The sequence below is a fragment of the Canis lupus genome, chromosome 34, assembly GCF_048164855.1.
Source record: "Canis lupus baileyi chromosome 34, mCanLup2.hap1, whole genome shotgun sequence".
Taxonomy (NCBI): domain Eukaryota; kingdom Metazoa; phylum Chordata; class Mammalia; order Carnivora; family Canidae; genus Canis; species Canis lupus.
The window spans coordinates 1133069-1257320 of record NC_132871.1 but is presented as its reverse complement, the minus strand read 5'-3'; the positions used below and the strand labels follow the sequence as shown (position 1 = coordinate 1257320).

At 38.3% G+C, this 124252-nt stretch overlaps 3 long non-coding RNA genes across 13 annotated transcripts; 2 read left to right on the top strand and 1 right to left on the bottom strand.

Annotated features, from left to right (window-relative positions):
* The first annotated feature begins 9310 nt into the window (after positions 1–9310).
* On the top strand, positions 9311–77020 carry LOC140624521 (uncharacterized). 6 transcript variants are annotated; one of them, XR_012023995.1, is made up of 7 exons: positions 26431–27572; positions 33731–33901; positions 34973–35412; positions 36415–36606; positions 36702–36820; positions 75743–75924; positions 76918–77020. It is a non-coding gene; the product is annotated as an uncharacterized lncRNA (long non-coding RNA). The 6 variants fall into 6 exon arrangements; XR_012023997.1 differs by having other exon boundaries at positions 26444–27572; positions 34973–35075; XR_012023994.1 differs by lacking the exon at positions 26431–27572 and adding an exon at positions 9311–9529 and having other exon boundaries at positions 34973–36606.
* Positions 48196–86346, bottom strand: LOC140624520 (uncharacterized). Of its 6 annotated transcripts, XR_012023987.1 has the most exons (8): positions 86244–86331; positions 76965–77094; positions 74525–74761; positions 73666–73783; positions 63306–63583; positions 61428–61562; positions 54535–54655; positions 48578–48833 (listed from the first exon to the last, which is right to left on the bottom strand). It is a non-coding gene; the product is annotated as an uncharacterized lncRNA (long non-coding RNA). The 6 variants fall into 6 exon arrangements; XR_012023988.1 differs by lacking the exons at positions 48578–48833; positions 73666–73783 and adding an exon at positions 48196–48508; XR_012023990.1 differs by lacking the exon at positions 73666–73783 and having other exon boundaries at positions 48581–48833; positions 86266–86346.
* A 17051-nt stretch (positions 86347–103397) lies between these two features.
* On the top strand, positions 103398–123877 carry LOC140624370 (uncharacterized). The gene is made up of 3 exons (XR_012023852.1): positions 103398–104470; positions 110030–110094; positions 123688–123877. It is a non-coding gene; the product is annotated as an uncharacterized lncRNA (long non-coding RNA).
* Positions 123878–124252: the final 375 nt, after the last annotated feature.

Genomic DNA, 124252 nt, shown 5'->3' with positions numbered 1-124252 from the left:
TGGGTGGGTCATATGGGGGGGATGATTGCCAACATATATCTTGGGGGGCAGAGATAAAAAGGAAGTTTCTAAAGGAATTTTTACATGTTAAAGTAGGCTTACAGGATCCTGGGGGTCAGGCCAAGGTTGCTTTTTGACTTTAGCAAAGTATGAACTTCGAGACAGTTGAGTCCCTGGAGGAAGATCCCTCTGCCTGTTTCAAGGACTTGTGAATGGGCTGTAGGTAGTAAGGAAATTTAATTAATTTTTCTTCTGCCTTTGTTTCCCACATGACTGTGACCTTGACACATTTGAAGATTACAAGGTACTTCCTTCTTAGAAGATCCCTCTGTTGGTGTTTTTCCTGATGTATCCTCATATTAGATTACATTATTTATCTTGGCAGGATTGTTACAGGAATAATCCTATGTTCCCATTACAGTCTATCAGTTTGCACATGATCTTAATTTTTCCTATTATTAATGAGTCTGTTTTAATGAGAACAGGCATTCTTGCTTATTTCCAAGTTTACAGGAAAAGTTTTCAACATATCATCATTATTTATGGTATGTGCTCTAGTCTATGAGGATATAAGCTGAAACATTTGTAAAATTATAGAATTTTTATTCAATTTATAGTATGCTGGGCATGAAAGGATATTGGATTTTTCAAATACTTATCTTGCATGTATTGAATTCATTGTATGATTTTTCTCCGCTCCATTAACATGGTGAGTAATATTGATGGTTTTCAAATTGTTAACTACGTTTATATTACAAAGAGTATGATCCATTGTCCTTATCTATGTCTTACTGGATTTAGGGATAATATTTTGTTTCGAATTTTTCATTATCTATATTTGTGAGACAGATTTGCCCAATTTTTCTCCTAATCTTCTTGTCAGGTTTTGATGTCAAGGTTATGCTCACTTTATATAATGAGTTTGGAAGTTTTCCCTCTTTTCCTATTCTCTGGGAGAATTTGTATATGATTAGTAGCTTCACGTATGGAACCATATGGCCTGGAGTTTGTTGTGAGAGGTTTTTAATTATAGATCCAAATTACTTGAAACTAGATGGGACTATCTTTCCCTGTATTGGGGAAAAAAATAAGAAAAAAAAATTTAAAAAGCAGATCCTGAGACACAGACTTAGATGATGGTAATTTAATTTGTATCCCATAAAACAGGAGTGAGGGAATTAAGAGAGAGGAAGAGGAAAATCAATACAGAGTTGCATAATCAAGCTGTTAGTTACTCTGAGTACCTGAGGTACGGTTCCCTGGAAACTATTAAGTAGGTATGAAGAGTGCACCTCAGAATTGTCTGCCTTAGTTCTGGAAATGAAAAATGTTCCTTCGTTAGCTCTTACGCAGCATTGGTTGAGGCTCGTCCCATGGAATGTTAACTTCCTCAAACTTGTACTTCTGAGTTGTATATACTTGGGAGCCTACAAGAAGGTCAACTAAGTGGAGGTGAAGCAGGACAGTAGTTAAAGCAAGCATTTTTCAAATTTTCTATTTTATCTTGTGTCAATTCTACTATAGTATAACCAAGCCCCCGCACCCCCCCCAAAAAAAAACCCTTTTGGTATTATGAATTTTCTCTTTTAGATGTTTATTTGGGATTTTGTAAATTTTGGCTTTTGTTCTTATTATTGCATCCCTTCTATTTCATAGTGTTTAATTTTTTTCTCAGTATTTGACATAGATAATTAGAAACTATATAATAGGCCTCTCCCATGACCCCAGTGCAGCTCTTTCCACCCCCAGGTCCTATCCCTGAGCTTTAATAAAATCACCTTTTTTTTCACCAAAGACATCTTAAGAATTCTTTCTTGGCTGTTGGCTTTGAGCCCTGATGTCTTTCCTACATCACCAAATATATCATCTTCTTTTTTGTTGAATTTGCATGCATTTTAAAAGCTTGCTTTCAATATTCTGGTATTTTTGTATTTAAAGTGTGTCTATTATCAGCAGCATGATTTTTTTTAATAATTTATTTATTTATTTGAGAGAGATAGTGAGGGAGAGAGAGAGAGCAGCAACCGGGAGAGAGGCAGAGGAAGAAGGAGGAGCAGACTCTCCACGAGCAGGGAGCCTGACGCCGGGCTCAATCCCAAGACCTGAGATCATGATCTGAGCCGAAGGCAGATGCTTAACTGACTGAGCCCCCAGGAGCCCCATGATCTTAATCTGATGTTTCTTTCATTTGAAATACAGTTGATCTTTGAACAACATGGGGACTAGAGGCATTGACCCTTGCAAAGTTGAAAATCTGCATGTAACAGTTGACTCCCCCAAATTTAACTACAAATAGACTATTGACCAGAAGCCTTAAAACAAATAGTTCCTTAGTACGTATTTTGTCTTATGTAGTATATACTGTATTCATACAATAAACTACAGAAAATAAAAAAATTAAGAAAATCATAAGGAAGAGGAAATATATTTACATTACTATAGAAAAAAATCCATGTACAAGTAGACCCATGCACTTCAAATCCATGGTGTTCAAGGGTCAACATATTTGGTTCCATTGCATTTATTGTAGTTACTGGTATATTTTGTTTAAACCTAGCATCTTGCTAGATTTTTGCTCTTTGACTCACCTGATTTGTGTTCCATTTTACCTCCTTTGTTACTTCTTCACATTAAGTGACTATAGACTTGAGGTTTTTTTCCTACTGTCTTGATTTTTGAATAACCTTTAACAATTTTTAATAATGATACTAGAGATTTCATGTCATATCCCTGATGCATTCCTATTAGATATATGCATCGGTACTTTTATCACTTGTCAGAGAGAGAAAAGACACTGGAACATTTTACTTCCACTTATCCTTTACCTATTAAAACTTATTTTGTATATTTTAACTTTTTAGTATTCATGAAGGAGCAGAAATCATCTAGACCCAGTTTCCTTTGCTTGAATTTCTGAATCTCAAAATATTTTTGAGTTTTTCTTTGTTTTATTAAATTCAACAATAGCTAACTGGAGGGGATTTTGATCCTAAATGTAGAATGGCTCCATAACAGAAGTCTGAAACATAATATACTGAGTTTGAGACTCAGCAATAAGGAGAAGCTGGAAGGGCTGCCAGGAGACTTAGTAGATGCTGGAACATCCTCAATGTATTTCTTGGTGAATTTGAGTGTGTTGTAGAAATAGTTATCACTGACATGATATAGAGGATTGTGACTAAAAGCCCCATACAGTTCGTTCTCATGGTGTCTACAAGGATTATTTGATAAACTGAACCATATAACATTTAGTACTTTCAGTACTAAATCAGAATGTGCATTAGGCCTTGATCAGCATGAAGAAAACATAACCCTAAATTGTTCATTATCCCTATGGCATAACTTCAAGTTCATCAGTAATCTGTTTGAAATCATAATTATTGACATTATATCTTATTCCCATTTCTACCTTTTCCCTTTCCCTTTAAATAATTGAGGCCAAATAATGTCATACAATTAATAAAACAATGAAAGAGGTTACTCAAGTAAATGGCCCTTTAAAATCACTTCTATATATATCTCATATGTTAGACATGTGAATTCTTGAAAGTAGAAACTCAAGCTCCTCTTAAACTAGATAAATATTTGAAAATTATTCTTTTGCAAGCACAGTGTGAACACTTTCCAATCTCTTTCTGACATTGGTTTCTTTTGAAGAACTGAACAGATTCAGGTATACACATTAATAAGACAAAAATAGACAGCCGCTCTACTGACTCATTTATAGCGAAAAAGTAGGATCTTGATAATCATAAAATAAAACCAAGCAAAATCATAAAAGCAATAGCATTATTCGAAGAGTTAAGAAGTAGAAAGTTTTGCTTCAAAAGCTAAAGAATATCACAAAACTTTACATGGAGTCTATTAAAATTTTAGAGGAAAGATGTATTGTTCAGGAAAGAAATCATGTTTTAAAAAATCACTTATCTTCCACTATCGGAACAGATTGTGTATTGTTCTGCGTTGAATAACTGAGTAGTAAAGCAAGTCTTTGACCTCTTTCCATTCCTTAAGTTTCTCTTATTTGGTGACAGTGAAGCAGAAATTCTAATTAAGCTAATCAAAAAGCAGTCTGGGATGATGAATTTTGTTTACAGAAAAACTAGTGAAGCTGCACTGGTCAGAGAATGAGTCATTATCTGGTAAAAAAAAAAAAATTAGTCAATCGGACGAATTTCTCTGTCAATAATACTCAGAACATCTTTCAGTGATTAAAGGTTCTTCCTTCCCTTTCAGCAGATCTTACGGTTGTGCCGTCTGTTTGAAGGAGACACGGCGTTGATGTCTACGCAGCTCATGCTTAGCTCATGCGTTTTTCACGGATAGATTTTCCTGAGTCATAACATCTCTCAAGTGGATTAAATTTTGGTGAACCCTTCCTTCCAATTCTGCAGAGTACTCAGGAGGCAAAGCATGTTTCTGAGAAAAGGTGCCCCTTTTAGGTCCATGAAACAAAAATAGGTTTATGATGAAAATTGGAAAGGAAGGGAGTTCAGAAAGAGCAGCAAAGATGGGGGTTTCGTCACGTGGAGTTTTTCTTGTAGGAACTCTTGATTTCCAGAGTGTTTGATGCGTCTTGTTTTATTTCCAGTGCATTTTATAACTGTAAAGTAGTCATTACATTTTGATCAAAAAATAAATTAAATAAACAAATAAGTAAATAAGTAAATAAGTAAGTAAGTAAGTAAGTGTCTCGCATCGAGCTGACCGGTCCACGGCTGCTCAGGCAGCAGGCCGCAGGAGCAGTTGTGAGAGCAGCACACGAGGGTGACCTGTTGGGCACTGCGGCCGCCCCCCTCCCTCCCCTCCTCCCATTCAGACTCACAGCAGGCACGTTTGGAAGTAGCTGGTTCCTCATTTTGGCCAATGAGTCCTACGTATTTGATTGCTGAAGCCAGGACTTGGTGTTCCCTGGCAGCAGCAGGAACTCCTGGAACCTTCCCCTTGGTCTGACACCGAGGCCAGCTCCCCGGGCAGCACAGCTCCCCGCTCGTCCAGGGTCCCCGAGTGATCGCAGTAAGCAAAGGCCTGTGACGGATGCGGAGCATAAATAAGAAGCAAATCTTTGTTACTTTACGCCTCTCAGGTACCGGAGTTGATTGCTGTTGCCCCAGTTCTCCGCTCTAGCCCGCAGCCCCCGTGATTCTCAAGCCGGGTTTCTGTTCTTTAGAGCACGGTACTCTGTTTTGCAGACACAATGGCATACTGTTTTGATGGAGAGATATTGTGTGTCAAGGGCTCCAATTTCAGGTGAATTTACTGTCCCCAAAGCACCTATATATCTTTTTTTTCGCATTAGTTCAGCTTCTTGTTTCTTTGTACCGAGTAAAGTTAAATTTTTGAATAGTAGGCTTGGTGCAGTCTTGCTCTGAGTGTGATCATCAACAGCGCCACGACTAGTGAGTCTGCTTATTAAAATGTAAATTCCCCCAAACCTCATGCCAGAACTATTGAATTTGAATCACAAAAGAGTTGAGATTGTACAGGAAAATCAGCATTTTAAACAAGTTCTCCAGCTGTTTCTAGTATATAGTCGATGTTTGAGAATCGCTGCATTATGGAATATTTTTATACAAAAAATGATTGCATTTATTTAGAGCACTAACGTATCAGCCAACTGGTGTAATTTCTAGTATTAGGAGGACTGATGATTGATAAACTTATAAAACTGGATTGATAAACAGTATTTTATATGCTAAATGGGCTATCATTCTTTTCATAGTCCTGAAAATTGGAACAGTTTTGTCTTATTTTTTGCCTGCAGACTAATCGTTAAATTGTTTCTGTGTCTTTCTGTATCCAAAGAATTCAAAATGGTGATCATGTCAAATTTACATGAAAATATCATCAGTCCTGATTCAGGTTTTTTTCACCTGTGAGTTGTCAGATTAAGATAGTCCTGTCATTTTCATTGTAAGAGATGGAAGTAAGTTGCTCCTCATTCTTCCATTTTCAGAATAGTTTGGGGACCTCAGTATGATGGCATCGTGTAAATTGATGTCGGTCTATCACGGCACAGTCTGAAAAATTATTTTGTTTATTACACAAATCAAATTATGGCTTCATCATAATTGTACTACACGTTTGCAAGGAGAATCTACATTATTGACACCTAGGATCTCCATTGGCCTCAAAGTCATCATTTTCAACTACCATGAGATTGACTAGTGATATTTTATTGGTCGGGAAAACAAATATATTTTTGCAGTTTAAGATGTTGTGATAGACACAGATATAGTCTATTTACGTGCTATATATTGACATTCTAAGATATTTTAAAGGGAAGTAATCAATAGCTAAGTGAATGTATTTAAGTGAATCTGAGAAAAAATCCTCATCAAGTACAGTGCCTCTCTACCCCTCAAATTAGCATCCAGATGAAGTTGTCGTCCTTTCTTGTGGAACCGCATAATACTTAACACTATTTAAAAAAATCCTTTATATAAGTTATCTCACGTAATTTTCATATGTACTATTTCTTTTTTTTTTTTTTAAAGATTTTATTTATTTATTCGTGAGAGACACAGAGAAAGAGAGGCAGAGACACAGGCAGAGGGAGAAGCAGGCCCCATGCGGGGAGCCCGACATGGGATTCGATCCCAGGACCCCAGGACCATACCCGGGGCTGAAGGCAGCGCTAAACCGCTGGGCCACCTGGGCTGCCCCATATGTACCATTTCTACCTCCATTTTATACATGAGGAAACTGAGGCTCAGAGACATTAAGTAAATGTGTCAGTTGGTTTATTTTTTCACTGTTCAGCTTAGTCATTCACTAAGCTTCTCTATTCAGATTGGAAACTGATAGAAGAATTATTCTACAGATTATCACTGATGCTTTGAATTGGCAGTTTTAATGTTACATTAAATACATAGAAGTTGTGTACTTTTTATACACAAGAAAACTGTATAAATATATCCCAGATAAAAATAAGTTAAAAAATGTATTTCTGGTCATGTTTTACAGGAACACTGATCATACAGTATGAATTTATTTTTTCATGATCTACTCATTGATTTTTCTGAGCATTTAACAAATACATAAAAAGAATTCCTGGCATGTACCAGACAATGTTTTATGCGTTAGATATACATCGGTGAACAAAACAGCAGTCTTTCCCTCAAGGATTTTGTATTCTAAGGAGGCAGTGATCGTTGAAGGCAGACATTAATGATACACACAATTAATTATATCTATTGCATGTTACAAAATTATAAAAAGGAAGAAAAGCACAGCAGGGCATACTGAATTAGGAATATTGTGGGTGGGCGGTGAGACTGAAATTTCAAATTAGAGCGCTCCAGAATATTCACTGGATGATCCACTGACGGTGAATATTGAGCAAACACTTGAAACAGGCTTGGAGAAACAGGTTCTATGAAAATATTACATGTCTTGTCCTATCAAAGCTAATAAGCATATTTAAAGATATCTAAATACTACTGCCTCTCGATTTCTAAATTCGCATATACATTGCTTCTCAAAATGTAACCTCTATAAAATAAGAATACACATGACCAAAGTTTGTGGCTTATAAGATTACAATTCCTAATTGGGTAAGGGGCGGACATAACATGGTTGTGCGAAAAATTCTGTTGATTGTGGGAAGGATAAGAAGGAGCCAGCATGGGAGTATCTTAGATCCCCTAAAATACGGGTAAATCAATCCAGTGTAAGTGCCACAGCTCAGCAGTTGGGTAAGGGAGCTTTGGAGCTGGATCCAAGGGTTTGCACTCCGGTTTAGCCGGGTCGTGTCATTACTGCCAAGTTATTTAACCTCTCTGTACTTATCTCCTTATTAGCAGAAAGAGGTAATGATGGTATTTATGTCACAAGGTTGTTGTGAAGACTGCAGCACCTATAAATTCAAGGCCTTTAAATTCTCTGGCACATTGAAGTGCTTTATGCGTGCTGCCTGTACATGGCCTTGCCCACAACCCTGAAAAATATAATCTTGCATCCAGCAGATTAGAATTATGATCTTCCTCGGAATATTTCCACTTCTACAGAAGCATCATTTCATATAATTATCTTTTTCTATTTGGGGAGACTTACAGAGAGACTTTTAATTTTCTCTCGATTGTTCTGTGATTTTGTGTATTGTAACGTGTCTTTGGTACTGTAAAGTTTTAGGTTCATGAACGTACTCTTACACTGATTGTCTCTTGAGAAGAAGATTGGGTCTATTTCATCCTTGGCTTGAAGGATGCAAAATGTCTAACGAAGTTAGTATTTATGGGAATATAATATTTTATGATTGGAAAATAAACAGCTAGCTGAAAATAAACTCATATTAAAATGAGTACAAAATAAGGTACTGAGACAAGATACTGAAATAAGTTAACTATTGAACTTTCTTCCATGATCTAAATGCTAATAAATTTCTTTTAAATAATTCAAATTCTATAAAGCACTCAAAAATAAATCAGAGGCTTCTGAATTTCTTGTTCACTTAAGTATCTTCCCTATTTGTGATTCTAAAAACGCATGAATCACTTGATCAATGTTGACAGATATTCCATTAAGAAGTCTCAGCATTTATGAAAGGTGTTTATATCTAGATTTAAAAAAACCTATAGCAAGAAAAATATTATTTCCATTAGAACATGTCTGTTTAATAAACCATTTTTTTAAATTTTCTCGTATAACTTATTTATTTTGGTGGAGGGAGAGGCTCAGAGAAATTGGGAAATGACTTAGTCACATTAAAGGAAATCAAGTATTCCTATCAGGAAATCTATAAACTTGTAAAATAAGACCATGTTACAAAATTATGCCATTGTCTGATAAGGATTAAAATATTCTGTACATTTCGAATGAATGTGACATCGTAAGTCAAGTGAACAGTGTCTAGAACAAAGAAGGGTTACTACCACTAATCTTAAGTATTAATACGTATCTTTGGTGGTGAAAATATAAACCACTCTACCATTGAGGGTAGGAATTTCTAGTCAGAAAATAAAAATTGGAGGCATCCAGCAGCAAGAATCAGCAGTGAGTGCAAGATGGTTGTAATGTTTTGCTGCCTAAATATTTCCAGGAAATACGACTTAATAACGGACACATGTAGTCGTCAGGATGCTTGGAGGGACTCTTGGTCAGGGAGGGGCTGTGAGGACCTCGGGGACACGGGCTGCGGGGACTGAGGAGCGGGAGGAGGGGGAGGAGGGGGGGAGGGGGGGGGGCTGTGAGATCCACCGGGGACGTGGATGACTACCTGGGCGGGCTGACCCAGGGCACCGGAAGTGGCTGGAACACCCAGGGGGTCGGGGTGGGTCTGACCCAGGGCGCTGGAGGGGGCCCAGAACACCCAGGTGTAGAGGGGGGGGTCTGACCCAGGGTGCCGGAAGTGGCTGGAACACCCAGGTGTAGAGGGGGGTCTGACCCAGGGCACCGGAAATGGCTGGAACACCCAGGGGGTCGAGGTGGGCCTGACCCAGGGCACTGGACGCGGCCTGTAACACCCAGCTATAGGGGTGGGGGCCTGACCCAGGGCCCCAGAAGCGGCTGGAACAACCAGGGGGTCGAGGTGGGTCTGACCCAGGGCGCGGGAAGTCGGCCGGGACACCCAGGTGTAGAGGGGGGGTCTGGCCCAGGGCACCAGAGGCGGGGCCGGAACACTCAGCTCTAGGGGGGGTCTGACCCAGGGCACCGGAAGTGGCTGGAACAACCCAGGGGGGTCGAGATGGGTCTGACCCAGGGCCCCGGAAGCAGGCCCAGAACACCCAGCTCTAGGGGTGGGGGTCTGACCCAGGGCCCCGGAAGCGGCTGGAACAACCAGGGGGTCGAGGTGGGTCTGACCCAGGGCGCCGGAAGTCCGCGGGACACCCAGGTGTAGAGGGGGGTCTGACCCAGGGCACCGGAAGCGGCCAACTCCCAGGGGGTCGAGGCGGGTCTGACCTCCGCGGTGTCTGACCGAGGCGCCCTCCGTGTGTGATGATTTTATGGCAGAGACACAAGGTTCAGGGATGGAATAAGACGACAGAAGATACAAAGTGAGGAGCGCCCAGGAAAGAGGCGGGGGTCAGGGTGCCTGCGTGACTCGCGTGGGCTCACCTGTCACTGACGGTCCGTCTGAGGGCTCCGTCTGAGGTCACGGCATCCGCGCTGCAAGTGGAACCTACTTAAAAAAAAAAAAAGAAAGAAAAAGAAAAAGAGAAAAAGGAAAGGAGCTCGTGGTAACTAGGAGGGGAGGAGACCCGGATGCACACACGTAACAGGGGGGGGGTGTGAAAGGTTGAAGGAACAGCAGTAATTTAAGAATAAAAGAAGAGTCATGGGGACGGCAGCAAGACACGGGGTGTTACGGGCCGTCCCGAGGTGACCAGTGCGGGGGACAATGCCAAGGTCTGTTCTAATTTCCTGGGATTTCGGATGGAAACCGCCCCCCGAGTCCCAGGTGGTAGTAACGACCGCAGAAATTAAGGGGAAAGGGGACCCTCAGACTTTGCCGAGCAAGAGAGAGCATCTGTGTGACGGGAGGGGAGGGCGCATCGGGGAGGCCGAGGCGGGCGGAGTCCGGGCCCCCGAGATGTTAGGGTGTAGTTTGGGACTCAGGCTTCAGGTCGGGCCCGAGGGCTTGGGGTGCCGCCGGGGGTGTAGGCGGAAGGGGGTGACCCGGGAGGCTGCGGGCGGAAGTGCAGGCCTCAGGGCCTGGGGAGGCAGAGGCCGTAGGACCTGGGTCCTGCGAGGACGGCCGAGGGCGCCGGGTGGAGGCCGCGGGGCTCAGCAGGTCCTGGCTGGAGTGGAGTGTGGGGCGCAGGGGTGAAGGCGGAAGGGGGTGACCCGGGAGGCTGCGGGCGGAAGTGCAGGCCTCAGGGCCTGGGGGAGGGGTGGAGGCCGTGGGTCCTGGGCCCTGCGAGGGCAGCCGGGTGAGGGCCGCGGGGCTCAGCGGGTCCTGGCCTAGTGGAGTGTGGGGCGCAGGGGTGAAGGCGGAAGGGGGTGACCCGGGAGGCTGCGGGCGGAAGTGCAGGCCTCAGGGCCTGGGGGAGGCGGAGGCCGTAGGTCCTGGGTCCTGCGAGGGCGGCCGAGGGCGCCGGGTGGAGGCCGCGGGGCCCCGAGGGGCGGCCTGGGCCGGGTGCAGGGGAGGATGCTGCGAGCTCTCATGGCAAGGACAACGGCCGCGTTCTTTCTCTGGGCTGCCTGTATGTCTATGCGGACGCGGAGGAGAAGGTGGACGTCCCTGCCTTACTGGGACAAGCGGTTCGCGGTGTGTGTCAGGTCGTTAGGCTGCGCGCTTCCAGTTTACACACTTAGATCTCAAAAATCCAGTGATAAATATGTGAATAGTGATTAACATTCTATGTAGAACAGGTTTGCATTTGGAATGGTCACTGACATTTAGTTAAAATATGTTGTTTAATCCCGACCCTGGTTTTGGGCCTAGTTACTTCTCACTGTGCTAATAATTGGAAAATGCTTTGAGTAGTTTTGACAAAGCAGTATTTTCTTCGTCGGTGCCAAGAAAAATATTAACTTATTTTATAGTTTAGAGTAAGAAAAATTTTAACTTCTTGTACAGTTTAGAGTAAATGTGTTTATTGAAGTTGTAAGGAGACGTTAGTGACGTGTCCAGTTTACACTGAAGCTGTGACGTTACTTCAGACTCTCCGGCTGCGGCCCGGCAGACTAGATGTGTGCAAGGTCTTCGTGCAGTATGAATGCTCACGTTTTTTTTGTTTGTTTGTTTGTTTGTTTTTGTTTTTAAGGTTTTATTTATTCATGAGAGAGACACAGAGGAGCAGAGACACAGGCAGAGGGAGAAGCAGGCCCCATGCAGGGAGCCGGAGGCGGGACTCGATCCCAGGTCCCCAGGGTCACGGGGTCACGCCCTGGGCTGGAGGCAGGCACCAAACCACTGAGCCACCCGGGCGTCCCGATGGTCACATTTGTATTATGTCTCCTATGGCCCATGGGTTTTAAGGCTATTTAAGTAACGTCATCTAGTGTCAGCCTCAGCTGAGTAAATGAAATGTCAAATTTCAATTTTAAATTGAGATCCATCTTCCATGAGAAAAAAAGACTATTATAAATAATTCCAAGAGTAAATTCCAGGAGTAAAAGTATCAAAATATTCATCGTACGGAATCATTGTAGACATGGTTTAAAATAAAATGCTAATGAATCATAGCTTCCTTTCTCTACTATCGTCTGGAAATGAAAACTGAAAGCAAATTTTTTTTTAATTAAAATTTATAGCTATTTCTTTATTGTAACTTAGTTGGGAGCAAGTTAAAATCTTGAGGTAAATATCAAAATGTAATCAATGTCTTGGCTTTATATCTACCAGATATGTCACATTTGCATTGTTCTCTTCATTTCAAAGTCATCACTAAATTTTTAGACAAGTAGTCATTTTAATAAAAAGTAATTACACCGTTATGAATAATCACAAGAAATGTAATTATAATTGGAATTACTTAATTTATCATATTGATTTTAAAGCTGTAGCAACAGGGATCCCTGGGTGGTTCAGTGGTTTGGCACCTGCCTTTGGCCCAGGGCGCGATCCTGGAGACCCGGGATCGAGTCCCACGTCGGGCTCCCTGCATGGAGCCTGCTTCTCCCTCTGCCTGTGTCTCTGCCTCTCTCTCTCTGTCTCTCATAAATACATAAATAAATAATCTTAAAAAAAAAAATAAAGCTGTAGCACCGTCGTCCTGTGCGGTCCAGTGGAGTCCCCCAGGGCAGGGATGGTCACAGCCAGTGGTGCTTGAACCTGGTAGGGAGCAAGGTGATCCCTCTCTCCCGCAAGCCACTTTTATTATGCGCCTTTTGTTTATTCGGTGCACATCCAGTGGCATCAGTTTGGTGCCCGCACAGTGGAGATAGCCTCTGTGACAGGACAGGGACGGAGGGTGGCGAGTGGACAGGCTGGTCTCCCCGGGTGCCTGCTGGGCGCCTATCCGGCCCACTTGGCCCGATGGGGGGTGTGGGGGGTGGGTGGGGGGGTGGGGCCTCAGGTGCAGGTGCGCAGGTAGGCCTCTAAGGTCTCAGCATGGGAAGGGGGCCCTTCAGGAGGACAGACAGCAGCAGGGAAGGCCCCGCAGGAAGGGCAGGGCCTCCTCCGTGGGTCCCCGGCCCCCCTGGCCCCTTGGCTGCCGGCCCCCCCCCTCCCCGTGGAGCACCTGCCGTGCCCCCTGCCCCGGGTGTCCCGCCAGTACAAGCAATACAGCGCTTACTTGTATTTTCGTTTATCCCACGCAGGTTGGGGGGACACGAAGGCCGGCGCCCGGGTCATCCGATCGCCTGCGGCCTAGAGCTGCTGGAGGCTTCCTCCAAAAGCTTGCCAGAGGCAGAAGGATGACGCACATTTCAAATTTTTACCCGCAAAAGAGGTGAAACTATTAGAATCTCTGTGAAAAGGCTAGGTTGGGAGAGGGACTCGAGCTGTTTGCTAGTGAAAGGTTAAGAATTTATTTTTAGATTCAAACGGATGATGCTGTTTTTGACCCCAATTAATGGGGCCGGAATATGGCCAGCCAAGAGTGGCCTGCGTTTCTTGGTCGTGGCGCATGTCACCGACAGCTGTGCCGGTGGCCGGGGCGTCAGTTACTGGCGGCAGCGTGGGCCGCGCCGTGAGTGGGAAGTGGGCTCCAGACACGACCGATCTGCAGTGGCAGCGCGTTGCTGATGAGCGGCCAAGAGCGACCCGGTTATTGGCCTCCGAGAAATCTGTTTCTTAAATGTTTTGGTCAATTTATAGAGAGATGCTAAAGGCTTCGCATAAGCTACGTATTACATAGGTTGGATTTATTAGCTAAATCCAGTGATTTCAGGCATGATGAGGAAAATACAATTTGTGGTGTGAAAATATTTGTCTCCTCTATTTAGGACTGTTTTTTATGGTGTCAGGTCCCCTGTTAGACTAAGGAACAGGACTCAGAAGCTGAGAGTATTGGAATTGAGCGCTGTCACATTCAGATGAAAAATAAAACAGATATGCATTTTCTTTTATAATGTCTGTCTTTCTATTAACAAGGACACATCAGGGCAGCCCCGGGGGTCAGCGGTTTAGTGCCGCCTGCAGCCCAGAGCGTGACCCTGGCGTCCCGGGATCCAGTCCTGTGTCGGGCTCCCTGCGTGGGGCCTGCTTCTCCCTCTGCCTCTGTCTCTGCCTCTCTCTCTCTCTCCGTGTTTCTCATGATCAAATAAATAAAATATTAAAAAAAAAAGAACAAGGACTCATCATACTTAGGCTATTCTAGACTAAGCCTGAAAAAAGTATAGGCAGGCAGATGTGCAAAAAAAGAGTCAAATTACATTTTCCATCATCTACAGTTCTTTTCCTTAATACAGTAAAATTGTATATTTAATGTATGGAAAGTCACTGTGTCATTTCATCTTTACTCATTCCCGTATATAGTAAAATTATTAAATATTTGTTATCAAGGATTAAAGTACATAAACTACTTAAATTCTGTATACTTACTTTTTATCATGTAATTAAACATATACACATATTACTAGGAATAAATCTTACATATTGAAAATATAAAGATATTCATAATATCAGCCCCTGCATCTAATTCTAATGATAGAAAAATTAATGGAGAGATACCAGAGAACATCAATGTCATAATTTAAAATCTTCTGTAATGTATTAATGAGGGTGTATGTATACACAAACACACGTAACATGGAATTATGAATCCAAGAAACAATATATAGTGTCCATATTATTTTCAAATATATTTGAAATATTTATAGCATTTAACATAGAAGTTAGCAGGGAATCTGAATACATTAAAAATATGTTACATTTTCTGGAAAATGCATTTTCTGGAAAAAGGCAATAAAAAGATGAACTAAATACACATAGTTTATTTTCCATTGGAAGTGAAAACATATATTTTTGAATACATATCTTTAGTTAAAGAGAAAACAATAGAAATAATAAGCTATTTAAATTGAATGAATTAAAACGTAGTAAATAGCAAAATGCATATAACAAGCCAATACAGTTCTCTGAGAATAACATATATTCTGAAATTAGGAAGCTCAAAAAGAACCAGAATTTAAAAACAAACTCAAAAGACTAGAAGGAAAATAATAAAAAAAGATAAAGGGTAATTGATAAAAATTAGAAAGCTTTGGTTCATAAAACCAAATGATTGGTGACATTGTATACACTGCCATAGGCCATACACAACTTTGTGCGATACATTACCTTGTAGAAGGTCAGTAGTATTCCCTTTCCCTGATACCAAAACCAGACAAGCACACAAGAGAAAGGCAGACTGATTTTATTTTTGAAAATAGGGACAAAAATCATACGTGATTTAGTAACTCTTCCTGTATCTCTCCTTCTCCGTCTCCTTGGGCTGTAGGGTTAGTGAGGGCATGTTCCTCTCACAGCAGAAGTAGAGTACATGACGGCAAGTGAAAACAATAAATCTTAGTGTTTAGGCTCCAACACGGTAGAGACTAATTTCCCCCTATGTACTATTGGTCAAAACCATCAAAACAAAAGCAAACACAAACAAACCCTAGTGGCATGCCTAGCCCAAAGTCGGGAGGTAGGGACATACATTTCTCCGTAATGAGGCCATGGAAGCTGGATGGATGGAGAATGGAAAGATCATGCCGACTAATCCCTTTGGTTACTGAGCCGCATCATTAGAAAATAACCTACATTAACAGATGGGAATAGAAAAGCATATATCCAACTAAATAAATGTTCAAAAAGCATTCGCTAACATTTAACCTGCATTTATAACAAATTCTTAACACATCAGGAATTGAAACACACATTGAAAATGGTGCCTACCAGGAATCCACCCTTGGATAGCCGACTTGATGTTGACGGATTAGAAACATTCCCATTAAACTTAAGAAGAAAGGCAGGGATATTGGCTATAACAGCATTAACATTTTACCAGAGTTCGGCCAATACCATAAAAATAGAAAAAAAACAAACAAGAGCTTGAGGACTATGTAATAATGACAGAGCGAGACAGAGGTGCAGTGACTGACGCTGACGCCAAACAGCTGAGACCATTGCAAGCCTCAGATCTCCCCAGTGGGGTAAAGGAAACTGTGGGACCTGCCCTCCATCTCCGCCACTTTCTCTGGACGATTCTGCTTCCTTCCTTCGTGCTTTACGTGCGTTAGGCCCGGATAAACATTCTGCGCACATTCTGCCTCGGAGTATGTTTCACAGAGAACAGTACCTGCCACACACCATGGACCAAATTCATACCATATCTGGGATTATTCTCTTAGCTTGAGGATGAGAGAAATAAGATACACAAGGTCTTGGGAAAGGCCAGGCCATTTAACCCTGTCTTTCATGAGCTAAATGATAGGATGTGAAGCCTGATGAAGAGTCCTAGTGGTTAATTCTTTGTTCCCCTTAAAAGTCTTCACCATTTTTAATCGCTTCAAAAAAATGTCATTGATGGACAGAACTAACAGAAAACTGTATTTGTTATTATGTATTTTACTTGCATCAAAAGTCTTAGAATAATTTCCTTAATCGGATTTTTTTTTGTTTTTTTGCCAAAGTTAACTTAGAAAATGGAGAACCTAATTAAAACTTTAAGTATGGAATAGCTATACTTGAGGTGTTATTTCTGTTTCCTTTGGAAGAAAGAGTTCTAATTTTTTGGTCTAGTCTAGAATTAAAATACGCTTCCCATGGTCTGATTTATAGTTTTCTTCTGTATGTTCCTCCCCCATTTTAATAACAAGGGATAAACATAAAAAACTCATTCAGTAGAGGGCTTTTTCATTAGCCTGAGGAATGTGTGACTGGGTATACTGACTGGGTTCAGATATATTAACAGACGTCTTCCAAGTTTCATTAAGCTGAGAAATAGAACACTGGTATAACCTTCCATCTCCTAGAGTAGTTTTCACCAGTCACTAAACTATTTAATAATCTGGCACACATTCCTTTTATCAGTAATATGTCCAGAGTTACAACCCAGCACCAAGCTAATTCAATCTTGAAGAATTTTTAAGAATTACTGTTAATTTCAAGACACTACTGCTTTATATCAAGCTTCTCTATGAAATAGCTCTGGATTTGGAATTAGGCCATTTGAGTCTATATCCTATTTCTTATCTTTACTAGGCAATGTGATTTTTGATAACTCATGGAATCTATCCTTATTTAAATCTGCCTCGTTATAAAGAGTATTTTCGGTTTATACAAAACAAAATAAATATAAGGTATATAAATCTAGCTATTATATATTAATAGCTATATATATTTTATATATAAAATAAGCTAAACAGTAGATTTATTTTTTAAATGATTGCAATAATTATGTGCATTACCGTGGAAAAATAACCAGATCTATAAAATGTCAGTTATAGCAGTACCCGTATCATTGAGCTGTGGCAAGGATTAAATGGAAAAGACAAATAACAACATTACGTTACACTGGTGCTCAGTAAAAGTTACCTATCATTAGTGTGATCTTGTAAGGGGTAGGGGAGTGTCTATCTTACAGAATGAGTAAATGACTCCATTTCAGTTGTCAGTAACCATCAGCTTCTCCCCCCACCCCCACCAAATGAGGGATAAGACAAACGTAGAAGAGTAAACGTGATGAAAGGAAATTTAATGCACAAAAATATATTTTTATTCAGCTGTAAATGAACAGGTACAGTTTCACCATACAATCTTTCTGTGACTTTGTCTTAGTTCATTCAGGCCACTGTAACAAGGTACCACAGACTGGGTGGCTTATGAGCAGGTCACTGCTCACAGCTCTGGAGGCTGACAGCCCGAAATCAGGCTGGCAGTAAGGTCATAAGGGCCTTGCAGGTCACAGGCTTCTCGTATCCGCGTGTTGTGGAGGGGACTAGGGAGCTTTGTGGGATCTCTTAAAAGAGCACTGACCATATTCATGGTAGTTCTACTCTCAAGAACCTCCCAAGGAGGCCCCACCTACTGATAACATTACCTCTAAGAGTTAGGATTTCAACGTATAAATTTTTTTTGGCGGGGGTTAACTCAAAAATTCAGGCCAGGGCAGACTTCTGTAAATTTAAAAAGCTGGAAAGGATGATTTCTGTTTCTTCTAGCATTCCTTGATAGGTGCACACACACGTGCGCACCTCTTTCTCTAGGAGGATATGAAAGAGATAAACAGATGCATAATTCTTAAAATTAAATGTAAAGGAGCCAGAACAGGGAAGTTACTGATTTATTTCACCAAAATAGATCTAATTTTCATTTGTATTATATTTGTATGTTTTATTTTTTCTTTAAAGATTTATTTGTTTATTTTAGAGAGAGAGCACACTCGAGTGCACATGTGTATGTGTGTGTGTGCACGTGTACAAGTGGGGGAAGGACAGAGGAGGAAGAGAGAATCTCCAACAGACTCTCCCTGCTGAGCACAGAGCTGGACACAGGGACTTGATACCACAAGCCTAAGATCGGGATAGGAGCCAAAATCAAGAGTTGAATGCCTAACGGACTGAGCCACCCAGGCACACCCCTATTTGTTTATTTTCAATAACAATAAGCTATTGGAATAAAAGTAAATGATGCTTTTTGTGTGCATCCTAGCAGAAACTGAGCTCCATTTAGCTCAACAAAAATGGAATATATTACCCTCTAAACTAGGAAAGTCATAGATGACAATAGCAATTGAGATAAGCTTTTTATTCACACTATTAAGACTTACCTGGTGTCTCGTCTTTCCTCGCCTCTACCTGTTGGCTTCTTCATTGGAGATGTGTACACAGACAACTTTAAATTGATATCCTGAGGGCACCTGGGTAGCTCAGATGGTTAAGCATCTTTGGCTTAGGTCGTGATCCTGGGGTTCTGAGATTGAGGCCCATGTTGGGCTCCCTGCTCAGTGGGGAGCTTGTTCTCCCTTTCCATGCCCTCCCACTTGTGTTCTCTTTTGTTATCTCTCTTTCTCTCTATCCTAAATAAATTGACATCCTGAATCCCTTGTCAGAGAAGAAAGGGACTTTTATTACCAAATTTTATTATGAAAAATTTGTGAGTTGGATTCCAGTGTGTCCACAAGGGTCTTTGTGATGAAGGATCTTTTACTAGAGGATGGAAGTAATGGCATTAATGGCCATTTAGGGAGTTACTGAACAATCTCTTCTGTTATGTTTTCATGGTAGCAGAATAGAATATTATTAGGAACTAGGAAGGTAAATGAGTTGCACATTCATGCACATTTCGTTAAACTGGAACACTACTAAGAATGAAGATATTTGAGAATGAAATGTTGTGACTAGAAGTTCACAACAGGACTATACAGGTCCATAAGGAAGTACAGTGACCTTTTTGACTGAAAGAGGCTGATAATTGTAGAGAACTAGAAGAAACATTTTCCACTCACTCCGAAGCAGCAATGTGGGTGCCTATTGTTAGATCTAATTTATTAAGAAAAGCTGGGAAATGTACATCTTTTGTAAATTTTAGAATTTTCTATCATTGTCAGTTGATTCCATGTTTTTCATTAACACTGCTGTGTTGACAAATCTGCATTCGGTTTGTGAGAAAGAATTTTGTTGCTCTTGGTCTAATAATGCAGACAATTAGTTGGACTCTTACTGCCTTATCTGCAAAAATATTTAATATCTCAAGTATTCCTGTATATCTCTATACTACATACATTTTAACCTGAATCATCATGTGCATATAAACTTAATTCACAGGTTGTACTGTATTATCATCTAAACTGAAGGTTGCTGACATGTCTTTCGTGAAGCAAGTTATCTCCTCAGGCAAGCATCGCTAGATACAGATGGTCAAAAATGGAGCTAAGTCTATGTGTGAATGGTGTGGGGTGTAGAATGGGCGAGGTCTAAAGGGAAATGAGGTGGTCTTTGATAACAAAGTGAGTCCAAGGTTTCTGATCTTGTGCTCTGATCTCATCCAGCTCTGCTGATATCATAACCAGAAAAGTGTGGGTGGACTATTGTAATAAAACAAAAGGGACCTCGAAATATTTAAAGCCTTCTAAAAATCATTTAGATTTTGGCACCTTTTAGATAACAAAGCCCTGGGACAGAGCTCTTTTTGTTCTGTCCACCATGACTCCTAGAGTAGAGCATTTTACACTTCAGTTAACTCTCACAATTTATTATTCCCAAATAATATGTCTAACTGACATATCATCAAACATTTTTGAAAGGAAAAGCTAGAGGTTTATGGATGGATGATGGGGGGCATTAGAAGTCAGGTAAGCCACATACATGGATCATTTTCTGAGTATTAGAAAAAATAGCCAGGGCTCTGAGGGCAGGGGCCCATGATAGAAAGATGAGAGTAGTGGGAGTGAAGTGCTAAGGCTGAAAATGTGACTGTTGATCTACAATTTGTTCAGCATACTGGGTGAAATCCACCCATGTATTGCTTTTGAATTACCCTTTTATATTTTTTGATGTCTTCTATATCTTTCAGGGAAATAATTGTCAATTACAAAGGCTATTGGTAGTCATTTGTTTTTTTTTTTTTTTTTTTTTTTTTTTTGAGAGAGAGAGAGTGCATGTACATATGCACAAGCAGGGGAAGGGGCAAAGAGAGAGGGGGAGAGACTCTTAAGTAGGCTCCACAGTGTGGGGGCTGGATCTCATAACCCTGAGATCGTGACCTGAGGCAAGATCAAGAGTCAGATGCTTAACTGACTGAGCCAGTCAATATTTCTCATGAATATATATGCAAAAATCCTCAACAAAATATTAGCAAATTGAATCCAACAATACATTTAACATGTCATACACCACAATCAAGTGGGATTTATTTCTGAGATGCAAAGGTGGTTCAATATTTGCAAAACTGTAAACATGATATTTCACATCAATAAGAAAAAGGATAAAAACCATATGATCATTTCAGTGGGTGCAGAAGCATTCAGCAAAATATAGCATCCATTCATTATAAAAACGCTCTGAAAAGTAGGTCTAAAGGGAACATACTTCAACATAATAAAAGCCTTATATGAAAACATCATATTCACTGGTGAAGAACTGAGAGCTTTGTCCTAAGGTCAGGAATGTGACAAGGATGTTCACTCTCACGCCTTTTGTTTAACATAGTACTGGAAGTACTAACCACAGCAGTTAAACAACATAAGTAAAAGGCACCCAGATTGGTAAGAAAGAAGCAAAACTATTTGCAGTTGACATGATACTATATATATAGAAAACCATACAAATTCTACCAAAAAAGTACTAGGACTGACAAATGAATTCAGTAAAGTCCCAGGATACAAAATCAATGTATAGAAATCTGTTGCATTTCTATATGCTAATAATGAAGCATCAGACAGTGAAATTAAGAAAATCCCATTTACAGTTGCACCAAAACCAATCAAATATCTAGGAATAAACTTAACCAAAGATGTGAAAGATCTGCACTCTGAAAACAATAAAATGCTGATGAAAGAAATTCAAGACTACACAAAGAAATGGAAAAATATTTCATCTCATGGTTTGGAAGAACAAATATTGTTAAAATGTCTATACTACCCAAAACAATCTACACATTTAATGCAATCTCTATCAAAATACTAATAACATTTTTCAGAGATCTAGAACAAACTCCTAAAATTTGTATGGAACCTCAAAAGACCTTGAATGGCTAAAGCAATCTTGCAAAAGAAAAAACAAAACTGGAGGTAATCACAATTCCATATTTCAAGTTTTATTACCAAGCAATAGTAATTAAAATGGTATGGTAGTGGCATAAAAATAGACACATAGATCAATGGAATAGAATAGAAAAACCCAGAAATAAATGCACCATTATATGGCAATTAATCTTCAACAAAGAAAGAGTGGATATAATGAGAAGAAGATAATCTCTTCAACAAATGATACTGGGAAAACTGGACAGCTACATGCAAAAGAATGAAACCGTACCTCTTTCACTCTACACAAAAACAAACTCAAATTGGATTAAAGACCTAAAACCATAAAAATACTCAGTAAGAGCATAGGCAGTAATTTCTCTGATGTGTGATGTTTGTCTTCTGAAGCAAAGGAAACAAAAGCAAAAATAAACTTTTGGGACTACTTCAAAATAAAAAAGCTTCTGCACAATGAAGAAAACAATCGACAAAAACCAACATATTGAATGGGAGAAGATATTTAGAAATGACATATCCAATAAAGGGTTAATATCTATATAAAGAACTAATACAACTTAAGACCCAAAAGACAAATAATGCAGTTCAAACGTAGAAGATTTTTCCAAAAAATACATACAGATGGCCAACAAACAACATTAAAAAATGCTCATCACTCATCATCAGGGAAATGCAAATCAAAACTAGAATGAGATACCACCTCACACCTGTCAGAATGGGTAAAATAAAAAACACAAGAAACAAGTGTCAATAAGGATGTGGAGTAAAAGAAACCCTTGTGTATTCTTGGTGGGAATGCAAGTGGGTGCAGCCACTCTGGAAAACTGTGGAGGTTCCTCAAGTTTTTAAAAATATTATTCATTTTTATGGGTGTCTGTTTTCAGTAACAAGTAACTTTTGTAATTTATTACATTTTATCTTTATATTTCTATTAGTGCTATATTCACATTAAATATAAGTACTTACAACTTAGTTTCTTTTAATTTTTCATAGATATATCCTCTCTTGTTAGCTTAATTTAGTATTTAAATATATAATTTTGCTTCCATTAAAAAAGTATTCAGTTACCGGTAGAGTTTTATGAATTGCATCTTGCTCATGAAAGAAGTTTGGATAAAAGTAAATTGTGTACATAATCGAGAGTCTGTAAGCATCACACAATTTTGCTCTAATATTAATTAGAAAAGGACAAATGATGACTGACGGACTCAGAGATGCTCAACACTTGCCCCCAGAGTTCTTGAGCAAAGATCCCTGTGACTAAATTGGATGTGGAAACTGCTAGACACTGGGCCTAGGGATGAAGTGATGAAGACTGAGCGACAAGCATTTCAGAGGCAAGAAGTAAATGAAGAGATGAGCCAATACTGGTTGGATGTCTTTGGCTTTTGCTGTGATGCAAGCTCCAAGAACTTCTTCATAGTCATGGCCATAACTGATTAAGGAATCCTAATAGAGACAGAGGTGGAATGGAATTTTAGGGTTAGAATTCATTTGCTTAGAGGATGTAAAGCAATGCAACATTTTGGGTTTTTTTTGCCTAAGTTAAGGGCATAAACATAATGTCTATTAGGATTTCATGTACATCTCTCTGTCCTTTAAAGTAGCTAACTTTTTCTGTTGTTTCTTACTTAGCTTACAAAAAGTATAGGGAATTTTTCTTTCATATTCCCAAACCGTATCAGGTCTTTGAAATGCTCTTGAGTTTAAAAAAAGCATACAACAGAATTCATGAATCAAGCAAGGTGCCCAAAAGAACATTTTTTTTCAACAGTTTTTTTTTATCATGCATATCCTAATTTTACTTACTGTTTTTTGTTGGGAGCCAAGATCATCTCTGCAAAGTCTCTGAAAAGAAGAACTAGAACAGGTCTCTGAGGCAGAACTCTGCAAAGAGTATCTAGAGCAGGGATGATAACCTTGGAGTCATCATTAGCATTCTCAGATTTTATTACTAACCCTCCAATGTATAGGTGTGTTCCTTACTCAAACTCAATTTTATGCATCATTGTAGTACCATTGTTACACAACTTTTGAGTTGCATTTAAAAATGTCAATAAGCTGAAGTAAGCTGTATTTCCAGATAGATGAGTAAATAGATGAATTCATTACTATTAATTTGAAGAGTCAGGCTGGTTAGGCATGAGGTAATGAGATGCACTGTAGTTTCAAACAATTTAAAAGAAATTAGAGAAAGGCTGGCTGTGGACCTTAGGAGCTAGCTGGGAAGTAAAAAACAAAACAAGGAGTAAACAATAAGCAAAGGGAGAAGGGCTCTTGCAAATACTTATTCCTTTTCTAGGATCATTATCTGAAGCAGTTAAAGGTTGTACATTTCTACAACATCTATTTATACTTCACAGATATTTTACTACATAAAGCAAAAAAAAGAAAAAGGCATAAAGTATAGAAGGGAGAAAGTAGACAGTTTTATTATCCTTATTCTCAGATAACATGATTATTGAATATCTCTAGAATCTATACATACAAAACAAGTAAAATAACTGAAATAAAAATAAGTGATCAAAAATGTTAATTAAAATTATCAAAAATAATAAAAAGTCTCAGTATATAAAGTCAGTATCAATTGTATTTCCATACATACACAATAAGTAATTGAAAATTTAAAATGATATTTATAATAGAATAAAAGGACAAATGTGACATAAGGTGTGTAAAAAAATTCCCACACTGAAAGTAGAAAACAATGCTGAAATTGTAGAAGACCTAAATAAATGGGGAAACATATTATGTTCCTAAAGTGTAATGCTTAATATTGTTAACTTGGCTGTTCTCCGTAAATTCATCAATTGATTCGATACAGCTGCCAGAAAAAGCATATCAAGATCTACTTCAGAGATGGGCAGGGTGATTGCAAATCTATGTGAAAATTCAAAGGTCCTAAACAGCTAAAGCCATCTTGAAAAAGAAGAACAAAGCTAGAGGATTGATGCCACTTGATTTTAAGATTTACTATAAAAATACAGTAATTCAAGCAGTGTATTGTAAATGTGGAGATAGACACATATAATAATGGAGCAAAATGGAGAGTCCAGAAATAAAGCAATCCAGGTATGTCTAACTCATATTCAACAAAGGCACCAGAAAAATTCGATGGGAAAAAAATTCAGTGAGAAATAGTGAATAGTAAATATCATGTGAGGAAAAAAGAAAAACCTCCAAAGCTACCTCACATGATAAACAAAAATCTATTTTGAGATGCATCATAGACCTAAATGTTGAATCTGAACCTATAAAAAAATTTGGAAAAGAAAATATAGGAGACTATCTTTATGGCCTAGAATAGGCAACATTATCTTAGAAAGGAAAGGTTGGACTTCATCAAATTAAAACTATTCTTCAGAAGACAACCTTAAGAAAACAAAGACAAATTGGAACAAAATGTTATTTATATCAAACAACTTGCATCTAAAACATATAATGAGGGATCCCTGGGTGGCGCAGCGGTTTGGCGCCTGCCTTTGGTCCAGGGCGCGATCCTGGAGACCCCGGATCGAATCCCACGTCGGGCTCCCGGTGCATGGAGCCTGCTTCTCTCTCTGCCTGTGTCTCTGCCTCTCTCTCTCTCTCTCTGAGTGTGACTATCGTAAATAAATAAATTAAAAAAAATAAATGAAAAAAAAATAAAACATATAATGAATTGTTACGACTCCAATAAAATGACACCCAATAAAAATATACAAAAAAATTGAACACGCATGTCAGAAAGATATACAGGCATCCAATAAGTATATGAAATAATACTCAGTATTATTAGTAATAAGTGAAATGAAAATATAAACCACTTTGAGATACCTCTCCATGTCTACCAGAATGGCTACATTTAAAAGGCAGTCATTTAAAAATGTAAAACAAACAAACAAAAAAAACGCAACAAGAGCAAGTCTCAAACATTGCTGGTGGGAATGTAAATGTTGCAACCAGTTTTTTAAAAGTTTGTTGGTTTCTTATGAATTTTGACTTATATTTATCCTGTTACCCAGCAATTCGCCTCCTAACCAAGAAAAATAAAATATATATACATAAAAGGATTTGTGAACAATTTTCATAAGAGTTTAAGTTATAATAGGCCAAAACTAGAAACATCCCAAATGGCTATCAAGAGAATAATAAACAAATTGTGATGTATTCATACAATTGAATATGACTCAGCAATAAAAATTTTAAATATTCTGATATGCATAACATGATGATTGGCCGAATAAAAAACAGACATAAAAGAATACATGCTGTATGATTGCGTTTATAAGAATTTCTAAAAGAGGTCAAGTTGTTTATGGTGACTATAATTAGATCAGTGTTTGGCTCTGGTGAGGGATGACGTGAGGACAGAGATTGGAAAGCGGCATGAGGGAAGTTTCTGCAGATGGGAAGGAGCCAGTTCTGAAAGAGGTGTGGGTTAGAGGAAGTCATGCATTTGCCTGAAGTCATCCTACTGAGCACAAAAATATGTATATTTTATTATATGTACACCGTATCAATAAAAATATTAAATAATATAATGGAAGCAAGATTCAGGATTTAGGGATACCTGGGTGTCTCAGCGGTTGAGTGAGCGTCTGCCTTCAGCCCAGGGCATGACCCCGGGGTCCCGGGATCGAGTCCCACGTCGGGCTCCCTGCAAGGAGCCTGCTTCTCCCTCTACCTATGTCTCTGCCTCTCTCTCTGGGTCTCTCATGAATAAATAAATAAATAAATAAATCTTTAAAAAAAAAAGATTCAGTATATTTATAGGTAATAGCCAATCAAAAGTGCAAGTCACAAACCAAAAAACAACAAAGAAAACAACAACAAACACGCACAATTTTGTTAGAATTTCCTATCATATTTCAAAATAATTTCTATGTTAATATGTTAATTTACATTTTATCTCATTAAAATCAAAGGCAACGTATATGAGGAATCTGTAGACCGTGTACCTTCACTGTATTTCCTCTCCACTGCAGCTATAACATCTGCTCATTTTGATAATGTGTTCTCTTCTTTTTTAAAGATCTCTTTGTTTATGTAATTATGTGAGAGAGCTCTGGCAGGCTGGGGGAGCGGCGGAGGGAAAGAATCTTGAGGCCGACTCCCCACCGCGTGCAGCACTCGGGCGGGACCCATGAGATCATACCTTGAGCCCAAACCAAGAGTTTGACACTTAACTGAGTCACCAAGGCGCCCAGAGGATGGATTCTTTAAAGACAGAAATAGAAAAGTTTAAAACATAACCTTACATTAGTTTTTTTTAAGATTTATTTTAGAGAGAGAGAGAGAGAGAGCAAGAGAGAGAGAACACATGCACAGGGGAGGAGCGGAGGGAGAGGGCGAGAGAATCCAAGCAGACTCCATCAGGCAAGTGGTAACTTTCATGCCTTGTTGTTGGGGACAGAAATCAACCACTTTGGAAGGCCGTCTGGCGTGTAATTTCTCTTGTGCACACAGCCTGACCCAGCATTTAAATTTTTAGTTAAATTCCAGTGTAAGTGGCAAAGTTGTATAAAGAAAGATATATAAGGATATTTTTTTGCAAGCGGGATGGTGGCTCGCTTGAGGCCTGCAGCAGGTGCCCTTGTCTTTGGCTGGACATTGATGGACACGCGGTTGAGAGAAAGCCACTCCTCTTTCATTTTTTGATTTTAGCGATTTGTATCGTCTGTCTTCTTCATCTTCTGTTAGCCTGGCTAAAAGTTTATTGGGTTTTATTGATCTTTCCAAAGACCCAGTTTTTGCTTTCATTTATTTTCTCTAATGATTTCCTGTTTTCAATTTCATTGATTTCTGCTTGGACGAGAGCTGATTGGAGTTGGGTAGTTCCCTTCCCTTGGTTAGACTGGGCTCTGACAGCGCTGCAGCCGGTGAGGTGCGAGGGCAGGCTCTGTCAACAATGGAGTGTTCTAGAATATTTAAAAATGGTTCCTTTCTCCCATTTCTGCGGGAAGCACAAGGGGATTTTTCTCTGGTATTTAGTGTGAGAACCTGGACGGTCTGGAGGTAAATCCTCCCAAATTGTGGAGGCTCTCCTTTGCCTGGGTACCCTTGAATTTTCACCTCTCAGAGTCCTTCCCATTGAGCCTTCAGCAAGTGCTCCGTTGCGGTTGAGGCTTTTCGACTCCTGTTGCAGTTTCCACCTGGGAATCTCTGTTGTGGGGAGCCACGAGTTGCTATTTTCACTTGCCTGTTTCTCCAGTCTTGGGAATTGTAGCTCCTAACCCCCCTACCTATTTTTGTCCGTCCCCTCCCCCTCCCCCACCAGCAGCCATCAGTTTGCTTCCCGTAACTATGAGTCTGTTTCTGTTTTGTCTGTTTGCTTCGTGTTTTAGATTCCACGTGTATTTGCCTTTGTCTGTCTGACTCACATTTCACTTAGCAAAATACTCTTTAGGTAAATCCATGTTGTCGCAGACGGCAAGATCTTAACCTCTTTCATGCCCGAGTAATATTCCATTATGTGTGCGTGTGTTACCACATCTTCTTTACCCACTCGTCCATCAGTGGACATTTAGTATTCCTCCTTATAGTTGGGAGTTTCTGGGGAAAAAATGCTATTCTGTAGCATATCTCCTTTATTCATAATAGGGATAACTGTTCTGTGTTGATCTGATGAAACGTTTCTTTAAGCATTTATACTTACAAATTACATTTCGACTTGATTCAAGTAATTCAACTGAGTTGAATTAATTGAACCTAATTGATGGTGCAACGAAGGAAATTAATTAGTGACATCTCAGATTGACTTATGAGACTAATAGAAAATTAAACAACCAATCGGTTTTGCTCAGTGTTATTTCCAGGAGGAAATATTTAGAGTGTGGAGGCCGAGAAAACTAAGGCCACTCCACCTCAAGTCTAGCGTTAGCACAAGTACAGCCATCTCAGGCCCCCGTGAATAAGAGCTGAACTTTATAGGAAAAACCGCAGAACACCCTTGACAGAGAGTCCCATAACAGAATGAGAACAGAGCTTAATGCCCTTGACAGAAAATCCCATATCAGAATGAAAACAGAGCTCAGAACGCCCTTGACAGAGACAGAAAGTCCCGTATTGGAATGAAAACGGAGCTTAAGAAATTCCTCCCCCTCTTCTAAAAATCCCCTAGGCCAGCCCATAAAAACCCACCTGTAACCCCCCTTGGGGTCCAAGTCCCTGCTCCGCTGTGTCGGGTGCACTTGGTTGGACCCAAGCTCGAGCTTGTTAATAAACCCTCGTGTGTTTGCATCGGTGTCAGCTCCTCGGTGGTTTCTAGGATTCGCAATCTCGGGCACAACAGAGAAATCAATTACAGAGAGAATTTTGATTTTGACAGAGGTATATTCATTCACGGTATGCAAGGTCTTATAATCTGGAATAATATATGTGTATATATGCACACACGTTTTGATGTGTAGACACCTCCCACCATTTTATTTAGAACGATATGCTGTGTGTGTATATGTGTACGTGTACATGTTTGTGTTTATCCACACACACAGACATACGCACACACTACTTATTATTTCTGCAGGATCGTTCATAGTTACTCAAATGTTGGTGAAGTGTTTATTAGTATTTTTTTCTAGAAAAGGAAGAGAAGGGATCCCGGGTGGCTCAGCGGTTTAGCGCTGCCTTCAGCCCAGGGCCTGATGCTGGAAACCCGGGATCGAGTCCCATGTCGGGCTCCCTGCATGGAGCCTGCTTCTCCCTCTGCCTGTGTCTCTGCCTCTCTCTCTCTCTCAATGTCTATAATAAATAAATAAATAAATAAATAAATAAATAAATAAATAAATAAATAAAAAATTGAAAAGGAAGAGAAGGAAGAAGCTCTCTAGACATTCTGTTAGTTCCTTCTCCGGAGAGTTCCCACGTGGACCCTTCCTCTGTTAGTTTGCGTGTCTCTCGTCAGTAGTAGTGGTCTATACCTCGTGCTCCAGGGAGCGCACCCGTACTTATTACCCAGTGGACACCCGTACCCTTTTAGTCAGCTTTAGAAAAATTGTACATTGGTCCGTCTTCCAAGAAGTGCTTTCTATGAAAGAGTATTCTTGGGTTAGTGGTTCTGTTGATATTTTTCTTCCACTGGTGTTAATACCTGTCCGCGCCCCAAGTCACTACGTACTCCCACATACTCATCTATAATTCTTTCTTTATCTACATATGATTAACTGGTTAACATATTTCGTTCCAGTCCTTAGTATAGTAAGTATCTTGGATCCACGAGCTCTTTTTTTTTTTTTGTAACTTTTGGCAAATCGCTCAGAAACGTGCCTCGGTATCTTCCTTTGTAGCACGATCGGACAGTGTGCTTCACAGGATTGTGATACGGGTGGTTTTGGCCGACACGAACACTGGCATCAGTTCACGGTGCGTCGTGGTCATTCAGTGGTCAGCCAGTATCGAGTAGGTCACAGAAGCTGACGTCCAAGACTTTGTCATGAATTGCTAGGTTTTCGGCGTTGGCATCCCTGGCGTTGACCGCATGAGGACCTGTCGGGCCTGCCAACTCAGGGACTTGCCTGTCTGCCCCGACGGCTGCCTCCAGCACCACTGGTGTAATCAGGCCTCTGACCTTTCCCATGGGCGACTCTGGTATCTCTGAGGTGCTCACGTGCCTCTGGGCCCTGCTCGCCGGCCGCTGCCTCCTTGCCAATACGCTTTATTGGAAAGCACACGTGCGTGTGGACCAAGACCCTCCAGGTTTTCGATGGCTTTTCCTAATAGTAGACTTCGGTGTTCTAGGCACAGCTCACAGAGGCTTCGGTGGTCTTATTTTGGACGTGATTAAAAATAAGGCCCTCTGCTGTCTCCGAGATCTCCACAAGTGCAAAAAGGAAAGAAAATAGTTTCATTGCTGGGGAAGCATCCAGGCAGGCCGCACCGCACGCCCGACGCCGGCCGCTAGAGCCCGTGAGGACGGAGCTCCCGCCTTCCTAAAGCCAGGCCCGGACCGTCCCCGCCTACGGGCAGCCCGTTGTTTCAGTCACAGCAAGACGGAGCTGGTGTCTCTAAGACGAGCAGGAAGCTCCCCTTGTGTCCAGATGTCTAGAAACAGGGACACGGGCCTCAACCTTCCCTGAGGTTCACGTTTCAAAAAGATGGTGCCAAGGACGCCAAGGAAGGTCCCCGAGATGCAAAACCAGCAAGAGGCCTACTAGGCTTCTAAAAGATTTCCGTACATCTCAAAGAGACAGAGGAAGCATTTGCAATTACAAGGAAGGGCTTTAAGAAAAGGGAGAGGGAAGCTGCTCTTCTTCACATTTGGTGCTGGGGAAAATTTGAATTTTTTAACGATTCATTACTACTCTTGACTCTTGTCACAGTTTGTGGCATTGGCTTATGTTTCTGGAAATTCCTTAGGCCTCCCTGGAGCACACGCATTTGTGCCAGGCTCCCCCATCCCCTGACACTTCCACAACTTTACCAATGTAATGTTTCCCCTAAGATGTCCAGCCTTTCTTTGTCTTTCTGGAAAACATCTAGGCATTCTTCAAGGATCAGAACAAATGCCACTTTCTTTTATACCTTTGTAAAGATCAAAATCGCTGTATCTTGTGGCAAATATATATAAAAAACTAAAAATATACTGTTTACCAAGTAAAGATATATCACAACATCCCTAATAGCATATTTCTTATGAGAGAGGATTCGGATAGATTTATATGGAATAATTCTGGACGCATGATGATCAAATAGGACAGATGTGAATAAGTGCATGAGAAATACGTACATTTTACTGCCTTTTTTTTTTTTTTTTAATTTGGACCTAGCCAAGCAGGAAGTGAAGCTGCAGAATGGGAAAATAATACACACATAGGTTACTTGTCAACACAGTACAAAATCCCCATGATTTGGAGGAGGAGAGAGAATCATGACTGTGTACACCAGCTGCGAGCACAGGACCACACGCAGCTGCTCCTGGTCCCCATGTTGTCCTTCAGCTGTCCCACTTCTGGGGCTTCATAAACACAGTAAGATAAATGAGGTAGGGATTTGAGGTTTCCCAATTTTTAGTGAGTCATTATAAAACTTGCCTCTACAACATATTTATAAATTATGATAAATGTGCTGGCAATTCACTTTGCAATATAATCAGCCACATTTCAGGCAAGAGGTGTACGTAGGCCTGTATATCTGACTTTGAGATTCTCGGTGGTTGTTTTTTTTTTTTTTTTTTTTTTTTTTTTTTTTTTTAAGATTCTCAGTTTTTGTTTGAAAGTGATTAGTCATCCTATTCTTCAACTCTAACTAGCATCATGTCTAAAGCAGGAAGATAAGAAACCTTTCATTAAGTTTCCTAAGGGTAAGATTTCATTGTTTTGCTTATATATTGAAGTTTGCAACAATCTACAAGGGCCCTAAATAGTTTGTTTTTATCTCTATGGATATTTTTAGGCATTAGTAGCCAAATATCAGATAACGTATGAATGCTAAGTATTTTTTTTCTGCCAAACAAAACAAATACTTCATTTTATTTTATTATTTTATTTTGTTTTTTTAAGATTTTATTTATGTAAAAAAATATTTTATTTATTTATTCATGAGAGACACAGAGAGAGAGAGAGAGAGAGAGAGGCAGAGACACAGGCAGAGGGAGAAGCAGGCTCCATGCAGGGAGCCCGACGTGGGACTCGATCCCAAGACTCACCCGGGCTGCCCAAATACTTCATTTTAAAATTATTATTCTTTTTTTAGAACATTGAAACAACTCAAAGTATGATAGTGAAAATCGATAATATTTCAATGATAGGACTCAGAATAACCACATTGGAATTAATTACAGAAAATCACAAACCATTTTTTTAGTGATTTGAGATTGTGACCCAGTAGCACAGAGAAGAGAGAAATAGTGTGGAACTAGACACAAAGGCCTGGATATCTGAAGAGATGTAATGGGAGCCCAGGGAGGGTATTCCGGCCTGACCCCAAGCCGGGCGCCCGCACTGAGGAGCTGCTTGTCTGTGAGTGCGCTGAATTTCATTCTTGGGGGGTATGTGCTTTCCCGTCTGAGAAAAATTGGTCTCCAGCAGTTGTAGAGAACTGAAGTGAGATCATATGTACTAAATGGTATCTCAACGCCTGGAATGCCTCAGGATCTTAACCAACCTTATTTCTGTTTTCTCCCCTTTCTGAACCTTCTGCTAGGAATAGACCTAATGTTGTGTGCCCTAGCAACTATGCAAGGTGGGTTTATTGATGAAAAGAACAAGTAACTTGGGGTGCCTGGCTGGCTCAGTTGGTGGAATATCTGACTCTTGATCTTGGGGTCGTGAGTTCAAGCCCCACGTTGGGTGTACAGATTACTTTAAAAAAAGATAAAAGAGCAAATAACTAATATGAACGACTCCTATCTTGTTAATTGGCAAAGCTCCACTTACTTCCTTTATGTATAAGATGTATTTTTTTTTTCAAATCTAAGCTCTGACATTGGTGAAGTCATATTACATCTATACAGTTAGAGTAAAATATAAAGAAGTTAATTGTGCCTAACTTAGAGAATTACTGTGAAGATCAAATGAACTAATATATGTTAAAAAAAAAAAAAAAGAACCAACCCTAAAACATAGTAGGCACTCATACGTGATACTTTTGATTGGGCTGCGCTTGTGGCCGATTTTGACAAAATTAATGATGATGATGAAGTTATCTTTATATTTTAACACTGAATAGAGCATATTTCAAGCTTATTTTTTAATGTATTAATGCTTGTAGGGGAGAAAAAGCAATCGATGATGTACACCACACGTTTATTAGAATGTTTTAATGGTTTGTCTCTGGATCCTATCTTCCTTTTTTATCTTACTGTGAATATAAGCAACCACCCTTTCACTAGGTAGGTCAGAGCTTGTCAGGGGCACAGCTGGTCTGAATACTGCCACTTAGGAGCAGCCATCTCAGTTACAACACTACATGATGAAGAAAACCAAGTGAGTGTTGGCAAAACCGCTCCCGTTTAACGGAGCGTCAGGAGGATGCTGTTTAGGCGTCGTCCTGATGCTGGTTCCTTCCACTGGAACCAACCGAGTGTGCGTCATGTCACCCCCTCCGCTTCGCTTCTCTCCTCCTCTCTCCTGTACCTTTCATCATGTCATGAGATGTGTCTCCATAGAAACAAAAAGCATTTTTCTTAAAAGACAAGAGGTGACTGATTCCTGCCTAATCCTATCCTTATTCTTCAGAGACGACTGTATTTTATTGCAAGTGAAAAAGCCTTCAGCAGCGGTCTGTGTTCTGCAATTAAGACCAGGGCAGGCGACTCTTGCAGGAAGGCTGAGCCAGCAGCAGCGAGGAGCCGTTTCGGGAACCTCCTAGAGGGTCTGCGGCCATAGAACATGAAGGGATGCCTCCTAGTAAGCTGAATCCCGGGGGGAAAATATACTGTATTCCATCCACATGTGAAAGGCCAGAAAAGCCCCTGAGGAGCATATGAAGTATTTGGTCTTCTTCGTAGCAAATACCTAGCAAGAAAATGACACCGTGTAATATCTCTGTTGCCCGCAGGCTGATGCTCTGTATCAGATCTTACTTGATTAAGATTGACTTTTAAGATTAATAAAAATGCTGATAATCGCTAATAGTTTCTGTGCACTTAGTGCAGAAACTGTGTGGATCAGGGGCCATCTCTGAAATGCATGAAGCTTTTGCATATTTCTGTTTTCACGTATTTCTTAAATAAGCTTCTATGGTTTATAATCATAATGTAAAATATTATATCGATTCGTCTGTATCCTTTCAAAAGCATCATACAAACATCATCAGTGACCTCTCATAGCCTGTACCCCAGTATTTAGGGCTTTCTATCTTTTTTATAAGCAGTTGCTTGTTTTCTGCTTTCCTTTATTGCCCCTTAAAAATGTCTGCACAGGTGTGTGGCATTGTGGCATCTGTATTTTGCAGCAGTGGGAAGTTTAAAACACCCTATTTGAAATAAATCTACAAAAACAATAGCACTTCATGCAGTTATCAAAAACTTCACAAATTGGTACATTAGACTCTTAGGGTTTTGAGAAGATTGTGAATGCTTTTGGGAGTAGAGAAGTAATGCGTGTGTGTGTGTGTGTGTGTGTGCGCCATGCATGTTCGTATATATAGTGTGTGTGTGTGCTTGATGCAGGTGATGTTCCTCTGGGTTTCTGCAACATGATTTATTTCAGTCAAAATTAGAAGGAAAATACAAAAGGGAAGTTTTTGGTTTCTTCCAGTAGAATTGTTATTCTGTTTTCTTTGGTAAAGTGGGTTGTGTTGAAGTGAGGTGATCATATGTATACTTGCTTTTTTATTTTTTAAGGAATCTCAAAAATACGGTTAATTCATGTTTTAAAATCAAAGGTTGAAAATTAAAAATGACCCAAGAGAATAAATGGTTGTAAGGCGGGTGAAAAGACAGAAATTGCTACAATCTCCCTTTCTTGGTTCAACAGCGGATCCTTAAACTTTAGCTGGAAATGTAGACGGAAATACCAGACTTTATTACAGCAGGTTGAAGACATGGGACTGATTCTGCCCGACGTCGTGCTCATGGAGGTAGTGGCCGCAGGACCCTGAAATGAAAGCCCCAACCCTCGGTGCTGCTTCCCCTTCTCCCGGCTCAGACCCAGCTCCGGCGGTGATCCCTCGGCCCGGGGGCTCCGAGTAGTGCTGCGGCATGGCATGTGGGTGACTGCGTGGCAGGGTGGCAGCCAGCCGAGTGCCTGCCTGCACTGATGCCCCTGGCACCCCAGGTCGCTGCTCCCCCGGTTCTCAGCGGGCCCCGACCTCAGGTTCTCGCTCCTGTGCAATGCCTTGTGCCTCAGTGCGGGTACTCGCCGGCCACTCAACCAGTCCTGAGAGTGAACTACCTGCCAATACCGGATTCTCCCAGGTGGTTGCACGCTTATGTGATGGGCAGATATTAATGACACAACTTAAATAAGTATGAGAGTAAAAGCAGGTTGTAATAAAGACGAGCTTTTCGTTTAGACAGTTTTGCCATCTGGAACACTGGAAAGTTGGAGTTTGGAGAAGGTGCCAATGTTTTTAAGAGTAGAAAATGGTAACAACACACAACTTATAAACTAGATAATGTAATATTTGCAGGGAATAAAAAAGTATGGGAGATAATATTGTCAGAAAAGGATAGCAACAAATTCAAAATGACTGAAGGGCATTTAAGAGCCATAAATTGGCAATAACATCTTTCTTGACATGGGAGATATTCAGAAATTGGTATACATAGTTATAAATGTAAATGAATAAATATAAAGGTTATAATTGGAAGCAAATAATACATAATATCAAGACAATTTAAATGTTATCTTAAAACATAATATAATATTTAAGAATTATAAAGCCATCAAAAAATGCAGACTAAACTCTTTCATGAAGGGATGGAAATTCAAGCTAATTGGATAAGGGTAGACAGATATAACTTACGTTTTTATTTTATTTTTATTTTACCTTATTTTTCTAAAGCTGTTATTTATTTATGAGAAGCACAGAGAGAGAGAGGCAGAGACACAGGCAGAGGAAGAAGCAGGCTCCATGTAGGGAGCCTGACGTGGGACTCGATCCCAGGACCCTGGGTCACACCCAGGGCTGAAGGTGGAGCTAAACCGCTGAGCCACCCGGGCTGCCCATAACTTATATTTTTAGATGTGAAATTTAAACTCTAAAGAAATAGAGCTAAACAAAAAATTTGATATGCTATTCTAGGAAAACATTTTCATACACCTCTTCTAAAGCGATGCATATTTATTTAATATTCAATTTTAACTTTGGCCAATATTTATATTTTTATGAAAATAATCCTTTGGTTAATGATGATGTAGCTTAAAATTAATCTATTTTCTGTGTACATCTGCTTTAATCCTTTAAAAAATAACAGTGTTTACTGTTAGGCCAAGAAGGGATGCTGCATATTTAATGGAGCAATTCATAGCAGGCACAAAATGAAGATAGAATATTGAGCTTTCTTCCAGAAGTAAAAATACCTTGAAGAATAATTCTGACTCACAAAGAAATCAGACATTCAAAATCATATCACGATTGTCTCCAGAGTGAGTGCCTTAAAAAACCAGTAAGTTTAGTTCATGCTTTTTAAATTTAAAAACTACTTTTTGCAAATTCTTCTTTCTCTTGCTACAAATTGAATCTTTTATTTCATTGGCACAGTCTAGTCAAAAGCTTAAAGCAATTACACACAGATGTGAAATCCAACGACCTCTAATTAGCCTCACTTCAAGCCGTGCCCTTGACAAAGAGCCCCATCTACTCAGGAAAAGAATGATGGGGTAAGCAGCTGCTCAGTAAGTATTTGTTGAATGAGTCATTTTAATACCTGTGTCATTTCTCAACACTGAACACAGTTTGATTCTATTCTGCTGAATGTTACATTGTGGAGATGGATCTTTTTTTTTTTTTTAAAGATTTTATTTATTTATTCATGAGAGACACACACAGAGAGAAACAGAGAGGCAGAGACACAGGCAGAGGGAGAAGCAGGCTCCATGCAGGGAGCCTGACGCGGGACTCGATCCCGGGACTCCAGGATCACGCCCTGGGCTGAAGGCAGGCGCCAAACCACTGCGCCACCCAGGGATCCCCGTGTGGAGATGGATCTTACTGCTATCTTTATAGGAAATATGAACAAAATATCATATACAGTTATTAATTTATATTTAATTAGAAATATGTTGGAATATATAGAAACCAAATCTAAGACCTCTGGGTTCCTACTTAAATATAGGATTAGAAAATATATCTTATTAAATTGATAGTATCTAAAGCCAGTTCCTCTGCTTGGTCACTACATCCTGTCCTTTTTCCTGATAAAGAATTTTGATCCTATAATTATTGTCTCTCATGTCATAAATTTCCCCTTCTCTATTGGATTATCCCCAATAACATATAAACAAGATATTATTCATTTCCTCTTAAAAAAACAATAAACAAACACTGTTGGGTTTTGTTGCTTCTCTCTGCAGCAAGGCGCTTCAGAAGAATTCTTGGGGCGTTTGGTTGGCTCATTCAGTAGAGCGTGCGACTCGTGATCTTGATTTGGAGTTACCAGTTTGAACCCCATGTTGGGGGTAGAGATTACTTAAAAAAAAAAAAAAAAAGGGGATTTCCTACATCGTCAGTGTCTAACAAGGCTCCTCCCATTTCTCTCTCCAGACACCCAAAAGAGTCCCTCCACAGCCCTGGTGAAACTACTCTTGAACTCTATATTGCAAATGGTTGATTATCTCACCTCATTAGTTTACTGTGTAATTTACTGTGTGCATTATCTTGTTATAGTTTCTTCACTTGGTTCCTGAAAACCACATTTTATTGCTTTTATTCCCACTTCACTAGGAGGCACTTTTTTTTTTTTTCACTTGTATCTTATTGATTCTTCCTCTTTCCCTGAAACTCTTAAGGTTGGAGTGATCCACGCAGCAGTCTTTGGTCCTTTTCTGTGCTGCCTACACTCTCTCCTTTGTGATTTCATTTACTCTCCTAATACTGTATAAACATCTGTAGGTCAACTAATTTTCATTTGTATCTGTCGTCTAGACCATTTTCTCCAGCTCCGGTCTCATGTCTCAGGTGCCTTCTTGATAAAGTTGATGGGAAACACAGCTTGCGTGCAACCAAAGGCTTCTGGTACCTCTCTATGCTAAGCTTGTTCCTTCTACAGATCGCCCCTTCTCCGTGGTGACATCTTTATCCTAGATGTGTCTTAAGACAAAAATCTTAGTGTTATTCTTTTTTTTTTTAAGATTTTATTTATTTATTCATGAGAGACACACAGAGAAAGAAGCAGAGATGGGGCAGAGGGAGAAGCAGGCTCCTTACGGGGAGCCCGATGCAGGACTCAATCCCAGGACCCTGGGGTCACAACTTGAGCCAAAGGCAGATGCTCAACCACTGAGCCACCCTGACGTCCCCTTTAGTGTTATTCTTGACTCCCCCCGCCTTTTTTTTAATCATACCATTCAGTCTGTCATGAAATCCTATTTGCTTTCCCTTCAAAATACACCTACCATCGGACCTCTTTTCACTATCTCCACTTTGTTCAAGCTACTCATCATCTCTTCTTTGAATTACTTTATTACCTTCGCCACTGGTCTTCCCAGTTGGCCTCCCCTATTTTGTGTTATCAGCACAACACTTTAAAGTGTGATTTTGTCACAATATGTATCATGTGATGTTATTCCCTCTGCTTGAAAGTGTCCTGTCAAGCAGAGGAAGTAAGCGCCCCGTTCCCGCCACTGCAGATGTTGAAGGCCTGCACGCCCTTATGGAGTTGGTCTCTTGTTTCCTCTCTCGCCCGCTCCTCCAGACGTAGTGGCCTTTTTCTTCAGATACACCAAGATAACAGGCATACTACTACCTAAGTGCCCTTCGTGCAATAGTTTCTTCTGAGTGGAGCTCTCTTCTTTTTGAATCTGTATGATTTACTGTCTCGTACTGAAGTCGTTGTTCAAACATCACCCTCTCACTGATGCTCACTCTGACCACGCTATACAAAATTGTTTACCCGGCACCCCTCTGGCACGACCCAGTTTGCTTGCCTTTTTCCGATGGAACTTATTACCACCCAATGTACTTTATTTATTATGTTTACAAAGTGAAAATCAGTCACTCTTGGGGTGGGTGGGCACAGTGGGTTAACCGTGAGCTGCTCTTGGTTTGGGCTCAGATCGTGATCTCAGGGTCGTAGAATCGAACCCTGAGTCAGACTGCACTCACTGTGGTGTCTGCTGTAGATTCTCTCTTCCACCCCCCCCGTGTCCCTCCCCCTGCGTGTGTGTGCGCTTTTTCCCTAAAACAAACAAATCTTAAAAAAATAAAGTCAGTTATCCCTAGCTAACAAGTTAATTACCAAAAAAGCAGGAATCTGTGTCTGTTTTGTTTCCTCTTGAATCCTAAGTGCTTAGAGCAGTGCCTGGAGCATACTGTACACTCAATAAATACTTGTTGACTAGATAATGTCAAATCACTTCACTTTGTATTGTAAAGAAGTAAAAAAAAAATCATCACATGCATTCAATGGTTATTTAACATTATTTGGATATTGTTAAATGACTATCCAGGGTGCATCATAATAAATGTACCTTTATTTAGCCTACAGTACTCTCTCTTGTTCACACTGTTGTCATGGAATACAAAAGCTTAGACTGAAAATACTTGAAATTTTGGTTTGGTACCACTTATAAAGAGATTATAGCAAGTCTAGTAACTATAACCAGCTCCTTTAGCACTTAAGGAAACCTCTGGCTTCCACTTATAGAGATTTAGATGATCAAGAATCTAGCCCTGGGTCACCTACAGGATAACTGCATAACCCTGGGCAAAGTACCTTAGAGTGCACGTCTTCTGCTTTTGAAGCAGAGGAAATACTTGCTCTATAATATTTATAAGATGGTTAGAAATATCAAGAGATTATATAAGGGAAGAAGTATAAACATGTTCTATGATGTAATAAATTATTCTATTTTTTTAAAGATTTAATTTATTTATTCATGATAGAGAGAGAGAGAGAGGCAGAGACACAGGCAGAGGGAGAAGCAGGCTCCATGCAGGGAGCCCGATGTGGGACTCAAGCCCAGGTCTCCAGGATCAGGCCCTGGGCTGAAGACAGCGCTAAACCGCTGAGCCACCCAGGGATCCCCTAATAAATTATTCTAATTACAAAAACTACACATTTCAGTTTTTGATTGTCTTTTAAAGATTTATTTTATTCACGAGACACAGAGAGAGAGACAGAGACACAGGCAGAGGGAGAAGCAGGCTCCCTGCGGGGAGCCGGACATGGGACTCGATTCCGGGACCTGGGGTCACGACCTGAGCCGAGGGCAGATGCTCAACCGCTGAGCCATCCGGGTGCCCCATTGGTTCATACGGATATACTGACAGGCTTATGTAAATTCAGATGTGTTCTGTAGCATGAAACAGTAATGAACTGTGAAGACTTTAATGTTTTAGAAATGTTTAGAATCATTTTCAAGTATACTGTATATATTTTTAAATCCCATTGTAACTTTCTTAATAATTGTTTAATTTGGAAATTCCATTCTCAGTGGATAATTACCCAAAACTAGAAGAGAAATGAAGTAGATCTTTATATTTATTCCAAATGTGTTTATAACACAAACTGAAAGGAGTTTCTTTTACTGATACTATAGTAATGGAAAGAACAAACTTCAATGCAAATTAGTTTCTAGTAGATTATCAAATGTTTTAGATTATAAATTAAAATGTCAAGATTCATGATATATAAATAATATCTATATAGTAATAATGTATACTTATATATTTCATAGTATGTATTTATAAAGTATAGTTATAAATAATCTAGAATTCATTCAAAATTCAAGATTTAATTTTAGTATGATTTCCTGTAACAGTTTCTCAGGTCCTTGCAATTTATAAAACCTTTTCATATATGTTATCTTCTTACATTCTTACAACTGCTGATAAATGGGATCATATTAATCCCATTAAAAAATTTTCTTTAAAGATTTTATTTATATATTCATGAGAGACACACAGAGAGGCAGAGACGCAGGCCGAGGGAGTAGAGGGCTCCTCACAGGGAGCTCGATATGGGACTCAATCCACAGACCTGGGATCACACCCTGAGCCACCCAGGCATCCCATATTAATCCCATTTTATGGAAGAATATTTTAGTGACATCTCACAATATCCACATTTATTATATCTTTATATACTGTATCTATATCATGGTTCAATACTGTTTGCATTCTTCCTTATTTTATAAAATGTGTATGTGTTTTTGCCTGTGTGTATCTTGAACCTGTAATTTGGAAAACTTACATATGCATAGCATATACATAAAAATAATTGATAATTACCAGGACTAAAATTCTTAGCCTAACATGATAAAATCATCAAAACAGCTTTTTTCCTATTTTTAAAAATTGGAATGTATAAGCCAGGGTGGATTATATTAAGAAAATAGGTAAAATAATTAAATGGAAATAAATGATAAGCTATGACATTTTTAAAAAGTCAAAATACGATGATATGGTGAAAAGAATGCATAATTTTCACCAGATCAATTGGAATGTCAGTGGTTACTATGATCATGAGCAAGTTACACTATTTCTGGAAGTCTTGACTTCCTCATGCCCAAAGTGGGAAAAATAATATTTACTTTATATGCCCTTATATTTTTTGAAGGAACACATGACAGCCCTAAGTAAATAAATGGGTGTAAATCCTATATAACAGTGTAGTATCAAAAATATGATTGCAATGATATCTTAGTAACTACTAACCTAGTTATGTATGTACATTCAGATATACATGGCTAATTGTTACTGTAACAATTAGTTTCAAATAATAATGCTTTTCTCTTTTAAGTTTTTTTAAAAAAGCTCATTCACATTTAATATTTTAATCCCCGGGAAGATCCTGGGAGCAACATACTATCATTGTCACATGTAACCAAATACACGCTTTAAATAAGCATTGTGTTTTATATATCATCTTAGATTAAAAAGAAAGTTAAAAATGAAAAATGAGCACAGCTTAAGGACATAGCAGAGAATATCTTTTCTCATCATTTGGTAAATTTAAGGTATAATTAATCAGCATTTCTTATTAGTCAGGTAAGAATAAAAATCATCTCAGGGATTTTATGCCAAAGGTCTTAAGACACTCTGCATTCACCTCAGTCTGTTCTACTGCTCTCTTAAAGGGTGTGCTAAGATAATAAGACTTGAAGTAGAAACTACAAAATGTTGTGTTATAGTAGGCATGAAAACAAGTCCCTCTTGTACATCTCTATCAGAGGTGACCAGGTATATTGTCAATGAGCAGGAATATTTGAAAGGAATCTTTTTTTCTGAGTAGTAGGTTTAATAGTGGGCTTAAAATATTCAGTAAATTATGTTGTAAACAGACTCGTCCTCATCCAGGCTTTGTTGTTCCTTTTATGGAGCATCGACTGAGTAGACTTAGCCTAATTCTTAAGGGTCCTAGGATATCCGCGTTGGCCAGTGTGCACTGGCTTCAACTTAGTCACCAGCTGCATCAGCCCCTAACAAGACAGTCAGCCTGTCCCTTGAAGTTTGGAAGTCAGGCATCCACTTTTCCTATTTATGAAAGTCCTAGATGGCATCTTCTGCCAATATAAAGCGATTTCATTTCATTTATATAGAAAATCTGTTGCTTAATGTAACCTCCTTTATTAATGGTCTTAGCTGGATCTGGAGACTTGCTGCAGCATCTACAGGCAGCACTTGCTACTTCACCTTGCACTTTTACGTTATAGGGACGGTTTCTTTCCTTAAACCTCAGGCACCTACCTCTGTTAGCTTCAAACTTCTTTCGGCTGCTTCATTTCTCTCAGCCTTCATAGAATTGAAGAGGGTCAGGGCCTTGCTCTGGATTAGGCTTTGGCTCAAGGGAATGTCATGGCTGATTTGATCTTCTATCCAGGCCACTGGAGCTTTTGTCCTTATAAGCAATAATATGTTTCACTTTCTTATCAGGTGTGTGTTCACTGGGGTAGCACTTTTGATTTCCTGTGAGAACTTTTCCTTTATATTTACAACTTGCCTCACTCATGCAAGAGGCCTAACTTTTGACCTACCTTGGCTTTTGACATGCCTTCTTCACTAGGCTGGATCATTTCTGGCTTTTGATTTAAAGTGAGAGATGTACAGTTATGCACTTGAACACTTAAAGGCCATTGTAAAGCCGTTAACTGGCCTGATTTCAATATTGTTGTGTCTTGAGGAATAGAGAGGCTGGAGGAGGAAGACAGAGATGGGGGAATGGCTGGATACTGGAGCACTCTGAATACACACGGTATTTTATTTATTAAGTTCACAATCTAATATGGGTACAATTCTTGACACCCTGAACAATTGCAATAGTAACAATCAAAAATCACTGATCACAGATCATTATAACAAATGTAAGGATAATGAAAAAGTTTGAAATATTGTGAGAATTACCAAACTGTGAAAAACGTAAGCGAGCAAATGCTTTTGAAAAAATGATTCCAATAGACTTGCTCAATGTAGGGTTGCCACAAACCTTCAGTCAGTGAGAAATGCAGTGTCCGAGAAGTATAGTAGAGTGGGGTGCAATAACGTGAGGTATGCTCATTCAAAATTCAGGTACTATGACTGCAGACCTTGTTCTTGTAACAAGTGTGTCATGCTACCTAAATAATCACTGCATCCGCCATCATGTCATTATTGCTGTGATGATGGTCACTCCCTATTACTCCAAAAGCTTAGGCAACAGGTATGCGTACGTAGCAGCCTATAGGTAAGGCAATATTTACACATTTCAGTGAAATTCTTAGGTAAGAATTTGAAAGAAAATACAGTTTGTTATGTATATTGAAAGTGTTATATAATTGAAATAGGGCTGTAATAGTTCTAAGAAAGATTCTCATTTCATATTATTAAATATAATTTGAAATATAGTAGCATTTGTTAAATACATATAGCTAGTTGTGGCTAAAAAATGATTCAAATGAACTTAATTTTACTCTGAATAACTTTGGTTAAGATATATTTTTACAGGGGTGTCTGGGTGGCTCAGTCCTTAAGCATCTGCCTTGGGCTCAGGATATGATCCCGGTGTCCTGGGGTCAAGCCCTCTCTGGGGTGGGGAGATCCTGCTTCTCTCTCTCCCTCTGCTACCCCCCTGCTTGTGCTTGCCCCCCCTTCTGTCAAATAAATAAGTAAAATCTTCAAGAAAAAGGGATATATTTTTACAAATCTTATTTTGCCACTTTCACATGTTACTGAAATAGAAAAATGTATTACACATAAAACTGTACCGAAAACAAATACTTGGTGATTATTAAATCATTAAATAAATAGATGTGTTCTGCACATAAGTGAAAACTGAGCCTTTGTGCTTTGAAATGCAATTCTTTCACTTTGCTTAACTAACATGAACCATAAAGCGAAAAATGTATACACCAGTGAAGTAATTTTCACAACTATCAAAGATTTAAATGAACAATTTCCATAGTGTATTTAATTTTATTTTAATGTGTTTACAGAGGTTTTCCTTTCTCCATTGCATGTAACTTTCCTGCTTTAATAAATCCCTATTTCTTTTTCCTTTTGAACAGGAAAATTCTCTTACACTTCTATACTGCATTCCTATTGTATGTTTAAATTTTTTTTTTAAATCAACATCATTTTTTTTTTTTCAAAAACCTTAATTATACTGTGTTAATAAAGGTCCCTGACCTTTGGATTTGTATCCAATCAGGATAAGAAATATAGGAAGAAAACAGGGTTGACATAGTAGACTACAGTCCAGTGGAGGACTGACTTTAAGCTATCTATGCATAACTTAAATACACTTAATGTGTAGACGTATTTGGGAATGTCAACAAACATTTTTTCCTAGTGATTTTCCAGGTGGTTACATGACATGTTATTTAGTAACTAGGCCACTGATTACTCCAAACTGGGTAAATGACTAAATAATGATTCTTTTTCTTGGGATATTTGGACTTATTGACTAAGTGATAACAGCCACCTCTCTCTAAAGCCTAAAGGTTTTATTCTCAAGAGCTTTTTAAAACCATGTTTACTGCCATTTTATGTAAAAAGTCAGAAAAAGGCTGTTTTTCTGAATACGAAGCAAGAGGGAATCAAATCTTCACAGCTAGAGACCACTTACTCCTTGTTCCTGAGCCCCAGCAATGTGCCCTGTTGATTTCATGAAGATTTCCAGTGTCCTAATAATGATTCCTGTTCATGCCTAACTGGCTTACGTTAGGATTTTGGCAAGCGCAGCGGAAAAGAGTACAATATGTGGTGGGCCATCACACTTGTGTGGGTTGGGCAGCTTAAATTTGTAAGAAACACGTATTAGATGTCTTCAGCAAATGAGTTATAATAAGGAAAAAAAAAGAAACGCTCCCAGCAGTCCAGAGCCAGGAACAGAGAAGTGGTGACCTGTTCATCCACTTTCAGGTTGTGATTCAGAGAACAGCTTTGGTGGTCTGTTGATAATATATGTATTGAATTCAGACATACTGCTCTGCTTCTCTAGAAGTTTCTTCTATTTCTCAAGCAACTCCCAGTAACATGGAAGTAAAACCTAGCAATATATTTATAAAACTTCCATGGCATGTGGCTACAATACAAAAACTATATGGCATATAGCATTGTGTTTTATCAGAAAGAAACCATTGATAAAGAGCAATGGATATGCCAGATAGTTTGAGTCCTGCTAGAAATGGATGCGGGAGGTGAGGAAGAGGTTATGGTATAACTGGTAGATTTTTAGAAGACCTGTCCAGTAGTCTTCTTTTGGGCTCTTCCTCTGTTGACCCTTATATGCTAATGAACTCTTGGGTTCCTAACCAATTTATTCACTTTATCTGGATGATCATAAGCAATTAAGTAGCTTATATTACCATTTCTGACAATTCTGGTAGTTCTATAATCTGTACCTTCAGATTAGACTTTGCCAGAGCTGTTGGGCTATATACAAAACATCTTACTGAATTTCTGTGCCTGGATATTTCAGCATTTCAAATTTAGCATGTTTAATCTTGAACAGCTTATTTTTCAAACCAAACTCTTAGTCTTCTATACTGGCTATTTATTCCCATAATCACTACAACTTGAAAACTGAGGAATATCACCAAAGTCTCTCTTTTATTTGGGATTAATCAGTAAATCCTTATCAGTTGAATGTTTCTGACTTCCAGTTTCTTCATACCATTGCTACTATCATAAGTGAGCCCTAGATCATCTTTCATTTACATTTTTGAGAGGAAATTAATAGAGTTCTTAAGAGCATGAGTTCTGAGGCTACCCACCTAGGTTCTATTTCCAACTATACTACTTCCTTACTCTATAATCTTCGTGTCTGTGCCTTAGTGTCCTAGATTAAAATAGAAAAAAAAAAGTTGTAGTACCTATTTCACAGGTGTCCTCTGAGGAATAGATGTGAATACATGTAAAGTGTTTAGAATTTTGCCTGATAGTTGAGTAAGGGCTCCATTAATTTTGATTTTTATTTTGCATTCCTTCTCCTGATTCCATCTCCAGTCTTCAATTCTTCGTCCATATTGCTGCTGTAATTACGAATCTAAAAGTAAGACTTGACCTTCTCAAAACCTTTCATGGATCTTCATTGCCTACATAATAATATCCTGAGCCTGTTGTATGGCACAGTGTCTGTCATGGTTTGGCCCAGCCCACTCATCCAGCATTCGTCCGACCCTGTAGTATAATGATCTGACAGGGCTTTCCTGCACATGTGCTGTGTCCCGCCTGGTGCTTTTCTTTGCCTATATTCCACTTCCTTCCCTCACTTCTCTGTTAAATTTCTTCGATCTCTCTAATAAATCATATTGATCTATTTACTCTGCCTTCAACTATATTTTTTTCATTTCTTCCTTTGATCTTGTGATATGTCTTTCCTGATGCCTGTCTAAAAACACCCATATTTCAAGACTTCTGGATTAATTGTTATTTTTTTTACCTAGTCCTTGAATTGTGGTTCTGTGTTAAGGTAGAGATCTGTGAATTGGACAGGTGGTTGTTGTTGTTGTTTGCCTTTTTCATTTTACTGTAATCAGTGGGAAATTATTGAGATAAGGGAAGTTATTGGAGCAGCAGAGAGTCATATTGAAACAATATTTTAAGAAAATGTATCCTAGAGAAAAAGTAGGCTAGAATAGAGCAGAGAGCCCCAGACTGTCTCAGTTCCAGGCCTCAACATATCAGTAATTTTTAAAGGCCCTTCCAGGCCAAAAAATACCTAATGGTCCTGTTTATTAAGTAGTTATGTCCAAGTCACAGAATAGTAATAGTTCACATGGCCTCTAACAAAGGCTATCCTATATCCCTTGAAAATTTAAAATATGCTGGGGTGTCCCAGTGAATCCCGTGTGGTACCCTGATGCACCTTGGGTCATGTGTTTTAACCAGAAGATCAGGAGTATCTAAACAGGAAGACTGGAGACAGGAAGATAAATTGAAACAGGGTTGACAAACTAGGACCCATGGGTCCAATCTGACTCACTGCCTGTTTTTATAATTAAGTTTTACTGAAATACAGCCATGCTCATTTGTTATCTTTGATTTTCATGCTAGAACAACAGAGTTGAGTATTTGAGAAGAGACCATATGGCCCACGAGGCTGAAAATATATATTACCTTGCCCTTTACATATAAAGCTTGCCAGCCCCTAAATTAGGTTAGTTCAATATCAAATTATGATGTCATAAAAGTCTGAACAAAAGAGACAGACTGGAAGTTCATTTTCATTGTATTCAATTTATAGACATTTGAATATGGTATGTCAGACACTCTGGGGAAGCTGGGAGAGGTTTGCCATTAACTTTATATTCTATAGATTAAAATGAAATCATGGCAATTTTAGGTTTTATTTGTTTTTTCTTAACCTCTCTTATTAAGTGTCTCAGGAAATTATATTTCTACCAAGGGTTCACTTGTTAATCATAACCATCCTTTTTATAATTGGTAGGCAATTAAGATATTTTGAAATTAGTTTATTTTACAGCAAAGCTGATGTGCCGACATCTTGAGGAAACTCGGATTGCACCCTCTGTTCACTGATGTTATCAATATACTTTTAAGTGACAAATAGAGAAAGCTAACTCAAAACATATTCTGATAGACTTGTTCCCTGAATGGCTTGTGATGATACATTAACTTAGGAGAAATTTTCTCGTTTTCATTAGAAAGCTTACTTATTTAATACTTTGAGGCATAACTGAAAACATCCCTTACCTATTCCAAAAATAATTCAGAGACTGCAGATAACATAATGAACCCATTAAGCTGGCATTGGTCCTTACCCAGAGAGCTCGTGTCATTTATTATCAGTGGCCCATTTCATACTCACTTCTAGGTTTCAAAAAGTTCTCCGCAAAAAAATGCATCCAAATTTACAGATACAATCTTAGGTGTTTGTCTGTAGTATTTTTGTAGGATTGCGATGATACCTAAACCAGGTATAAATATAAATTATTTGACATTATAAAGTTCAACTTTGAACCTTATTCTATCATGTGGGAAAAGTCGTCTACATTTGATTGTTTTGTGTGTGTGTCTGTGATTGACAGAGAAAGATTAGATGCAGGTAGCATATAGCATTGTGCTTTGAAAGTGAATAACGAAATTTTTATTTGTTGCTGCAAATAAAATTAAATCTCAAAAGTTAAATAATACACATTAAGAAGTCAATGACATTTCTCTGACAGCATGTTCAGCAAGATATGCATTGGTAGTTTTTATAGAGTTGCTTATTGCTTGAAGGATTTTCATTACCTGTGGGGAAAAAAAACTTAAAGTCTTTTATTTTTCATAGATAAAACAGTATTTTTATTTCTAACATTTCATTAATTATTATTATTTTTTAATGATTCCATTTATTTATTTGACAGAGAAAGAGAACACAAGCAGGTATAGCAACAGACGGAGGGAGAGGGAGAAGCAGGCTCCCACCAAGCAGAGAGCCTGATATGGGGCTTGATCCCAGGATCCTGGGATCATGACCTGAGCTGAAGGCAGATACTTAACTGCCTGAGCCTCCCGGGCGCCTCTGTTTCAACAATGTATTGATGGGCACTGTAGCACCCCCAGTATGATCATAGACAAATGATGGATGGACAATAAATTCGTTGGAAATTCCAATACCACTGGAAAAATGATGAATTGAAGAATTCTAGGTTCTTCTGGTTCTTTGGAGTGCCCATTAGCTCCTACTGCATAAGTCACTCCTTCTTCTGTAACTTTCACTTCTCTGATCTCCCATCCTCCCAGTACACTTTCATTTCTTCTTGCTAAGCAATCCTGCATCCTCTCTTCCAGTTACCAACACTGACTCCAGAGTTACCTTTCTTGCCATTTTTTCATCTCCTGCATCTCTCCAGACACAGATATTCTAGGCAAATTGTGCCTTAGACACTATTTATCTATTAGATGCAACTGCCTTTTCTCCTCTGCCAGCAGCTATGTCAACTGCAGTGTATTTTCAGCATCCTTGCAGTCCTCTTAGCTCTCAACCACAGATACTGGGACTTCAATTACCACATCCTTTCCATCCTCCCCCAAGGCCTCCACATCTGATTAATACAGCCAAAAAACCAGTTGATCCTCTCTTTGCCCAGATCTCATAGGTTTCGGACATTACGCACCTGATATTTTTTTCAACCTAGAGATATTTTTAGGAAGATACTTTAGTCCCTGCAGTTCAAGAAATCAGTATTTTTTTTTAAAACTCTTTATATGATAGGCCATTTTAAAGCACAATTTGAGGACCCACCATATTTCATGCTAAATGATGAATTAAATATACTCAAAATTGTAAAGTGCCTTTACAAGTAATTTTCCATTACCGCAGACTGTTATTTAATTTTTATAAAACAAAATAGTGAAAACTGAAAACTCATTTAATCAAAGAACAGAGTATCTTTTCAGTATCATCATAAATGTTGATTATAAGACTCAAACTAGTGTGTAATCCCGGGTATACATTTCACATTTGAAAATATACCCAAATATATTTTCAGATAGATTTCATGACTATAAATCAGAGGAGTCTAGTCATATAATCATGGTTCCTATAATGTTTGCCAAGTAGAAGCATAAGTTAACTAAAAATTATTCAATTCACAAAATTATCTTTCAGATTTGATTACACTAAATCTATGTTTCTTAAAGCTTGGCTTGTAATCAGTATCTCTTTAGGTCTCTTTGTGGATCTAAATAAGACATTAATAAATTAAACATGTATTAAAAGGATGTTTCTTTAAGAGAAACAATTCCCGCTCTCTATCATTTGGAAACGTTACAATTCCAGTTTTCAATTAAATTCTAAGACAAATATACAAGAGCGGCTGACTTTATACCAGTAACTATTCTTGTGGTAGTAGATTGACTTGCAACTTTCCAGCCTCAACTTAGAAATCTATGAATCATAGCTTCTTTTTTGCAAAAAGTCTTCCGATTCTGTATTTGAATAGAAGAACACATGTGGTTTTACTCTACTTGTTTTGACAAAAATCACACTTGATGCTTGTTTTCAGGTTAAATACTTTGTTGTTCTTTTTTTTTTTTCCTGTTCCCTTGATTCTCTCTGTTGTCATCCTCCTTTTAGTTCTAATCCATTTCCTGCTGCAGTCATATGTTTAGCAGGTGTTCAGCCGTATGTTTAGCACACACGCATGCACACACACACACTACTACTTGCTATTTTCAAATGTTTCCAGCCTTTGACTCTCCTGGTTCTCAGGCCTTTGGACTTAAGACTGAAATTATACCATCAACTCTTTTTGGTCTTCAACTTGCTGACTGCAGAAGCTGGGACTTTTCAGCCTCTATAATCATGTAAACCAATTCTTGGTTCAGTTTCTCTGAATAATAGAGGATAAATTAATAGAGGATGAATAGGAAATTCTGAACCAGAATGCTAAAAGTAGATTGGATCAGCTCATAGAAGGCCTTTAATATCAGAATAATTTACTTCTGTTAGGTAATAGGAACACATCAGAAGTTTCTAACAAGGAATGTTACATTAACACACACACACACACAAACACACACACACAATGTTTTAGGAAAAATCCCTCAGGCAAGAGTGGCCTGAGGTATGGTGATGATGAGAATGCTATCACAACATAGTAAAAACAGAAATGAAGTCACCTCCCTGGAACTGGGGAGGTGAGTAGAGAAGATCATGAGTATAGAAGATCAGAAAAATAATTCTAGTCACTGATTATAATCTTAGGTGGGAGTGGAGACGGTGATGCTTGCTAGTCACTGAGCTCAAAGGACTAAAGAGAATCTCAGTGGAGGGAATGGAATGAGCAAATACTTGCATTTAAGTTGCAAACTAGAAGCCTATAAACCAAACCCAGCCCCCCCCCCTTTTTTTTTAATTTGCCTCACAGGGTTTTAAAATTTTAATTTTTTTGTCGACTCAAAAATTGTGATCATTCGTGCAAAATTTTTTTTTCTATTTTGAACATTTTAACTTAAAAAAGGTTGAGTTGCCTTTTTGCAATTTAGCAAATCAGTGGAGCTGAATAGCAGCCACCTCTGTCAGACAAGGCCTGGTCACGACTGTTTCCTAGACCCCTTTCCTAGACCCTCTCTGAGACCCAGACAGAATCAGGAGACACCTTGTAATTTTCATCCACCACATAAATATCTCGAGCACAGTTGTGGATGGACTGTCTACCTTTGATTGTAAGTAATCTGATGGAAGGGACAAGTCTGTCTATGCCCTGAGTGATTGAGGCAGAGCCAGGACCTTGCAGCCACCATAACTGAATTTATTTGGTTGAACTAAAGCTTTAAGGACTATCAAATGGACAGACTGATTCTAACCAGGCCTTGTGGATTTCTAATCTGAGGATGTTTAGCAAGGGTCTTATCTCTTTTGAGTCTCAATTTCTATGGGTGAAATGAAGCTAAAAATAGTACCACATCAGAGGGTGGTTATGAGGATTTTACCAACTACAACTATGTAAGAGGCACTCAACACCTTGTTTCAATCAGTGACAGAGAGTTTAGCCTTAAGTCAAATCTAACATGTAACCATTTGTGAAAAAAAAAAAAAAAAAATTAAAAGAGCAAAATTGTAGTCTCGTAAATTGCAAGTCTTTCAATTTTACTTCTTGGGCAAATTTTCTATTATCCATAAACACAGGCAAAAATAATTTTACTTGCCTAAGATGTAATCAAATAGTTTTCCTATGCTTAACCCGTCAAAACCTTCACCATGCAATGAAGGTTGACAATTTTGAAAAGAATACCATGGAACAGTTTGGAAAATTTTGTCACAAGAGTAGTTGGCGAGCTTTATACCCACTTATATATATTTATGGTGAATGCCAGGAGCTTGTTGCTTTGTTTGCATACTATTAATGCAGTTTAAAAATTCATATTGTGTTTTCAGAAAATTAATAACAGATGTTGAAATTCAAGATGAATGCATTATAGGCAATAAACAGTTCTCATTTATATAGAAATTATATCATTATGTGTATAATTAGAACATTTGAAAAAAGTATCCACATCAGCAAGAACAAAAGTTATTACAATCTAATGTATATGGAAATACTATTTTAATATTTAGATAAAATAATTGTCTAATAAGAACATTGCAGTGGGTATTAAAAGGATTTAGAACACCTCAGAAACTTGAAAATAATTTTTTCTAGCATACTTTAGTGTCATGAGTACTCCTCTGACATTCTAGGCCTTCTTGTCCCATTTTTTAAAGATGTATTTATTTATTTTAGAGCGAGAGCACGCACATGAGATAATGAGCGAGGAGCCTGACATGACCCATGAAATCATGACTTGAGCCACAACCAAGAGTTGGCGGCTTAACTGACTGAGCCACCCAGGAGCCCCTTCCTGCTCATTTTTAATCAGAAGTGAGAATATAGCTGATTTTGTTCTTTTCTCTAATTTGTTCCCTTCTCTTGATTACCAGATAAAATTTAGATTTTCTATAACCGGAAATGAAAATCCATTGTTTGCAAACTTTAATTTCAGACTTGACTCCAGCAAAGCACTTAAAGAGATTCTTTTTAAAAGGTGCTGACATTGAATCAGAAGGTGATCTCATCTCGGTAGAGGCAGCAGAATTAGACCCATTAACTTCAATTGAAATTGAACAGCCACCCTGGGAAAGCTTGTCTCAGTGAAAATGAGTCTAGTCAAATTTAAGGCAAGGTGTGTGAGAACATCTGAAAGTGTAATGTGATGCAAAGTATTTCCGTGTGGCTTATTAGTCACACCTAGAAGCCTGTTTTAAAGTCTAGACAGACAATAAAAATAGCTACCAGAGAAAATAAAGAAACATTCCAGATGCCCATGGGATTTTCCTTTAGTGGGGAAATGATTTAAACTAACCATAAACCACCCCTCCAATATCAAGTAACTTTAAGATGGTTAATTTTAGTAGAGAAGTCGCATTTAAATATTTTCTTAAAATGTGGCCACATTATTCCTCAAAGCCTTATGGCTCTACCCTCCTGTAGATAAGAAACATTAAAAGACAAATTTAAAAAACCTTAAGCCCCTAAATTTAAAAACTCTGGGAGAACACGTCACTTAAAGAGATTTGTTTTCCCAGTCTCGGAAGAAAATGATTGATCTCTCGTTGTACTTCTGCAAACTCAGAACTTTATGTGTATGTTTTACTATTTTTTCTACTTGTTGGAAGAGAAGTTCCATACGTGTAGATTTATATAGCCATCCACCTCTCTAGGCACACGTGGCACGTTTCTATCGAGACGTCCTTCTACCTATGTTTAAGAGCCAATTCTTAGAAAAGGTCACGTTGAAAGGTGGACTAAGGCACCAGGTGTCCAGGAGTGCATCTGAGCGTGTGTCCCTTTGAATCAGGCCAAAGGTAGTTGGGAGAATTCCACCGACAGTAGCAGGAGCTGGGTGTGTGTGTGGGGTGGGGTGGGGTGGGCGGGGGTGGTGATAGGAGGGTTTATACAGAAGATGAAGCAGCAAAGCAAGGAAATTGTTTGATTAATCATAGTTTTAAGCAGTTGCTTATTTGGGAAGGTTGGCTGTTTGTGACTGGTGGTTCTTGTTTGATTTTCTCAGTGTTGAGTGCATGGACTCTGGCCTCTGTTTTGGTTTGCTTACATAGGTTACCAAGGCGTCAGAACCGTCTCAGTCTAATGGCCTTCCTGTTTAAATACTTCAGCAGCTAGAAGAACGGAAGCAATGTTTCTGTGCCTATCAGCTCTTTCCATTTCCTGCCATGTGGAGATTAGGGCACACCTGGTTCCCCTGCAGAGTACAAGAGACTCCCTTAGCGCTGATTTATTTAACTTCCTAATTTCTACTAAACACAATCATCCCAGGATCAGTGGAAGAAATAATTCGAATCTTACAGAGGCATGAGACTGAGCTGCATGCACTGGACCGCTAGGGAGTAGAGCAAACCATGAAACTGTTCAGAGAATTTGGCCAATTTTTGCTGTGGCATCTTTACCTGGCTTGTTATGTTCCGTACTTCTCTTAGTAAAAAATTGTCATCCCGTGAAGATGAAACTCCAGAGAAAACAGAAAAGGATGAATTTGTGAGATCAGATTGGAATAGAAAGCCTGCAGACCTGAAAAAATGATTCAAGGTAAATGCAAAAGTCAAGGTTATACTTTAGAATCAGATGCTCAGTCTGAAGAATTAAGGAAATCAAAGGAAAATTTGGTTACGATAATAATTACAGTAGTATCAGTGTTTTGACCAGACATATTGCCTGTGATTTGAAGGATATTTCATGAGAAGAGTATCAGTCACTCATAGTATGGCAGCACCTGACAAAATATATTATTATAGCAATTTTTTATATTTATCTGAAAAATAAAAATATACTCTAATGAGGTTTATGTAATTCTCTGTATAGCCAGTCACCAGCCACTTATTTTTTTTTTTTTGTGGAATTTAGCAATATCTCTTAAAATCACATATTAAAAATACAAATACAGGAAGGGGATAATTGATGGATTTATCTCAAAGATATTTATATTTAGAGGAGGGAGTAAAAGCAAAAGAGCTACTTTAGGAAATTATTTATGACCCATCTATTTTTACTTTACCATGTCTAGCTATAGAAAACCCCATTAGAAATACAAGTTAAAAAAAGAAAAGGTGGCTAGACTGATCAGAAAAATGAATTTGTGTTGAAATCCAATGCTTATTTTTAGAATACTTTTTAAATGTCAATATTATCAAATTAGTTAATGTACATTTTCAAAATAAAGTTGTTCTATGTGACTAATAATAAAAACAGTACCTCTTTTATTATCCCTTATAAGTCCTTATTTCTGATACCTGGAGACAATGGCATTGACCCTTGAACTCTTCTATCGACCTCCAAGTTGCTAAATGCTACGTTTACACTGACATTTTGTGGTTTTTCCATGTTAGACCTTATCCATGGCCTCTTACTACAGAAGATGGAAGTTTCCCTCCCTTGTCTCTGTACTCCCTAAATATTCTTTTTCCATCGTTTCCAGATATGGTTTTATCACATGCATTTTGGAAAGCTAGTCTTTATTGTTCATGTGGCTTCTAATTGAGCTGTCACATTGTATATTATGATTGCATTTCTTTTGTGTAATGTGCTTTTCCTTAAGTTAGTATTTGTCCCCCTCATGGACTTAGTTGCTGCTGATAAATTTCGAAAATGTCCCATTAAAGTCCTCTCAAATATAATCAAACCTGTATGGTAAACTACCATTTTTATTTTTTCATATATTTTATTATTTTGCATAGAATGATTTCCCATAAAATTTTCCAGTATTTTATTACTGTTTTGCTCCAATTTGAATCATTTGTCTTCAGACCTATTGAATACCCAGACTTTATTTCTTCTACATACTCTTTGCCTCATTTAGTAGTGATTGGCACCCTTTCTGGATTCCTCTAGGATGTGCGAGGTTTCAGGGAAAGGATTATGTTGTGGGCTTCCTATTTATATAAACAGTTCCATTTAAAAATATGTAGCAAAATTCATGGACTTCTTTGAATTATAGTAGCTTATTGATAAAAATTTAAGCTAGTTAGGAAATAGAATTATTACTCATGATGCTTTATCACCCATTGTGTTGTTTGTGAATACTATTTTTCAAAGACTCCCATAGATTGGTGTTGTGCTTAGTTGATGATTACAAAAACACATCTTACTTAGGGAATGCAGGAAAATAGGAATGTTAATCTGTTTTCTTGTCATGTTGAATTATCGCTCAACATGTATAGTACAAATGCAAAACACACCTTCCTACCTTAAATTCTTTTGAAGTCTAGCTGGAACTATTTTAATCCTAGAACGTGATTTCCCACAATGTTGACCACATCCGTGTCTTTCATCATATTGGGTGGGTGCTTAAGGGAGATGAGACAAGGAAAATACAACCCCCTTCCAGCCTGGTTTAAAATCTACCTGGGAGAACACATCTTCAATACAGTGATTGAGGCAAGAGAGGAAGACATCAGTTAGAAAGGCCTGTTTGGGGGGTGGCTCAGTGGTTCAGTTGGTTAAGCATCTGCCCTTAGCTCAGGTCATGATCCCAGGGTCCTGGGATCAAAGCCTGTGTCAGGTTCTCTGCTCATTGGGGAGCCTCCTTCTCTCTCTCTCTCTCTCTCTCTCTCTCTCTCTCTCAAATAAATAAAATCTTTTAAAAAAGAAAGAAAGAAGGGGTGGTTGGCATTGTATAGCAGTGTGGCCTTGCACCCTTAGAGGAAATAGGGCACAGACACTCATGGAGAAATACTTGACATGCGTCACAGAGCATGGAGAAAGGGTTGGTTAATGTCCTACATGCTAGCTCCTGAAGACATAGAAGGTGAAGGACTCCTGACCCCACCGCTGCTGCCTGGAGGTGCTTTGACACGAAGTGGCATCATAGGTAGCACGCTGACCAAATGAGAGCCAGAGTAGGGGCTCATTAACACAATTTTAGTCCAAAAGCCAACTGTGGGCAGTTGGTAGTACAAAGTACTGAACTTATGCCCAGTGTAAGAGTCCTGCAAAGTATATCTGCAACAAGCTGGAAGCCCAAATTAAGGGAAAATACCAGAGTGTCAGGTTTACTCATGTGTTGATCGCTTTTTCTTCTTTCTTGAAGCACGTATGTATGCTAGTAAGAATGAACTATTAATAGTAGAGAAATGAAAATGCAGAAAAAACATGGTGGATAATGGCTGCATGAAAGCATATGCTAGGTTAGTGGGTGGGATCAAGGTCAAGAGTGATGGGTTGGTCTTGATATCAGCAGAATGTCTCCATTGTAACAAACAGGGAATCAAAGAGTATAGGAAGGAATTCTGGAACCTTAGGACAATGAGGTAGCATTTATTTAATTGCACCTGTTTTGTCAGCGAAATAGAAGAGCCATCATCAGATGAGAGAATGTGGTGTAGGCTTTGATGTTAGGGGTCTGAGGAGAAGAGGAGGGGATACATATCCCCTTTAAAAACACCTGAGTAACGAAAGGTGCATTCATGTCCTTATTATTAAATACATAGTGTTTTCAAGAATATCTTTAATTATAGTGAAAAGGTAGGAGAGATGGGTTATGAACCATTGAAGATGTCACTGGTTCCGTCATTGCCATCTCTCTCTTCACGTTAGTCACTTGTGAGATAATCCAAAACCAAATGTATCCCAGTTTACTCACTGGGAGAAGTAGGCGTCAGGCCAAGTCAGTCTGTTTGTTTTAAATTCTCTTATTTTGGGATCCCTGGGTGGCGCAGCAGTTTAGCGCCTGCCTTTGGCCCAGGGCGCGATCCTGGAGACCCGGGATCGAATCCCACGTCGGGCTCCCGGTGCATGGGGCCTGCTTCTCCCTCTGCCTGTGTCTCTCTCTGTGTGACTATCATAAATAAATAAAAATTAAAAAAAAATAAAAAAATAAATTCTCTTATTTTCTCAATAAGGTTTCTGATTCTGGGTAACATTTAGCTTTGTTTCAGACGATGGGGAAGGTAAATCATTCAATACAAGGGCAAATGGTATGTAAGTAAAGTCATAGAGAAAGGAATACATAGGAACGTTTCAGAGGAAAGTGAATGGACCAATAGTTAATAAAGGCTTTACTGTCTGCACGCGCATAGTCTCAAAGCACGAGTGAATTTATAATAAATTCTTTATCAGCCTGATGATTATTTGGCATAATGGCGTGGAGCTAAAGGTAAAAATCTGGAAAATAATTTCTTCACGATCATTTCGGTAGGCACTGTGGGCATATCTTGAGCTTGAAAGAGAATGAATCATTCCCTTTGTCTCTCACTAAGCGCTCAGTCTTTGGAAGCTTAAATCAAGAAGATGCAGATATAGCACAGATTGAGATAACCACAAGGTTTATTGGCCATTCCTCCTTGTCGAGTATTTCAAAGCACAGCAGTTGCTTGTAGAGATCACATTTATTTATACGACTCAAAATACCATCTCTGCAAACTATAAACTTTAGTGCCCATTTCTTCCCAGAAAACATGCAATGGTAAGATACCTGGGTCTCTGCCCAAGAAGGGGTATCCAATGACTCGTTATGGATTAGTATGTCTTCTCAAAGAGAGAGATGGAATAGTTTCTTATTAAAAAGTCACTCATCTCTCCCAGGCCCACTGTAATATTAGTGAAAAATATCAAAACCATAACTATAAGCCTCGTAGGAGGAGCAATACATATAGATGAATGAATAAATAAATAATCATTTCAGTATTAGCAAATGAAATACTAAAATACTTCCTAATATTGAAATTGAGTTTTATTTTTTTTCTGTATAATAAAATATTTGCTGCAGGTTGACCTCATTATATTATTTTATTTTATCTTTTTTTAATTTTTATTTATTTATGACAGTCACAGAGAGAGAGAGAGGTGCAGAGACACAGGCAGAGGGAGAAGCAGGCTCCATGCACCGGGAGCCCGATGTGGGATTCGATCCCGGGTCTCCAGGATCGCGCCCTGGGCCAAAGGCAGGCGCCAAACCGCTGCGCCACCCAGGGATCCCTCAATATATTATTTTAAAATCTTTGGTTAAGTTGTGTCATTTCACATTATACTTACTCTTGATGTAGGAAAGAAGGTAAAGGTTTGAAGCCTGCGGTCAAGAAAGAATTTCTTGAAACATTTTTGGTGCAAAAAGGTGATTAAAGCACAGGAATAGGGCCTAGGGGCAGAAAGCGCCTCTGGGGTCATGAGGAGGGGCCTAGTATATACTTTCAAGTTGGGAGGGGTTCAGGGAATAGCATAAATCTCTAAGGGATTTTGGAAGCAAGATCTCCAGGACCTTGAGGGGGCGAGCTATTGTTAGGAAAAGGTGATTTATTACCGTCTAATAAAACTTCAGCCTTGAGACCTTTCAGATGTATATCAGTGGGCCCATGTTTAGGGGATGATTGTCAACACCTACCTTGGGGGTGGTTAGAGATAAAGGAAATTTCTAAAGGACTTGGTCAGGCTAAGATTGCTTTTTGACTTTAGCAAAGTATTAACATTGAGGCTGTTGAGTCCCTGGAGGAAGGTCCCTCTGCCTGTTTCAAGGACTTGTCTGTCAGTGGGCTGTAGGTAGTAAGGAAATTTAATTAATTTTTTTTTCTGCCTTTGTTTCCCACTTCACTCTTACTATGAATTATTTTTAAGTCACTGAATAACTTCCAATTATGTATACTGTCCCTTCTATGCAAATATGATTTGAAATCTAGTCCAAGTAGAAAAGGGTAAGAGCTTTGTTTGTTTTTAGAATTCTTATGCCTGACCGGAACTTGCAAGCAATATTATTTGAGAAAGACATGGGTGATGACATTGTGGTGGTTAATTTTGATAGAATCCTACCACGCTCGGATTTGTATCTGTGTGGAAACTAGTGAGGGAACTTCAATGGGAATTTATAATGACTTACTGTGGAAAAAAGCTGATGCACTCCAGGAGAAAATGTCCTTAATAGAAAATATTATATTTTTATTTGGAAAACCATATCTGGAAATACTCAAAGCAACCAGCTGTGAAAGCTTTCTTCAGAAGAGCAAATATGAAATTTTCTTTTCAAATGATTTGGAAAAAAAGGTACATTCTGAATACTTACACAGCAAAGAGACCACAAGCTTTAGAAATGTCTAAAATATACATGTTCTCTGAAGTTACCCTCAGATATTTATGTCTAAGAAAAAATCAAAAGTACATGTAGAGTTTTTCAAAAGTATGTCTTCGGTACATCTCTTTTTGATATATGAGTTGATATGAAAATATTTTTTGGAGATGTTCTCTAACAGAGACCCTGTAATTTGACTTGGAATGTATATGGAATTTTTAATATGAATATTTTTTTTAAGCCAATGACTCTATTATATGTAGGCATTACCCAGCTTCCAAAATTTGTTTCTCTCTCATCAAGAATAAGACATAAATGTGAGGGTTGTATTTTTAGTAGCAGCTGCATAATTTCATTACAGATAGGTCTTCGCTTTTCCCTTTTATTTAAAATAGAAGAGAATGTTTTCTTTCCAAGGTATGAGTACCGTTATTTTATAGGATTATTTTTCTTCATATTACCAAAATATAATGATGTGGGGAACAAAAGCAAAAGAAATGTAAATAAAATTAAATTTTCTTATGATCTGGAGCCCACTGTCAAATACTTGGGGCAGGCTGAGTAGAACATTCCTCCAGAACTCCCAATCTCAGTGCATTGCTAGAGGGAAAATCAACCTAGCTTGACCGTAGTCAGGCCTCCAGTATCCTGCAAGTCCTCTTTAGCAGACGAAAGTCCTTTTGGAGACTGTTTTGTTTTTACCTTCCCCAAGTCTAAAGTGTATAATTTCTCCTTACAACCCACTGCACCTCTCTCCGCCCAAGGGTCCTGTCCCTGAGCTATAATAAAAAGCACCTTTTTTTGGCATCAGAAACATCTCAAGAATTCTCTCTTGGCCTTCGGCTCTGAATCCCAACATTTCCACATCATATAATAGAAGAACATCCTTGAAGTATAATTATAATGAAACGCTCAGATCTTAAATGTTTCATGTAATGAACTTTTACAAATTTGTTACAAATGCATGCTTTCATGTGACCTACATACAGAAATTTTCTCCATCCAGAAAGTTCTCTTATATTTCTGTCAATCCCTCTGTCGATTTAGTTATTTGAATAATGTCAAGATTAAAATAGGACATTGCTGCTTTATATCTTATTACCGTAGTACGACATGATTAGTAGTGATCTACAAAACAAAACCGAGAAACTGATATTCTAAAGCAAGTGTTATACAAACAATAACATAAGACAAAGCCCTATATTGATTGGGATTTGGTGTGTGAACCAAATGAAATATCTGAATCAAACTCCAATTCACTACTGTATGGAAATAAATTATCCTTGTTACCTGTAGCATCATTTAGATGAGACGAGTGTATCGGGTCATCTGTTTCTGTTCTGTCCCGGGCTGTCTTGTTTCTGTGGAATGCATCATCGTGTGTCACATGGCCAACAAAGGGGTTGATCCCAATACTTTCACAATCTGATGGATACAAACCAGTTTTGTGAATTGACTGCTAGAGGTCCACTACTCCATGGATCCGTTTGTGTTGATCAACACACAAACATTTGTAAGAAGAGTTTAAAAAAAAAAAAAAAAAGAAAAGACAGTAACAAACATTCAAAAGTCAGCCAGTTTTAACTTCTATAAATGAGATTTCAAAACAGATTCTAACTCAAAGATGTTCTCTCTCAAAGTTGATAAACCCTCCCTGGAAACCCTTCCTGCATATGCCCGCTTTGTCTCCATAACCTGCTCATAACCCTTTCCTTCCATTGCTTCCTTCCCCCAACTTTGGATATATGGGTGCCATTTTTTCAGGAAAAAAAAATAATAATTCCATTGAAAAGCTGTTAGATCAGAAAGCAGATCTACAGAAACTGAATTCTTAACTTGGTTTAAAGCAAAGTTAGAGATTTTAATTAAGGATTCTCTCAGAGGTAGAGTGATAGAAATATGCAAGCGATCTCTATTTTGCTAGCATGCATTTTTCCTTAACAGCCAGACCTTCAACAACTACTGCCCTTAATTTTTAACTTATCTTGTTAGGGAAAATGGTTAATAGTTAATAGCAGGAGGGGAAAAAGTAGATTGATTTAAGTAATAACTCCTTGAAATTTAAAATTATCTTGAGAAGTGAAGAAAAGTAGGAATTGAACGGCATAAGTCCTTTTTTAAAAGTCTTTTTCTTAAGGGTAGACATGAAAATGGCATAAAAATTTTAACAAAATGAAGAGAAATACACAAGAGACTCCAGGGGCTCCTGGGTGGCTCCATCCGTTAAGCATCTACCTTTGGCTCAGGCCCTGATCTGAGGGCTCCCGGACTCCCTGCTAGTAGAGACTATACTTCTCTCTCTCCCCTCCCTCTGCTCCTCCTCACACCTCCTGAGCACTCGCTCTCCCCCCCAACCCCCAAATAGATAAAATCTTTAAAAATAAATAAACAGGATCCTTCAAAATGACACTTCAGGAAATTTTCAAGCACTATTTAGGAGTAGAGCCATGAACTGTAGTGTGAAAAGAGCCTCATCAACTTTTTCAATAGATTCAAACTAGAATTAGGGGATTTGGAAAGGAAAAAGTAAATGAAGCAGTAAAATAGAATAGAAAATGAGCAATATATAGTTTAAATGTTTATAAATGTTTATAAGATTTTCCAGTTGTCTTTCTGTTACCGACTTTTTAATTTTTTATTTTTTAAAGATTTTATTTATTTATTCATGATAGACACAGAGAGAGAGAGGCAGAGACAGGCAGAGGGAGAAGCAGGCTCCCTGCAGGGAGCCCGATGTGGGACTCAATCCCGGGTCTCCAGGATCACACCCCGGGCTGAAGGCGGCGCTAAACCGCTGGGCCACCCGGGCTGCCCTGTTACTGACTTTTAGTTTAATTTTATTGTGATCTGAGAACATCTTTGGTATGATTTCTATCCCTTTAAATTTGTTAAAGTCTAGAATGTGGCCTATTTGAGTATCAATTAGATAAAATTGACTTCTTGACATAGCTGAATTTAATTGACATTATAGAACACTTCACTCAGAATAATACACATTTTTGTCAAGCTTACATGGAGTGTTCACCAAATAGACTGCATTCCAGATAGCTGGAAAAGCCCCAAATGTTGAAAATTTTTAAAGATGCGCTTCTAAATAACCCATATGTCAGAGGGGTCTCCACAGAAATTGAAGTATTTGAACTAAGTGGAAATGAAAATAATACTTACCAAAGACACCTGGCTGGTTCAGTCAGTCTATTAAGCATCCAAGTCTTGATCTCAGCTCAGATCTTGATCTCAGAGTCGTGCGTGAGTTCAAGCCTTGTGTTGGGCTCCACACTGGGTGCAGAGCCGACTTAAAATACTTATAAAAATCCGTGGAATATAGTGAAAACAGTGTGTAGATGGAAGTTTATAGAACTAAATGTCATATCAGAAAAAAAAAAGAAATATCTAAAATCAAAGACCTAAGCTTGTGTTTTAGGAGAATAGAGAACAATTTAAACCTAAAAAAGCAGAAGAAAAGAAATAGTGAAAGATGTGATGTGAATAGTATTGAAAACAGGCAAACAGTAGAGCAAATTTAAAAATCAAAAGCTATTTCCATGAAAGGACGATTAAATTAATAAACCTTAAGCAACACTTATCAAGAAAAAAGAAGACACAAATCAATAGTGTAAAAAAAAATGAAAGAGGCTATTCATGGAAATTCAAAGGATAAAGGAATATTAGTATGCCTACAAATATGATAAATTAGGTAAAATGAACAAATTCCTAAAATATACAAAATTTGCAAAATGATAATAATTTTAATAAGTCTATATTCATTTTAAATATTATATCAATTATCAAAACCTTACAAAGAAGACATCACTAGGCCATGATGGTTTCACTAGTAAATTACACCAAACATTAAAGGCAGAAATGATATAGATTCTCCATAATCTATTCCAGGAAATAAGAGCAGAGCAGTACTTCCTAGTTCATTAAGATGCTGGTATCACCCTGGTATTAACTATATCACACTGATTGGCGGTGCCCGTCAGGTCATCTGTATCCTTGCTTGATGATTTTCTGTCCGCTTGGTCTGTCAGCTGCTTGATGTAGGAGAGAGGTTGGGGTCTAAACCCGGTGGCCAAGCGAGAATTCTTGAGACATCTTTGGTAGGAAAAGGTGGTTTTACTCAAGTACAGGGACAGGAACCCGAGGGCAGAAGGAGCTGCGTGGCGATGTGAGAGTGAGGGATCCAGGGCCTTGAGGGGCGAGCTATTGTTGGGAAAGGGTCATTTATTCCCGTCTGGTAAAACCCTCCTCATGAGACCTTCCCATGTGTGTTGGTGGGTCATACGCTTGGGGGATGACCCCTAACATGTGTCTTGGGATTTAGAGATAAAGGACGTTTCTAAAGGAATTTTTATGTGTTAAAATCGACTCACGGGATCCTTTGGTCCTTAGCAAAGTATTAACATCCTGCAGCTCAATTCCTAGAGGACCTTCACTGTGTCTGTTTCAAGGGCTTGTGAATGGGCTAAAAATAGTAAGGAAATGTAATTTTTCTTTTGCCTTTGTTTCCCACATCCTCCTAGCCGAGGGCGGCGTTAATGTCTCCAACCGTATTGACCAGTTTCCCTATTTCTCTTAAGAGTTTTCCTCATATATTTTGACATATTTAGGATATGTCATCACGGAACGCCCTGCTGGTCTTGTCCCTGATACAGTGCACCGTTCCTAATGGGCAGCTTTGTCTCAAATTAAGAGTTATTCTACCTTTTCTTTTCTTTTCTTTTTTTTTTAGCATTGAATATCTTCATACCTTTACCCTTAACCAATCTGTGTCTTTATATTTAAAAAGTGCTCATCTTGTAGATAGCAAATTGTTAGGACTTATGTTTTACTCACTCTGACATTCTTTGTCTCTTCATTGGTGTATTTAGACTATTCCCATTTAAAATAATTATTATTTATATATTTTGACTTAATATTTACTGTTTATAATTTTTTTATGCATGGTGTTTATTCTGTGCCTTTATCCTTTTTTTCTGACTTGTTTGGTCTGTAATTTCATTCTCCTTTCTTATCAAAGTAATTAAACTCCATTAAAAAAATAGTTGTCTTCAAACTTAAATCTACTTTCAAATAACACTATACCAATTCATGCATATTAAGGTATTCTCAATTCCATTCTTTGATCTTGTAACGTTGCTCTCATTTATTTTACTTAATCCTATGCTGTATTTGCCCAATAGATTGTTACTATTATTGCTCTAAAGAGTCATCTTTTAAATCATGTAAGTATAAGCAAAATAACATTTTATTTTTATTATTCTCTCACCAACCCTTTTTATTTATGTAAGTCTCTTTTTATATAGAACTTTTTTTTTTATATATATAGAACTTTTTTTTAATGTAGAAACGTCTTTCAACATTTTTTTTCAGAGCTGGTCTGTTGAAGATGAATTCCCTCAGTTCTTATTTTTCTGAGAAATCATTCCTCTTTGAGTTTGGAAAGATGATTTTGAATTATCTTTCAAAATTGATTGAATTTTAGACTGGTGATTTTTTTTCTTTCAACACTCAAAATATTTAGATCCACTCTCCTCTTCCATGCATGGTTTCTGATCTTATAAGCCGTCTGCCATAATTCTTACCCTTGTTCCTCTTCAAGGAAGCTGTTTTATTCTTCAGCATCTTCCAAGATTTTCTTTGTCTTCTGTTTCTCTAGTTTGAATATAATTTCTTTGAGTGTGTATGTGTGTGTGTGTGTGTGTGTGTGTGTTGGCATTTTCTGTCCTTCGTGTTCTCTGGGCTTTGTAAATCTAAGGTTCAGAGTCTGTCCTTAACTTGGAAAAAGTTTTTAGATATCATCACTACAAATATTTCCTTTGGTCCATTCTTTTGTTCTCTTCTGGTACACTAATCTGTACTATTTTATATGTTGCTGTTTTTCATGGTTCTTGATTCTATTATTTTGTTTTTATTTTTATTTTTTCTGTTTGTCTTTCAGTTTGGGAATATTCTATTGACCACTCTCACTGATTCTTTACCAAGTAACTTCAAGTCTACTGATGATTCTGTTAAGGCATTCTTTATTTCTGCTAATGTAAGTTTAATTTCTGCAATTTCCTCTTGAATATTTTCACAGTTTCCATCTCTCTGCTTACATTTTAATGTTTTTTTCCATTAAAATCATTAATGTATGAATTATAATTATTTTAAATCCTCTGTCTGATAATTCCAGTATCTATTAAACCTGGTTCTGCTGTTTGCTTTATCTAGTCAGCCTGTTTTTTTTTTTGTTTGTGTTTTGTTGTTGTTGTTTTGCCTTTCGTCATGATTTCTGATTTTTAATTAAAAGTCAGATATATTGTACCAGATACCATGGATTGAGGCAAATCAGCCTTTAATGTGAGGATTCTTGTTAATTCTGGGTAGCAATTGCACTCTGTTTAATATTTCTTAAACTATAAATGCTAGAAGCTTCACATTCTTGTAGTGGACTTGTTTTTTTCTCTTCCCTGATTTTGAGCTTCCCTTTGTACTGGCTCAGAGAATTTTTGTGTTATACATTTCTTTCAGCTTTAATCTATTATTACTTTTTTAATTTATTTTAGAGAGAGAGAGAGCATGAGTGGGAGGGATGGAGGGAGGGGGAGAAAGATTCTCAAGCAGATTCCTCGCTGAATGTGGAGACTGACTTGAGGCTTAGTCTCATGACCCTAAGATATGACCTGAGGCGAAACCAAAGGTTAGACACTTAACTGACTGTGCCACCTAGGTGCCCCTTCATCTACTATTACTATACGCTTTTTTTAATCAATGTAAAAGTTATACAGAAGTCTTTATTGAAGACTATTTTGGGAGTTTATGGTGTATATTCTTTGTATTGAAGTATAATATCAAGAGTTTTATATTAATTTCACATATACCATGTGATTCAACAATTCCATACATTATTCAGTCCTCATCACAATAAGTATACTCTTAATCCTCTTTATCTGCTTCACCCATACCCCAACCCCACCACCTCTCTGGCATCTACCAGTTGGTTCTCTGCATTTAAGAGTCTGTTTTCTCTGTCTCTTTTTTTTGTTTGTTCATTTCTTTTGTTTCTGAAATTCTGCCTATGAGTGAAACCGCATGGTATTTGCCTTTCTCTGACCTATTTCACTTATTATTATATACTCTAGGTCTATCCATGTTGTTGTAGATGGCAAGATTTCATTCTTTTTTTTATGACTGACTAATTTTTTTCTTCAAGTTTTTATTTAAATTCTAGTTAGCTAAAACATAGTGTAATACTGGTTTCAGGAGTAGAATTTAGTGATTCATCACTTACATATGACACTCAGTGCTTATCACAAGTATCATTATATTCTTGATGCTCTGTTATAGATTAATTGACCATATAATTATGGGTTTATTTTTGGGCTCTCTTTTCTGCTCTTTTTAGTTTTTTAGTCTGTTTTTGTGCTAGTATCAAATTGTTTTGATTACTACAACTTTGTAGTATATTTTGAAATTTGGAATTGTAGTAACTCCAGCTTTGTTCATACTTTTCAAAACTTCTCTAGCTATGTAGGGTCTTTTTTGGCTCCATACATATTTAGTATACTTTGTTTTAGCTCTGTGAAAAATTTTGTTGATATTTTATTAAATAAAGATTGCATTAAATCTGTAGATTGCTCTTAGTATGGGTATCTTAATAATCCAACGTTAAGTGTTCTTCTAATCCACGAGCATGGAATATCTTTCCATTTGTTTATACTATCGTTAATTTCTTTCAATAGTGTTTTTGGAATATAAGTCTTTTACCTCCTTGATAAAGGTTATTCCTAGGTGTTTTATTATTTGTGGTGCACTTTTAAATGGGATTGTTTTATTAATCTCTCTTTCTGTTACTTCATTATTGCTGTATAGAAATGTAACAAATCTCTCTTTATTGATTTTATATCCTACAACTGTACTGAATTCATTAATCAGTCTCACAGTTTTTTGGTGGAGCACCTATATACATAAAGCAACTACTAACAGACATAAAGGAAGAAATTGACAGTAATACAATAATAGTAGAGGATCTTAACACGCCATTTATATCAATGGATATGCCCATACAGAAAATCGACAAGGAAACAGTGGAATAGAATGACACACTAGACCAAATGGACTTAACAGATATATTCAGAACATTCCATTCAAAAGCAGTGGATTACACATTGTTTTCAAGTGTACATGAAACATTCTCCAGAGTAGATCATGTGTTAGGCCACATAACAAGTCTCAGTGAAGTCAAAACAATTGAAATCATGTCATGCATCTTTTCTAATGACAAGGGTATGAAATAGTAATGAATCACAAAAAAAAAAAAAATCTGGAAAGAACCTAAATACATCAAGGCTAAATAATATAGCACTAAAGAATGAGTGAATCTAGGGGTGCCTGGGTGGATTAGTTGGCTATGCATCTGCCTTCGCCTCAGGTCATGATCCCAGGTCCTCAGATTGAGCCCCACTTTTCCCTCTCCCTCTGCCCCTCCCCTCATTCATACTCTTTCTCTCTCAAATAAAATCTTTTTAAAAAATGAGTGAATCTAACCAATAAATCAAAGAGGAAATTAAAAAATACATGTGGAAAGGTGAAAATGAAAACACAATGGTCAAAATCTTTGGGATGCAGCAAAAGCGGAATTAAGTTGGAAGTCTATAGCTGTACAGACTTAACTCCAGAAAAAAGAAAAATCTCAAGTAAGCAACCTAAACTTACACCTGAAGAATAGATGCAAAAAATTCTCAACAAGTCTCTTCTCCAGTTATTGCAGCTCTAGTCACCGTGGCCAGCAAAGTATCCTATGACATTCTCTGTAAGGTGGTGCAGGAAGTCCTGCATGGGAATTAGTGTATCGTGTTGGAAGTTTTTGGAGATGTTTGTGCTGAAGACTGACTAGAAGAAGAACTATGATCCACAGAAAGACAAATACTTCTCAGGCATTGTCAGGCAAGTCCTCTCCCCCCCGCCCCAAATTCCCCATATGTGTTCTGGGGGACCTGCAGCTCTGTGATGAAGTCAAGAATATGGCTTGGCTTATGTGGTCCATATGGATAATGGCCCACATGGATATTGAGGTGCTCAAGAAACTCAACAAGAGTAAGAAATTGGTCAAGAAGCTGGTCAAGAAGTATGAGGCCTTTTTGACTTCAGAATCTCTGATCAAGCAGACCCCATGGATCCTGGGCCCAGGCCTGAATGAGGGGCTGGCAAATTCCTTCTTTGCTGACCCGCAATGAGAACATGGGGCCAAAGTCAAAGTGAAGCCTACAGTCAAATTCCAGGTGAAGAAGGTACAGTGTCTGGCCATATGAAGATGATAGATAATGAGCTTCTGTCCAGCATCCACTTAGCTGTCAGTTTCCTGGTGTCATTGCCCATGAAGAATTGGCAAAATGCCCTAGCTTATACATTAGAGCACCCTGGGGAGCCTTCTTATTAGGGCGCAGCATAAGAAGTCCTAATGCTATCGTTTAAACAAATCCTCAACAAAATACTAGTAAACCAAATCCAATAATACATCAAAAAACTCATTCACCATGATCAAGTGGGATTTATTCAAGGGATGCATGGGTGGTTCAGTATTTGCAAATCAATTAGCACATGCATCACGTTAACAAAAGAACGGATAAAAAACATATCACCTCAATAGATGCAGAAAAATCATTTGACAAAGTGCAACATCCATTCATGATAAAAACTCTCAACAAGGTAGGTTTAGAGAGAACACACCTCAACATAATAAAGGCCAAATACGAAAAATCCACAGCAACCATTATACTCTGTAGTTACAACCTGAGAGCTTTTCCTTTAAGATCAGGAACAAGACGAGGATGTCCACTATCATGATGTTTATTCAGTATAGAAGTCCCAGCCACAGCAATCAGATATGAAAAAAACAAAAGGCATCCAAATTGGTATGTAAGAAGTAAGGCTTTCCCTCTTTGCAGATGACATGCTACCATATGTTACGTTATTTTGGTGTGATGTGCTGTTATACGGAAGAGAGGGAGGACTGGATAATCTTGTCATCAAATCTCATTCTTGGGATCCCTGGGTGGCTCAGTGGTTTAGCACCTGCCTTCAGCCCAGGACATGATCCTGGGGTCCCGGAATCGAGTCCCATGTTGGGTTCCCTGCATGGAGCCTGCTTCCCCCTCTGCTTGTGTCTCTGCCTCTCTCTCTCTCTCTGTATCTCTCTCTCTCTGTCTCTCAAGAATGAATAAATAAAATCTTAAAAAAAAACAAAAACTCAGTCTTTTGGTGGGCCCATGCCTTGGAGATGTAACCTTCACAAGTGTTTCTCGCCTGGTATATCTTTCTTTCCTCCCAGGCTCCTCTCCTCCTTCCTGGCTGCAGAGTTCTAGTCAGTTTGCTTGGAGTCCTCACCCCTGCTGACTGTGATTTTTTTCCCTCTTCAGTGGGGCAGGAAGACAGGAGGCCTTAGAGTCTGAGAAATTCCATTCCCTCAGTTGGGATATGACTGGAAGGTTCGAGGCAGCTTCTCCTCTCTCACTGTCAGAGCTGTGAAGAGAACTTTGAGAACCTGGTGGGGTTCTGCGAGGGACAGACCAGAAATCTGTGTCTCCCCCAAGACTATAAACTTCAAAAGTTTGTCACTCACACTAGTCCTCATCGGGCTCCTGAAATTTATTGAAATTAGCATTTAAGTGTTCCTACCAGTTTCTGCTCCAGGTATGTAGGTCTTGGTTATGCCTCCGTGGATTTAACTGCTTTTCCAGATTTAAAGTGATTGTTTGCTGGGTGACCTTAGTTTTCTGATGGATACAAGAAGAGTCATTGATTTTTCAGTTTTTAGCTTTTTCCTGTTGTAGATAAGTAACAGCTTCTAAGTACTTTACATTTCAAAGTTGAAGACAGAGGCCGTCCCATCTGTTTATAAAACCTTTGTTGTTATATTTTTATACTAGTAATTGCCATCTTGTTCTTCTTTCTGACTTCATGATCTTAATTCATATTACTAATATCTTTCCTAATTACTAAATCTTCCCCTTCATTGTGAGTGGTTATTATTCCTTAGCTCTCTGTTCTATTTATTCTCTTTTTTTACAGTATGCAGATTTCTGTGTATTGTCACACTCCATAGCAGTGATATAAAACAGATGTGAAATATATTTTTTTTTCAGGAGCTTATTCTCCCTTTGATATCGCTTAGGGTGAAGCTGGGTAGACTTCTCAAGAGAGAATATTGCCCAGACCAGAATTTGTACCCTGACAAAAGTTGAAGAGTGGGGGAAGAGTGCTATCAATAGCGAGACACTCACCTTACTACCACCCTGACGTGCACGTTCGTCCTTCAGAGAACTCTGCAATTTCACTCTCAGAGTACTGTCTTAAACTTCAAAAACCTTAGCCTTATAAAGCAATCCAGGGTGATAATCTCCTTTTACTTGAGTCTACCAATCTTGGGAATGTAAGGATGGAGGGAAGAAGATAGGAATTTTTAGGCTTATCTGATCTACCTGTATTCCCTCCCTGGCCAGATTTTGGTGCTGTCTTGATGTTACTCCAACAAAACCTGGGTGGCTTTGGCTATAATAACTGGTTTTTGTTATATAGTGACTGAAGGTCAAACGATCAAAGAGAGAAAAAAATGGGAGAAAAAAATGAAAAATGCACAAAAACTGCATCTAACATAACCTCTGTACTGCCCCTGCTTCAGACTGTGCTTTCTTCCTCACCAGAATGGTTTCTCAGAGTTTAGCATTAGTTTTTTAGAATACTTCTCTCTCTTTTTCTTTTATATTGTTTCCAGAGTTAAGTTTAGGGTGGAAAGCCAACAACGTGCGCTTTTTCCACATTTATTCCATGTACCAATATAAATTTGTTGATATGTAAACTAGATTCTTTGCCTAGACTGCCTCACGATGGATCTTTGCCTCTCGTACCTATGAATTAGAACTTTGTTACCTAAATAAAATGTTCTTGAGTAAGACAATTGTATGTTAAGGAGAAATTGGCTTATTGAAACAGTCATTTTCTGGCAAGTAGTCTACAGTTGAAGGTTTTATCAAATATTTATAGAATTTGTTTCAGTGATTCTAGGAAATGAATGAAGACAATATAAAAAGATGATACGCATCTTAAAAACTGCTGTCAAAGGATCTTGCCTTCACTGTTGTGTAGCATTTTAGATCTAAATGTATTGTGTTCCATTGATCTGTGTATCTCTGTGCCAGGACCACACTGTCTTGATCACTACAGCTTTGTAATACAGCTTAAAGCCAGGCATTGTGATGCCCCCAGCTTTGCTTTTGTTTTTCATGATTGCGTTGGCTATATGGGGTCCTTTGTGGTTCCATAGAAATATTAGGATTGTTTATTCCAGCTCTGTGAAAAATGTTGGCGGTATTTTGACAGGAATGGCATTGAATGTGTAGATTGCCTTGAGTACTACAGACATTCCAGCAGTACTTTTCTTCCAATCCATGAACACAGATGTTTTCCCATTTCCTTCTGTCCCCTTCATTTTCTTTCAGAAGTGTTCTGTAGTTTGCAGAGAACAGATCTTTTACTGCTTTGATTAGGTTTATTCCTATGTATCTTAGTTTTTGGTGCCATTATGAATGGGATCCATTCCTTGATTTCGCTTTCTGCTGTTTCATTATTGGTGTATAAAAATGTAACAGATTTCTGTATGTTGATTTTGTATCCTGTGACATAACTGAATAGAAAACACAGAAATGGACCCACAACTCTGTGGTCAGCTAATCTTCAAGAAAGTGGGAAAGAACATCCAATGGAAAAAAAGACAGTCTCCAACAAATGGTGTTGGGACAACTGGACAGCAACATGGCAAAAGAATGAAGCAACCACTTTCTAACACCATACACAACAATAAAATCAAAATGGATGAAAGGCCTAAATGTGAAACAAGAAATCATCAAAATCCTAGAGGAGAACATAGGCAGAAACCTTTTTGACATTGGCCATACCAGCTTCTTACTAGATACATCACCTCAGGGAAGAGAAAAAAAAAAGCAAAAATAAACTATTAAGACTCCATTAATATAAAAAGCTTCTGCACAGCAAAGGAACCAATCAATAAAACTAAAAGCCTTCAGAATGGGTGAAGATATTTGCAAATGACATATCTGATAAAGGGCTAGTATCCAAATCTATGAAGAACTCATCAAACTCAATAACCACCCCCCCCAAAAAAAATTATTTCGGTTAAGAAATGGACAGAAGACATGAATAGGCATTTTTCCAGAGAAGACATCCAGATGGCTAACTGACACATGAAAAGCTGTCCAACATCACTTATCATCTGGGAAACACAAATGGAAACCATGATGAGATACCACCTCGCATCTGTCAGAATGGCTAAAATTAACAACACAGGAACCAACAGAAGATTTTCATGTTTGCTGTTGATCAGAAAATGCAGGTGTTCCAATTAATGTGGGGGGCGTCAAATCAAACCTGGAAATTCAATAATACTACAAAGATCCAGGGTTTTAAAAGATGTATATTACAGTATCTTAACACGATAGCTTTCTCATAACTTACAAAGGCCTCTCACCTATTTCTCAGACAAAGCAACTTCAGAAAATAAAGCCATTGCTAATTTTCCCTCATGACTCTCAGAAATGTTATAAAACGGTCCAATCTTCCACAAGTCTTTGACTCTATAAGGTCACCTATAAAAGATATGAATGAATATATTGATTTATGGTGGTGAGTTAGGCATTAATAAACCTAACTTTCTGGACTACAGATTGTCCCTGATAGTTTTTATTAGGTGAGCTTTACTAACACTGAAATGAAAATGCTTATAAAGTGCTAGATTTTTTTTTTTTAGCTATTTAATAACATGGTTTCTGTTTTCTATTTCTCTCCTTTGTAACTTTTTGTATTATAATGAGCAAATAGTAGGGGCACAGACAACACTATCTTAAACTCTAACTTCAGGGTCAAAAAGCACATAAATGTTATAAAAGGGAGATTTCTTGAAATTACCAAAAAATGATGACAGATAAGACAAGTAACATACGAATCAGGAAATCAAAGCCTCCTTTGTAGTTTATTATTCAAATACAAAGTAATTTAAAATGTAAGTTACAAATTAAATGTCAGATGTATGATTTTGACATTTAAGCAAAAGAATTTCACCATAAGCAAAAATGTTATTGCTAATGAAAATATCACACTAAATATCTAATGTTTCTCTATTTAACCAAACTTTATGAAATTGTTGGATTTCAGATAATCCTGTTTCTTACATGGTTGAGAAAGAAAAAAAATGATATTAGATGTGGTTATAATAGTACATTCGCAAATGTGTAGCATATTTTCACAAGATTTGCATCACTTTTTGCATTTATATCCATGGTCATTTATTTTTTTCCAGTAGTTTTAAGCGCTTACTGTAGGGCAAGTACCGTGATAGATGCTGACGATACTGAAGTGTGGGAGCAGGGCTCTCGTCTCACGGGGCCGGAGACTGGATCTCGGGGACACTGGACAGCGAGCAGAGGGATGGAAGTCACCTCAGCGAGGTCACAGGCAGGGCTCTCAGGAGTGAGGGGGTCCCGACACGTAGCCAACGTGCGCCTCCACCCACAGGCTTTTCTTTGGAGCTGACCAGGGAGCCTGGGCCTTGTCGTTCTTGCCACGTCCTGTTTGAGTGAGGACGGTGATAGCATCTTTAATGGCTTGCTTCTCCTTGGGGTCTGGCCATTCTTCGTTGGTCACAAGGTGACGGCCATGAACAGACCCCACCTCTGACGCCCAGGGAAGAGATGATTTGTTCCCTTATTTCTGGTTTTGTTAAGCCTCAGCATTTCTGGGATTTTTTTATGAGCCTAATCACATAGTCCCCTACCTGTTTCTTCCTACCGGGTTTCACCTGTCCCTTGCTCAGTGAGACCCTCCGGATGTGTATCAGTGGGCCATATACTTGAGGGATGGTTGCCAGCGTGTATCTTGGGGGGTGAGAGAGAAGGGAAGTTTCCAAAGGAATTTGTATATGTTAAAGTAGACCTACAGGATCCTGGGGGTCAGGATCGCCTTGGCCCTTAGCACAGTGTCAGCTTCCAGGCAGTTGAGCCCCTAGAGGAAGGTCCCTCTGCCTGTTTTGAGGGCTTGTCAATGGGCTATAAGTAGTAAGGAGATTCAGTAATTTTTCTTCTGCCTTTGGCTCCCACATCAATACAAATATGAACAACCATTTGATAAGCATTATATTACTTGTATAGAACACCACATATGCACAGGTGACTGAGCAAGTTTTCTAGGGCTTTGCAGGAAGGCCTTGCTACTGGGAGTTATGTGACAAATCCGGCTGTACCCCCTAAAAGAATGGAAATATTGACAGTGGCAGTACTAATAATGGCCAAGTATCAGATGTTTGCTCTGTGGCCTGCACGGTGTCCATATAAAGAGAATTTATATGCAGCGTATCCCTTAATCCTCATGCTGTGAGGTAGTTACGATCATGATGGTCTTTTTAAAAATGAAGAAGATAACATTTTTATAGGTTAAATATTTGTTCAAGGTTATAAAGAGAGGTGGAGTCAGGACCTCCAGTCAGCTATTCTTTAGAGCTAGCTTGCCTTTTCAATGTTAACATCAAATTTTATACACTCAATTATCTACAGAGAAGCTCCAGAATGCTGCTTTTGAAAGAATGTGCTAATAGTTATAAAAGAAGTCAATTGCTCTGAATTTCCTCCCGATCAAGGGGATAAAGTCTAAAATGAGAAGAGGTTTTTCTGCTGGATGCCAAACAAGATTAAAACCAATAACACCCCGACATAAAGCCCGGAAAAAAGATGGCACGGTGAGGATTGGGGGATAATGAAGGGATGTGGTGTGTGATTGGAAGGTTTCTTACACTGTCCAGAGTGAATCATTAAACAAAACAAAAGAATAACCTTTGCTAATTTAAAGGAAATTATTTTTCTAGGGCAGCATTTCTGCAACTGGTTTCCCAGAATATTCATCCACTGAGATAATGATTGGGAGTGTGAGAGGAAAAAGAAAGTGAATGTTTCTCTGGCCAAATGCATTTGGAAAATATGATGTACTCTTCAATATTCACAAATCCATTAGCATATTAGAGGTTCCAAGAATTTCAGGAGTTTGAAAACCTGCTCGACTTAGCTCAGTATTTATCATCCACTCAATGATTTTTCAAAGATTTAGTAGTATTAGTTTCCTGCAAGCCATGCTTTGGGAAATGTTGGTTTATAGATATATGAATAGGTTTAGGAATAAGAAACCAAATACAGGGGCGCCCGGGTGGCTCGGCGGTTGAGCGTCTGCCTTTGGCTCAGGGTGTGACCCCAGGGTCCTGGGTTCGAGTCTCGCATCGGGCTCTCTTCATGGAGCCTGCTTCTCCCTCTGCCTGTGTCTCTGCCTCTCTCTGTGTCTCCCATGAATAAATAAATATTTTTTAAAAAAAGAAACAAATACAAATTTCAGATTCTTTTTTACATAAGGAAAAGTTTTAACTTATTTGCAGTTTCTTAATAAATGCAAGTTTTAAAGAGTATGCTTGAATTTTACATATTTTTCCTAATCTGCACATTAGGTAATAAATGCCTCTGATGAGAGTAAGAGATCTAATAAAAATACATCAGCTTTAGAATAAACAAGGGATAAATTATTAAATGTGCTCTGTTTTGTCTTGCTGCAGATAGACGTCTGGCTGGGACAACAATCTACACATATATTTGATTTACAACTCTACACATCATTATGCCATTTTATAATAAAGAATGGTATATTATGACACTTTAATCTATTCTAAATATATATTAATCTTTTACAGAAATTCAGAAATTCTCATTGATACGGATTCCGGGTTCCAGTGCATACCGGCATTACATGGTGACTATCTTCATTAGGTGCTCCTGTGGAAGGTTAGCGAGCTTTCTCTTAAGAGGTGCTTCAGGAAAATTTTACTTTCTTCTCACAGCAGATCACAAATGAACTGATAGTTAGATGTCTTAAAGTAAGTCAGCAAAAAAAAAAAAAAAAAAAAAAAGCATGACACATAAAAGAATTATTTTAAAAAAAAAATTATTTTCAATAGTTTGAATTCAAATTAAAGTAAACCCTGAGTGAGTAGGCCTTTAGTATACACTTATTTTCCCCTCATTGATAAATATGCATCATGAAACTCAAGTAGAGGATTATGATTTTAAAAAGCAAGTGATTATATAAAGTCTTGGACTATTATTATTTTTCTGCTTTTTTTTTTTTTCTTTAGACTTTGGGGGCTCTCAGTGGTTTTCTTTTCAACCATGTAAATGACTTGACAGGTTTTCTTATGCTAAATAGTTATTCAAATACTGTTTTATACTATGTAAGAATTAGGGCAACAACATAATTTTCTTCCAAACTAACATAGGGCACAGAGAAAACATTTTAGAATATAACTTTACTTAATCAAACTTACTTATTTTAGTTTCTTAAAGGGAGTTTCTCTTGGTACACACACGTGTGTATATGTATTCTGTATATTTTTATTTTTTTGAAGATCTATTCATTTATTTTAGAGATGGAGCATGAGCAGGAGGGCCAGAGGGAGAGAGGGAGAGAGAGAGAATCTCCAGCAGACTCCATGCTGAGCACGGAGCCCAACTCTGGGCCTAATCTCACGACCCTGAGCCCAAACCAAGAGTCGGACCCTTAACCAGCAGCACGACCGAGGCTCCCCATATATTTTATATATTATATTACATATAATAATATATGTATATATTACATAATATGACTGTAAAAATGTGTATATTTGTATGTATAGATGTATATGTGAATATTTGTATATGTATAAACAAATGCATATCTTGGTTTAATGTTGTTTCTTTAACACAGAACTATAGTTTGTCCATGTCATGGTGCTCAAGTTCACTGTGATGGTGAACAACCGTATGTCACCACTGAACTTCTCTCAAGGGTGTGCAATTAAAAATTATCAGTAAACATTCTCTTTATACTACTTTAATACGAAAGAGACCAAATGTAAACTCACTGCATAGTTATCATAAATGCCATTTTCGTTGATGAATATTGACTCAAATCAAGTACATATTTTTATGAAGTACCTCATTTGATTTTACATTTAATTTCACATTATGTGGGATCATGTTACTACTTAGTTGAAAACAAAAAAACATTTTCGGGGTGCCTAAGTGTTGCAGTTGGTTAAGCGTCTGACTCTGGGTTCTGGCTCAGGTCCGGATCTCAGGGTTGTCAGATTGAAGCCCGCTGAGCCTGAAGTCTGGTTAAGTTTCTCTCTCTGCCCCTCTCATGGCACTGTCTCTCTTGAATAAATAAATAAATAAATAAATAAATAAATAAATAAATAAATAAATAATCTTTTGTTTTAAACCAACATTTTAAATAATTTCTAAAGAAAAGGTTATTTGGGATTTTATAAAGCAAAATGTTCATTAAAGATTATGTAGATTTCAGTAAAACAAATTAAATTTTCTCCAGTATATTTTTTGTTAAAAGTGATATGTTACACACTGAAGGGGTGAGTGAAGTAAGTCATTCATTAATATCTTTAATCAAAGACTTCATTGACTAGCAGTGAAATAAGTATATGTATTAACAGATAAAACATGCATAAATGAAATTCTCACTGAAAATTCATAATACCCCAAATGTGTAGGATATAATAAAAATTATTTCATATTTCAATTTTTGTGCGTTTTGTTTTTTATGTATTTTGTATACACCATGCATAATATATGTCATATATAATATGTTTTTAAAAAATATCAAGGATTGGGAAAAACATCTTGAATAAGAAAAAAATAATCAACTCATACTAATACCATAATTAATTAGATGTTAGAATTACCCATCAAGATTTTTAAAGTATTCCTCAGGCTTTGTTTATAATTATTTATTACTTCAACAAATAATTACAAGTTCTCTTAGAATAAATGAATAAAAGAAAATCTCAACAACAAGAAGGAAATTATATAAAAGAAGCCAAATGGCAACTATAACTGAAAAGCAAAATAATAAGAAAAAAAAAAACCCTGCTGGATGGGCTCAATAGTAGAGTGGAGACAACAGAGGATGAGTAAGTGAACTTGAGGACAGATCGATAGTTTATTTAATCTGAACAACAGAGAGCTTAATGATTGGAAGAAGTGAACAGAGCCTCTGGGACTTGTGAGATAATAATAATAATAGATTGATCATTTAATTATCAGAATCCCTAAGGTAGGAGTAAGAGGTTGGGGCTGAACAAATAAATAATGATGCACGTTACCAAATCTGGAAGAAGACATAAACCTGTAGATTCAAGAAATCCAGAGAAATTTAAATAGAATAAATCCAAAGAAATACTCATGAAGATGTATCCTAATTAACTCACGAATACTGAAGACAAAACTTTTTTTTTTTTTTGAAGACAAAACATTTTAAAAACAGCCAGAGAAAACGACACATGTGGAGGAACATCAATTGAAATAAGCGTATTTTTCTTATCTGAAATCGTGGTGGCCAGAAAGAAGTGGCCAACGTTTTAAGTGCAGAAAGAAAAGAACTGGCCAAATGGCATCACGTATCCAGAGAATAGTCTATAGCAAGACATGGGGAAGCAAGGAAAACCATGAGAAGGCTGTTACGATGACGCGGGACATAAGTGATGGTAAACTTATTTACCTTATTGTTTCCAGACTACTGTTGCTTTTACTCTGAATTAAGTTTTATATTTTATTTGTTAGAATTCATCAGGGAATACACATGAATTTGTATTTATTATTAATGTTTTATTTGTTCTTATTTTTTAAAGATTTTATTTATTTATTCATGAGAGACCCAGAGAGAGGGAGAAGCAGGCTCCCTGCGGGGGGGCTGATGCAGGACTCGATCCCAGGACCCTGAGGTCACACCCTGGGCTGAAGGCAGGCGCTCAACTGCTGAGCCACCCAGGAGTCCCTAATATTAATGTTTTAACTTTAAACACAATTAAGGAAAAACAGAGCAGAAATAGTGGCAAAAATTTGTGACACATTTTTTATTTTTATATTTTTTAAGATTTTATTTATTTTTTGAGAAAGAGAGCATAAGCAGAGAAGGGGCAGAGCGAGAGGGAGAGGCAGGCTCCTGGCTGAGCATGACCGACCCTGGGATCATGACCTAAGTCAAGGCAGACACTTAACCACCTGAGCCACCCAGGTTCCCCTGTGTTTTTGAAATAAAGAACATAATTTAAGATTAAAAGGATTTTCCTAGAAGCTAAATAATGGCACAGGAAAAAAAGTCATTATGTTAAAATTGGAAGTAATAGGAAAATACTCCGTATCTCATGTATTTAGGGACGGCAGTGCTACAATTGGGATTTTTCCTAATCAATGTAGAAAAATTTGTTTTGAATTAGCAATTACTTTTTAATTGCACCTAAAAGGAGAAATGTATTGATGTTAAGTGCTCCCATGATTAAAAATAAAGACTGAATTTATGAATCAGTTTTTTTGTTCTGTAAATTAATAAAGAAGCATAGCCTCCATGTGGATACATTATAAAATGTTGTCAGGATTGTGTATGACTTATTTTAAAGATGAAAAAGGAGTAATTTGATTCAGTTTTTAAATGAGTAAGATATATTCGCGTCTTATGTGATTAAGCTAATTTTGCAGAACATCGTGCTTTAATTCATCAGTTTAAGCTCTTAGTTAATTTCTGCTTTTGATTTTTCTAAGAAAATATACATGTATTCTGAGTCTTTAAAAATTGGAGAATTGTAATGACTGGAGGAAGATTTACATGTTTAGATCACAGAATTGTATAACATTCTGACAGGTAGGAGTGTGTTGACCCATTGAGACTAAATCTTCATTTTCAGGGAAGTTAACAAAGAAGGAAAACTGTCTAGACCATTTCCTTAGACTTTGAGGGATGCATTTTTGTAAGGATATTTATGATAAAACGTTTTTAGAAGCTTATTATTAGGCTAGTTGATAAAAAAGAGTAAACACCAATAAGCCTTTGACTCTGCCTCATGTTTTAACTCAGTGACAAGTAAGTGTTTATCATTTCTTTTTTTTTTAATTCTTTTTTTTTCTTTTTTTTTTTCTTTTTTTTTATGATAGTCACACAGAGAGAGAGAGAGAGGCAGAGACACAGGCAGAGGGAGAAGCAGGCTCCATGCACCGGGAGCCCGACGTGGGATTCGATCCCGGGTCTCCAGGATCGCACCCTGGGTCAAAGGCAGGCGCCAAACCGCTGCGCCACCCAGGGATCCCTATCATTTCTTTTAATATATAACCATCTCAAAAAAGTATATATAATTTGTAAAGTTTACCATATTAAATGATCTTTATAGCATGCTGATCGAGTTTAGATTGAAATGTTTTCTAAAATAATTGAGGTGCATTATAAGTAATCGACACAGTCAATGATACATATACTAGATGGACGCCATCTATTTCCTAAATATTTTACAACTTTTAAACAAATTAAGGAAGGACAATACTAGGTCAGAGCTCTAATGATATATATATATATATATATATATATATGCTTTATTCACATGGTTATTTCCTTTAGTCATTTAATTTTTTCTTTCTTTCCTGGATTCTGAAAATCTTTAATGGGACTTTCACATTGATATATGAGTTAGGAATTATCTCTAGTTGGAAGTCTTGAAACCACTGACTGATTACACAAAGAGTTTAGCACTGATACACTAACAACCACTTTCAGGTCTTTGCTTCCTTTCATTACTGTAAAACACAAAGTCTGTATTCAAATGAATGCCTTTGAAAAGTTGCTTTGCATTTATACATTTGAAATTTATATATTTTAATTACAATGAGCACATTTTGGAAGTATATGAAGAAATATTTAGTTAGGTGTGCAATTCACTAGGCGTCTGTCTAATTCCAATAAAGCCCTGCAGTAATACACTTTATGATAATCCAACTTTGTGGTAAGAGTTGGCTTTTGGCTTTTGGTCTTTATCAGTTCATTAGTCAAATGAGGACAGACTAGGGTAGTTTGGGATTGGGGATTAACTCATTCATGTAAATGCATCACTATCTTCACTCTTTGCTTCTTGTGAGAGTATATACTGAATGAAAAATGAGAGTTATTCATTAATAATACAACTTTGTGTTTCAGGCAGTGCAATATGTTATCACACTATAGTTCTTTTAGTTATTTTTCTTTAAATGTTTATTTTAGAGAGAGAGAGAGTGCACAGGAGAGTGGGGAGAGGGGGAGGAAGGCAGACAGGTAGAGGGGGAGAGAGAGAGAATCTGAAGCAGATTTTGTGCGGCACTGAGCCAGACCCTGAGGTGGGACTCGATCTCGCAACACTGAGATCACAACCTGAGCCCAAACCAAGAGTCAGATGCTTAACTGACTGAGACACCCAGGTGCCCCCTTTTAGTACTTTTTATATAACTCTATTTTCTCTGAGAATAGGATACTTTATAAACTGATTTTTAATTATTGGTTATCCTATATAAAAACTGAGTCCCAGAATCCCAAAGTATTAAGAATAAAGAAATGATATTTGAAACTTACTTAAAAAAATGTCCACTGATACACTTGTTTCATTTAATTATAAGTGCAACAAAGAACATGTTGATATGATCTTATTATGTTTATTCATTTTCTTTTCATCCCATAGGAAAGAGTTAGAAAAGACTGCGACAAGTTAGTTCAGTTTGTAGTTAGAAGGGTTTGGGTGCTAATAGCATGTACTATGTCCAATTTTGTAGATTTTTTTAAAGGATTTTATTTATTTATTCATGAGAGACACAGAGAGAGAGAGAGAGAGGCAGAGACACAGGCAGAGGGAGAAGCAGGCTCCATGCAGGGAGCCTGACGTGGGACTCGGTCCTGGGACCCTGGGGTCACGCCCTGGGCGGAAGGCAGTGCTAAACTGCTGAGCCACCCGGGCTGCCCTGTAGATTTTTTTCTTTTAAAGATTTTACTTATGTATTTATTTGAGAGACAGAGATAGCGAAAAAGAGCATGAATGGGGAGGAGAGGGAGAAGCAGGCCACCCGCTGAGCAGGGAGCCTGACAAGAGGCTCCAACCCAGGGCCCTGAGATCATGACCTAAGTCGATCACTTAACCGACTGTGAGCGACCCAGGTGCCCCCAATTTGGTAGATTAATGACAAATTTGGCACTAATATTTTCCCGATGTCTAGATTTTTGTTTTGTTATTGGCAGTTTTGAGTAAATTATTTTCTAAATCCCACATAATTTTCCCAAAAGAAACATGCAAGGATTTGAAATGCCATCCATATCTTTCCTAACCTTAAAGGAATAAAGAGAAAGGTAAATTATCCTAGCTTTTAAAATAATATTCAAGGAGGATCAAGTCTACTCACTTTATATTACAATGGTCTCAGACACATATAAAAGTGACATATTCTTATACTAATAGATACTAAGGTCTTTTTCCTATTAATCTGCAGTACGGTGCAGAAAATACAGCCACAAGGTTATAACTGTACTTTTTACCCAATAACAGGAAGCACCATGCAAGTTAAAGGATAATTCTATTAAATTTATTCTCAGAGATCAGAACACATTCTACTTTAGTTCTGGATATTTATAAGCTAAAGTTCCTGACACCAAGGTTGTGGCATAAGCATGCTCTTCCTCAGCATTAGTGTTTTTCGACATTAGTGTAGCATTTTTCTTTGTCTCCTTTTCCCAAACTTTTTTTATGACAAGAGAATGACTTACAGCTTTATGCAATACACTCCAGAATAAAATGGTATAGACTGATTTCTACTATTGACTTTGGGATATATATACCTAAAGTATTATCAGGTACTAAAATACCAATTTGCTTCCTATTTTCTATGAGAGGACAGAGTAAGCGTTAAATCCTCTTTTACTTAGTAATTAAATATAGTCCATTGATACAAAAAATATGCAAAACTGCATGGTTAAAATAGAGAATCATCAGGTCTAATATGTACTCAAATCTAGATATTTTGAATGTTTTCCCCACTAAGTGAAAGGAGGGCATCAATAAAGCTGTAAGAATTTATCACTAGGGAAATGATAAAATATATAGCAAAGTATTGTAGTTGATAGAAATCTCAAAGCATAATTTAAATAAAAATAAAAAAATGAGACTTTTAAGGTCATCTATATACATTTTCACATATATTTTTAAATATGAATTGAGTAGGGACGTCTGGGTGGCTCAACAGTGGAGCGTCTGCCTGCGGCCCAGGGCGTGACCCCGGGGTCCTGGGATCGAGTCCCACATCGGGCTCCCCGCAGGGAGCCTGCTTCTCCCTCTTTCTGTGTCTCTGCCTCTCTCTGTGTCTATGTTTCTCATGAATAAATAAAATCTTAAAAAAATATATGAATTGAGTAGATGTCATTTAGCAAAGATGAATTGAGGCGATGTCATTTAGCAAAGAGTGAATAGTAGAGCATAATCAGGGTACTGGTACAAACAAAATATTAATGGTAATGATAAATATAATAAAATTACATCAATATAAAGCCTTCCGCAGATTTATTACGATAACATTCCATGAACTAAAACAAACAAATAGAAAAAATTGAAAGGAGAACATGGAGAAAGTGATATCGTGTAACTGCTCTACGATTAACAGTATTTATGGTCTCAGATACAATAAATGACTTTTATAGGATTGACTTTTGAGGATTGCAATTTTTAAAATACTTTTCATCCATCAAAATGGTGAAGCATAATTACAAAGGTTGACAAGCCTCTCAATGTGTCCTGCATACCCCTCAATAGATGGATACTTGTCAGACGGTAAATCAGACTTCACCCTGGCCTGCATGTTTGTATCTGAACAAGGGACCTGGGAAGGACCTTAAGTAAGCAACATGCAAGGCAGTGACAAAGTGTGAAAACTGAACGGAAAAATAATTCTCATGTTGTATATAAAATCATTACTGCAGCAGAAATAGAGATCCTTCAAACCATCTCTAAAGATCCAGACAACATTAAATTTTGAGAAGTTTGTTTTGAGAAAGAAAAAGAAAAGGAATAGGACTGTTCTCATTATTTGGTCTCTGTAGAAAAAAGATCCATAAGAAAAGAACAAAGCAAAGAGGTTCAAGTGCTTCTCAGTACAGAACTTAGACGGGAAAGTCTCTGAAAGTATAATTACAGAACATTATTTGTCCTGACAGTGTTGATAGGGGAGTGTTTCTAACAAAAGCCACAGTAGAAAGGGGAGAATCAGCCAGGACAAGATGATATATTCAAGTTCCGGAGAATTCATAAAGGGTTTCATGATGGGACTATATCCAAAAACAAAAAAAACAAAACAAAAAAAAAACAAAAAAACTGGGGAAACCATGTGAGTCTTAAATAGCAAGAAAATAGTTTTCAAAATTACAATAATAAAATACATAAGTAATTTCCGAGTTTAGTTTTGTAATTGAAAGCAAAGGACTCAGCATGAAATGGTGCTTGGACGTAGTTTAAACAATTCAAGCTACTTTTACTGGGCATCTCAGGTACACGTGTACTGTGATAGATTCCTGGACACAAACGTTAATCCATTAAAAAGGGAATGTTTCTCTTTTGGTTGTCCCATATTGTCAGGACAGAGATTGTATGAGAATTTTTCTCAAGGGCCATTTTTACCTTTTATTGGTCAGGAGACAATAGCTCACTTCGTGTACTAAGTAAACTTTTCACAGTATGGAGGGAATAATATGGTTTCCTATACTTTTGAAAGTAATAACTGAAACTCTAAAAATTAAAGTCTATAGCATATTTCACTTTCACACATTGAAATGTATGTATACATATATTTGAATAAGGAAAAAGAACATTCATGGGAGGCGACATTCGTCAGTGCTGCTCTACACATGAAATAAAGGCTAGACGTGCCATAAATGCCGAGGAAAAATTGGCAGAAAGCAGCCAGTCTCTAGATGCACAATGAACCATTTTTACTACCATGACGTGGTGACTGGAAAAATCTGCCATATGTAACACTCTTCCGGGTTTTTTTTCTTTTCTTTTTTTTTTTTTTCAACATTTTATTTGGAAATAATTTCAGACTTACAGAAAAAGATAAAAATTGCTCAGGGAGTTTCTATAGGCCCTTCACAGACTATATTAATTACCAAATATAGTTTATCAGCCCCAGAATTTTGTACCTTAAAAGATTTATTTCCTTACATAGCATCTGAGTGTCAGGAATCTGGAAACACTTTAGTGGAGTGTTTGTGGTTTGGAATTTTTCCTGCAGCCGTAGTCAAGTTGTTGCCTGGGGCTGCAGTCACCAAGGTGTTGGGATCTGCTTCTAGAACTCATGGCGGCGTTGGTGGGACACTGGTTCCCTGACTCAGCACGTGGGCTTCCTTCCCCAAGGCTCACAGAGCAGGGCCAGGGCTTTCCAGGGAGGGGGAGGAAGACTGAGAAAGAGGCTCATAGGGTCATGATGTCAGACTTCTACTCTACCATTTCTGTCCTACTGATTTTGATGGAAGTATATCACTAAATCCAGCCCAAAGTAAGGACGAGGGATTTACCTTCACTTCTGGAACGAAGACGCATCAGACTGTCCACAAATATTGAAAGCCACCAACCCACATTGCCCAAGTGTTAGTATTTTATCCTGTTTGCTTTATCGTTCTCCCTACCTCTCTTATTATTTTCATTTTTGGAGGGGGACTTTTCAACGTAAGTTACACACATCATGCTCCCTTAGTCCTAAGAACTTCAGTGTATATTTATTGAAAACAAATGTGTTCTTCTACATAACCCACTTTGTAATTTTCAAAATTAGAAACATTAATACAGTATTATCTAATATACGGACCTTATTCAAATTTTCCACTTGTCCACAAAAGTCCTATATTAAATGAAAAAAAAAATAGTCGACCTTTGGATCAGTCTAGGATTACTCGTTCCATTCAATTGTCACATTTTTTCCCCGCCTTTTTCTTTTCCTTTTCTTTTTTCCTTCCATTTCTCCCTTCCTGCCTCCCCCCTTTCTCCTTCCAGTCCTTCTTTTCTTCATCCATTCCTATTTTTCATTTTATTATTATCTTTTTCCTATCATTTAAACTAAAGCAGTATCTTGGGGTTTCTCGTTTGTCCATGCCCTTGACTCTGATAAGTAAAGAGTTTCTTTTCATACATTGTTCCTCAGATTTGGTTTGTTGGAATATTTGATTTGATTGTGGTGCTGCGTATTCTTTGGTGGAAATGCCATGGAAATGAATTCTGGTGCTCCCAGGGCATTACACTAGAAAGTACATGTCTAACTCTCGTTCTTGGACACCTTAATTTTGATCACTTGGTTAAAGCGACGCTTGCCAGATCTCTCTACTTTAATAGTTACTACTTTTCCCTTTGTGGATACTAAGTATCTTGCAGGAGATACTTTGAGATTATGTAAATATCTCAGTAAACCCATCAAAATTTCATTTCTGTCTGATGATTTTTTACTTGAAAGTATTATCACTATGATGGTTGTCAAACAGTATTTAACCATGTATATCGTTAGGCTAAATATTTACAGGAATACGACAGGATTGAAGTTGGTTTATTTTCACGGTGCTACGAATAAGCAATTCCGAACCCATGAGCGTTCTAATATTGAGAGAACAAGGAGTGACATAATCTGTATTAGGATCCATACATCTTTCAGAGAATTACAGATACAGAAAGGGAAGAAGATCAAACGTATCCTCTGTGTGCACACGCGAGCGTGCACACACACACACACACACACGTATACACGTATTTATTGACTCATGTCTCTTACAGGGTCTCAAATCACTGACATTCCCATAGCAAGGAATATATTTGGCGTTCAGAACCCATCTTTGATTTCTAAACCAACTAAAAGCAAGTAGATTTCTTGGCAAAATTGCTGATTTCGGGCCTGCTGCTGGGAAAGACTTCGAAATAATCTTGTACGCCAGAAATAAGGAAGTGCTCAAAGAATGATGGAGGCATAGCAAGTGGACACGGCAGTGACCAAGTTGTGAGAACTCTGAGTGCCAAAATATAATAATAAACAGATTATAGCACGTAAAATGATTTTAAAATTATTAAATAAATAAATTCAAATTGATAAATAAATTCAAATTGAATAAATAAATTCAAAGAAGAGAAAGCACTCTCCCATAACAAACTGAGAACTAACAAGTGTAAGAGTAGTGAGGGATTTAGGGAACCCTATCATATTTTAATAAACCCCACAGAATGCTCTTGGTGAGTTAAACAATATAACAGTTAGTGTTCGTTTCATCTGCTAATGATGAATTACTCTGGGATCTAGTTCTTACTTGGATAAAATTGGCTGCAGACATTGTACAATTCCCAGCTTGCTAGTTTTCTCCTACAATGATTAACCATATATGAACATGAGTAAACTGATATGATTAGAGGGATAACCTTTAGTCATTATAAATTATTAATTTTTTTATTTTTATTTATTTATGATAGTCACACAGAGAGAGAGAGGCAGAGACACAGGCAGAGGGAGAAGCAGGCTCCATGCACCGGGAGCCCGACGTGGGATTCGATCCCGGGTCTCCAGGATCGAGTCCTGGGCCAAAGGCAGGCGCTAAACCGCTGCGCCACCCAGGGATCCCTATAAATTATTTTATGTATAGAACTCTCAAACTCATACATAAATAAGTAATATATGAATACTAATATATACTAAATAACATTGTCATTAATAACACAGTGCTTGAAAAACACCTTGTATCAGTGCCCTCATACTATATATAAGAGCCTCAATCTAGATGAGTGCTACAGTCCATGTTCCACTTAAAATGGGAAATCTGATAAATGCTGCTATTTCTTTGCTGACAATTTTATCTCTGAAGAGTGAGCAAGACTTAAGGGAAACTGGTCCTATAAACAATGATCACAGGACAAGAAGTGCTGGTTGGTGATGTGAACGGGATGGAAACAGAGATACTAATCATATCATTAAGCTGCCTGAAATGGTTGTGAAAGGCAGTATTCATCATTGTCAGGCTTGTACGATAAATTTGGGGAAGGAGCATTGTAAGATGTTAAGAAAAATTTCCACTTTATCCCATCATAGAAAATTTAGATTTCTGAAAACATGAATTTATGACATTTTGCCTTAAAAGTTCTCAGATTTCCCATTACTTACAAGATAGTCTGAAGCTCTTAGCATTTAATGGTATAGTCTGGCCAAATATTTTACTTGTATCTCTCATTTGCCTCAGGGTCCCATTCAGTTTCTGTAAGCATGCATACATACCACCCCCTGCTACACACACATATATACACACGCCCACACACAAAATTTATAATCTCTGCCCTTGCATTGCGTATTTGCAATTTTCTAACACAATCTGCTCTGTGAAATCTCTTTTCCTTTGGAAATTTGCTGAGCCTGGCATGTTTTCCCACTCCATCTTATCTGTTGGGCAAATCCAATATTTCTTTCAGGACATCTAATATTTTTTGTCTCTAGGTAGTCTTCTTTTTTCTTCTAGGTTCCAGTTAGTTTCTGCATCTTCATGGTTCTCATTACTTTCGGGATACCTTTCTTAATACATATCTAAGAATTAAAAAATTACAGTCTCAGATGTTAGTTATATGATGAGCCTCTCAACGTTAGAAGCTGTAACTTTGTTCTCCTTTGGCTTCTCAGTGACATTCACACTCTATGGATCAGACGCAAATAAATGTTGTTTGGGGATCCCTGGGTGGCGCAGCGGTTTGGCACCTGCCTTTGGCCCAGGGCGCGATCCTGGAGACCCGGGATCGAATCCCACGTCGGGCTCCCGGTGCATGGAGCCTGCTTCTCCTTCTGCCTCCCTCCCTCCCTCCCTCCCTCTCTCTCTCTCTCTCTCTCTGTGTGTGTGTGTGTGTGTGTGACTATCATAAATAAAAAATAAAAATAAAAAAAATAAATGTTGTTTGTGAGAATCAAAATTTATTTTCTGGTCATATAGTCATTAAACATAAGGTGCACTAAGACAGAATAGTGCATGGCCTTCAGTAATTGATGGGTAAACATCATAGTATAATAAATATATGTTGAACGTTCACAATTACTTCAGTTTAATTTAACTGAGGGCCGGAAATAGTGGAGATAGAGAATAGGACAGAGCACTGTTTACATATGAAGGGTTCAGAGTTTTCCCAAACTGATGATAGATATCAAGAAATGACATGAACATCAAGAATTGTAAATTCATCTGGAAATACACCTAGCTACTCCCTAGTAAAGCTGTTGAAAATCAAAGATAGAGACCATCTTAAAGAGAGTATGAAGGATGAGAACATAAGCTCCCAAGGAGAACCATTAACACGGACAGATTCTTTCTCACACTAAACTGTGGAAAGCAAAAATAGAATGATAGCTCCAAATGGGGCAAGAAAATAACTTCCACCATAGACTTCTGTTTAGAACAGAAATTACCCTTCATAAATTAAGGCAAAATAGAGACCATTTTAGGCAAGCGAGAATTTTAAAAATATTGCCAGTGAACTCACATTAAAGGAAATACGAAGGGCATTTTCCAACACAGTATTTACGGATGATGTATTTAGAAGGGGTTAAAGAAAATGAAACTAAAAGGTAAATTCAAAACACAATGCAATAGGCTGTTAAAAATATATAAAGAGCTAAGACACAAGGAAATAATAGCATGAACTATGGGAAAGTATTAAATGGAGTTGAAGAGTTTTGATGTCCTTTGTGCACGATGGAAAGTACTAATATATAAGTACTTATAAGTATGACTTATAAGTATATAAGTCAGACTTACTGACTAAAGGGTGCATGTGGCTGTAAAAATAGTTTAGAAAGAGAGGGAAAAGACAATACTAAATAAAAAATAATAAAAAAATAATAAAAAAAAGAAAAAAAACGTAAATGGCAAGAAAAGAGAGATACAGGAAGAACAGACGGGGAAAGTAGAAAACAAATAACAAGATAGCAGAGGTACCTAATTATATTAGTAATTACGTAAAATGTAAGTGGAATTTAAACATTCCAATTAAAAATTAGTGTCAAGAAATAGGTTGACCTAAATATATATTGTTTATAAGAACACAAATAAATTGAAAATAAAAGTATAGAAAAGATATATGCAAAGAAGATTAATCAAAAGAAAGCTTTCCAAAAACAATTTTAAAACTTTTTTTTTTTTTTAAGTAATAAGAGTAAATGCACTGCTACATACAACAGTGTGGGTGAATCTCTGAAATGTAATTCTGAATTATAGTATCTATAGGTCCACTCACATGCCCTTCAAAAATAGGCTTAGTTAACTATGGTGTTAGAAGTCAGGGTGCTGGTTGACCGTGACGATGAGGATGATAGGGATTGAAAAGGAGAATGTGGGGCATCTGTGTTGCTGGTGATGTTTTATTTCTCATTCTGAGTGGTGATTCCACAGATACGTTCCCATTGTGTTAATGCATTAAATTATCCATTTATGGATTATATTTCTTCATATATATCATATTTCAATAAAAGGTTTATTTTTTAAGACTAAGTCAGTGTGAAATTCATAAAGAATTTTGAAAAGGTTAGCTTATTAAAGATAACATAAGGCCAGAAGTAATGTTAATGCATCACACAAAATGCTTGTTATCGGGGTCTATATATTTGTGGCAGGGATGGGTGGCAAAAATTGGCTTAAAACATTTTAGCAAAAAAAAAAAACTAAAAACAAAAACAAAAAAAAACTTTTTAGCAACCCAAATTAAAAATGCAAAATTAAAAACACACGTTGTACAGTGTTCATGAGTTGAAGATGAATTGTGAGTCAGAGTAATGCAAATATTCCTGGGTCAGAGACCACAGAAAAAAAATCGTATTCACCCTCAAAAAACGAAAAATGTGCAATGTACTGAACGTTATCTCTAACAATAAATTTGGAGTAAATATGGGGATGAGTTTCAAAGAACTCTAAGTCTGATTCATTAAAATAATAATAATAATAATAATAATAATAATAATAATAATAAACTATATGAAAGGGATTTGAGGGGATGGTTTTGAAGCAAAATCCTATGCTAACATTTTAAAAATAGGCCTCTTTAGTCTATCTAAAGAGAGATTTCAATATGTCTCCCCAAAGAATTGAACATAATATTTGTTTTAACTCAGTTTTCATCAGTCCACTCTGCCAAGGTCACTCCCTGCCGAGTGCTTGGAGCGCGGCCCTCGGGCGCTGCCAGTCTGCGCAGGGCCATATGGTGCCACCAGCAGGGGAGCAGGAGGTAAGATTAACATCCCCTGTGAAGTGGCAGGAGCCTAAGGAGCGCAGGTGCCTGACCAGAAGCCTCGGCCTATCCACACAGGTGGACCAACATAGTCCCTGTGACGCTTCTCCCCACAGAATAAAAGCTTAGGATGTCTTCCAGCCTGTATATGGATCGAGAATCATGCCCACCGAGTTCCCGGAACGTAGGATGATTGCCAAGTTTGATCTGGAAACGTTTCCGTAAACGAAACCCCCGTGGCATTGCCTCTCCCTCCTTCTTCTGCCACCATCCCACTCTCAGAAGCCCCTAATAAACGCTTGTGCTATCATTCACCCTGTTAAAAGCTCACGTGTGTGATCCACTGGGAACGTTAAGCCGTCCAACGATAGTGGCAGTGGTGGTAGTCACCAAAGAGTGAGGACCCGTGTGTGCCGGGGGCTGTATTAAGATCTGTACATAGTTATTTAATTTAATCCTCCTCACAGCCTAAGAATTACCTTAACAGTATTATTTCTGTCTACATACATGAGAAACGTGAAAAGCACGGAAAAGTCAATAATCACCAAATGAAGTTCCAGAGCTAAGGTATAAACCCAGGTGCATGTGATTAATTTGGTGGTTTAAACCGGAGGTATAGCGGCTGTATTTTAGTTGGTGAGAGGACTGAGGTTTAAAAAGGTAGCGTGAGCAGGGCAAAGTCATGCACGTGAAGAACCGTGTAGAGTAGAGTTAAATTCAGTTCTATTTGACTCGCAAAGATTGACATCAGGGACACGTTTCTTTGATTGCACGTGTTGCCAGCCTAAGCCAACGTTTGTACCATCGCCGGGGGCTCTTCTCGGTCACCGACGGTGCAGGGCTTACGGCGTGTCGGCATCTGTTCTGCCTCGCACCATGACTCCCTGCAGGTGTCCTCCGGTCTGCGGCATCCCTTAGAGGTGTATTTTCTCACCATTTTACAGATAAGGATATTGAGACAGAGAAATTCGGTGACTTGAGTATGATCACAAGGCTAGAGATTCAGGTCTTGAGAATCCAGAACACAAGATCGTTGGCATAATCAAGGAACCTGATTGGAAAAAAAAAAAAAAAATATATATATATATATATATATATATATATAAACGTTCCAGCCAATGTTTCAAAAAGTGAAATTCATGGTAAGTAAATGTAAGCTAGATATCCATTACTGCTTCTCATCGCTCAGTTTGGTTAGAGACGCAGAAAGACTGAGGTTTCCAGGGCGGCACGTGCGATGGAAGTGGAGACGTCGTTCGACCACCACCGACCACCACCGACCTCCTGACAGGCTACACACAGGTCCAGGGGCCCCGGAGTGGCCCCGCCGGTTGGGCCTCCAGCCCTTGGCTTCTGCTCAGATCCTGGGCTCAGGCTCCGGGACTGGACTGAGGGGGAGGCGGGTTTGGGATTCGTTCCCTGTCCTGCTCCTCCCCCCACTCTGGTGGGCACCTGCTCTGTCCCCCTCCCAGGAGGAGGCCAGTGTGACAGTCCCACAGGCATCCGCAGTTCCTGTGACTCAGCCCAAGGGGATGAACGCATGAGAATTTCCGGGACTGTCGTGAACCATCATAACAAACATCATAAAACAGACAATGGATCTGGCTTTCCAGGAGGTACAGGTGAAAGAGAAGTTAGCCCAGGTAACTGAGTCATTACTGAAGTCCCTTGGATGAATTTTTAAAGACCCTGGAAAGGCAGACCAGCGTCTAAACAGCAGTTGTTTGGTGCCATCCCGCCGTGTTCGATCCTAGGGCTACTCCAACAAATTACCACAAGCTGAGTTAAAAAACAAAAATTCATCCTCCCGTGGTCCTAGAGGCTAAGTCTAAAATTAAGGCGTCGGCGGCCTCGTGCCTCCTCTGAAGCGCAGAGGGAAGAGGCCTCCCTGCGTCTTCCTGGCTGTAGGTGGTGCCCGCAGCGCTTGCAGGTGCCTCCAGTGGCCTCTGCGCCCCCGGCCGTGTCTCCACAAGGATACCGGCCCCTGGACCTAGGGCTCACCCTCATCCTGAACCACCCCAGCCTGCCTGATTATTTCTACAAAGAAATTATTTCCAAATAGCGTCCCGTTCACCGGTACCTGGGGTTGGGACCTCAGTCTAGCTTTTTGGCAGGAGATCATTCTTCCCAAGTAGGCAATTTAATAATTAAATATTAACAATTAGAAATCTCTCTTTAAGGAATTTGCTTTAAGGGGGGGGGTACATCCATAATGATATCCGGAAATTAAATTTTTACGAATTAATTTTTTCACCCAAAATTCACTACTTCCGTCAAAACGGTGGTTTGGAGGGAATCTGGCAGGAGGCCCTGGGACATTCCGAAAATGGACACGGAGCTACGTGTCCCAGTAACGGGTCTAAGCCAACTAGCGCACGACAGAAGGACTTGGTCAGGCCCTTAGCGAAAATGGCCAACGTGAGCTTCCTGAGAAATGCTGTCCTTTGACGAGCCCTTAGAGAACACGAAAGGAATCTTTTCCAAGAGCTAAAAACACGTGTGAAAGAACTCTGCTAATTCGGCTCAGCTTTTCCCCCAGTGAAAAGAAGCAGGAGGAACAAGGAAGCTTCGGGGTTTCCCTCACATACCCCCAATAATGTGCCCTGCTCTCTCTAATTTCCTAAGTATGTTCTACCTTTTTTTCCCCCAGCTTTATTGAGGTATCATCGAATTATAACGTGGCATGTGTTTAAGGTGTGTAACATGCGCGTTTGATACACATAATATGGAATTATTACCACAATAGGCTTAGTTAATAACAGCAATAATACCTTGCGTGTGGGGTGAGAACATTTGAGATCTGATTTCTTAGCAAATTTAACTATAATGAAAAAAAAAAAACAAAGAGATTGAAATGCGACTTCAGAAACCCAAGTTATTCATCTATAAACTTATAACTGAGTTTTAAATACTTTGCCTTCCTCTGACTCAGTTCTATTAATGCAGCTGCACAGATGATTTCTCAGGTGGTTGTGACCTTTACCCAACGCTCAAACACTACGGTCTACGGTTTGATATGCAAAGTATCGCAGGTGGTACGTGATACATAGAAGATCACCGTCCTTGGCCGCCGCCGCCTTGGTGAGCATGCTGCCCACAAGCACCAAAACCTACCATTCGGTTACGCGTGTTCCTGACCATCAAGGTCCATCAGATACTCCCTTTCATTATGTTCTATCGCATTCGGAGAATCTGAGAAATTTTACTAGTATTATTTTAGGAGGGAAAATTAACTGCTTAGTAAAAATTAAAGTATTCATTCAAAAAAGTATGGTGTGTTAATTACTGGATTCGGTTCTGCATGTAGGCAGGTGAGACTACGTGGTCTCCGTCCTCACAGATCTCACACCATGGTTGGTGAAGAGAGTAGAAGTATGCACAAGTACAGCAGATATGCTTATTGGCCGGGTGGTAGATAAATAACGTGTTGGGAGATCACAAGGTGAGGAGGGATAAATTCTATTTGATGCATGCAGAGATTCTTCAAAAGAAAGAAAAAACAGGAGACTTTTGCTCGGAACTTTGAATGATCCATCAGACATGTCCTGACGATCATCCCGGTCAGGAATCTGCAGGTACAGAAATGCGGCGATGCTCGGGAAGCAGTGTCTAGTTTGCTTTGATGACTGAGAGAGGCCAAGAGGTAGGTCACGGTTAGCTCATAGACAGCGCCATTCGACATTAAGGAATTCGTATTTTGTGTTTCAGGCAGCGGCGGACCATTGGAGCCTCACCACTCCTGCTGTATTCTTATTTAGGTTTTTATTGAACACCTGTTACTGTGCTAAGACACAGGGATATATACACATGAGCCAGAGAGGAAATATGAATCTCACATTATTGAGGAAGAAACAGAAAAAAAAAAAAAACAAAAAACAAAAACAAAAAAAAAAAAAAAACAAGGAAGGAAACAAGCATGAGATGGTCACAGGCTGGGGTGCATCCCTGGGTAACGTAATAGGAAATAACTGTGGGCGGCCCTCGCGAGCCCCACGCTGGGCACCATGTGGGGGCAAAGGTGATGCATCCTATACGAGGGGACTGAACGTAAACTCTGTGGGGGCCAGAAAGTAGACGGTTAATACGGCAGCTTCAGGAGGTTTTGTAGTCATGTGGCCTCCTCCAGGAGGAGAGAAGGCCAAGAGTGGGGAAGTCCGTTGTGTAACTCTTCAGAGGACTCCGATGGCCCCGGCGTGATGTGTGGTCATTTTCAGATTACCTGGACATCAAATGATGCCCCCGACTGATAAATTATTTTCTTTTTAAGGTTCCTGAAACTTCAGACAAAAGTTTGTTTTTTTAATTTATTTTTAATTTATTTTTATTTTTGTGTGGGTTTTTTTTGTTGTTGTTGTTTTTTAGATCTTTAGACAGATTAAAGCGCTAGTGAACATGTTCTTCTACTACAAAGCTAGTCTCGTTTTCTTTCTTATCTAAGCTAATGCATGCATTTAAATCAATAAAACAATAGGATCATAAATATGAAATACAGCCAGTCAGCATTGATACAGAAATATAACCCATAGCTTATTCGATATTCTGCTAATTTTGCTTTTGGAAACATGCTCATTCAGTTACAGTTAGGAGAAAAATTTAATTTGCCTTTAGAGAAAGATTCGGTGTCTTTTCCTTGGCGAGGTAAATGGAAAGAGAGTCCGTGTCAACGTGTTGATTCAAGAGTCCCATCAGTGACCCTATGTAGCCCCAGAGTCATCACTGCTCTGGTATGTTTTCCGTGGTAAGCCTCGATGTGGTGAAAGTGGATAAGGATTTAATTTAATTTACGACTTAATTATGACTTAATTTGAAGGCATAATTTTTGATCCTCATCATGTCTCCAAACAAGTTTCTCTGCAGTAATAGAAGTTTAAAAACAAACTGATGGGGGATCCCTGGATGGCGCAGCGGTTTGGCGCCTGCCTTTGGCCCAGGGCGCGATCCTGGAGACCCGGGATCAAATCCCACATCGGGCTCCCGGTGCATGGAGCCTGCTTCTCCCTCTGCCTGTGTCTCTGCCTCTCTCTCTCTGTGGCTATCATAAATAAATAAATTTAAAAAAAAATTTAAAAAACAAACTGATGTCTGATGAAGTCTAAGTCCACTACACCTTCGTCCATGTACTGTGCCACGCTTACCGAGTTTATATTAATGTCGGCTTATTGAATTCTAAGAAAGTCATATTTTGTAAGAAATATTCATGAACAGAAATTTTGCTGTTTACATCTGAAAGTATGCAATTAAGATGAGAACTTTCTTGCAGATTTAGTTGATTGCTTTTCAAGTTTCTGCCTCAGCCTATCAGCCGGAAACTATATTTTGTATCCTAACAGATGTATCCCAAGGTGAAGAGGCAAGATGAACGAAAATCGTAATTTATTCAGCCACTCTAATGATGAAGTTATCTCAAAAAATCTCGTCTTAGAAAATGTATTAATGAGTAGTTTGAAAGTTCTCACACAGCATTGGTTATCAAATCACACACACGTGCAGGTGCGTGTATCTCAGAACAGCCTCTAAAGCCTGATTTTTAAAATTGAGGTACAATTGACCTATTAGTCTCAGGCATACACCATAATGACTCAATATTTGCATATACTGCAGAATGACCACTATGAAAGCTGATGATTTTATTACAGTCATTAGATTTTACGGAATGATGCTTGCTTTTGAAGCATCTAATAAGATTAGCATCTTATTAGAAATAAGAGAACAAACTGACGGTAAACCCAAGGGAGGTGGGTAGGGTGACGGGAACTAGGGGATGGGGATGAAGGAGGGCACCTGTAATGAGCACCGGATGTCATGTGAGGTGTAGAATCACTCTACTGTACACCTGGAACTAATATCACACTGTATGTTAACTCACTGGAATTTAAGTAAAATCTTTAAAAAATAACTTGCCACAGATATTACAAATAAAATTTTATGTTCCATTTGCAATATGATCACACGTGCTTATTTAAATATTAGTTTTTCAAATAGAAACCTGATTAAGAAAGAGCTTAATTAGTCTTTAGTTTTTATTTATTAGATTAATTGATTTTTTTTAAGATTTTATTTATTTATTCATTAGAGACAGAGAGAAAGAGAGAGGCAGAGACACAGGCAGAGGGAGAAGCAGGCTCCACGCAGGGAGCCTGATGTGGGTCTCGATCCCGGGACTCCAGGATCATGCCCCGGGCCAAAGGCAGGCACCAAACCACTGAGCCATCCAGGGATCCCCCCCCTTTTTTTTTTTTTAAAGAGTAGCTTAATTGATTTTTAAAGCTGATTTTATACATCAAAATTATTCAGATTCCTTTCTTTTGGTGAGCAGATGTAGTTCCAATCAAGTTTTATGATATTTTTCTTCTACTCTTTTATTTCCCACATTAATTATAAGTGCTATTTTTTATTGATTTGACACGATATCAAACGAATTTTTCTAATATTTTGTTAGGGGGGGTTTCACGTATGTTTTATAAAATGCAATATGAACAGATAAAATATCTGAGTAGAAAGCTGTCAGGCAAGAGTAATGACAGGAATCCTAGGGATATTGGTTTGAACACAAAACCTAACCCTAAGCCAAAACTTCTAGGAATTAAGTTCAAGGTTTATTAAGCCCTATTTTTATCTCTCATTAGAAGGAAGTAAATTGTCAAAAAATGTCAAGGCTGATAAAGGCAGGGAAAAAGAAAGTGTGAGAGGTAAATAGAGGGATGATGAAGATTAAAATCCTTGCTTCATGTCAACATTTATATATTACTTCAGTATAGTCAGGAAGTAAAAGCAAAAAACTGTAAAACTGAAAAAAAGTATAAACTGAATGGTGTTTCATCGTTAACAAAGTTTAGGCTATGTTTGTAGTTTTCAAATGTTTGTCCCCACTCTTTCATGAAGAAATCTTTAAAAAAGATGAACCTAATTATTGAAAATTCATAGCACCATATCATTCCTAAGGTTAATGAAATATATAATGCTTAAGTTAATTTTATACTTTAATTTTTATATAATTCCAACAGAGAAAGTATAAGAATAATACAGGCCACTTGTACATATTTCTTTTAGATTCATAATTTGTTGACGTTTTGCCCCATTTGCTTGTATGCATAGAAATAAATAGATGGGATTTTTTTCCTGAATTTTTGAGAATAAGTTGGAGATACTGTGTTTTTTGCCACTATGTGTTGTTTTATAGACAAAGGACGTAATTCTCTCCCATAACCACAATACAATGATCAAATCCAGAGAATTTTAGTATTAACATATGCCCTCGTATAATCCGTATTCCGTATTTCAGAGGTTATCAGTTGTCTCAGTGACATCTTTTGTGACTTATTTTTTCCCTGATTCAAGAACCAGTCTAGGGCTACAAAACTTATTTAGTTGTCATATTTGTTTGGCCTTCTTTTCTGTGAAATAATATCTAGATTTTCTTAAGCTTCCTGCCCTTACCAATTAATTTTTGAAGAGTGGAAACGTATTTTACAGATCTTTATTCAGCTGGGTTGCGTCTTATGATGAGATTCAAGTCCTGCGTTTCTGGAAGGAATCCCAGTGGCACGATGTTGTTTCCTTCTAGTGCATCAGATGAGGGGTACATGGTGTTGGTCTGTCTCAATATTGATGCCGGAACAGTATGTTTTCAAAATCTCTTTCTTGCTCAGAGTGGAAGTTGGGTAGAGAGCTGCCGGTCAGCTTCTCTTGCAGGATCCTCTCAGGGCTTCCAGGCCCCAGATAGGACTTTTAAGAGAAAAACATGTGAAATGCTTTTTTTTTTTTTTTTTTTCTTTTCTTATAAACAATAAAATAGTTTCCTAAGTTCTGACTGTCCTGTATAGGACTTGATGCATTTTGCTATTAGTTTTGAAGGTCTGAATCCTGTCTTCATAGGCTTCTAGGGGCCAGTGGTTTTGCTGAACAAAATTGAGTAACATCAACAATTTTTATAACATTTTATAACACCTGTTCCTTCTGCAAATTTTCAGTTCACCATACATTATTTTTCAGTGATTTCTGAGGGCATATTAGTTTCATCCACAGTCAATTTGTGGGTTTCTATTATTCTTTCATACTCCCCAACAATTAGTGATCATTTATGTCATTTCCTGTGCGCGACAGTCACGCTAACGGCAAAACTGCTTATGTATTTCCTCTGTTAGGGAACCACCTTCACCCTGGACCTGTCCCTTTTCTTTCATCACCAACCGTAGTTTCACATTTTCCCACTAAACTTTATATGAGTCTTTCTCTGCCATCTGGTTTCCATTATAACCTGCTCTATCTGATTAGCAGCTTTTTTTTGCTGATGACCTCATATATTTCTTTTCTTCTCTTTCTGCCCAAATTAACTGAAAAGTGTAGAGTTTCCCAGAGCATGTTGAAACTCCGGAGAAACCTGAGTTTAATCACAATGTGAGTATACATGGCTTCTCCCAGAAAACTCTCCTCCTTGTCTGAAACCACTCCGTTTCCTATCGTTTTTACTTCAATAAATAGTGAAGTCTCAATACCTCACTTATTCTATGTCCTAGGCTAGAGAAATGGTGTCATTTCTTTAAGTGTTTGGAAGAATTCACCATAAAATCATACAGGCTTACCGGCTTACATTTTGCAATGTCACAATGAAATAATTTCTTTTATAGATACAGTCCTACGCAGATTATCTCTTTTTCCTCTTATGAGCTTTTCGTAGTTTGTGCCTTTCAAGGAAAGGGCCCATTTCATCTAAAAGATCAAATTTGTGAGTATAGAGTTCATCGTATTTTTTTTGTTACACAATCAGTAGTGATGACCCCTCCTTCATTTCTGATTTTAATAACTTGTGTTCTCTCTTTGGTTAATATGGCTAGAAGTTTATGAAATGTATTGATCTTTAAAAAAAAAAAACAACAGCTTTTGATTTCACCGATTTTCCCTTTTGAGAGTGAGAAACTTGTCGGGTTTTACTCTAATGGGCACTGTGCCTCCAGCGATTCAGCAGAATTACTCTGCAAGTGTTTCTTCCAAAATGTGACTCCCGAGGCTTCGGCCCCCTGCATGCGGAGTCTCGGTAGACGGTGACTCTCTGTATTCACTTGTCTCTCTGGATTCGCGGATGGTGGTTTGGCTGCAAACTCAATGCACTGATGTTTCCAGGAAAAATCATTTCAGTTTGTTCAGTTATTTTCTAGTTGTAAGGAAGGAAGGGACAACCTTTAAGCGAGCTCTTTCAATGTCAGTGCCGAAACTGGAAGTGTCTCAAGTGTCCTTTGTTTTACAGTGTAATTCCCCATCTGTTTGCCCCACGCTGGACTCCACCTGACAGGGGGCCTCTGACTCCAGGCCGCCCCTCCTTCCACCAGGTGATTGCACATTCCACCTGTAGGAGAGGGAGCGTGGTGTTAGGGTCCTGCTCTAGTGATAGGGTTTGTCACGGGTCATGCAAGGTCACACAGCACATCTCAGATCGATAAATACGTAGATGATTCCCTTCACAGTTAGCTCTTGGCTTTTCTTGCATTGTCTAGACGCGATGCACTGTCTGGACACTTAGAGAGACGTACTGCTTTCAGACGATTGTGGGCCCCCAAGGAGTTGGAGGGATGGTGCAAAACGTCTCGTCCCTGTGGCCGCTGGTTCTCTCAGACCCACTGAGGCCCGCCCAGACGGTGCCTGACAAGTCCTCTTCTGGATCCCAGTCTGCTCCTTTGTTATCCTCCCTCGATCATCCCTTCGGTCTTTTATTCTCTGGGCTTCGCCCTTTGCGCCCCCAGCTCCAGGTCGGACGTGCTCCTATTCTGGGTCTCCCCCTTGACTCATCCAGGAGCAGTGGCCCTTCCTCGCGGGGGGATATCAGGCCTTGGGACTTTCCAAACAGCAGAATCTACAAGAAACGCAAAATCGATTGCCTCGAATAAGAAAATGATGGTGATGCTACAATAAAACACAGCCCACGCCGTGATCTGTGATTCCTTATGCAGTCGAGACCCAGCTTAACCCTCTTCTCCACCCTCTGCCTCCTCTCACCCTGCCCTCCCTCCTGCTCCACAGACACACAGTAAGTACCGGGCCCAGGAACTTTGTGCCTGTGCTTCCCGCCCGCAGGGCACTTCCTCTTGGCGTCCTCCCTCGCTTCATTCTTGTCCCTGCTAAATGTCATTGCATCTTAGGTCTCCCCCCAAGTAACCTGGACAGACAGCTACTGCTCCTGGCCACAACCATTACCTTCTACCTCTTCATGTGTTCTTTGGTTGAATGAATGAACATATGATGCCATTGTTTTTTTTCTTTACCATGTTACACCAAGAATTCCTTCCTTGCCTAGAAGAGAAAATAAGGAGAAGTAAAATCCCACCTCATATATATAATAATATATTGCAGAAAAGTAATAGCAGAAAAGGAACAGGTGTCCTCAGAGGAAGTAAAAGAGGATATGATATTAGTTTGAGTTGCCATAAAGGTTTTTGAGAAGAAATTTAATGTGAGACTCAAAAAATGAGCAGAAGCCAATTATGTGAAAAATTGGAGTGATGAAGATTTTCAAGTAAAATAAATGGCACCTGGTGGGAAAGACACAGCATATATAAGTTACCTGAGAGACTCTTAAGGATGAGACAATCAGTAGGGAGAAGACATTCATGAGAAGAGTGTGGGGAGTGAGGTAGGGGTCGGTACATAAAATGCCTGGTAGTTATATATATATATATATATTATGTAATGTTATATATATATAATATAATGTATATATAAAATATAATTTTAAAAATTAGATTTATATTAATATATTAAGTATAAATATATATTATAATATATTTAATATATTTATATAATATCTGATATAGTATATTTGTATAATGTTTAATATATTTATATATTGAATATATAAATATAAATATATTTATAATATTTCTATTCTATTATATTTATATAATATTGAATATGTTAAATATAAATATATTTATAATATATTTATTATATTATATTTATATATTATTTAATATGTTATATTTGTATGATATTATATATTTATATAATATTTAATATATCAAATATGAATATATTTATGGTATGTTTAATATATTATATTATAATATAATTTTTAAGTGGATAAGGAAGCCATTGGATAATTGTAGGCAAGAGTAACAAAGCAATTTGTACTTTTAAATTATCACCTTAGCTACTTTGTGGAAAATGAAATGGAAAGTGACAAGATAATTAGAGACGAGCGTAGTCAGGAGATTACCGCAGTATTCCAGGTGAAGAAACGACAGTGATCTGAACCAAAACTGAAGAGAAATGGATGATATATACTTTTTGCAAAATAGAATCCAAGTGGCTCGGGTTGGACAGATTAGGTTCCTGGGAAAGAAAAGGAGGAGTCAGGAGTAGCCCAGTGCTGACGTGTACGGGTGGTGGATGAGGCCAGTCACTGATTTGGGAAAAGTCTGTGGAATAAAAGCTCTTAAAAACAAAAGGGAGGAAGGGAACAAATCAACAGTCCAGCATAGTTGTATTAATTATGAAATATCTAAGGAAGAGCCAAGTGGAAGTGTGGAAAGTTAGTTAGAGACCCAAGTATGGAGCTTGGAAGAGGGTTTTAGCTAATGAGAGGTCATTAGAGGGGAGTTTTTTTAATGCCATCTTACATATGTCTAAATGATTTACTTTGCAAATATGATCTAGCATAATATATCAATCGTTCGAGCTCTTTCCAGTAGGGTGCCCTATTTTGAGTATCATATGGAACAGGGAGATAAGGACTCACGGTCATGGAAAACACAAATAGATGTTTTACTTTTTTTCTTTTCTCAATGATTGTGTACGTTTAGTTATTACATTTCACACATGGAAAAACTGGGACTTAAAAGTCTAATTAAATTTGTCCTAAGATCCCTCGTATTGTAAGGGGCAGAACCAGGATTCAAGCTTAGGTTTTTGTTATTAAAACCATTCTCTTTATACCCCCGTGATATAAATACATATTTTTTTTCCTTTTCTTCCTTCGTGAGAGTTAACGGTAACAGTAAATCGTCTCCAGAATAGAGGCAGGTACAGTGATGTTGCTATAAGGACGGGCCCACCTGGAGCTGGTGAAGTAGCCTCCCTTCCTAGAAGCTAGGACTACCTTGAAGTGCAGCCCCTAAGTGTTTTCTAGGAGCAGCTGATGAAACGGTGGTATGAGGTGAGCAGCGTTTCCATTTACTTCCTGAGAATGTATTTTCTTCATGACTAATTTTTATAAGTTTTAGCTTGCCGACAACTTCAGAGAGTCTAGCAAGTACGTTTGATTATCTTAAAATAAAGACCACACACAGGGGTGCCCGGGTGGCTCGTCGGTTGAGCACCTGCCTTCGGCCCAGGGCGTGACCCCGGGGTCCTGGCATCGAGTCCCACGTCGGGCTCCCTGCGTGGAGCCTGCTTCTCCCTCTGCCTCTATCTCTGCACCTCTCTCTGTGTCTTTCATGAATAAATAAATAAACTCTTTAAAAATTTTTAAAAATAATAATAAAAATAAAAACCACACACATAAGGACTGTGCCTAGTAGCCATTACTTATTTCTAACACAGAAACTTGGTATTTTAGGGGCTTACGTTATTCCTCAAGGTAAGAATTAACTCCTTGATCAAAATTCTGGTACTGTTTATTATTACAATTACCTGGAGGGCTGGTATTTGCTATTCTTGCTATTTTTGACAGGGGACGGGGGCAGTGAGAAACACTGTCTCCTAAGAGGATTTTTCCAGAATGTGATCATGCATTTTTTACAACACGAGGAATTCTATTCTGTTAGCTTGCATAAGTCCATCTCATGTGGAATATGAAGTGATATATTCTCTCTCTTTCTCTACTGAGTTTGGAGGAAACAAAATTATAGTACGAGCAGACTAGAGATACCCCTTTGTGTTCTTATTGGCATGTGAAAATAACTTATTATCTTTCTGAATATATTACAATACAATTTAAACATTGTCTTTGACAATGTGGAACTCGAAGTTTTTCTGTTCCATTCGTAAATCTAATTTTTGCCCTTTCATATTTCAGTGAGCATCTAAAATAGTAAGAATAATAGTGAAGACATTTTTAAATAATGAGATTCTTTTTGAAATAAAATTTCATTATTTTATTCTTTTTTATTGCCCTATTAGAAAATCGTTTTAGAATATTAACATTTTAGGGTTAAAAACATTTCAGGATTAAGAAGGAATGTAGTCAATAATATCGTAATAATGTTATATGGCAACAGATAATGACTACAATTATCATGGTGAGCACTGAGTAACTCATAGAATTGTTGAATCAGTAAATTGTACACTTGGACCTAATGTAACCTTGTGGGGTTTTCTGTTTCTGTTTCAAGTTTTTACGTAGATTCGTTAGTTGGCATATAGTATAATATTAGTTTCAGAAGAGTAGCATTGTAATTATACAAACAATTTGGCATAAAAAAAAAAAAAGCAGTGCCTAAGCTCCACCCACAGAAATTCAAATTTAATTGGTCTAAGGGAGGGGAAAATATCAAATGATATGATTTTTTTTTTTCTACTTTGAAAGGACAAAAGAAAAAAAGGAGGATAAAGAGGTATCGGTTGTTGAGAGATTATAATATATGCCTTTGAGAGACGACATTCGAGATTTTTAATGCCTTGCAATTTATGGAATTTTTCCCATTATAAGAGTGATTAAAGTAAGACTCAAAAAATTAAATAATTAGCCCCAGCTGAGATAATTAGTAAGAAAAAGGGTTGTGCACATTTCACATTGTCCTCTGGAATGAAACAGTTGTCTTAACATATTCATGAATCACTGAGAATGAAGAGATTCCGCTCTTTGCTTTTAGTATGTGCTTAGAGATATGTGGAAATCCCGAGATTTACATGGTGAAAGTGGAGAAAATAAAGTCTGTAAAATAAAAGAATTAGGGCCGAGGCCGTTTGACAAATAAACAGAGAATCAGCTGTTCTTACCCTGGTTCTTTATTCATACACACGTCCACTTGAGAAGTATTTTATTGCCCAACGAACATTGTGTAAATAGGCCATTCTTCGTTCATCCTTTCATGTCTGTTGGCCTTTTATTGTTTAATATTGTTACAGAAACATCCTTTTTGGGGCTCATATTTATCAGATATACCTTTTTGCATCACCGTATTTTTAACTACTTTGTATTCATTGGTTTAAAATATTTCTTTACTACATAAAATATTACAATTTCTTTGTTTTGCTAAGTCAGAGACTCATTCTTTTGAGTGGAATTAGTCCGTATTCTTTGGAAGCAGAACCTGACATGAATTCTGATACAAGCGGTTTATTGAGGAAATGTTCTTAGGAGAATCCTATTAAGGAAATGAGGGAAACAGGATAGAAGTGGGGCAGGGAGCTAATAATTGATATATTTCAGTCCATTCTACTCTTATGTCGACCACATGAGTAGCCCTAAGTCATAAAATTGCCCGAACTTGAGACAAGAGGCACAACTTTGTGTGTATTCAGTATCAAGTTACTCACTGTCTGTAGGCCACTTCCTAGGTAAAGGACGTGGGTTTTCATGCCTTTCTTCGGAAAGTGATTTTCTTTGGACATGAGTAGTTTTCCTAGAAGAGTAAAGCTATGAGCCATCAGGTGCGGGTGGCTAGGCTATGGCTGCCCTGGTAACGAAGGGATTGTGCGGGTAGGGCCCCAACAGCTTCCCCTGTAGTCTGGGGCTTACATTGCTCAGGTCATCTTGCTCCTTACATTCATTCATTCCATCTGGGCACAATTTCTCTAGGATTCCTCAGACATACTCTAGGGGAAATTTGAAGAGGAGTGTTTTAGGAACACATAATACCCCTGATTTTAAATAAGCCTGTTACTGATACTCATTCTATCTCTACCACAAATTCCACATTTCCATTTCTTCAAGGAAAATCACTGTTGGTTTGAGAGCCTTGCCTGCTGGAGTGAACCTGACAGTCATACCTGGGGTGACCAAATCCCTAGTTATCATGCCTGTATAGAGCCACTTTTGGTGTTCCTGTCCATTTAAAGCCATAACAGTGAATAGAATATATTCTATATAAATATAGAGTGAGATCCTGGCTTATCACTTAGTTACTTACTGTTTTTCTTTTTGCCCTCGTTATATAGTAACACACCTACCTCTTCTGATGATGAGAGTCCGTGAATCTTGCCAACGTGTTAACTCTTTTCTTTGCCTGCTAATCAATAGTCACGAGGAGCTTGGGGTAAAGAGGAGGCCATAATAGCTTTAAATTTAACGAGACCATTACTGAGACCCCCTAATGAAAATGCTCAGCCAACCAAATCCTCTAGAAGCACAGAACTTCATATTATAGGGAAAAGAAGCCCAAATTCCCCAGGTACATTAACAGGCATGTTGGAGAGCATGGGGAGTCCTATTTCGACCCCTTGTTTTCTGTCCATAGGTGGCCTACATATTAGAAAATGGAACTGAAGGATAGTGTACCATCTTCTCAGGGTTTCACAGGCAAGTAGATATTTAGGCATATTTCCAGAAACCGTTCCCTTATTATAAGGACAGCAGCCTGCGGGCGATGTTGTGTGTATTAGAACCAGTGAACCATAATTATTACCCGTGATTACCTTCCTTGCCCTAGAGTGGATCCCTTGGCCCAAGGTGAGGTTGTGTGGGATCCCAAACTGGTAGTGTGCAAACTCCGTGAACTCGGGGAAGGTGGTGCTGGCTGAGGCCCTGCTGGTTAGGAAGGAAGCTTACAGCCACAATACATCCCATTTGGGGGGACACTGCCCTTTTCAGAGAGGAAGACATTCAGTGTAACCAGCCTTCCGCCTGCGGCTTGTTGATCCTCCCATGGATCGGTGCTGCATGGAGGGCTCTAAGATTATTATTTCTATTTCTTCCTGTGCCCACGTGGTAAATTTATTTATTTAAATCATCTAATTTAATTTATAAAAATATATTGGGTTAAAAATGTTCATTATATTCTCTTAATCCCCTTATTAATAGCTAGAGTATCTGCAGTGATATCTTCCTTTTAATTTCAGAGCAGAATATAATTTCGGGGTTTCTTATTCTCTCCTCTGTCATGCTTATTAGTTTATTTCGATTTTACGAATCTTTTCTAAGAACAAACACTTTTCTGTGTTAGTTGTAACTAAACAAACTTTTTTTTTTGTATTAACTAAAATTTTCATTTTATTTTTTCCTTTCTTGTCTATTCTCTAGTTTTATTTTCTTTTGTGAATGGCAAGTTAAGCTTCTGTGACAAAGCTTAGATTGCTTTTATTTTATGCTACTTCTGTTACAGTAGAGCGAACCATGATCTCATACCTGAGGTGATAGATGTTACTAGTACTATAAAGTCATAATAATTTTAATGCTATAAGTTGACCATAAATGTAAGGGTTTATTTCTGCACTCTTAGTTCTATTCCACTTACCTGTATCTGTCCGTATATCAGCACCACACCATCCTGATCACTACACCTCTGTACTAAGTGTTTTTTCTACTAAAATTTGAAATGCATAAATGTGAGTCCTCTAAGTTGAGTTCTTTTTTCCAAGATTCATTAGCCTATTATGATTCTCTTGAATTTCCATATGAATTTTAAGATCACCTTGTCAATTTTTGTTAAAAAAAAAAAAAGGCAGATATTTTGATAGGAAGCATACTGAAGATAGATAAATTTGGGGGAGTATTGTCATCCTAACAATATTGTCTTCCAATTCATGACTATGCATTGACTTCCCATTTTCTTAGATCTTCTTTAATCCTTTCAGCAATATTTTGTAGTTTTCAGTGTTCAAGAAATGTATTTCCTTTAAGTTTATGCCGAATGGTTTTATCCTTTTTATGATAAAAAATGAATTGATTATTCATTCAATTTCATTGCTAGTGTGTAGAAACATAATTGAGTTTTGTATATTGACCTTGTGTCCTTAAACTTTGCTGAACTCATTTATTTAATAGTCTTTTAAACAGATTACCTAGGGTTTTCTATAAATAAAATCCTATCATCTGCAAATGTTGCTTTACTTCCTTTCCAATATAGATACCTGTTACTTCTTTTGCTTACCTGATTGTCCTAGCTAGAATTTCCTGAATAAGGGTGAATAAAAGTGAAAAGAGAGAACATTCTTGTTTTTTCCTAGTGTTGGGGATAAATCATTTAGTCTTTGGCATCAGGTATGATGTTAGCTGGGGGTGTTAAATAGATATCCTCTCCCAGGTTGACAAAATTCACTTTTATTTCTAATTTGTATAGTGTTTTATTCAGAGAGGGCATTGATTTCATGAAATGCTTTTTCTGTACTCATTAAGATGACCACATGAAGATTGTCTTTTATTGTACTTAGATGATGTATTACATTGATTGATTTTCATATGTTTAAACTGAGCTCACTTTCTTGGATAACTCCAATTTAGTCACGGTGTATAATGTTTTATATATTTTCCTGGATTCAATTTTCTAGTATTTTATTGAGGATTTTTACATATATACTCAAAAAGGATACTGACTTGTAGTTTTATTTTCTTTGATATATTGACCTAACTTTGGTGTCATAATAATACTGGTCACATAGGATAAATTGGGAAGTGCTCTCTCCTTTTTTATAATTTGGAAGTTTGTAAAGGATCGGTAATTTGAGACTCTAATTAACTTGTCTATTTTTACCTATAATTTTCTCTATTTTACCTTTTTTGAGAACCAACTTTTGGTTTCGTTGGCCTTCTTCATTGTATTTCTATTTTCTACAGGTGTGCAATGGAGATATTGTGGATTTGGTTCCAGAGCACTACAATAAAGCAGATATTGCAGTAAGGTAAGTCCAATGAATTTTCTGGTTTCTCAGTGCATATAAAACCTGTGTTTACACTATACTGTAGTTTATTATGTAACAGTGTCATGTCTAAAAAACAATGTAAATGCCTTAATTACAAAATATTTTATTGCTAAAAAAAAATGCTAGCTATCATCTGAGTTTTCAGCAAGTCATAATCTTTCTGGTGGTAAAAGGTCCTGCCTTGATGATGATGGCTGCTGGCCAGGGTGGTGGTTGCTGCAGGTTGGGTAGGCTGTGGCAACTTCTTAAACCAACGTAGTAAAGAAGTTGGCTGCATCAATTAATTCTTCCTTTCATGAACAGTTTCTCTGTAGCATGGAATACTGTTTGGCAGGATTTTACCCACAGTAGAACTTATTTCAAAATTGGACTTTTAAGCAGTGCTACTGCTTTATCAGCTGAATCCATGTAATATTTTAATTCCTTTGTGGTCTTTTCAACAGTCTTCACACAATCTTCCCCTGCAGTAGTTTCCATCTCAAGAAACCACTTTCTTTGCTCATCCATAGATAGCAACTCCTTATCTTTTAAAAGTTTTATCACAGGCAGCCTGGGTGGCTCAGCAGTTTAGCGCCACCTTCTACCTGGGGCCTGATCCTGGAGACCTGGGATCGAGTCCCCGGTTGGGCTCCCTGCATGGAGCCTGCTTCTCCCTCTGCCTGTGTCTCTGCCTCTCTCTCTCTCTTTCTGTGTCTCTCATGAATAAATAAATAAAATCTTAAAAAAAAAAAGTTTTATCATGAGACTGCAACACTTGGGTCTCATCATCAGGTTGTACTTCTCATTCCAGTTTTCTTGCTGTTTCTACCACATCTGCAGTTGCTTTCTCCACTGAAGCCTTGAACCCCTCAGAGCCATCCATGAGGTTTGAATCAACTTCTTCCAAACGTGTGTTAATGTTGATATCTTGACCTCTTCCCATGAAACACACATCTTCTTAATGGCATCTAAGACGGTGAATCTTTCTAGAAGGTTTTTAATGTGCTTTGCCCAGATCCGTCAAAGGAATCACTGTCCATAGCAGCTATAGCTTTATGAGACAGATTTCTTAAATAACAAGGCTTGACCTCCAATGCCTGTTTCTTCCCTGTGGATGCTCAGCCGACCCTCACTTGTCCCATTCAGATACCTTGGAGGGGCAAGGGGCTGAGGAGGCCCGAATCCAGGGTACAGGGGCACAGGTGGTGCAGCTTTTTGGCAGTGTATGTGGGGTGCTTTAGTCTCCACAAAGTGATACATGGTAGGACGGGTTGGGCTGGCCCCCTGTCCCCATGTTTATACAGCTGAATAAAGAAGAAAAAAAAATAAGACTTGAAAGTTGAAATTTCTTCTTGACCCATGGCCTGCCAAGTGGATGTTGTGTCAGTAGGTATGAAAGTGATACTAATGTCGTGCGTCTCCATCAGAACGCTTGGGTGACAAGGTGCCTTTGTCAGTTAGGGGTAATATTTTGAAACAAACTTTTATTTTCTGAACAGTAGGTCCCAGCAGTGGGTTTAAAATATTTATTGTACATCTGAAACTTAACACTATGTCACTATATTTCCATAAAAAAAAAAAGTATCCAGGAAGTCCTGTTACACACAGATGTTCTGTGACCCAGACTTCACCGCTCCGTGCAAGAGCACAGGTGGAGGAGGTTGAGCGTAATTCTTAGGAGCCATAGGGGATTCCGAATGGTCAGGGCACGTGGGCTTCAACTTAAAGTCGCTGGTTATATCGTCCCCTACTAAGGGAGGCAGCCTGGACTTTGAAACTTTGACGTTAGGAACCGACTTCTTGCTGGGTAGGAATTCCTGCATCGTGTGTTCCAATAGGAGGCGGTTCCACCCACTTTGAGACTCTGTTGTCTAGTGTAGCCGCCTGCATTAGCTACGTGTACTCAGACCTTCTGGGTCACTCGCTGCAGCTTCTACAGTCAGCCCTTGCTGCTTCCCCTTGCACCTACCTTCGTGGTGTGGAGACGGCTTCTGTCCTCAAAGCTCACGACGCAACCTCCGCTGGCCTCCGACTTGCCTTCTGCAGCCTCCCCGGCTGTCAGCCTGCCCACATCCCAACAGACCAGGGGCCTCCCTTGGGTGCGGCTTGCATTTAAGGGAATGCTCTGGTGGCTTTAATCTCTCCAGGCTGCTGAAACTTTCTCCAGATCAGCAAAAAAGACTGTTTTGCTTTATTATCATTTGCCGGGTTCATGGAAGTAACACTTTTCCAACTTACTTCAAGAACCTCCCCTTAGTACTTAGAACTTGGAGAATTGATTGGCGCAAGAGGCCTAGGTTTCAGCCCATCTGGGCTTCCAGCATGACTTCCTTGCTCAGCTTAACCAATTCTAGCTTTTGATTTAAAGTGAGAGAGGAGCAACTCGTTCTCTTATTTGAACACTTAGGGCCCATTGTAGGATCACTAATTGGCTCAATTCCTGTATTGTTGGGTCTCAGGGAATAAGGAGGCCCAAGGAGAGGGGGTCAGGGGAACCGCCGCTGAGTGGACTGGCCAGGACACATGCAACATTTATTAATTAAGTTCACTATCTCGTTTGGACACGGTTCACGGAGCCCCAAAGTACGTATGGTAGTAAGATCGGTGAACACTGATCACAGATCACCATGCCAAACACGATAGTAATGAGAGAGTTCGAAATATTTTTTTTTAAGATTTTATTTATTTACTCACAAGAGACACACAGAGAGAGAGAGGCAGAGACACAGGCAGAGGGAGAAGCAGGCTCCATCCCGGGACTCCAGGGTCACGCCCTGGGCTGAAGGCAGGTGCTCAACCACTGGGCCACCAGGGCTGCCCGAGAGTTTGAACTATTTAAAGAATTATGAAGTTGACAGAGATATGAAATGAGCAAATACTACCGGAAAAAGAGTACCGATGCACTTGCTCTTGTAGCGTTGCCACAAACCTTCAATTTGTAAAAAGTGCAGTATTTGCAAAACACAAAGTAACAGCAATAAAATAAGTTATGCTTGTATTTCATTCATTTCTACTCTAATCTTCTATTCGCTTTGAGTTTAGTTTGCTCTTTGTTTTTTTCCCAATATCTCAGGATGGAAAGATTATTGATTTGAGGTACTTAAAAAAATATGAAATTTGTAGTTATAGATTTTCCTCTGAGCCTGTTTTAGCTTTTCTATAAGTTTTGGTGTATCAGGTTCACATTTTTAGTCATCTTAAGTTTTTTCTTTCTTTCTTTTTTTTTTTTTTTTTGGAAATTTTTTTTATTGGAGTTCAATTTAGCACAATACCCGGTGCTCATCCCATCAAGTGCCCCCCTCAGTGCCCGTCACCCCCACCCCCCGCCCTCCTCCCCTTCCACCACCCCTAGTTCGTTTCCCAGAGTTAGGAGTCTCTCATGCTCTGTCTCCCTTTCTGATATTTCCCACTCATTTTCTCTCCTTTCCCCTTTATTCCCTTTCACTATTTTTTATATTCCCCGAATGAATGAGACCATATAATGTTTGTCCTTCTCCGATTGACTTACTTCACTCAGCATCATACCCTCCAGGTCCATACATGTCAAGGCAAATGGTGGGTATTTGTCCTTTCTAATGGCTTAGAAAAGTCCCTTCATCTCCCTCAGGGCTCTCCTGTCCCCAGGCTCCCCCGTCTCCCTTGGGGCTCTTCTGCCCCCAAGATCCCCCCTCCAGCCTGGTCCTCCCCCCCCACCCTGGGTTCTTGTATATTCTATTTTTCCTCCTTCCTACCTGTTAGAGGCGAACACCTTCCCCCTGTAGGTGGGGCTGGCCTCGGTCTACACCTCAGGGCAGACTGGTAGGTGTCCGGGTTTCGTGATGTCCCCTAGGTCGCCTGGGGGGGGAGCAGGTGTGGCGAGGACCCTGCTCCCTGCCAGCTTGCCCGTCTCCCATCTTAAGTGTTTTCTGATTTTCTTTGTGATCTTTTCCCTCTGTCTTAGTCACTGGTTTCTAGGTGGGCTCCATCCCCCACCTAGGGTTTAACCCAACCCTAGGAACAGTAGGAACAGGGTCTGCAGGTTTCCAGTTATCACCTGGAATTGGCTGTGTCCCCCCCTCTTCCGTCGAGGTTCCTCATGGGTGGTGGGACGTCTTGCAGGGCCATGCATGTTCGCTCCCGATGGAGGAGGTTTTCGTGGTCCCTCCTTACAAACGGGACGTTTCTGGTCCACAGTCCCTTTTCCTGGTACTCGCCAAGCTCTCCAGGCTTCCGAGGTTTGCTCTTCCCATGGTCTCTGTCTTTCATCCATTTCCTTCCAACCTATTTGCATCTTTAGATCTAATGTTTATCTTCTTAAGACAATATACAGATCGGCTCTTGTTTTTCCTTATCCGGTCTAAAGTCTTGTATTTCGTTGGAATATTTAATCCATTCACATTTCATGTTATTATTGGTGTGGTTGCACTTATTCCTGCCGTGTTACCTTTTATTTCTATGTCTCATATCTTTTCTTTTTTTTTTTCTTGTCTCTCTGTTCTTTCTTACCCAATTTCTGTTCAATTTGGTGGATATTCTAGTCCAAAATTGCAATTGCTTTAATAATCCTAGTTATTTTTTTCTATTATCACCTAGTGATAGTTCTAGGTATTTCCTCTTAATTTATGAAAATACACTTCATACCTATACTATCATAATTCCTGCCCCTTTTCCCTTCTCTCCTCTAGGGTTCTCCACTATACATGTTAGGGTGCTTATTGGTACCTCACATTGCTCTGTGGCTGTTTTTTTTTTTTCCTTTTCATTTATTCTGTTTTTCAGATTACCTACTCTCTTTTACTCTATCTTTAATTTTGCCGGTTCCTTTTTTTTTTTTTTTTTTTTTTTGCCAGTTCAATCTAATATTGATGCCACCTAGTGAATGTTTCGTTTTGGTTATTATATTTTGCAGCTAAAGAATTTCCATTTGGTTCTTTTTAAAAAATAATTTATATCTTTTTTTATATGTTGTATTTAATTAGATGCTGTTACCATACCTTTTTTCAATTCTTTAGACTTGGTCCGTTTTTGTTCTTTGAATATAATTGTAATAGCTGCTTTGCAGCCTGTGTGTGCTAACTGCAACATCTGGGTCCCTTCAAAAGCAGTTTCTGTTGTCTGTTTTCTGTGTATGGTCACAGTTTTCTGTTTTTTTTTTTTTTGCATGACTTGATATATTCCTCTTGAAAATGAGATATTTTAGAAAACATGTCTCAGCAACACAGGATGCTGACTCTTCCACTTCTGAGTCATCTTGTTTTTTGGACTGGTCATTTGTTTATTTGCTTAGTGACTTGGTTGAACTGATTCTGTGAGGTTGATTTCCCTCTTGAGTATGACCATGTGACCTTGGATATCCCTGCTCAGATTTTTTGTTTTTAAAGATTTTTATTTATTTATTCATGAGACAGAGAGAGAGAGAGAGAGAGAGAGAGAGAGAGGCAGAGACACAGGCAGAGGGAGAAGCAGGCTCCATGCAGGGAGCCCAATGCGGGACTCGATCCCAGGACCCCGGGGTCACGCCCTGGGCCCAAGGCAGATGCTCAACCGCTGAGCCACCCAGGCGTCCCAGATTTTTTTTTTCTTGTACAGTTTTGGGTCTCGAAGCCCCAGGTCAAGGTCCTGTATGCCCACTTTCTGGTGGGAGCTCTCTTCCTGATTTGCAGATGACCAACTTCTCACTAGGTCCTCGCAGTGGTGAGAGAGAAAGAATAATAATCTCTGGTGTCTCTTTTTATAAGGACAACAATCTTATTGGATCAGGACGCTACAGTTATGACCTCCTTAACTTTAATTACCTCCTTATAAGTCTTGTCTCCAAATATAGCCTCTTTGGGGGTTGGAGTTTCAACAGAGGAATTTTGGAGGAATACAAACATTCAGTCCCTACAGCCTAGGTCAGAGCTCATTGCTCAGCCAGTTGTTGGTCAAAGGTCGTGCCTAAGTCCCTTGTGCCATTGCAACTTCTGCCTTTTGTTGATCAATCTCTTTGTGGCTTAGGAATGTTTTCAGTTCTTCTCCACATCCTGCTCTGACTGGTTGTGTCCCAGGAGTAAGAGGTGGTTGCAGTAAGGTTGCCCTGGTTCTCAGCTACCCCTTCTTAGAAGAGAATTTCTTGGAGCACGGGGCTTGGGGTAGGGTGAGACGTTCTTTTTTTTTTTTTTTTTAAGATTTTATCTATCCAGATTATTTTTATTTATTTATTCATGAGACACAGAGAGAGAGAGAGAGGCAGAGACACAGAGGGAGGCATTCTTAAAGGCCGCCCATTCCCTTCTCCTCACCCCAGAGTGAGGAGTTTTCCTAGTTTGACACCAAACCTGAGTGGGACGTGAGGAAGGAGAGAAAACTCACTCACACGGCTGCACCTTCCTGTGTCAGAGCTGGAATAGTTCCTGTAAGATGTAGCTTGGGGTGGGAAGGAGGCGGAGAAGGGTGAACGGCTCAAAGATTATAGACCACTGAGATTTAGACGGTTTATTTGGATGAATGTTTCTACATTTGCTATATAGGACAATTTCCGGAGACTTTAAATTATGGCTTTTAGTAATTTTGTCTGGTTTAGTTAAAATGTTGATGAGAGAGCTTCTAGTGCACTCCTCGCCCCTTTATTCTAGAAGTTGTTTCTACTTAGAGATTTTTAACTGGATGTAAACTCAGACAAAGATTTTCATTTGGAAAGGAAGGCATTTACCTCAGACTGAGTTGACCAGGGACACAGAGTTAATTCAATACAAAGCAGCACCAGCCTCCTTTTTAAAAGTGGCCCATCCCAAACATTTTCCACTCCTCAGCCCTGTGCAGGTTGAGTCTGCTCCTTGCAGCCCGTTTGATTCTCAAAATGTCCCTGATTTGGCCAGTGGCTGCTCGCTCAGGCCGGCTCCTGTAGCCTTCTGACGCGTCTCCATCACTCCTTGAATATCCTGTCACTCGCCAGCACCAAAAAGATGTTTTATATTCGTATATTTCCTATACCCCAGTCCTGGAATCACGCACCTCTCCTAGGAGTCCTGGTTCCTTTCTAGAGCAATTTTAAAGGTTAAATATAATCTAAATGCTGAGAACGATATTGAAACTTTCTCTCTTCTTTCTTATTAAAATATTTTGGTAAATTTGTTTCCTAAAGTCCACTCCAAATTTTCTGAATCAGAATGGGCTCAGATAAATTTATCTGAGTTTGACAACAGATTATTTTCCTATTGAGTTTAGACTTGCCATCATGCATTTCAACCGAGTTCTAACTAAAATCACCCATTAACTTGTATCTTTTTTGTGATGCCGGTTTTCAAACCTATATAACATTGTCATTTCCCTCTCAAGGACTAAGATATCAAATTTAAGAAGAGGAAAATAGAAGCTGAAGCTTAAAAATATGCAAGTTTATTCATTTCAGAAAAAAAAATGTATGTTCTGCAACTACGAAAATTCAGTCTATAACTTCATTTCTTTTATAAGTTTCAGCTTGAGAAAGATGATAAATATATTTACATAAAATCAGAAAGTATAAACACATAAAGTAGAGCTGTAAGGGAGAGGGAATTTGTCAGTACAGAGTCTAAATTTTATCCTAAATGTGAAAAGATAATAATCTTTAAAGGTTTAAAATGATTAAAATAAAGAAGTTTTTTTATATATAAAATTATTTTATAATTTATGACATTAAAAATTGTTTCTTTTTTTTTTTTTTTTTTATTTATGATAGTCACAGAGAGAGAGAGAGAGGCAGAGACACAGGCAGAGGGAGAAGCAGGCTCCATGCACCGGGAGCCCGATGTGGGATTCGATCCCGGGTCTCCAGGATCGCGCCCTGGGCCAAAGGCAGGCGCCAAACCGCTGCGCCACCCAGGGATCCCCCTGTTTCTTAAAATAAATGAAATTACATCGTGATGTCTTTCAAGGCTCTTTAGGGTTGGGGGGGCTCCATGGTTGAGCATCTGCCTTTGGCTCAGGTCGTGACCCCCGGGGTCCCCAGATCAAGTCCCACATCCAGCTCCCTGCATGGAGCCTGCTTCTCCCTCTGCCTGTGTCTCTGCCTCTCTCTGTGTCTCTCATGAATAAGTAAATAAAATCTTTAAAAGAAAAAAAAAGATTAGTCTTATTTGCCTTCATGGTAGTCATCTCAGATAGCTTTTATTTCTTCATGAGATATATATATATTTTTTTTTAATGTTGGAATGACTGCTCTTTTCTATTCATTCCTTTGGAAGTTAAACTTAGTAACTAGAATTAACTGTTTTTTTGTAAAATAGCTTTATGCCTTTTCATCACCTACACTTGAGGGTCAGTTTTATTTATTGAATTGGAAGGTCTAATGACAACCACCATAAGTATATTATCTGCTTCTGAGATTCTATGCTGTAAAATTCTTTTTTTTTTTTTTTTAATTTTTTTTTTTTTTTTTTTTTTTTATGATAGTCACAGAGAGAGAGAGAGAGAGAGGCAGAGACACAGGCAGAGGGAGAAGCAGGCTCCATGCACCGGGAGCCCGACGTGGGATTCGATCCCGGGTCTCCAGGATCGCGCCCTGGGCCGAAGGCAGGCGCCAAACCGCTGCGCCACCCAGGGATCCCTATGCTGTAAAATTCTAATCTCTCAGATTATCTCTCATTTACTACCACAGTGCCAAAGCCATAGTCCCTGAATTTCTTTGCAAATATGAAAATTAATAAAAACACTTTAAAAATCATCTTTCCCAAATGCAGAAACAGATAGATATATGGCCATAATTTCTCGAATCATAACATTTAACTAAATTTAGAAGATGATTTTCAATAGTTCGGCTAAAAAGTTTGCTACCACTTGATATTACTTCATTCATTCATTCATGACCTTAAAGGCTGAAATTTTTTTTTTAAATTTTTTTATTTATGATAGTCACAGAGAGAGAGAGAGAGAGAGGCAGAGACATAGGCAGAGGGAGAAGCAGGCTCCATGCACCGGGAGCCCGACGTGGGATTCGATCCCGAGTCTCCAGGATCACGCCCCGGGCCAAAGGCAGGCACCAAACCGCTGCGCCACCCAGGGATCCCTAAAGGCTGAAATTTAAAGAAGTTTTGCTTTGAATCCTGAAGACAGAAACCCTGAATTTAAATACTTGATGTATGACATTGGGGAATCATTTAGTATGTTTGATCCTTTTGCAACCAAAAATATAGGATAATGACATAGAGTTGTAACAGATTATTATGGTAAAATGTATGAAATATACCTCCTATATTTGCTTACACATCCAAGTTGTCATTTTATTCCTTTTGGGTTACTTTTTAAGTTTATATTTATTTTTTAGTTATCTCTACACCCAACATGGGGCTTAAACTCACAACCCAGAGATTAAGAGTTGCTTGTTCTAACTGAGCCATCCAGGTGTCCCCACATTTAAGTTATTATTGAGTTTCCATTATATGCTTAGAGATATTTTCTTGTCAAGCTTTTGTTTTCTTTTTAATATTTACTTATGTAACAAAATTTCCCTTAATAATAATAAAAATAGTTCTCCACCTTGTTCTATCTCTTGCTTTTGAACATTACAAGGTAACACTGGTTTAATAGAAATCTCAGATGAGAAGTGATAAATTACATTTAAAAAAATCCATAACCTTAACTGCATTTTTAAAGCTTTTCATTTTTAATTACTTTCTACTTTGTATGTCTTTTATAAGGTTTTCTGAATTATATGTGCTTTCTAAAACAGTGCTCACATAGCTGTCAAAACTAAACTATGCAATGGAAAGGTCAGACTTTAGCAGATAATTCCTGTTTCCATGGTAACTGACTTGATTTAGGAAAGATCTGTGAGTGCTTATAAGTAATCGTGGTATCCAAAACTTCATTGCTTTCCTTTGACAGGTGTAGTGATCTCACCTGAGAAAGAGGCAGTTCTTAGATTATTCCTAAATGGGAATTTCAAATATTGGTACTAATTTATCAGTCTTTAATTGTTATCTATATATCCTATATAGTGTCGCACTCCTCCAAGTAAAAGAGTCACCATTAAAATGAATCAGATAGTTTCATTGACACTAACTACTAATACATACATGCTTTTTCACCAATGATCACACTTTTATGTCTTCCTGGAAGATTTTATGCGTCTAGGAACATTAAGCAAGGTAGTGAATGCTTTAGCCTTATACCCTTTGGATGTTTCTTTGTTTCATTGTTAAGGGAATCTATGTTAAGGATGTTAGATCTCTCTGTATTTTTAAGCCATAACATACTAAAATACCATTTACACTAAAGCCATTAGAGCCAAGAGAAATCATTTCAGTGGAATCAGTCATGAGTTAGAAAATATTGTGGAGTACATTATTTTAGAGACCGTCAGTAGCAACCACGGTGGAATTGGTTTGGGGCCATTTTCCACATCCATTGATGGATATGTGGAGTAAATTATTCATATCTTCATTTGCCTATTTCCACAATAATATTTTGATTATTAAACCTGCACCGATAGCAAGCCTCTTGGGATGAAAGTGCTAGTTACTTTATTTCTATTTACCCCTCCCTCTTTCTTTTTCAAAAAAATTTTTTTTTTTGCCTTGTTTCTTCTCTCCTTTTCTCCTTCCTAAATTAGCCAAATTATGGGGCAACCTGGGTGGCTCAGTTGCTTGATCGTGGGACTCTTGATTTCAGCTCAGGTTGTGATCTCAGGGTTCTGGGATCATGCCCCATGTTTGACTCCATGCTGAGCATGGAGCCTGCTTGCGATTCTCTTTTCCCTCTCTCTCTCTGTCCCCCATCTCCTTAAAAAAAATTAGTCAAATTGTCTCATGACTTCTATGACTATAAGTATAATTGATACTTATTTATAATTAATAAGTAAAATTAATAAATGAAATTAACTTATGCTAATAAATATAATTAGGTCAAAAATTAGCCAAATAAATCTTAAGACTTTTATGTCAGTAAATATAAATCATAAGAATTCTATAAAAATTATTCAGGAATCTTCAAGTAGATGTGATGTTACTGTGAGATGGCATCTAGACATTTTGCTTTATCTTCCTTTTCCTAAATATTCATTAAAACTCCTTTGAAAGCATCTTAACAAACTCGAGATGGAAATAACTTTGAAAATATAAAATTCATGTCAATCATTTTTAAGAGTCTGGGAGGAATGTCTACTAAAAATAGTTGACTTGAAGCTCAAATGCAAATTAGAATTAGTTGTTTTATAGCTGGAAATAGTTTAGAAAAAAGCCTTATAATGTAGAATGAGAAGAAAAAGTTCTTCCCCGTGTCTACCCCTTGTTGAAGATCTAGTTTTGTAGAAAGCACAAAGAAAAGGGTAATTTCCTATCTTATTCTTTTGTTCTGCTCGTATTAGAAATTGAGTTGGTTTTGATTGATGGTCCCATAAGAGAAGTGGCCTGTGGTAGAAATGCTCAGTCACTTGACCAAAGCCATCAATAGGCAATGGAGCCTCCACTAGAACTCCATGCTCCTTCACAGTTCAAGGCTCCACGTACAACTCAAGGAACCAATTATACTGGGTCTTGCAAGTACATAAATCTGAATCCACTGTAAAGAACCAATGAGAAACTGATTCTTTAGCTGGGAAAAGAAAGTGAGGAAGAGGAATGTTGTATTTGAATAGTGGCCTTTAGGTTTGTATGGGGCAATACTCGGAGGATGATAACCATTTTCTTAGAACCTCTTTTGAAAGTAAAACAAGAGGACTGAGCTTCTTGTGGACATTTAAGTTTGGGGTAGGATACGCTACTGATAGGTTTTGAAAAGACAGTGTATTATCTGTTTGGAATTACCAATTAGCTAATCAAGGGTTGAATGCCTCATGGTGTACAAAAAAAGAATAATTGAAGTAAAATTCATACTCTCATGTTTTCAAAGGACAGAAATATATTTGTAGAAATAAAATAAACATACACAAAACAAACAAAAGAAATATGGCCTGATCTAACAATTACCCCTCTTAGGTAACGGCATATTGTAAACCCTTTGAACAAGACTGATACTGAATTAGAGATGCACAAACCAGAGGACTGCTTAGTACCGACAGTATTAAACTGATATTCTAAGTGATAGGTCACAAGCACCTGGACTGAGAGGAACGGGCTGATAAAACACCAGCATGGGCAATGTTAGGACAAAATTCTATACCTCTGGTCTCTCTTCTTTGCATGACCAAACCCCAATCATCCTTTAAGATGAAGTTCAAAATGAAACTTCCAGAAGAATTTGAAAGAATGATTGCTGTCTTTTCCTGTTTTCAAATCGCTTTGTTCAAATTGCCAGTATAACACTTAGCAGAACGTAGAGTTAGGGCCCACCGAATTCCACCGCGGAGCCATAGACTTTGCTATTATTGTCCCTGTCGAAAACTCATCATCCAACACAGGTTGGCCAAATTGAATCATATCCTTTTTTTTTTCTTCCCCTTTTCCCCTTAAATCCATGATTTGGCATTTGGAAATGAAATCTCTAAAGATTAAAAAAAAAAGAACTCTAAAGATTAAAGAAATTGGAGTTACAGTCTGACTTTACAACAGTCTTGCAAATAGAGAGTCTATTAACAGAGAAGTCTATGACTAGATGTTCTTTATCCTACCAAAGTCACAGTAAAGTAGGCTAAACTATAAATAATAGCCTCAGACACTGAGGATGTGACTTTGAAAAAAATTGTTCAACCTTGTTTTGAAGAGTTTTCTAAAAAATATATGGTGTATTCTCACCTACGGGCACAATTATTAAAGGTGTACAGAAATAATGTGCTGTCTTGTTGTACAAAGTAATCTTTTAGAAGGTTTTATGTTGGCTTAGTATTCTTCAGCTACTCAAATTGTGATCAGTTTTTATCACTACTATTATTTTACCACTTTAAGTGTTACAGGGATGATATGTGTTTGTGTGTGCTGTCAATTTGATGTAGAGGTGTGTGTGTTGCTTAGCCTTATTAAATTGTCAACAGTACCTGCAGCTTTTACTTTAGATTGTAAGGTAGCCTTAACTGAGCAGGATAATATAGGAAAGGGAAGTGTTATATAAAGTAGCACGCCTACTTTATATAAGGATGCTTTTCATTTCAACTTCTTGTACTTGAAAGTTTGACTCTCAACTACACATTATACTTTAAAAAGCATTATAAACCAGTGTTGCTTTTTGTGGAGAAAACAACAGCAAAAATATTAGGATTAGAACTTAAATCAGGTAGAGCCCCTAAAAGTCAATCAGTTTTGGTGTCTGTAATAAGTGTTAGAGGCATATTCAGCCTCACTGAAAAACAATATTTAAATTTGCTTGCCAATTTTAGAGTCCACAGAAATGATTTTTTGCAGTATTGTAAATTTAAAAACATCAATGTTTTCTGTGGTAATTCAAACGTAAATTTAACCAATTTGATCCTCATAAAATTGTGATATCTCAATAGTGTTCCTACTTGCTCTGGAAACTTCTAAAAGTCGTTCCAAAATTAGTAAGAGATATGGACACATTCCATCATATTCCTGTACATGTAAATAGGACAGCATCAATGTTATTTTATTTACAAAGAGAATATAGAATCCATTTAGGACCACCTAGCAAACGTTGACCATTGCAGTGTTGTTCAAGGTGATTATATATAACAGCGACAATTTCTATGATTGTTTCTATTGCCAGAATGTCATGTGCAAGATACAAAAGGAGAGACCCAAACCAGAGACATATTCAGGAACTCATCAGTTGTAATGGAGAATATCCCAATATTATCCCAACCAATATCTCAAATTGTTAATTATCAGGAAAAAGGATGACATTGAGAGACGAGAAAACGAGTGAGAAATACACCACTATCTCCCATTAGAATGACTCTGGGAAACGAACTAGGGGTGGTAGAAGGGGAGGAGGGTGGGGGGTGGGAGTGAATGGGTGACGGGCACTGGGGGTTATTCTGTATGTCAGTAAATTGAACACCAATAAAAAATAAATTAAAAAAAAAAGAATGACAACAAAACAAAACAAAACCCTAAGAACCTGACATTACCAGTATTTAAGAAGATGCAGAGCAACAAGAATTCTCGTTCATTCCATCTGTTTTGAAGACAGGCAGTTTCTTATAAAGCTAAACATAGTCTTACTGTACAATCCAACAATAGCTCTGTTAGCTATTTGTCCAATGGATTTGAAAACGTAGCCACACAACACCTGCATGCAAAAGTTTATAGCAGCTTTCCTGATCACTACC